Source organism: Apodemus sylvaticus, chromosome 6 (assembly GCF_947179515.1).
Source record: "Apodemus sylvaticus chromosome 6, mApoSyl1.1, whole genome shotgun sequence".
Classification (NCBI taxonomy): domain Eukaryota; kingdom Metazoa; phylum Chordata; class Mammalia; order Rodentia; family Muridae; genus Apodemus; species Apodemus sylvaticus.
This window is the reverse complement of record NC_067477.1, coordinates 41,464,287-41,608,465: the sequence shown is the minus strand read 5'-3', so window position 1 is coordinate 41,608,465 and position 144,179 is coordinate 41,464,287. Positions and strand designations below refer to the sequence as shown.

At 43.1% G+C, this 144,179-nt stretch overlaps 2 protein-coding genes across 4 annotated transcripts in view; one reads left to right on the top strand and one right to left on the bottom strand.

The window, feature by feature from the left end:
* Ccdc177 (coiled-coil domain containing 177) overlaps positions 1–21,370 on the bottom strand; it is a 23,033-nt gene extending 1,663 nt beyond the window's left edge. The window contains exons 1-3 of one of the 2 annotated variants that reach the window (XM_052185550.1): positions 20,636–21,370; positions 1,947–2,312; positions 1–1,072 (exon numbers count right to left, since the gene is read on the bottom strand). The exon at positions 1–1,072 is cut by the window's left edge and continues 1,663 nt beyond it. In XM_052185550.1, coding sequence (XP_052041510.1) covers positions 1–1,044 — 1,044 coding nt within the window. In that variant the 5' untranslated portion in view covers positions 1,045–1,072; positions 1,947–2,312; positions 20,636–21,370. Of the gene's footprint in view, positions 1,073–1,946; positions 2,313–16,115; positions 17,094–20,635 lie in introns of those variants that run through there. The other variant, XR_007978347.1, reaches the window with a different exon arrangement.
* A 12,306-nt stretch (positions 21,371–33,676) lies between these two features.
* Susd6 (sushi domain containing 6) lies at positions 33,677–127,684 on the top strand. 2 transcript variants are annotated; one of them, XM_052185548.1, is made up of 6 exons: positions 33,677–33,763; positions 72,610–72,840; positions 114,570–114,767; positions 116,511–116,649; positions 120,819–121,246; positions 123,832–127,684. In XM_052185548.1, exons 2-6 carry the CDS (start codon positions 72,720–72,722, stop codon positions 123,855–123,857), a joined length of 912 nt encoding a protein of 303 aa, XP_052041508.1. In that variant the 5' UTR covers positions 33,677–33,763; positions 72,610–72,719; the 3' UTR covers positions 123,858–127,684. The 2 variants fall into 2 exon arrangements, with proteins under 2 accessions (XP_052041508.1, XP_052041509.1); XM_052185549.1 differs by lacking the exon at positions 33,677–33,763 and adding an exon at positions 33,997–34,081.
* The last annotated feature ends 16,495 nt before the right edge of the window (positions 127,685–144,179 follow it).

Here is a 144,179-nt window from a genome sequence, read left to right as displayed (position 1 = left end):
GGCCAGCATGAGGGCGGCGATCTTACGGTCGCGCTCGGGGACCCCGCGCAGGCCTCGCTCGGCGCGCACTTGGCGGACGATGCGTTCCACATGCTGAGCGGTCTGTGGCGAGTGGCTCAGGTCTCCGAGGCTGAAGCTGCGGGCCGTGAGTGGAACCAGAGCAAGGGCCGAAGGGCGGCCTAGTGGGTTGGGTGCAGACGCCGCCGAGCCCGCGGGGCAGCTGTTCCTGGCGGAAGTTCGAGGTGGCCAGCGAAGCTCCCGAAGGCTCTCCCCGCTGTAGGACGACGACGAGGCCCCGGACTCGGAGCTCAGGGCACCGTCCCGCCGGCGGGAGAGCGAGTCCAGCGAGTGGCTCTTCCTACCTGTCCGAGAACCCGCGGGCGGAGGCCGGCTCCTGGCCGGAGGACTGGGAGAAGTCCTTCGAGCAACTCGCGAGGCGGGCGAGGCCGGGAGGCTGCTGCTGCTGCTGCAGCTGCTGCTGCTGCCCGCGCTCAGGGCCGAAGCCGAGGCCGAGGCTGAGGCTGAGGCCGGGGCCGCCGCGGGACCCTTGGGTGTGAAGAGGCGCCGCTTCTCCTCGCGTATGATGCGCTCGCGCTCGGCGCGGCACTGCTGCAGTTTGGCCAGGCGCTCCGCCTCGTAGGCCTCGTACAGGCCGGTGGCCACGCGCATGGAGCGGCCCGGGGCCTCGCGCACCAGGTCGGCCAGGGCCCGAGGCAGCAGCTCCACTGGCTTGACGGCACAGCGGGCGCAGGCCTCCAGAGAGCGGGGGCTGGTCAGGACGTAGCGGCTGCCCTCTGCCTCCGGGCAGGCGAAATTGTAGAGATCGAGGTGCAGCAGCGGAGACTGCTCCCGGCGTCCACCTTCTGCCCCGCAGGGGACTTCAGCCTTTCTGGGCGCCGCCGCGGAGGCGGAGGCGGAGGCCGAGGAGGCAGCAGGTTGCTGGGCTCCCTGGGCATCCGGGGGCACGGACGCTGTGGCTTCATCCCCTTCTGTGCCACCGGGCTCTGCTTCCTCTTTCTCCTCTTCTGGCACCGGGTCCACCATAGCCGAACCTCGTCCTTTGTTGGAGTCCCTGAGATGATAAGGGGGCGGGGGGACATAGAGGATCTGTGAGCTGTTTCTCCCTCCTCGGCCATATGTACCCCTCCCAACTTAATCCGATTTCAGATTAGGCTCAGGGGCCTGATGGAACGTAAATCCTACAACTGATGCCCTGAAAACTCAGGCTGGGCAGTTGGGCAGGGAGGGGTGGGTACGCTGGGCCTCAGACAGCAGCCTCAGTCTCCCTCAGTCCTAGAATGCAGGGCCTTTCGGGAGACCACATTGGCGTGAGGCCCGCTAGCTGCATCCTCCTCCTGCAAAGATTGAAGCGCAAGGAAGGCTGCAGCCAGCGAGGGAGGCGCTGGAGGATTCCCGGGAGGATTAGCTATTTGTTTGTAGCTTAGGCGGGCTGCTGGGATGCAGCTTTGCAAGAACACAAAAGAGGAAGAGGCCTGTGCATGCCAAAGTGCATGGCTGCGAGGGCCCCAGTTGCCTAGGAAGAAGTTTATGGTTGATTTCTCTCTATCAAAAGGACCCGGGGTGCAGGGCCCCCGGGAGATGGAAGGGCTGAGAAGAGTCTCCAGAGGCTCCTCTGAGTGGAGTGATGGATTCTTTCTCCAGCCTCTCCAGCGGGGCTTGCTGGGAGCTCTGCCGCCTCTTCCTCCAGCCCCCACCCGGTGTTTGCCCAGGATGCACAAGGCACCTGAATCCTCCCAGATGCACCCAATCTCCAAGGCTGAATGTGCAGTTAAAGGTACCATCATCCCCAGTATGGTGGACTCAGACTCCAGCCCCTGATGCTCACCAGTTCCCGCACCGCATCTCAGGGGAGTGGGCTCTTAGAGCGCCTTAAACCCTGCCGCTCCACGCTGGGAGCCGCTAGGTCTCTGAGCGGGTTCACTTACCCCAGGTCCGGGCTCCGGCCCCCTTGCCGAGGGCTTTTGTTCACCTCTCGCTGTTCTCCCCGGCGCCTCCTCAGTCTCCGCGCTGCCGGCGGGGTCGGGTTACTGCCGGCTGCAGCAGCCAGCGTCTCTCCATGGGAGACTACGAACAGGGTGCACACATCCCAGACGCTACCTAGCCGGGGGAGGGGGAGTGCGACAAAGTCTTCCTAAAATAACGTGGCTCTGCTCCCTTGCTCACACTGATTCTTAAAAAAGGATTCTTCCCTTGCCTCTGCATCCATCTCCACCTCTACCGCCAAGGTACCGCAGGTCTCTCGCTGCTCCTGGCGCCTCCTGGTGGCCACTTAAGGGTATTCATTTGTTTGCCTCGAGGACGACAAAGCAATTAAAAATACAGTAACTACACATGAATGCATATAAATATACACATGTACACGTACATAATACACCTATGCAGAGAGATGTGGACATAGCAATTATCACCGGAAACCTAGTCTTTGGGCACCGTAGGTGGGTAAAATGAAATAATCAGTATATTTCTCAAATATAAAGGGATCTTAAGCAGACAATCAGCAAGTAATTGGGTAGAAATAGGGCACTTGGTCCAAATAGTGATTTTTAGTATTTAAGGAAAGCTAAGGGAGAACGAATGAAAACGAAGAATGATGACACATTATGGAAATGCCGTTACCTTGTTTGCTAACCTAAATAAAAACAGTCGACAAACGACACACGAGTTTGAGACAGCCCAACACGAGTGGCCACCGGAGCTACGTCTGAGTCGCTCATTTCATACACTGAAACTGATCGGTGCCATGTAATGAGTGCTTTCCGATGACACCTCATCCCACCCTTCCCACGAGTGGTAGTGGCCAAAGACATCCCAGATTAGAACCCTCCAAGGAATGGGGGAGCATTAGAGAGTGTGGGGAACTGCGATGCTAAAGAGTCTGAAGGACTGGTCGGTGGTGACACATTCCTTTGATCCCAGCACTCAGGAGGCAGAAGCAGAGGCAGGTGGATCTCTGTGAATTGGTGACCAGCCTGAGCTACCGAGTTCCAGGACAGCCTGGGCTACACAGAGAAACTAAACAAAATCCCCAAACCAAAGGAAACCGTAAGGGGAAAGAAAAGTTTTTTCTGTTTTTGGAAGTGAAGGTTTTGAATAAGGAAATGCCACGGACAGACTTTTTAGGAACATAACTCTAGCAACAACAGGACAAGGCCCAAGAGACTAAGGAAGCAGTTGGGGAAGGCACAGCAGTTACCCAGCGCGGGAGTGTTGGAACCAGAATGGGAGCCGGAGTAGGAAAGGAGGAGTGGGGTTTTTGCGAATGCAGTGGGAGGCAAAGCTTGGCTCTCGTGTGTGAAGTGAGGGATCGAGGATGGCTGCCTGGAACAGTGAGATGCCTCTGTGTGTGTGTGTGTGTGTGTGTGTGTGTGTGTGTGTAAGACAGACAGACAGACACAACGAGAGGATCCAGGAGGGAGATTAGCCGGTACGGGATGCCGTTTTGGGGCAGTTATCCCTCATATCCCTCTCCATCAGTAGAGCAGGGCCTTTCAACAACAGGTGTCTGGCTAAGTTGTATTAGAGGTCTGGACTGGAACTAGATTGAGGATGTCACCATTTATGGAAGGTTCCTGTGCTGGCTAGTTTTCTGTTCACTTGACACAAGCTAGAGTCATTTAAGAAGAGGTAACCTCAACTGAGAGAATGTACCCCCCAGACTGCTCCGTGAGCAAGATTGTTGCATTTTTTCTCTCCCTCCCCACCCCCCAGACATGGTCTCTCTGTAGCCCTGGCTGTCCTGGAACTCACTCTGTAGACTAGGCTGGCCTCAGAACTCAGAAATCCGCCTGCCTCTGCCTCTCAAGTGCTGGGATTACAGGCGTGTGCCACCATCGCCTGTCTTTTTTTTTGGGGGGGGGAGCATTTTCTTAATTAGCAATTGATGTGGGGGTGCCTGCCCATTGTGGGTGGTTTCACCTCTGGCCAGGTGATCCTGGGGTGCATAAGAAAGCAGTCTGAGTAAACGTTCTGGAGCAAGCCAGTAAGCAGCAGCTGTCCATGGCCTCTGCATCTTCCTGCCTTGAGTTTCTGCCCTGACTTCTTCCGATGATAAAACTGTGATGTAGAACTGTAAGCAGAAATAAAGTCTTTCCTCCCCAAACTGCTTTTGGTCATGGTATTCCATCACAGCAATAGAAACCCCAACTAAGACGGTTCTTAAAATGAATAATATGTGTGAGATCATGCAGAGAAGAGAGATGGGTTGATAACAGGATATCACTGATAGGATTTCAAAGAAAGAGCAGAGCCATGGATGAGACCAATAAGGAACGGAAGGGGAGTGTGCTTGCTATATGAGGAGAGCGCTCAGAAGAACATGCATCAAGTACTAACGGCTACAGAGGTCCAAACAGGTTTCTTCTGGAATCAAATATCCAAAGAAACTAACACTCACCAGCTTGGGTGACACTGGCAAAAATCTCAGCATGTTGTACAGAGAGAGCAGATGCCAATGCGTGATGGTGGTCACGGAAGTGGGAGGTATTGCTGCGACTCTTAGGCAATGATGTTAGGAATTGTAAGGTTTGAACTTTAACCTGCTCCCAAGCTAGCAAGTTAGCCCCTGTGGTGCATAGATGCTGATAGAGAACCTGATGCTCCTGGGCCCGAAACGAGGACTTTGTTACTCATGTACAGAAAGAGCATGGGGTTCACTTTCTCGATCAGAGTGGGACCCGGTGGATATTACACATAAAATGGGCTTGTGTTACAGGCAAGCACTCTAATCTTTTAAAGGGGAGCTGTGATACTTAATTTGCATTATCAACTTGGTTGGATTTAGAATCACCTAGAGATTTACCTCTAGATGTGTCTATGAGGTCATTTCTAGGTTTAGCTGGGGTGGGAAGACCCAATCTGAATATGGGAGCATCATCCCATGGTCTGGGGTCCTGGACTGAATGGAAGAAGTCAGGGAGAGACAGGGGGTGTGGCTCCATTGTTAAAATGCTTACCTGGCCCGTACAAAGCCGTGGGCTTGATTTTTATCACCATATAAAGTCCTACATGGCAGTGCACACCTGTAATCCCAGCACTCAAGAGGTAAAGGCAAAAAGATCAGAAAACTCAAGATTGTCCTTAGCTACATATTGACTTGGAGGCAAGCCTGTGCTGAATCACAAAGACCCCGTTGTCTCAAAAAGAAACAGGAAGAGGGAATATGGGCTAAGCACCAACCTTTCCATTTGTGTTCTCTGCTTCCTTACGAGGGACACGATGTAACCATCCCCATGCCTTCCGTCATGATGAACCATGCCCCTTTTAAGCCAGGAATCAAAATAAATATTTCCCCTTAAGTTCCTTGTGTCAGATACTTAGCCATAGCAATGTGAAGAGAGACTAACAGGAGAGCTAACAATGAGTGAACATGGTCTTGTTGTGTCCCAAGGGAGGCATTGTTTAATTATCCCTGGCTGGCAAAGGAGTCCTCCCTGTGACCTGGCGGGAGCCACTGTCTCTATTGTTCAAGGATGTTTGCTCAACAAACATCCGTGCAATAAAGTGCACAAAGGGCTTTATAGGATGTGCAGCATGAAATAGAAAAGAAGCAGATGGTCACATGGCTAGTAAGAGGGGAGGCTGGGATTTGGACCAGGCTCTGACTAATCCTGAAGGCCATGATTTGTACTTCCTTCCATTTTAAACTCTGTATCTGGAGAGATATAAATTCAGGTAGTGAAGAGTAGAGTGGGCTGTCCAACAAATCCATCCCTGGGTTTTTCTCTTTGCAGAGAATCCCCTTAAATTATCTCGCAGAACTAGGAAAACTGTGCATATGTTATATGCAAAGTATAATAGCAATATTATAAAAATATAAAAGGAAGAATGCACACACACACACACACACACACACACACACATCCCAATTAGCCTTGAATTTGCTGAGAATTACCCTGGAACTCCTGATCCTCCTGATTCTATTCTCTAAGTGCTGGGATTACACCGAGATGAAAGGCTGATGTCCATCACAGGGAGATTCCCCCCTCCCCAAAGATCAGAATGTTACACCCAATTTCATTGTGACATGTGGTAGAGAAAGCAACATCCACCTGTCCACAGTGGTAAGGCTCTATTATTTCAGGCAATTTTTGAAAAACTCCTTTTTATTTATAGTGTGTGTGTGTGTGTGTGTGTGTGTGTACTTACAGAAGTCAGAAAAGAACATCAGACCCTCTGAAACTGAAGTTACAGACAGTTGTGCTCCCCCCCCTTCCCCCACGTGTGGGGAGTTCTCTGGAAAAGCAGTAAGGGTTCCTGAACCCTGAGCAATCTCTCTAGGTCTCTGACAAGTTGTTTTTGTTTTTGTTTTTGTTTTTGTTTTTAACCTCTCTGAATATTATCTTCTGAAATACAGATTTATTTTGCCATATATCAGTTCTTAAAGATAATTGATTGGGTTCTTAGGTCTTTTAATGCAGTAGCTCATTAATTTAAAATAAAGCAAAAAACAAAACAAAACCCACCATACAGGGGGCACATTATTTAAATTTCTTTTGCCGCCAGGTGTGTTTATAATCCCAGAACTCAGGAGGCTCATGGACCCGAGGCTGTAGGATCTAAAAAGCAAGCAACCAACAAAACCCCTCCGTTCCTCTTGTCGGGCTTCCCTCTTCCTCGTCTCTGTACATCCTACTTGTCCCCCCTCCAAATCCGCCCCTCTTTCCAGAGAAGAGGTTTTTGTCTTGTACTTTTCTGCACTCGGAGGTTCCATATCTCTTGACAACTCGTTTTTGTAAACCAGCTTTCGCTGGAGCACAGCCACGCTCATTTGCTTACACATTGTCTGCTCTGCTTTTGTCCAACAGTGGCCAGCATCAATAGATTTGACAGAGACCACATGACTCAAAGCTTTAACTGCTTATTATCAGGCTTCTGGTAGAACTGTTTCCCAGCCCCTGTTCTAGTGGCTGATAACACCTTGTGTCAGTCATCAACTGACCTCCAAATCCACCTTGCAGTACCTGTCCTGGCAAAACAGACAAAGTCCTTCCCACTAGACAATAAGCCTCACATGGAGGCTCACCAGGAGAGGGAGGCGCTGGGGTAGGGTGGGGCAAGGGGACCTCTCCTGGTTCTTCCTGGACGCTAGCCCGTTCCTACTTGGTTTGTGTTACAGACGCCTGGGGACTTCCTATGGCACTGCCCTTCAGCTGAAGTCCCAGAACAGCCCTTTAGCGATGCCTGGGTTTGAGGACCGCCTTCCTTTGCCAGCCTTAGGTAGCCACTGCCTGCCCTAGGCCTTGTGCCAACTCCTCCTCTCCAGCCTCATTTGCCTGCGGTTTTGGAGATGCTTTCCTCCTTGTTCAACAACTGTGGAACTTGAATCGGGCAGACATCTTTGCTGTCTCAAAGACTGCAACCTCACCTCCTCCGAGAAGGCCTGAACAGTGATCTCAAGGCAGGGTCGTCCCTCCAGTGTCCTCCCCGAGCACCCAAGGCTGAGGAAGGTTTTAGATCTGTATGTGCATGTGCGTTCTCAGCTTAATGGCTCTGTAAATTAAGCTTCTGCTAAAATCACCGTGGCTTTGTCTCCCGAGTGGATCTAGACAAACATGATTAAAGTATCACCATTCCTGATTTTTTGAGATTAAATCATTAAGAAGAAATTTCAGATGTAAACCAGCAGGTAAAGGAAGTATTTGGCAAAAGAACATGTTTTATTTTATACTTAGTAAGGAATATGCTAATCAAAACAGCATCAATTTCTATTCTGCAGTTCTATTTAGCTGGCAGCATTCGGACAGCAGCGAACCGCAAGGAACTCTGCCTCAAGCAATATGAAGGGCGAAGGCCAATCCCCGAGGTTGTCTTCTGAACTCCACATGTGTGCCGTGGCATGCATGCACCTGCACCTACATACAAGTACACACATATCAAACACGCCTTGTGCAGTTTCAAAATGTCTACGTTGTGGAACTGTCAGCAAGGAGACCTAGAGGCAACTTTTGCTAACCAACACAGAAATTAGGAAGGGGAACGCTCACCAGTAGAAAAAGAATCACTCAAAGGCCAGCACTGTCCCAGCATGCGGCGGCAGTGACAAGGACTTCCAAGCTGCCCTGCAAGGTAGACAGGGTCCCCTCTGTTTTGGGTCAAGACTGTAATGTGTCCTTTCTGCTCTGTGTACCATTGAGAAGTCTGAGTAGTGCTTCTCTGCCTGTTATATGTGTTGTTATCTGTGGCTGCATCAGAATATTTCGAGCTGTTAATCTGCTTTGGCCGACCTGAGTCATTAAAAGGTATGAAGCAGGCAGTGCTCATGTCCTGTGGGAGAGCAGACGCCAGCAGCCTGGGCTGGGACGTGGCTAGGCAGGTAAAAGGCTGGCCAGGCAAGCATGAGGATCTGAGTTCGTATCTTCAGAACCCGCATAAGGCTGGGCACAGCAGCGAGCGTCTGTGATCCCAGCACTCCTAGGGTGAGGTGGGAGGCAGAGAGACAAGGCAATCCCTGGAAGCGTTTAAGTCAGCTAGCATGGTTCAAACAGCAGCGGGCAGCAAGAAACTGCATCCCAAACATGCCCTCAAAACACAGAGGGCAAAGGCCAACACCTGAGGTTGTCTCCTAATTCCACATGTGTGCGTGGCAGGCATGCACCTGCACTCACATACATGTACACACATATTAAACACGCCACATGGAGTTTTTTTTTTTTTTTTGAAAAAAAATGCCTTCATCATAGAGCTGTCAGCAAGGAGACCTAGAGGGAGCATTACAATGAGCCCAGCGTTGTTGATTGTTGGCTGAGGTTACCTTGCTGGCCTGGAACCTGTCAAGAAGAGGTCTGGCTGGACTGCAAGCCCCAGGTTTCCTTGTTTCCACTCCCTTAGCTCTGAACTCATCGCCTTGCGAAGCTTGTAAAATATGGGTTCTGAGGACCAAACTCAGGTCCTTAATGCTGACTTACCATGGCAAGCACTTCACAGGTTCACCCGTCCTCTCCCCAGCCCACACTCGTCAGAAGAGCAGTCTTGTGGGAATAGAGCCACACATGATTCCATTGTAACCTGCAGATTTTTGAAAAGTTCTGATGTCAGCCACACATGAAGGCACAGGGTTCTAGGGATTTATTAAATATGAATTTTACATAATACTAAATATGAACTCAGTAGAAAATTGGTAAAGTGGAAAGAATGACTTCTGGCTACCTTCAGCTGCTCAGGTTTGAGTGTCCCCAGGGTGCCAACCACTGGGACAGCAGTAGCAGAGCCTTTTACCGTGAAGACTGCAATGGGGGACTCTGTTATAAATCAGCCACAGATGCTGGGCGGGCAGCTAATGAGGTAAGCTCTGGGCAGGCCTGAACTGAGGCTGTGGCCATGAGGACAGAGAGCAGAGGGGGACATCTAAAGTGTATGTGAGAGGGTGGGGATGTAGCTCAGTGGTAGAGTGCTTGTCTACTGTGTATGAGGCCATGGGTCCAGTCTTCAATAATGAAGAAAAACATATATGAGAGACAACACACACAGTTGGTAAGTGACTTGGGGACGGTTCAAACTCCTTAGGTTTCTGGACTGAACAACAGAGACTGAGTTGAGTGGAGAGGAGGCAAGGCCATTTATTCAGATTGGGAATGAAGGGTGAAAGGCGAGGATGGTGAGTTCCACTTTCAATGTGCTGGGTGGCCATATCTATCAGGTTGCTTAAGGATAAACATATCAGAGTCTACACCCAAGTTCAAATCCCAGTTTGTCTGTGTCTTGGCTCTTTAACCTTCAGGAAATTCCTGAGCCTCTCTGACTAGCCATTTGATCACCACGGAATGGCTGTAATCGGGAACCTGTCTCTTTGTTTTGTCAATAAACTTTGCTTACCTTTAATAGTTTTGTTTTGAGGTGTGTATGGATGTTTATGCCTGAGGGTATGTCTGTGTACCGCATGCATACCTGGTGCTTGAGTAGGCAAGACGATATGTATGGGACTGGAGTTACACACAATTGAGAGATGCTCTGTTGATGCTGGGCTTTGAACCCCTGGTCCTTTGGAAGAGCAGCCACTGAGCCATCTCCCCAGCACTTGATTTCCCATCTTTTAAAAAGGCAGAGAAGGCTATAATGCAGCTCACATGGTTGTTACTGATAATTAAATGAGATGAAATATGTTCCTCACATAACACAAAATACCATATATCTGGCAAAAATAATGAAAGGCAATTATTACTGTTAACTTAATTTGAACTAAATGATGAACAAATTCAAACTTTCCAACTTTCTTCTGGTGAGTTTCTTTGTACTCATAAATCACGTCTCTAACTGGACTTTCAGTTCCTCTGCTCCGGTTGGAAACGTTGCTTCCTATTTTCCCAGTTGCTGCTGGAAATGAGAGGATTTCTCTGGACAGAGTGGAACAGTTAACCCAGCGGAACAGCTGAGTTAACTGGACCCAGGACTCAAAGGAGACTGGGACCTTGATGTGCACTCTGAACTCTTACCGCCAGATGGCGCCAGTGCTCCGCTCATCAGCGCATAGTGAGACCCTTCAAAGCGACATTCCAGGTCTAACACCAGACCAGATGCTTCAATCCAGGGATGTAGGTTTTACCCAAAGGTCAATTTCATAAGGGGGTTCGATGACAATACGCATTCCTTCTAACTGTGGAATTGATGTACTCACAACTCAACTCAGATGGTATTGTAGTGAGGTACTCATTGAATGGGTCAGTTTGGGGTGGGCAGTTCTACACTACCCAAAATGGTTGAGTGAGCCGTGATATATAAAAATTTAATGTCATTTTATTTAAATTTTTTGAGACAGAGTCTTAGTACATAACCCAAGTTGGACTGAAACTTTCAATGTAACTCCAGTTAGCCTGGTCTCATAACCCTGCAGCTGTTGTCACCCAAACTACGGAGCTTACAGGCTTAACAATATTTTTTTATTAGAAAAAAATCCAAGCAAGAACATGCACACATACACACACACACACACACACACACACACACACACGAATGAGAATCCATCTACACTTCCATAATGTTGTTTAGCTGTAGCTTTTTTTTTTTAATCCAATTTGAGAACTGGAAAATGGCCTTTGACGGGGAGGTCCTATGTTTTATGTCCTTTTGTTCCCAGGTCTTATGTTTGACATATTCAGTAAAGGTTTGTAAAGCAAATATTTGCTAATAACTTGGTTCCATTTCTCGCCTCCTTCCTTTTCTTAGAGAGGTGAGCAGGGAAGTGACCCCTGCTATCCCAGCAGCACTGAGGACCAGGAGAGGTTTTCAAGACAGCCTCCTCCACCAAAGCTGAGGAGTTAGACACAGCATGGCTTTAGGACAACAGATACTGCTGTATGTGTGTGCATGTGTGTTGTGTGTATAGTGTGAGTGTATTATGTATGTTTTGTGTATTGTGTGTGTTTTGTTATACTATGTTGTTTGTGTTCTTTTGTGTGTAGTGTATGTTGTATGTGTATTATGTGTGTGATGTATATAATGTGTGTGTATTATGTGTGATGTGTATGTGTAGTGTATGTTATATGTGTATTGTGTGTTGTACATGGATAATTTGTGTTGTGTGTTGTATGTGTGTAATGTGTGTATATGTTTTGAGAGTCTCGTCATGTAGCCCAGTATGACCTGGAATTTATGATTTCTGCCTTAACCTCTAAGTACTGAGATGATTGGTGCATACCACGCTATCCTTCCTCTTTTCCTATCCTTCCTTCCTCCCTTCCTTCCTTCCTTCCTTCTTCCCTCCCTCCCTCCCTCCCTCCCTCCCTCCCTCCCTCCCTCCCTCCCTTCCTTCCTTCCTTCCTTCCTTCCTTCCTTCCTTCCTTCCTTCCTTCCTTCCTTTTTCTCTCTCATGAATGTGGCAAGCCACTTACTTTCTTGCCATCTTAAAGCTGTGTTGTCTTAAAAACAGGGGTTATATCTGTTTTGCCAAGTGGCTATGAAAATCATACCAAACAGCCCGTCTCTTGGTGTACGGTAGATATGCAGTAAGTACTGATTTCCTTCACATAGGTTTTATTTGATTTAGGAGAAAATGATTTCGTCTTTGGGGGGAAATGTATTTAAGTTCCTGTGTACGGGCCTAGGACCGGTCCTGGGACTCGGTGATGGGACTTAGCCACAGAACTGGTGGTGATTTGTGGCTGGGGGTGAAGGGAGAGGCAGGTGTGCATTGCAACAGACCAAACTGCATTTCTGTAAAGGAAGAGAGTGGGTTGTGAGAGGGAGGACAGGAGGACCCAGCCCAGTCTGGGCGCTGGAGGCTTTATGAGCCTGAGATGGCTGTGGGGTTAGCTAGTTAGTGTGGGAAGAAGAGAACAGCTCTGTTTTGGTCCGAGTCCTAGTGCTGTGAAGAGGCACCATGACCAGGGCAATCTTATAAAGGAAAGGATTTAATGGCCTACAGCTTCAGCCCTTCAGTCCATTATCATTGTGGCAGACAGCATGGCAGCCTGCAGATAGACACAGTGCCAGAGAAGGAGCTGAGAGTTCTACATCTGGAACCACACAGGCTTGGAATGGGCGTTGTGAAACCTTGAGGCCAACCCCAGTGACATGCTTTTTCTAACAAAGCCACACCCTTTGTAGAAAGTATTTAATCCTGGTGCTAGGTTTCTTCCCTGCCTTAGCTATTTAAGTTCCTGCATGAAAGACACACACACAACCTTTATATTTACAATAAGCCTTAAATAACTCAAGAGCTGGGCAGATACTACTCTTTTGTTCCTTTTGATAGCTCAAGCTATTACTGTATTCCATCCGGGCTGCTCTTAACTCTACCTGGGCAGCCCTCTCGTGACTCCCAGCCCATGGTGGCTTCTCATTCCTCCTCCTGCACTATTCTTCTCCTCGTGGTTCTCCTCTGACCCCCAGCCCTCAAAACCTAACTCACACCTATGTCTAGCTATTGGCTGTTGGTATTTTTATTCACCAATCACAAATAACTTGGGGGTAGGGTTACTTGAGTTTTACATGCAGAATCTCTTGTCTCTGGGGCAACCAGTCTTGGGGGCCCAATATCAGCATTAAAATACAAGTAGCATAACCGGGCGGTGGTGGCGCATGCACCTAGCACTCTGGGAGGCAGAGGCAGGCAGATTTCTGAGTTCGAGGTCAGCCAGGTCTACAGAGTGAGTTCCAGGACAGCCAGGGCTACACAGAGAAACCTTGTCTCCAAAAAACCAAATCCAAACACTGCCTACCCCCCAAATACAAGTAACATTAGGCCAACCTACTACACACACCTACTCCAACAAGGCTACACCTTTCAAAAAAAAGATTTATTTATTTTATGTGTGAGTACACTTAGCAGTCTTCAGACACATCAGAAGAGGGCATCAAATCCCATTCCAGATGGTTGTGAACCACCATGTGGTTGCTGGGAATTGAACTGAGGACCTCTGGAAGAGCAGTCAATGCTCTTAATCCCTGAGTCAACTCTCCAGCCCTGGCTATACCCTCTAATCCTTTCAAATAGTGCCACTCACTGATAGCCAAGTATTCAAAGAATTATGATTTCTAGGGTGGGGCAAGAGGTGTTCTCATTCAAATCACCATACCTAGCATCTTTCCATTTCCTATTTTCCCATCAATCTGTGGGGAGCTAAAGCTTATGCCAAAAACAGCCATGACCTTCTCCCCAAGCCTCACTTCCTCCTAAATCTCCTAGCCCACACCTTCTGGCCAGCTTCTCAAATGGATGCAAGCAAGAGTCTCCTTAAAGATGACATCAGAGAAATGTGTCCACTTCAGGAGTGCTTGTTATTTAGAGTCATGAGCAGACAAATTGTCTCTAAGGAGCAGAGTGGGGACACCAAGAATCTCAGACACTTTTTGGACAGTGTTTTGTGTTGTTCAGGCTTCCTTAAACTTGTTTTTTGTTTTGTTTTGTTTGTTTTGTTTTTTGTTTTTTGGGGGGATTTTTTTTTTCCAAGACAGGGTTTCTCTGTGTAGCTCTGGCTGTCCTGGAACTCACTCTGTAGACCAGGCTGGCCTCGAACTCAGAAATCTGCCTGCCTCTGCCTCCCAAGTGCTGGGATTAAAGGCATGCGCCACCACTGCCTGGCCCCTTCATTTGTTTCTTGAAGTGCTAGGAATTGAACTCAGGGCCATATACATGCTAGAGAGATGCTTTACCACCAAGCTACATGCCTAGCCCTGATGTCAGGTGATGTCTTTCCTCTGCACATTGTGACACTCCTCAGTCCAAGCTCTGACCTTCCTGCTCAGGTTCTAGGTGAAGACCAAAGGTCAGGTCTCCTATAGGGTGAGGGCACATTCTGTTGTTCGGCCATTAGCCAAGCACTAAGAATAAACCTGAGATCAACTCTGGGTGTGACCAAGGCCAATAAATAGTCTGTGAACCTCAAAAGAGCAGGAAGAAGTCACCTGGAACGGAGCTAGACTGTTTTCAATTTCTTGTCTTCATTAGATCAGAGAATGGCTAACGATTACAGACATGATCTGGGATGGCTGGCTGTTCTTTGTGGATGGGATAGGGAAACACGTGTACACATGTGCACACACACACACACACACACACACACTCTAGCCAGACTATATCTATGTATGCATATGACCTCCTATATGGAGGTCAGAGGACAACTTGTAAAAATCAGTTCCGGTCTTCTGCCATGCGGGTTTGGGGGTTTAAACTCAGGTCACCAGTCTTGGTGGCCAGTTTCTTTACCCACCTTGCTGGCCCTCAAATTACTTTTGTGGTTTTGTTTGGGTGTTTAGGATTAAACCCAGAGTCTTGCATATATTAGGCAAGTGTTCTACCACAGAGCCACATTGCTAGCCAAATCACTTGGTTTTGAGTATAGTATCCATGACATAGCTTGTCACAAAAACCTTGGGCTCATAGGTATATTATACAGTCATACCGTAGAATAACCCACAAAGAAACCCAGGCAGGAATTCTGTCTTTGTTAATCTGATCCCCAAATATTTAAATGCACCATAAACTCCATGGAGAGATAAATTGCTAGACACTCCCTAATCCTCAAAGACATCAAGTGCATTCTAGAGACTCCCTCTTGAACTCCAAATTCCACAGTATATTGCTTGGAACTTATGAGGAATTCTGCCTGAGGGTCAGTCTCAAAGTTGAGTGTTAGATGTGTAAAGCACACCTGTTGGCTCCTTGGGCTGCACAGAGCCGTCAGGTGCGGGGTAGAAAGGCTGGGTCCAGAGCGTGTACGTGCAGGCCTTCCTTTGAACTCTGAGTCTCTCTTTCTTTGTTCTTATTCCTCCCCAGCTCCACAGAGATGAAAGCTGTTCGGTAGACCGTGCACAGCCACTGCAGGTTAAGCCTTTGTGGCCTTTGCTGTTGGTCCTGGGAGGAATGCCAGGCTGGGGAGTCTGGAAGGGGAGCTTTTGAAAGGCTAGATTAAGCTGCTGCAGCAGATGTTGCTGGGCGGGCGGCCAGCATGGACTGTGGGCCTTAAATGGCTCCAGAGACCACGGGACAAAGACTGGAAGACACTATACAGAGGTAGAAAGGAAAGGTCGAATGTCAGGGGTTTCTAGGGAAGTCCATGCAGTTCCCTGAGGATGGGAGTCCCAGGGGGGTCCTCTTAAACTGTACAGAAAGAATACAAAAACAAATGACCATATGAACAGAATTAGTGGGTCACTGCATATGTAATCACAAGAAACAGCAATTCCTAATGGCAGACTTTTTGGTGTTGGCAGGGCTTTCTGTCCTTGTCAGGATGTGTAGGATCCAGTCTCCATGGGTCTGCATAGGGGATACCTGTATTGTTCTGGAAACCCACGCTGACTGGCCCTTACAGTCTCCCCACCGTGCTTTCTCAATGCCTCCTGTTACCTCTTACAGACTCTTGTGTTGTGTAAGAGAACCCTGTGTCATGTGCTGCTGTCATTACTGGGAGTGGCTAGTACCTGGCTGTGCATCTTACATAAGTAGGGTATTCGTGCTTGGAAGAGCTCTGTCTAGCTTTAATTCTCTCCACCTTGAAATTCTTGTCATTTTCCTTTATTTATTTATTTTTTTTTATTCGATATATTTTTTATTTACATTTCAAATGATTTCCCCTTTTCTAGCCCCCCACTCCCCGAAAGTCCCGTAAGCCTCCCTTCTCTCCCCCTGTCCTCCCACCCACCCCTTGCCACTTCCCCGTTCTGGTTTTGCCTTATACTGCTTCACTGAGTCTTTCCAGAACAAGGAGGCCACTCCTCCTTTCTTCTTGTACCTCATTTGATGTGTGGATTATGTTTTGGGTATTCCAGTTTTCTAGGTTAATATCCACTTATTAGTGAGTGCATACCATGATTCACCTTTTGAGTCTGGGTTACCTCACTTAGTATGATGTTCTCTAGCTCCATCTATTTGCCTAAGAATTTCATGAATTCATTGTTTCTAATGGCTGAATAATACTCCATTGTGTACATATACCACATTTTTTGCATCCACTCTTCTGTTGAGGGATACCTGGGTTCTTTCCAGCATCTGGCAATTATAAATAGGGCTGCTATGAACATAGTAGAGCATGTATCCTTATTACATGGTGGGGAATCCTCTGGGTATATGCCCAGGAGTGGTATAGCAGGGTCTTCTGGAAGTGAGGTGTCCAGTTTTTGGAGGAACCGCCAGACTGATTTCCAGAGTAGTTGTACTGATTTGCAACTCCACCAGCAGTGGAGGAGTGTTCCTCTTTCTCCACACCTTCTCCAACACCTGCTGTCTCCTGAATTTTTAATCTTAGCCATTCTGACTGGTGTAAGGTGAAATCTCAGGGTTGTTTTGATTTACATTTCCCTAATGACTAATGAAGTTGAGCATTTTTTAAGATGCTTCTCCGCCATCCGAAGTTCTTCAGGTGAGAATTCTTTGTTTAACTCTGTACCCCATTTTTTAATAGGGTTGTTTGGTTTTCTGGAGTCTAACTTCTTGAGTTCTTTATATATATTGAATATTAGCCCTCTATCTGATGTAGGATTGGTGAAGATCTTTTCCCAATTTGTTGGTTGGCCTCACTGCATAACCCACGCTGGTCTCCAGCTTCCGTTTCTTCCACCCCTGTCTTCTGAGTGGTGGGATTACACTCTGCTATGTGTGATTCCATTATTTAGTTTTTAAAAGATGTGTGTGAAAGTCCCTTTAAGAAATACAGGAGATCATGGGTCAACAGGCAGAAGCCCTTAAAGAAGAAACACAAAAAATCCCTTAAAGAATTACAGGAAAACACACAATCAAGTGAAGGAATCACAGTGAGATATCTCTGGAGATAGAAAACCTTGGAAAGAATTCCGGAGTCTTTTTTTTTTTTTTTTTTTTTTTTTTTGGAGACAGGTTTCTCTGTGTAGCCCTGGCTGTCCTGGAACTCACTCTATAGACCAGGCTGGCCTCGAACTCAGAAATCCACCTGCCTCTGCCTCCCAGAGTGCTGGGATTACAGGCGTGCACCACCACCTCCAGGCTAGAATTCAGGAATCAGAGATGCAAACATCAACACCAGAATACAGGAGATAGAAGAAAGAACCTCAGGTGCTCAAGATACCATAGAAAACATTGACTCAACAGTCAAAGAAAATGCAAAATGCATAAAGCTGGTAACTCAAAACATCCAGGACACAATGAGAAGACCAAACCTAAAGAGTATAGGTATAGACGAGAGCAAGGACTTACATCTTAAAGGCCCAGTAAATATCTTCAACAAAATTGTAGAAGAAAACTTCCCTAACCCAGAGAAAGAAATGCCTATGAACATACAAGAAGCCTTCAGAACTCCAAACAGACTGGACCAGAACAGAAAATCCTCCCAGCACATAATAATCAAAACACCAAATTCACTAAACAAAGAAAGAATATTAAAAGCAGTAAGAGAAAAAGGGCAAGTAACTTATAAAGGCAGACCTATCAGAATTACATCAGACTTCTTACCAGAGACGATGAAAGAAAGCTAGAAGATCCTGGGCAGACCTCATACAGACCCTAAGAGAACACAAATGCCAGCCCAGGCTACTATACCCAGCAAAACTCTCAATTATTATAGATGGAGAAACCAAGATATTCCATGATAAAACCAAATTTGCACAATATCTGTCCACAAATCCAGCCCTACAAAGGATAATTGATGGAAAATGCCAACACAAGGAGGAAAACTACACCCTAGAAAAAGCAAGAAAGTAATCTTCTTCCAACAAACCCAAAAGAAGATACCCACACAAACATAAAAATAACATCAAAAATACCAGGAAGCAATAATCACCATTCCCTAATATCTCTTAACAATGGACTCAGCTCCCCAATAAAAAGACATAAACTAACGAAATAGTTCTCATGTAAATATTCAATTTTATCAGAGAATGTTTGCAATTCTCCTTTTAATTAATTTAGTAATTTCTTTTATGACTACTATTTTATCTGCACTATTTTTCATGATAATCTTCAATTTTAATATGTCTTTCTATATACTTTCTCTATTTTATCAGAAATGTTTTCAATGTAAATCTTTTATTTCATCACAAGTTTCTAATTCCACCTTCAATTAATTTAGAAAGAGTTTTTACATCAACCAATTTTTATGTAAAATTTTCCATGAAATAGTAAAAAAAAAAAAAGATTGTGTGTGTGTGTGTGTACTATATATGTGTAATTACCCTTGGAGGCCAAAAGAAGACATTGGATCTCCTAGAACTAGGGTTATAAGTGTTTATGAGCTGCCTATGTGGGTGCTCTCTGGGTTCTTTGGAAAAGCAGAAAGTGGCCTTAGGCCCTGAACCATCTTTCTTTAGACAGCAATGACTCTTTTTATTTATCTATTTTGAGATTCTTGTGTAGCCCTGGCTGACCTGAAACTCACTATACACACACACACACACACACACACACACACACACACACAGGCTGGCACATACCTGTAACCCTAGCACTGAGGAAACCAGGCAAAGAGGATTACTGCAAACCCAAGGTCATTCAGCCCTGCACAGGGAGTTCCAGGACAGCCAGGTGTACATAGTGAGACTTTGTTTCAAACAAACATGTAGACCAGGCTGGCCTTGAAGTCACAGACATCTGCCTGCCTCTCCCTCTAGAATTCTGGGAGTAAAGGCATGTGCTACCACACTCAACAGGCTTCAACTCTTAACAATTATTATCTTTGAACTTGTGTTAGGTCTGAGAAATCCAGTAAGTCTCAGCAGCCTGACTGTGAGCAGCTAAGACACCTGGTCACTGCATATGTAAGGCAGAGACTCAGCCTAGAGGTCCTAAAGACACTACTATTTTTGAGACAGTCTTTGCTTGCTTGTTTGAAACAAAGTCTCACTATGCACCCCTGACTGTCCTGGGTAAAAGGGGCTGAATGGCCTTGGGTTTGCAGTAATCCTCTTTGCCTGGTTTCCTCAGTGCTAGGGTTACAGGTATGTGCCACCATGCCCTCTATGTCCAAGACAGTCTATGGAACTACTGGCCCTAGATTGGTGGCACATGTAAAGTCCACAGGAGAGAGAAGAAGCTACTCAGGAGGAAGGTGCTGGGATCCCCACCAGGAAGTCTGCTTCTCTGTCCCCTGGCTGTATAAATAATACATCAGGCTCAAGGAGGAGAAATTAAATTTAAATGTCATTGCATCCAATGGATGGGATTTCATGGAAGCTCTCATTAAACCAGTTACTAACAAGACAATTTTAAAATTAATTTTTCTTGTAATTGAAGCCACAATGAGAGTGCATAAATGGATGTTTTAAATTACACATCAAAGCTGAAGCTACTTTTAGTTTCTTGTGTGACTTTTATAGGCTACAGAAACTGTGAGAAGAAACTTTCAAATGTCATTGTGTAAGCCTACATCTCTGGCTGAATTCAGCCAGCACAGTGATCCACACCTGCAGAACTATACTATTTCATAAGGAGCAAATACTTTTAAAAACCAAATTTTATGATCCAGTACAGGCAGTAGCATCTATTTCTTGTTCTTTGAACAAGTACACCCTGTTTTTATTTTGCATTATGCCTTGCCAATTATGTAGTCAGCTTTGCCTTTAAGAATTTCACACTCTAGCCGGACGGTGGTGGCACACGCCTCTAATCCCAGCACTCTGGGAGGCAGAGGCAGGCGGATTTCTGAGTTTGAGGCCAGCCTGGTCTACAGAGTGAGTTTCAGGACAGCCAGGGCTATACAGAGAAACCCTGTCTCGAAAAAACCAAAATCCCCCCCAAAAAACCCAAACAAACAAACAAAAAATTTTCACACTCGATAGGTAGTGGTAGCACGAGCCTTTAAAATCCTAGCAGTTGGGAGGCAGAGACCAGCAGATCTCTCAGTTTGAGACCAACCTAGTCTACAGAGTGAGTTCCGGGACAGCCAGGGCTACACAGGGCCCCTGTCTTGAAACAAAACAAAACAGCAAACAAGTCCACACAGGGCATGGTGGAGCAGTCCGGCAATCAGTGATCCCAAGCACCCAGAAGGATCCAGGTCAGCCTGAGCTACAGAGTAGATTCCAAGCCAAGGATGCGCGTAAGAGTAATCAACCCACAGTTGGGCCGCCATGAAGCCCACTTGTGTGAAGAATTTAATTTACTCCCACTGGGGTGGCTCACCACATCCAAAATGCCAACAGTGCTGTAGTTGAGAACCCTACTCTAGAGACCCTCCCAGTGCAGCCCGCATGGTGAGGTGTTTGAGATACGGACCTGAGGGCACCATGCCGAGTTCTCTCAGAATCTGCATTTTAACAGGATCCCCGGGTGATCTGTGTGCACCCCAAAGCTTGAGGAGCCAGCCGGTTGTCCATCTCTAGACAACTGTGGGGCTCTCTTTTCAGTCCTTTAAGTGACGACGCTGTGGCAGGCCATTCCCGCGGTGGATGTTACTTCTCCCATTGCTGAGTCAAAATACCTGGCAGAAGCAGTTTACAGCAGGAAAGCTTTCATCTGACTTGCACTTGGAGGGTACTGCGCATCAGGGCAGGGACGTTTCAAAGGTGTGAAGCAGCTGGTCACACCATATCTGCAGTCAGGCATGCTCAGCTCTCTTTCTCTTAATATTTAGTACAAGACCCCAGGCAACAGACAGTGCCTCCTAAATTTAGGGTGCATTTGCCCACCTCAATGAACCAAATCCAGAAACTCCCTCACAGGCGTGCCCAAGGTTTGTCTTCTCGGCGATTCTAGATCCTGCCAAGTGGTTGACGGTCACTATTAACCATCAGACCTTGTTGCTTGGTCACTTCCTAAGGTCCTCCCAGGCACGGGGTAGGCGAGCCCAGATGCAAGAACACGGTGAGCCATGGCTCAGAGACTCTCAGGCTCACATTTATTTGGATTTTAAATGTGTTTTGTTGTCAAGAAAGCATGCAGAGAAGCAGAGAGGGCTGGAGCCATCTGCAAACGTCCAGGCTCTGTCCTGTCTCATAGTTGCTTGGTGGCAGGCTGCCCACGCTGCCGCAGGCTGGCGATGAGGGATTAGACCCTGGGCATGCGCCTGACTTCATGGCGCGGGGCTTTGAACACGTGACCCACTCTATCTGCCTCCCGTGCAGCACTCGAGGCTCCCTTATCAGCTCCATCCAGAAGCTTTCGGTTTTTCTCAAGGTCCCATAGCTGTCATCAGATAAACTTGTATCACTGGCTCCAAGCTTCAGGGTCCAGATGAAAGTCAGATAGGGGTGCTGACAAGGACAGGCTCCTCCTGATCATAGAATTCAAACTTTACCTTTTTTTTTTTTTTTTTTTTAATGAGAGGCAGAAAAACTAGATTCTAAAAATGTGAACTTTTCAATTTTCTCTTAATGCAACTAAGAATCCAAGCAAACAGCAAATCACAAACAAAGGGTTGTATGGTATCCAACCCTTCTGTGGGAAGCTGGGGCCTGAGACACATCCGTTACGCTGGTCTGTGTTGGCACCTGTCCTGTTGTTGAGCTGTTGCCTTGCTCAGCACCTAGTACCAGCTCTCCCCAGCATTCTTATGAACGAATGCTTGCAAGATATGCATGCAAGATGCTGCTCCCTGCTGTTCTAGCTGCCTGATATATTTAAAGCCTGCATGGTGAGGTGTTTGAGATAAGGACCTCAGGGTGCCATCCCAAGGCCTCACAGAATCTACACTTTAACATGAGCAGTGGAAGGTTGTTTGGACATCCAGGGGGAGGGTTTTAGGCTATTGATGATGAAGACCTTTGGTGTTTTGCAGGTGGGGTCCAGGGCAAGACAAACAATATCAAGCACTTACTTATATCTTGCACGCTGTTTGCCCTCCGGGCTCTGGTTTTAGATTTAATGGAATGAAATCATTTAATCTCTACTCAGTCATACCCAGCATACTCTGCCACTAGCTCCATTTCAGATGAGAGAGCCTGGGTCAGTCTGCAGGAGACAGGCTATCCCTGCCCTGCACTGGAGCAGCCAGTGTTGCATAGATCGCTGCAGGCACGACCTCATTTCATTCTTAGTTTATTTTATTGAGACAGGGGATTATTAAAATAACTTTTACTCTCCTCTTGCGATTGTTGTCTCAGAGGCAATGAACCTCCATCTGCTAACCTAGGCCTAGTCCTAGAACTTTCTAGGCTCCGTGCAATCTGGGCCTAGAGAGTTTTCAGCCTCTGGGATTTGCTGCTGAATTCTTTCTGAGCTCTGGTTGGCTGATTCAACTCAGCTGTTCTGACTCACACTCCTCCCCAAGCTGTTTCAATCTGGCTTCTCTCTCCCTGCCTCTCCTGAATTGCTCTGCTTGGCCTCATACTAACTTTGTCAATCTGTTCTAATCATCTGGCTCCTTCTCATTCTCTGGCTCATTCTGTCTTCACCTGTGTCTAACTTGTTCTGTCTTCGACCTGTTTCTGTGAAACTCTCCTGGTAAAACTGCCTCCTCTTTCTTCTTTCTGTGCTCTTCACTCTTAAATAACCTCTCTTCCCTGTTTTTGTGAGAGCTGGGCATATCCTAGTTGGTCAAATCTTTCTCTGATTCATCATTTTGTCTGCTACTCAATTACACATCACTTTCAAACATGGGTGCTTCCTTCTAAAAACTAACTTAACCTTCATTGTTTGGGATTAAAGGTGTGTACTAAGGGCTAAGCCACAGCACAGCTAGAAATAGTTTTTTTTTCCCCAGTAAATAATACAATCTCAGGGTTTACAGTATGGTCAAATATCCTGCAACAGGGTATTGTTCTGTAGCCCAAGTTGACCCATTTCATGATCCACCTGCCTCTACCCAAATGCTGGAGTTACAGATATGCAGCCAGCCTTTTTCATGTTATAAGAAAAAAAATCCTGTTGTAATTAGAAATATCTATCTACCCATATATAAAACAACAAAATCACGAAGTTTCACTTGTAGATTTTTTTTTCTTTTTTCTTTTTTCTTTTTTGGTTTTTTCAAGACAGGGTTTCTCTGTGCAGCCCTGGCTGTCCTGGAACTCACTTTGTAGACCAGGCTGGCCTTGAACTCAGAAATCTGCCTGCCTCTGCCTCCCAGATTGCTGGGATTACAGGCATGCACCACCACCACCTGGCCTCACTTGTAGATCTTAATGGACTGTGTTTTCAGTTTTACAACCCAGGCACACTTCATTCCATAAAACAGAGTAAATGCTCTGTGGGGTTCAGCAGAGTACGTTGGTTTTAGAGATAGGGACCATCTAAAGAAAGCAGGAACAGCCAAAAAGCAGATCCACCATTTTAAAATCCTTTTATGTCAAAGACAGGGAGATGGAGGAGTTAAAAAAAAAACTGTTTAACATTGGGTCATTGGGTTCGTTGAAGATACCTGTTGTATGTGCACAGACTGAGGCAGAGGGAACACTGTTATCACGCTGACTGAAACTGGCCTGTTTGCAAAATTTGGCTAACTCTTTAATCTTGTTTTCTTAGGACGTTAAACAAATAGTTTAGTCTCGGAATAATGACTTGGGACTTTGGCCCAAGTGGCTCCATTTTGATTTTTATCAGTGAAGATACTTGGTCTAAACGGAGACCTAATACCATTTTGTTCCACATATATGAAATGCCCGAAAACCACGCTGCACTTTTAAGCACTGTGCTAAAGAGCTCACCATTTCAAAAGTCACGGAAGCCAGGAGTGACAATACCCAAGTGTGACTGTCACAAAAACACGTGGCCACACTGTGTTAGTGATTGCTATAGTAATCACTAATTCAATCAGCTTTTTCTTTTTCTTCTCATTTATTAGTTGGAACGGTGACCTTTGAGGGGGGGGTGCTGGAAGGATTGAGGAAGGGGCTCATATGTAGCTTGGGCTGGCCTCAAACTCTTGCCAAAATCCTGATGCCTCAGCCTCCTGAGTTGCTGACATTACAAGTGTTCACCAACACACCTGGCTCAAAAGGTATAAGGGATTGCTGTTTGTTTGTGTCTTCAGACAGGGTTTCTCTGTGTAGCCCTGGCTGTCTTGGAACTAACTCACTGTGTAGCTCAGACTGACCTCAAACTCAGAGATTCACCAGCCTCTGCCTCCTGAGTGCCAAGATCGAAGGCATAAACTACCATCACCTCACTAAGTAAATCGATCTTAAAGGTGCATATTTATGGACTACCCCAAAATGAACAAGCCCATGTAATTAGCACCCAGATGAAGAGACAAAGCAGGGGTGAGATGTGTAGCTCAATGGTAGGCCACACACTTAACATGTGGATGGCCTTTAATTTGATTCTCAGTGCCAAAAATATCTGAAAAGGCTGGAACGGTGGTGCAACATACAATGCCAGCATTTGGGAAGCTGAGGATGGAGGGCCACAAGTTCTAAGCCAGCCTGAGGTACATAGTAAGATCATGTATCAATATTTTCATCGTCCTGGTTGTCCAATCTAATCAAAATATCCCCTGAAGACAACTGCCATATTGACTTCTACAAATGAATTTTTGCCTGTCTCCACACTTGGTATAAATAGCATTTAATCACAATGACTCCAGGACAGTAAGAAGACACTCCAGCCTAAATCAAAGAGATTTTGATGGCAGAAATAAACTGTCATAAAGACTCATGCTGGGAACTGAATCAATCAGAAGAATTTTTCTGGAATCTGACAGTATTTTGTAGACACTAGAGTAGCCGGTTTGCCTCTTGACCTGGGCATTCCAAAGGACTTACCCACCTAGGTTCCCAACACTGAACTTAGTTCTTATCATCCTTGAAGAATGTGTTTTATGTTGTGCAAACCTGCTTATCTTACCTGAAACCTCACCGAGCTTCTGAACTGAACCCACGTTACAGATTCGCAAATCTATTCTGCACCCAAAGAAACCTGTCAGCCGGGTGGTGGTGGCGCACGCCTTTAATCTCAGCTCTTGGGAGGCAGAGGCAGTTGGATTTCTGAGTTCAAGGCTAGCCTGGTCTACAAAGTGAGTTCCAGGACAGCCACGGCTACACAGAGAAACCAAACCAAACCAAACAAAAATACAAAGAAAACTGTCTTTCCTTTTATCTTAGTCTCATTTATGATTTTTTGATTTACAACAAAAAACCACAGTGAATCTATTTTCATGTCTGGCTCCTTTCAGTTTTGATTCTAGTTATGAGATTCATTCATAACTTGTTTGTTTCTATCCACTGGACATGATACAACCAATTGATTCCATCCACCATTGGTAGACATTGGGGATGTCCTTTTCTGTTTTATTTTGTTTTTCTATTATGAACAATGGTGCTATAATCATTCTTGAACATGTCTCTTAGAGAATGTGTGCATGCATTCCTTTATTTCTTGCAATAATGTGCTGTAAGCAGATTCTGCTACAATCTTCATCCCATGGTAGTAAGGGCATCATTAGATTCTTGCTATCCTAAGAGGTTTAGCTTCTGAAGTAATGCTTGAGGCCCTCTGGTTTGAAGAAGTGCTTGTATTCATGGTCTGTTTGTGTCATAAGAATTGTTCCTGCTGTCCCGTTTTGGGTGCTGGAGTCTATGGGTGTGCTCTGTTTAAGGAGAGGGTTTAAGAATTCTGTCAGGAGGCTGGAAGGCTGTGGCCAGTATTTTCATTACTATTAGAGGTCACCTCTCAGACCTCATCTTCCAATGTAATTTAGGATCTAACTTTATTGGGAGAAACATCTACAGCCTGACCTGTGGACCTGCCTTTCCAATTATGTATAAAGGGTCAAAGGTCTGGCTGACGACTCCTTGGGTAATCTACCTGCTCCCCACCTCATTCACTCTATTGGTGTTGCTGGTGAGTTTGGCTAATCCTGGGCCACCTGTGCTGGGTCTGCCTCTGATATTCATCCCTGTGCATTCACATCTGTGGATACAAGTATTGGAAACTGCTGAATAACTTGTCTTGTTGGGTGTATATATTTGATATTTCAGATGGAAATGTTTCACAAAGCATGCCAAAGTTGGAGCTGAATGATAGGTTTTGCCAGCTTCTCCTGTAAATACTTCCACCCTAATTCGAAGCTGTCAATGTGACACTGTTGTATATGGGCTGGCAAGAGATGCCATAATAGTACTGTATTAGCATTCCCAACATACAGCTAGAACAAATGGAGATAAACCTTTTTTAAAAAAGATTTTATTTATTGTTATATCTAAGTACACTGTAGCTGTCTTCAGACACCCCAGAAGAGGGTGGTCAGATCTCATTACGGATGATTGCGAGCCACCATGTGGTTGCTGGGATTTGAACTCAGGATCTTCGGAGGAGCAGTCAGTGCTCTTACTCGCTGAGCCATCTCTCCAGCCCAAACAAAGATAAACTTGAAAACAGAGAGAAAAAGTAAGAAGTGATATTTTGAGTATATAGTTAATTGTACTTAACAAAAACCTTGAGGGCTGGAGAGATGGCTAAGCGGGTAAGAGCACCGACTGCTCTTCCAAAGGTCATGTGTTCAAATCCCAGCACCCACATGGTGGCTCACAACCATCCATAAAGAGATCTGATGCCCTCTTCTGGTGTCTGAAGACAGCTACAGTGTACTTACATATAATAAATAAATAAATCTTTTTTAAAAAAAAAAAACCTTGAAATTGGATTTTTTTATCTTTTTATTATTTTGCTTTGGGAGAGTGAACATCGGACACTGTACATGTGATCCCTCTGCATGACAGCTGTCAGGCCTCACAACCCTGACAGTCTGAAGCAGGAGACTGCTCCTTCATCCACTGGCACCACAGAACCTGCTGAACCAATCCTACAGCCCTCTCTTCTTTCCATTAAGTCACAGGAAAAGCACCGGGAAACCTGGAGGAGGAAGAGTCACCCAGGACAGTTGTGTCATAAGACCGAGAGCAGTGTGGGTGAGGTCTGTGGGATGGTTTTAGCTCAGGCCAGCAGCTGCCCCCTGTCCCCTCCTCCTTCCAGGCTGGCTATCTCCCAGAGTCCCTGCCCAGCTCTTGGGCTGGGCGAGCTGGTTGGCCAGCCCGGGTGTGTGCCTGTGACAGGAACTAGCATTTTTCTCCCACTGGGTAACCATCTGGGCCACCTGGGGACACAGCAGATGGCTTTTTATATTTGAATCCTTCTCTTCCTTTCCCACCTGGCTCTCCCCTCTTTCTTACATGGTCTCATTGTGCAGCCCAGGCTGGTGGATGCTTTCTTTTCTTTTCCTTCCTTCCTTCCTTCCTTCCTTTCTTTCTTTCTTTCTTTCTTTCTTTCTTTCTTTCTTTCTTTCTTTCTTTCTTTCTTTCTTCCTTTCTTTCTTTCTTCCTTTCTTCCTTCCTTTCTTTCTTTTTTTCTTAAATTCATTTAAAGATTCATTTATTTATTTTATACATATGAGTACACCACCATTGCTCTCTTCAGACACACCAGAAGAGGGCACCAGACCCCATTACAGATGGTTGTGAGCCACCATGTGGTTGCTGGGAATTGAACTCAGGACCTCTGGAAGAGCAGTCGGTGCTCTTAACTGCTAAGCCATCTCTCCAGCCCCATGGTGGATGCTTTCTATCTTGATTTTCTCTTGCCTGAAAATGGGTTCAACACCTTTACCCAGATTACAGGATCTGTGTTGGACATAAAAATGTGGTTAGGAGTTTTAGTGCCTTAGAAAATTAGGGGTGGGCATAGTCAACACCAGCTGGCCAGGCAAACTGGAGCACATTTTCTCTCTTTTTAAAAGTTTAATGTTACTGATTGATTGAGACAGAGTTTCTCTTTGTAGTCCCATCTGTGCTGGGACTTGCTGTATAGACCAGGCTGGCTTCAAACTAAAATATCCACCTGCCTTTTACTCCTGGGTGCCAGGGTTAAAGGTGTGGGCCACCATGCCCATCCAGTGCACATATTCTAAGGCTAGGGGCAGGGTTGGGATGCACGGGGCATTGCTTTCGGAGTTGTGACTTGAACCATGAACTCTGCAAAGCCCTATCTGACTGGTTGGGATCTACAGAGATCTGATACCACGTCTGGCTCGCAGGTTCCCATCCAGTAGCAGCTCCCAGACCCAGAGCTTCCTCCTTTGGATGGGACCTGCCCCTTGGCTCTGGCTGGTGGAGCCCCACAGCCACCCATATGCACTTCTGCTTTCTTTAGCAAATGAATCCGTCCACTTCCCTTGGCCTCAAGTAGGTTTCTTTTCTTGGTGAAGGCTACCCTAGGCATTTTGAATTGAAACTTGAAACCGGACCTAAGGCCTGTGTGGAAGAAATGAGCCTGTTATCTTCCCCTTTCCTCACCTCCTGTGCTCCTGGCTCCTCATTTTATGGGAATGCTGTGTGGATACAATGAGCTGCTGTGTAAAGTAGCCCTTTGAGGGAGATGAGCAGATAGATACACAAGGACCATCTTTTGCTAGGGGTAGGAGGCTGCTTTTTTTTTTTTCCCCCTGGAGAATGACCTTTGGAACAGAGAAACAAGAACACATTCTGGTTTTGCAACATACCTGCCATGTGGTTTTTGATAGGTTGAAACCTCTCTGTGAGCCTTCCCAGTAAAATGATGTTAATGATACTCGACTTGGAAGATTGTTACCAGAATTAGAAGTTACAGAGATAAACTTCCTATCAAGTAAGTACCTGGCACATAGGAGGTGCCTAGAAATAGTGGCTATCATTACAGCTGTTACATGTCATAACCATAGCAACAATGATGTCACACACTTATTCTGAGCCCATTTCCCCCCTCTCCCAAAAGAGTTAAGCTTCACTGTGGCTGCCTGCAAGGTGTTAAGGACCACACACCCATGGCTGGATTCTCAGGAAAGAAAGGAATACCTTGCCTCTGGGCTCTTTCCTGAGGAACTAAACGACTTAACTGCTTTGCTCAAGAGTGTCCTAAGTCTAGGGCTGGGAGTGCCACACGTCAGAAATCCCCTTAGTCACTGACAAACAGCAATGGTTGGTTTTTCCACTTCTCTCTGGGGTAAGAGAAGATAGATATTGGTTGCCTAGATGGTGGAGGATTACAATTTGCTTTGGGGACCACGGGTGCAGCTTCAGTGGTAGTCAGCATGCCCTAGCATGCTTATGAGCCCTGGTTTCCATCCTTACCAAAGTGTCTTGGGGATCCAGAAAAATGTTCTAATTGACTGTGGTAATGGTATACAATACTGTAAATATATTTTAAGAAGATCTAATTGTTTATGTTAAGTGGACATTTAAGTTGTGAATTGCTGATGAGTTGCCTAACAAAATAAAGCTGCTACATTAAAATATATTGTAAGATTTTAAAAATGTATACTTATATATTTGTTTATTTAGTGTGTGTGTGTGTGTGTGTGTGTATGTGTGTGTGTGTATCTACCATCACACACAGGTGGAAATCAGAGAAAAATTTGCGGAAGTGTTTTCTTCTTCCTACATATGTATCCAGAAGACCAAACTCAGGTCATCAGGCTTGGCAGTCAGTACCTTTCCTGGATGATCTGTAAAACTAGCAGGATAGGGTAGCATATTAGTCGTATCTCTCAGGAGGTAGTTATGAAGATTTTCAGTTCAAGGTTAGCCTGGACTACCTGGACTCTGCTTCAAAGCAAAACCAAAGCCAATGCCAGCAGACCAAGGAAATGGCTCAGTGGTGAACTGCTTGCTAGCATGCTTAGAGACCTGGGTGTGGAGTCAGGCAGTAGTAGAGCAGAACTCTGGGGTGTGAGTAGAGATGGACAGAGGCAAGCAGATGTGTGTGGCTTCAAGGCTTCCCTGGTCTATAGAATGAGTTCCAGGACAGCCAGGGCTACGCAGAGAAACCCTATCTCAGGGGGAGAAAAGAAGTGAAGAAACTGAAATGCCTAGGTTTGATTTCCTAGCAGTATATATATATATATATATATATATATATATATATATATATATATATATATATATATATGGGCCCCTTTTAAAATCAATGTTCCTCATGCATTTAAGACTCTTGTAAATCCAATTTTTATTCTTTCACAATATTTGTGAATATATGATATACTTTAATCATATTTCCCAGCCCCATCATCCTCTCATCCCCAGCCACCAAACCCTTTCTTCTTGTCAGCAAGTCTCTCTTCTACTTTGATGACTATTCTGGTGGTGGAGGTCCTATTACATCTAACTAGGGCTGCTTGCCTGAGACTGGACTGGGGCACAGATCATTCTTAACCTCCATCTTGGGATATCTCATCATCCACAAAAACCCCAAACTAAACCAAACCACCACAAACACTTATTCTAAGCTAGGGAGTACCATTTGGCAGGAGAGCAGAGCAAAGCAGGATATAAGATCTTTGGCCCAGGGCTGAAGAGATGGCTCAGCAGTTAAGAGCACTGAATGCTCTTCCAGAGGTCATGAGTTCAAATCCCAGCAACCACATGGTGGCTCACAAATGTCTGTAATGGGATCTGATGTCCTCTTCTGGTGTGTCTGAAGATAGTTAAGGTATGTTCCTATACATAAAATAAATAAATAATTCTTAAAAAAAAAAAAAGATCTTTGGCCCAGATCTATGGGGAGTATAGGGGTAGGAGGGAGGGCAGAGAGGGGGGCTAGACCTGATCCCCATCCTGGCAATATAAAAGCAAAGGGAAGTAATTGTGGAAGTGAAACAGAGCACCCCAGAGGGACAGGAGAAGCGCAGCCAAGTGAGGAAGGGTGACGGCAAGGCCATTCCAGGTAGGGGAGCAGATGGCGCGGTCTCAGAGGTGTGGCAGGTGGTAGCTTGGTCAGGGATCTGCCAGCAGGGCGGGGAGGCGCAGGTGTCAGCTGTTCAGAGGTGATGTGATTGGATTCCTGCCGGACAGCAGAGAGCCCTGCAGTCTGTGCTGGAGGACTTTGCTCTCGGTTGGTGGACTCTGGTAGGTAGCGAGTGATGATACAGGGTCACATTGTGAGATGTGGCAAGTGTTCCATGGAGTTCCCTGTCACATGTGGCGAGAGACTCGGAAGACATAACCTGTCCGTACATGTGGCGAGAGACTCGGAAGACATAACCTGTTCGTACATCCGAATGCCCACTTTCTTCCTTTGTCTCTTTCTTTTTATATCCATCCTTCTGTTTGGTGTGGCCCAGGCAATTCTTTACTCTTTCCCTGTTTCTTTTCTTTTGTCTCTTGGGTCTTCCTGCTAGGACCACAAGTTTTAGTAAGATATGCTACCCTATGGCCCTGCGGTATTTGTATTTTTCATCTTTTCTTTTCTTTCTTCCTTCCTTCCTTCCTTCCTTCCTTCCTTCCTTCCTTCCTTCCTTCCTTCCTTTCTTTCTTTCTTTCTTTCTTTCTTTCTTTCTTTCTTTCTTTCTTTCTTTCTTTCTTTCTTTCTTTCTTTCTTTCTTTCTTTCTTTCTTTCTTTCTGAGACAGGGTTTCTCTGTCCTGGAACTCACTCCATAGACCAGGCTGGCTTTGAACTCAGAAATCTGCCTGCCTCTGCCTCCCGAGTGCTGGGATTAAAGGCGTGCACCACCACTGCCTGGCTCATCATTTCTTTCCTTTTTCTGAGACAGGATCTTGCTTTATAGCTGAGGCTAGCCTTGTATCTGGAATCCTCCTGCCTCAGTCTCTTTCCATATTGCTAGAATTATTGATGTTTTTCAACTCCCTTAATGGTCTGGGCAGGTGCAGCTCCCTCAGACTGGGTAAGTGGGCAGGATGACAGTTCTCTATTTTTCCCAGAGAAAGAAAGGAAAAAAGGTGGAAATACATCAGGGGTTTCTCCTAGGCCCAAGGGGAGAGTTTTCCAGAGTGGTCCTCTACCTGTGAGTTGGGACCCTGAAAGGGGTTGAACATGACCCTTTCACAAGGGGGGCGCCTAAGACCATCGAAAAATACAGATCTTTACATTATGGTTCATAATAGTACCAAAATTACAGTTATGGAGTAGCAATGAAAATATAGTTTTGTGGTTGGGAGTTGCCATAGCATGAGGAACTGTATTAAGGGGGTGACAGCATTAAGGTTGCGAATCACTGCTCTAGAGGATGGGTGTGTTGTTGTGGCAGTAATTCACTGAACCTTTATTGGAAGCTTTCTAGGTGAAAGGCCCTGAGGTGTAACTTTGTTCAAAGGGCATCTGGCAAAAGAAGGAGGAGGAGGAGGAGGAGAAGAAGAAGAAAAAGAAGAAGGAGGAGGAGGAGGAGGAGGAGGAGGAGGAGGAGGAGGAAGAAGAAGAAGAAGAAGAAGAAGAAGAAGAAGAAGAAGAAAGAAGAAGAAGAAGAAGAAGAAGAAGAAGAAGAAGAAGACAGCTCCATCCCGAACCCCAGTGGATCCTAGGTAGGGCACTTGCCTAGAAAAAGGAAAAAGGGCTAACAGGCCTGCTTAATTTATGAGCCACTGATTTTCAAAAAGGAGTGCTTCAACATTTATTGAGCACCTCTATGACAGTCCAAGTACAAAGACCCTAGTCACAAAGACACATAATTTCCACTGTCATATAGCCACCCCTGTATAGTGAGATGTCACTGTTAAATGAATGCAGCCGGCCAGTCCTCAATTTGCTCACCTAAGATGTGCTTGAAAGCCATTCAAGGAGGTTCAGAAGCAGAGCAAAGCTGGGGGCCATGCCTGCAGCTCCGGGTTCCCCAGCCCTCGCTGGAATGTCAGTTTCCTCAATTTAAGATCTGCCAGGTGCTTTTGAGAGCGCAGAAAGAGCACTCAGGGACCTCCATTAAAAAGATTCCCGAAGCCCACCCCAGCTTTATAGAATCAAAATGGCCTGATCTACATTTCCACACCCACCTAACCCCCTCGGGGCACTTTTGAGGTAGTTAAGTTACACACCTTAACCTAGAGTACTGTTTAATAGGGAGATAATAACCTGCTTCAGAGATAGGTCAGGCAAGCGATTCAAGACCTAAATGGGCAACGTGTGTGGAAGAGGCTCTTAAACAACAGTATTCTTCTTTGCAAATGACAGTAATTAAAACATCCAAAGAATAACCAAACAATAACAGTAAAAGAACCGGAGGGCGCGCTAGGAAGTTGGCTAACAGGAGTAGGTATTACAGCCAGAGCTGTCCGAGCGACTGTCGCTTTAAGGTTCCCCCCACGCCCCAGGGGCGTGTCAGACAAGGTCAGAGGCGCGTGCGCGTGACTCCTCGGGGCGGTCGCCGCGGCGCGGCGCGACGCCTGCGCTTGTTGCGTGCGTGCCTGCCCCGCCCAGGCCTCGTCCCCTGCCCTTCCCCCTCCGCGGGGGCCTCCCCCGCCCGCGCCGTGCAGCTGGGCCAGTGACGCTGGCGCAGCCGCCGCCGCGTTCCATCCCTCAGGAGCCGGCCACAGCTCGCGTCCTCCTCCTCCTCCTCCCTCTGCGCCCGGCAGCGCGAGCCAGACCAGGGCACGCGAGGCGTCGCGGGGACCCGACAGGGAGTGCAGGCGGGCGCGCGCAGCGGCGGAGCAGGTTCGGTGACGCGGGAGCTGCTAGCGCCCCCTTCCCGGAGGTCTCGGCGCCGCTCCCGGGTGAGTTGTCACCGCCGCCCGGGTTGGAGGGCCGGCTTTGTGTCAGCGGCGCGCGGGGCCGGTTGTCAGGGCACTGGCGGGCACGCACTTCCTCAGGGTCGCGGGCCTCTGCGCGGCCGCCTGCTACGGCTCTGGCCGGTGTCAGCACTGCGAGCCGCGCCGAGGTAGCCGGGTCAGGCCACTCGGAAGGCGGCGGCGTGGCTGTGCTGGTGCCCGAGACCGGAGGATCAGATCGGGCTCGGCGGAGCGCGCTGCAAGGCGGAGGCCCTCCCGCCCAGCGAAGCCGCGGGGCCGCACGGCGGGACGGGCTTGGCCGAGGTGGGTTTCCTGGGGAAATGTTGCAGCCGCGCTCGCCGGTGTGCGTGAGCGTTCTGGAGCCCCAGCGCCTGGTCGCCTCTTCAGTGGCAAAAACTTTTCTTATTATGTGGGCTGAAACTCGCCGAAGCCATTTCCTGTTTTGTTTTGGTTTTCGTGTAACTACTTATAGACTTTCTTACTTGTGGGACTGATGATCCCTCACGGGACAGCCACCGTGGTGGAAAAACTTACCTGTAACGGACTTGGGAAGGCAGCAAGGCCCAGGATCCTAAAGAGGCATCAGATTCACTGGGAACTTCACATTAGTTCAGCAGGGGCCTAACGTTGTTGCCACACACTTCTATGGTGACAAGGCAGTATGCTACCCTTTGTTGCTCTTGCTGATTGGGGTTTGAAGGGCTCTGTACAGAGAGGTGCGGGGGACATTGTCCTTTTCAGTTAAGCCATGGGTATTTACTCCTTTCTACATCTGCAGTGTCTTTCCACTTTTCACAGTGATCAATTCAGTTTTTGGTGTTAGAATCCCTTTGGTTAAAAAAATCTCTCTCTCTCTCTCTCTCTCCTCTCTCTCTCTCACACACACACACACACACACACACACTTTTTTTGTGCTCTGGGAATTCTACACCCAGGCTGTCACCATCTAGTGGAGACTAGTAGAGACATGCCCTTGGCATTGACTACTTAGTTTTCTGAGCTTTGCAATTTTCATTAGATGCACATTCAAGTAGAAATGAGAACTGTCTTGAGTTGGAGGGTGATTCCTGTACTTCAGTCCGGGAATAATCTCATAAGGCAGTGATACTGTGGAAAACTTCTTGAGGGTTTATTGTGTTCTGAGATAAATTTATTTAGCGTGTGTGAGTTTGAGTGTGTGAGCTTGTGCATATATATATATATATACATATATATATATATGTATATATATAATATATATATATATACACACATACACACACACACACACATCATGGTGCTGGTGTGGAGGCCAAAGAACAAATTGCAGGAACCAATTTTCTACCTCCCAGCGGCTGAACTCTGGTGATCATCAGGTCTGGTGACAAGTGCTTCTACACTCTGAGCTCTCTCACTGGCCCAAGTTTCACTTTTGATCTCATTTAATAATTTTGAGGTAGGGTTGATATTACCTTATTTTTCATTTGAGACAAATGCTTCACAAGTTAAATAATGTAAGGCCACAAATGTAAGTTCTGGAGTGTCTAGATCCTTCTCAAAGCACCACTATTTGAGGCTGTTTCTCTAATTATAAGCACCCCTAATTCTCTCTGGGAAGCCCAGTAATGGTAGGGTTGCACAACACTAGTTCACTCCCCCCCACCCCCCCCCCCCCCCCCCCCCCCCCACCCCCCCCCCGAGACAGGGTTTCTCTGTATAGCCCTGGCTATCCTGGAACTCACTTTGTAGACCAGGCTGGCCTCAAACTCAGAAATCCGCCTGCCTCTGCCTCCCAGAGTGCTGGGATTACAGCACTTTTTTTTTTTTTTAATTACATGTCATATACAGTTTATGCCAGTTGTTGCCCAGTTTTATAGATACTGGGATGATTAAAACTGAAACCAGACAGGTCTTCATGGTACTCAATGTTTAAGTTAGTTTATTTTGGTTTATGGTAGTAGTTTTCATTACTGTTTGCTGCTTAAGGAACTTGTACCCATTAAGTTTAAAAGAAAGAACAGTTATCAGTTTGAGACTGAGCCTGTAGATGGGATTCCTGTCTGCAGAGGGACTCTAGATATTGTAGTAGGAATGGTAGATGAAAAAAAAATCCTCATCTACTGCTATAGAAAAGGCTCAGGGTATGCAGTCCTGAGCACAAACCCACAGGATGTCCGTTTGACTCGTTGAGTCCAGCTTCTCCAGAGCCAGCATTCAAGCTCATTGCAAAGAAATAGCCAGGTAGAAAGGTGCTGCAGCCTGGCGGGTGGCAAGACCTCAGCACTCTGTGGTTTCCTGGCTGCTCTCCATGGTGTGGTGAGTGAACTGGAACGCTTATGTAATGATGCATCTTCTGACAGGGGATTTCCTCCTCTGCTGTCTCTGGGGCCTCAGTTCCTGCTTCACTGCTTCCTCCACACACACATACAACATGTGCCCTCCAAGCTACTAATTCATTTGGCTTTTAAAAGTAAGACTTTTTACAAGTTTATTATTACTAGTAAGCATTATTTTGCAGACATTATGTTTGTCCATTCCTCACATTAAAACTTCCTTTTGGTTGTGCATGTCTGTAATCAGCATTGGGGAGGCCTGAGGTAGGAGGGTCACGACTTCCAGCTAGCCTGGATACACACACAGTGAAACCCTGTGTCAAAATCAGATGACAAAAAAACAAAAGACACTGTTGACCATCAAAACATCCTTTATTCTCATTTCATACTTTTCCTTGTGCTTTTTTTCTGTATTTTTAGCTCTCTTGACAACTGCTATCCTCAGTAGGTATCCTCAGTAGGCTTAAAGAATAAATATCTTAAAAATTCGGTTAGGGAGCTGTAGAGATGGCTTAGTGAGTGCTTGCTGCTCTTGCCGAGGACTGTATTTGATTTCTAGCACCCAACCAGCTCACAGCCACTCTTGACTTCACAGCTTTAGGGTACTTAATGCCCTTTCCTGGACTGAATGCACACAGACACCTATGCATAATCAATAAAATCTTAAAATTTTTGTTGAGACTGGGCATGGTGGCTAATGCCGTTAATTCTGGTGCTGGGAGGTATCCTAGAGTTCTAGGATAGCCAGTACTAAAAAGTGAGACCTTGTTGAAAAGCAAAGAGAAAGGTTAAAAATTCAGTGAGGAGCATGATTTTCCTCATTTCAGTACCAAACAGGTGATTTGGGAGAATAAGTAGAATCACTTGCTGCCAGTGAAGGAAAGCCAGAGAAGATTGTGTTTTCCCTTGCTTTCCTCTTTACCAAGTGACGGTTCATGAGAGGAAGAGGCAGATTCTTATAGCCCACTTGGTTACCTGTCTGCCCACTTGGTCACCTGCTAAGGTATCTATCCACCTTCTAGTCCTACCTCCAAATAGAATTAATACATGAATTTGAGGATTTTCTGGACTTTTAGGACAAGTTCAAACCATGGAGTGAAGAGAAGAAGGATCTTAAATTCAAGGTTAGCTTGTACTGCTTAGTGAGACCTTGTTTCCAAACAACAAAAAGCCAGAACATCTGCATATGTAATATCAATGAGTCTTCACCAGTTAAATGGTTTTTAGAAAATTCATGCTTATAGGTTTATAAGCACATTGTAGGGTGCTTAAAAAGTTAAAGCAGTGAGAAATTGTGTGGGAGGTGTTAGCTTGCTGATGGGAAGGAAGAATACAGCTTAGGAGGGGGGCTAGAAGCTGTGTGATGAGTATTTGAAGCTGAAGCAGTCAGGCAAACTTTGAGGTGACAGACCTTGGGTATGAAAATCTATTTTCTACATGGTGGCTGAGATTCAAGTAAGTAGAAATTGTTTCTGTGGTTGATGTATGTTCATGAGTGTTACCCTGTAAAAATCTTTTATGTAAGAAAGGAGAGGTCCAGCAGGCACCTGCCAGTTATCTCCTCATTTCTGTGTTTGCCTGTCCCCTTTAATCTTGGGGGTGGGAGCTGGGAACCAGCAAGGCTCCTTCCTTTGCTCTTTTGTCCTCTGGTTCTCAGCTGGGTGCAGAGGTCTCCAGAATCTGATAGATCTCAAGTGGTGTTGAGCTGAGTTGCTGTTGTTCTGAAAGGCTAACTGCTACTCCCAAGGTCAAGGGTCAGTTGAGTCTGTGAAGATACTGGGTTTAAGAGTAGCAGGATACAGCAGTTGTAGTGAAAACTGAGTTGGGTTTCAGACTCTTCTGTTATCTGTGATGTGTCTCCCTCCTGGAAATATCTGAAAGCTGTATGCCAAAAATTCAGGAAGTACTTCCAAAACAGGATATTTGTGAAGCATTCTCAAGCAGAAACAGATATACGTGCCTCTTAATGTGGCCAGTGTTGAGAGGGCTCTAAAATTGCCTGGTAGCTGTGTGCCCTGATACACCCCCTCCAGAGTAGCAGTTGGTCCAAGTGTTTTGTTTTCATTTTTTGTGACTTGGGAAAATAGCCTGGGGTTCTTCATGACAGCAGCAGATTCAGTACTTATGCAGAAAGACAGTTCTTTATTACTTGACTCTTTTTTTTTGGTTTTGTTTTGTTTTTTTCTTTTTTCTTTTTTCTTTTTTCTTTTTTCTTTTTTTTTTTTTGAGACAGTTTCTCTGTGTAGCCCTGGCTGTCCTGGAACTCACTCTGTAGACCAGGCTGGCCTCGAACTCAGAAATCCTCCTGCCTCTGCCTCCCGAGTGCTGGGAGTAAAGGCATGCGCCACCACTGCCCGGCATTACTTGACTCTTTTATGTTGAAAAGAAAATAATTCAGGATTCTTTTTTCCTCTAGCTGGAGATTGGAAGCAAAACCTCAAGAGAAGAGATTTGACTGGGGACTCTTCCAAACTCCCTTTTCTTACCAGCTTTTCTCCAGGAGGAACTTGGAGAATCTAATCTGCCCAAATCCAAATTACCACCAGCAGTGACGTGCCTGTGTACCCACAGAAGTTTAAGTTTAGAGTGGAGTTACCTTTATGTAGACTGTCTTTGCTGAAGTTCTCTTTGGCTGTGAATGAAAGTAGCTTCTGAGCATCACGTTAGTCCTGTTCTTCTCCTTTGGGTTGCTCTTCGTAGATCTCTGAGAACTAAGTGGGTGGAATTCTGAAAAAAGGGAACCAAGAAAGTGGGTTGCTTATTTTCATCTTAAATTGGAGTTGTCTCTGCAGACTGCTTGAGGAAAGATTGAGGGGGATTTGTTTCCCTTTAATTGCCATTAAAGTAGATTATAGACAGGTTAGAATGTACAGGTCAAAATAAATTAATTATTGTGTAACCTAACATGTCTTTTCTGTGTATTCTGTTTCTTCCATTTTTCCTGGCAGACCCTAAACCTCTTGTTTTGATTTTTGGTTTTTCTCAGCATTATTCCATAACCATTTTCCCATGACTCATCGTTAGTAGTTCAAATGACTTCACATATATCGATCATTTCTAAGTTAACTCAAGGAGATTTTTTGGCATTTAACATTTTACTTTGTCATGTGCCTTTTTAAAGAAGTAGCTTTGTTGGCTTATAGCTTATATATCATAAAAATTCACCCATGTGGCTTCTTTTTACTTAGCATGCTTCTGAGGTTTGTGTTATAGCATGTATCTGTACTTTGTTCTGTTCAATATTGAGTAATATTTCTTTGTACAGATTTTTTGAGACAAGGTCCTAATATGTAGCTCAATCTGTCCTGGAAATCAATATATAGATGAGGTTGGCCTTGGATTCACAGAGTTCTGCCTCTGTTTTTTTGAGTGCTGGGATTAAAGGTGTATACCATCATACCCAGTCTATACCATTGTCTTTATGCATTACTTGATTGAAATTTGCATAAACAGTGCAGCTGTTTTTAGTATATTTGTGGGGTTGTATAAAATCATACCAATCTAATTTTAGACTACTCTCACCTACTGTCTTTGTATGTCTGCCTACTTATTTTGTGTGGGTTTTTTTTGTTTGTTTGTTTGTTTTTGTTTTTTGTTTTTTGGATTTGGTTTTTTCAAGACAGGGTTTCTCTGTGTAGCCCTAGCTATCCTGTAACTCACTCTGTAGACCAGGCTGGCCTCAAACTCAGAAATCCACCTGTCTCTGCCTCCCAGAGTGCTGGGATTACAGGCGTGCACCACCACCGCCCGGCTTATTTTGTGTTATTGTAATTGTGGTATGTATATGTAGTCTTTAGTAACTGGCTTCTTTAACTTTCAGTTACTTTTTTTTCTTTTTAATGTGTGTGGTGGGTGTTTTGCCTGCATGCCATGTTCATGCAGTACCCTCGGATTCCAGAAGATGGCGTTAGATCTCCTGGGCTGGAGTTACTATCAATTGTGGGCCACCTTGTGGGTGATGGGAATAGAACCTGAGTCCTCTGGAAGAACAACTGATGTTCTTAACTGCTGAGCCAGCCCCACTTACTATTGTTAAGATTTATTGGTGTTGGAGCATTTGTCTGTGCTTCAGTCCCAGTTTATTGCCAAGTATACCTTACTTGTCAGCTGATGGACATTTGCATTGCTTCCATTTTGGGTTTTGAATAATGTTGCCAAGAACATTGTTTATATATATATATATATATATAAAAGAGAGAGAGAGAGAGAGAGAGAGAGAGAGAGAGAGAGAGAGAGAGAGAGAGAGAGAGAGAGAGATAGTCATGTATTCTAGGCTGGCTTTGAGGTCCTCCTGCTTCAGCCTCCCAAGTAGGCACACCATAGTCAGCTAAAAACATTCTTGTGTAAGTTTTTGTGTGGACTCGTGTTTTCATTTCTTGGGGCTTTTTATATTAAATGTGATCTGTAGTTCTCAGAAGTTTTTCCTTTCCTTGTAAAAATTGTCTTTCAGTTCTGTGTACTTGCTGGGGAGTAAAACCTCAAGATAGGGGGAAGATCTACAGTGGCTGTGAGCGAATGTGCAGATCTGAGGAACGGTGCTCCTTAGAGCGGCTTTCACCATCCTTGGACAGGTGGACTGGCTACATACAGCTGAGTTTGAAAAAACAAGATCAGGCTAGACACCAGAAGGAGCAGATGGTGCTGCTGAGAGTGTCATTTCCTGAATGGGATTTAATCTGAGCATTTACATCAAACCAGCCATCTTACTGGAATAATGTAATGTTCTCTCTCCTTTCACCCTTGTCCTAATTGGAACTGGCTTTTATGATCAACAGCAGGCTTTGACCTCTTGTTTCTAGATCATTATTAAAAGCTCTTGAAACTGCACACTTACAGGTCACCTTGTTGTTTTATCAGTGTCAAGACAGTTTCTTTCTAAAGAAACAGAGGGAAGGGCACATGGCCTCCAAGGCAGACAAAAATGGGGTACTTTAGTTAGCCTTCTCTGGGTTCCTGTATCTGGAACCAAGGCAAAGATGAGTCCTGGAAAGTTCTTTAGATGTGTGTGTATAAATATTTATGAGTGCAGCTATAACTTATCTGGTAGAGTTCATTGTCTAAAATTTGGGGATTTGAAGTAGGCCCTATTGTTAATACAAATTCTATTCCCAAATTCTAGAGTTTCAAGAGGCCCAATGAGGCCGGGCAGTGATGGTGCACACCTGTAATCCCAGCACTCTGGAAGGTAGAGAGGTAGGTGGATTTCTGAGTTCGAGGCCAGCCTGGTCTATAGAGTGAGTTCCAGGACAGCCAGGGCTATACAGAGAAACCCTGTCTTGAAAAAACCAAATCAAAAAAAGAAAAGAAGAGAAAAGAAAAAAAAAGAGGCCCAATGAGGAGTCAAATTATTTTTAATTTTATTCTTTTGAGATAAATTCTATTTATTTCTGGCTGTTTGGAACTCACTGTGTAAATTAGGCTGGCCTAGAATTCTCAGAGATTCACTTGTCCTTTTTTTTTTTTTTTTTTTAAAAGATTTATTTATTTTGTGTATATGTGTGCTCAGTTTTCATGCTCATCGGCAGTGGGAATCAGATTATAGATGGTTGTGAGCCACCATATCGTTGCTGGGAATTGAGGTCAGGACCTCTGGAAGAGTAGCCAAAGCACTTAAACTGCTAAGCAATCTCTTTAGCCCCCACCTATCTTTCTTTTTCCCCTCCTTCCCTCCTTCCCTCCCTCCCTCCCTCCCTCCCTCCCTCCCTCCCTCCCTCCCTTCCTCCCTCCCTCCCTCCCTTCTTGTTTGGTTTGTTGTTGTTGTACAGGGTTTCTCTATGTAACAGCTTTGACTGTCCTGGATCTGGCTTTGTAGACCAGGCTAGCCTTGAACTCACAAGAATGTCCTTGCCTGTGCCTCCCGAGTACTGGGAGTAAAGATGGGTACCACCATGCCTGGACTCCCACCTGCCTTTTTAATCCACCTGCACTGTTGGGATTAAAGGTGTGTGTCACCACATGGCATACAATTTATGTTTGTAGCTAGGCTTCTGTATTCCATTTGATTTCTTGTACAACAAACAAGTATATGAAGAGAAACTGTAGGTTCATTAAAGTTGGAAGACTTGGACTTTGAATTCTGAGATCCTCTTTACCTCTTACAGAAAAGAAAAATGAGAACTGGAAGCGTAAGGATCGATCAGTAGTGAAGCCAAGTTCTTACCTCAGTAAGATCACCTTGTCTCTTTGTTCATGTCCTCCCCTGGTCCTGTGTTTAGAAAGTATAATGGGTCCTCAGCCAGGTTTGATTCATATTATTTTGTTTTATCTTGAATAAACTCATGTTCTTCCATGGTATGTTGTTGTTTTTGAGACAGAATATGCTTATGGTATTAAACATAAAACCCAGGGCTTCATGAATGCTGACAAACATTCTATCATCTGAACTACCCTAGCATCTGTAGTAGTGTTTTTGAGTCTGTTAGTGAGCAACAAAGGGGAATGTGTCTTTACAATGTTTGAAGGAATACTTTTAAAAAGAGACTATTCTTATTTGTGTGAGGGATACTTTTTAAAAGACAGTTTTTATGTGTGTGTGTGTGTGTGTGTGTGTGTTTGAGAGAGAGAGAGAGAGAGAGAGAGAGAGAGAGAGAGAGAGAGAGAGAGAGAGAACATGTGCGTACTTACTTGAGTGCAGGCACCCATAGAGGAAAGGAAGTTGGAATCTCTGGCCCTGGTGGTTGTGGTTGGTGGGGATCATTCTCTGGTGCTCTGCAAGAGCAGTACACACTATTTGAGCCATCTCTCAAGCCCTAGGGAATACTTTTCTTAAAATGGGTACAGTTGCAAGACAGTTAAGCTTCTTAACTTTTTTTTTTCTCTGTGCTATGCTTTTTTTTTGTGATTCAAAAATGCTACTTGACTCCAGGCCACTGGATTGTGTTCTCTGTTGTATTTATTTTCCTTAGGTCATCCAGGTGAGGCATCCTAGATATGGTAGAATTACTTGAGGATTGGGAGAGAGTAGTCATCTGAATGAATCCTACTCCTTCACCTCTTTATTACTTATTCTGCCTCCCCACCCTAATACCTTTCTCCTGTTATCTGACAACCCCTTCATAACTGTGGGTTTGACTTCTTTGGATATATATATATATATATATATATATATATATATATATATATATACACACACATATATATATATATATATACATATAGTCAGTCAGTCATCCACTTAAAGGCAATGTGAACACACATCTGAAACAACTGTATATCTTGAGTCAGTTAGGAAAGAAACTGCTCATAATATTTTCATTTTTCCCTATCCCTGAAAGCTAGTGAACAGTGTTTTGTATTTGGTTGGTACTGTTGTTTTGGTTGGTGTTCTGACTACATTTTTAGACCATTAGTGAATGGTATGCTGACTGTTTATTTCTCATCCACAGGTAGGCCATCTGCTGTAGGAAGGCATCTTCCTCCTTGTTTACTCCTATGGGGATTTTGCTTGTTACACAGCAGTATATCAAGAAAAACAGGCTCTGGGTTTCATAAGAATTCATTGACTCATCTTTTTTCCTGTTTTATGTGTACCCTCAAGTTATAATAATTTGTGAGCTGATAATCAGTTTAGGTTTTGGACTGGTAAGAGGCAGGTAGTTACTGTAGAAACCAACAAGTAAATCTAGATATTTGGCATGTAGTGAATACATGGCTGGATGCATTATATACATTTTATTTGTTTGTTTGCTTTGAGACAGAGTCTCACAGTGAGCTACAATGTAGCCCTGGCTATTCTGTAATTCACAATGTAGAACAAGCTTGCCTTAAACTCACAGAGACCCTCCTGCCTCAGCCTCCAAAGCTTTGGGGTTAAAGTTATGCTCCTCTATGCCTGACTTGTTTCTGGGTTTATTGTTGTTGTTGTTTTTGTTTTTTGTTTTGTTTTTGTTTTATCTTGTCTTGTTTTGTTTTGTTTTTGTTTTGAGATAGGGTTTCTCTGTGTAACCTTGCCTGTCCCAGAACTTCCTCTGTAGACCAGGGCTGGAATCAAAGGCAAATGCCACCATTGCCCAGCTTTTATTGCTTTTTTTCTTTGTTGTTGTTTTTGTTGTTGTTGTTTTGTTGTTTTGTTTTGATTTTGTTTGTGAGACAGGGTGGATCTATGTAGTCTTGGAGCTTGCTATGTAGACCAGGCTGGTCTCAAACTCACAGAGAGCCTTCTGCCTTTGCCCGCAGATTAAAGGCTCATGCCACCATGCCCAATCCAATATATATAGTTGTAGGAAAGCAAAATGGTCACAGTACTTGCTTGCATGGAATTGTCAGTCTAGGAAAATACCTAGGAGTTAACTTGGCCGACTCTGTTGTATATGGTAGACACAAAGCCTTAATGTTCTATAGGCCTGTTGGGTTTTGTAAAAGCCTTGGTAGGTATCAATTGTGCTCTAAAACTAATTTATACATTTGTTTTTGTAGCTTGGAGGAATAAATATATTCAGCATTGAGTGTGAATGAGTTGTAGATAAGGAAATAGTTAACACGGGATGACTTGTTTCCTTGTTCATTAGCAATGAATGATTTTGTTGGTGCTTCTCATTGTCCTATGGGTGCTTGTCTAAAAGTACATGTTTATTTTTAGGAATATAGGTGGAGAGTGGTAGCATGAATAGAAGTCAGAGCCATTGGTGGCAGCTTTAGGGAAGATAGATGGTGGTGCTAAGGTGACAAGGGATTTTTTTAAGTAATGTGTTTAAACTCATGTGTTAATTATGCAAGAATTTATTGAGTACCCTCTCCCAGATTCTTTGCAGCACACTTTAACACTTAACATGCATTATTTGAGTTGTTCTCTGGTGTTACAGTTAGTCTTTTCTTACACATTTCAAACCCCTTAAAAGTGTGTTTTAAATTTCCCCCTTTTACAATATGGGCTAGACACCTATATTAACAAATATAGCAGCAAAACAGGCAAAAATGTCTGCATTTTACAGGTTCTCACATAAGACATTTCATATAAAATATATGTGCCCTCCCTAATCTTGGGGGTTCTGTGGAGTCAGCTAACCTTACACTGACAATTTGGAGGGAGAAAAATGTATCTGCATTGGCCAGTGTAGACTTTTTTCTTGTTACTCTCTAAACAATACAGCCTGGCAATTAATTTGCACAGTGTTAAGTCTTATAAGTAATCTAGAGATGATTTAATGTATATAGGAAGGTATTTGTAAGTAACTACTATGCTGTTTTTAAATAAGGTACTTGAATATCCTAAGATTTTGATATCCATGGGTGTCTTGAAATCAGTAATCTTTGTGACTACCAAGGAACAGCTGTACTTAAATTTTAGTCATGATATACAAATGGGAAAAGCAAAACCTTTGATAATGAGTTGAATTTTTTTGGTTTGTTTGTTTATTTTTCGAGACAGGGTTTCTCTGTGTAACCCTGGATGTCCTGGAACTCACTCTGTAGACCAGGCTGACCTCGAACTCAGAAATCTTCCTGCCTCTGCCTCCCAAGTGCTAGGATTAAAGGCATACGCCACCACTGCCCAATGAGAGTTAAATTTTTAAATAATAGTTTATTTTATGTGTATGAGTATTTTGCCTACATGTATGTATATGTCACCTCTATGTGTTGGGCCCTCAGAGACATGAAGAGGGCATTGGATTCCACTGGAACTGGAGGGAAGTTAAAGATGGTTGTAAGCTTCCATGTGGTTCCTGGGAATTGAACCTAGGTTGTTCTCTGTAAGAGCAGCATGTGCTCATAACCCTTGACCATCTCTCTACTCCCACCTTCAGCAGCTACTGTACTTATAATTGAGATGCTGACTCAGCCTTAAATCCAACATTGGTAGCTCTTGCTGGCAAATGGAAACTTCCAGGGATTTTAGATCCATAACATTTACTTGCTGAGCAACAGCAGTGTAATAGCAGTTGCTATTATGCTGTTCCCCTGGCTCAGCACAGAAGTCCTAAACTCAGTATGTTTTTGTATACTGATGGGACAAAAATTCAAATGTGGGGACTGGGAGGTGGCCCAGCATGTTGAGCAGCTCAAAAGTGCTTGTAATCCCAGCTCTAGGCTGATCTAGTACTGGTACTCAGGCTTGTATACCTCCCCCCCAACACACACACACAGACACACACACACACACACACACACACACACACACACCACACAGATATACACTAAAAATGATGAAAATAAATTTGAAAATTGTGAATGTGTGTATAATTTGAAAAAGCAGCCCTAATATCCTCAGGAAGAATGTTTCCATATATACAAAGGTTTTATTCTTTGGAGGAGGAGGAAAGTCCCCAGAGACAGAAATATCTCAAAATTTATGTGGTTGACAGGTCAGAAAGGAGTAAAACAAAGCAGAAATTCTGAGCTCATTATGTTCTAAACACTGCTCTGAGATTTTGAGCAAGATTTTGAGCAAGCTCACCCCAAATAGGTATGTTGATAGCTTAGTTCTAACTGTCCCTTTGCAGTCATTGACTCTTCAGCCTGATGGTGTTTCCAAGCTTGAGGGCATTTGAAGACACTTCCTTCCTTTTGATGTTACAGGAGGAAACCAGCATGGTCTCTGATGCTAAACTATTATCCTATATTGTTTCCAAAGGCTGGAGATGAGACTGTGAGCTCCAAGAACATTATAGAAAGTCTTGCTTGAGCTGTGGCAGCCTAGAATAGAAAGAATGTGGAGTGCCAGCGTTCTTGAACCAGAGATGTACTTGGGCAGCCTGCCTGCTTTTTCCATTTAGTTAGGAAAGTGGAGGAGTAAAACTGGCCATAGGCCAGGTGCAGTTTCCCTATTTCTCTGTCCTTTGAGAATGGCAGTTGTTTTTAGAAGAGAGTACTTAGGAGGAGACTGCAGAGAAGGTAGTGAGCTTAGAGCAACCTTGCTTCAGTCTCAGCTCTTCTACTTCCCAACTGTATGACCTGGAACAAACTGAACTTTGATTTTCAGAGTTTTTAGCATTCGTTTAGATGAGGTCTCACATGTAGTCCAGACTAGTCTTAAACTCTTGGCAGTCTTCCTGCCTTAGGCATTCATCCCTATGCCCAGATGATCCTTCAGTTTTGTAGTTTGTGAAATGGAACCGATGTTAATGTGATCTCTAGAAAGGTACCTTATTAACAGATTAATGATTTCCTGGGGAGAGAACTCTAGGTCATAAAGATAAGAGAAACAATAATTTCGTCTTTTTCTTTTTTTGAGACAAGTCTCTCTATGTGTAACTTTGACACTCCTAGAATTTGCTGGCCTCAAACTCAACAAAGCTTGCCTTTACCTCCAGAGGGATGGGATTAAAAGCATGTACCACCATTCTTGGCTAAACTATAACTTCTTTTTTTTTTTTTAAGATTTATTTATTATATATAAGTACAATGTAGCTATCTTCAGACACACCAGAAGAGGATATCAGATCTCATTACAGATGATTGTGAGTCACCATGTGGTTGCTGGGATTTGAACTCAGGACCTCTGGAAGAGCAGTCAATGAGTGCTCTTAACCTCTGAGCCACCTCTCCAGCCCAAACTATAACTTCTTAAACTATTTTTCTGTGTTATTTGAATTTTATACTAGTGATATGTATAACTTGAATAACTTATTAGAGCCACATTTAATAAAATTGATATGAGAATCAAATGGACATATTTTAAGTAGAAGGCACAGCCCTGATAATGAAAAGATATTCAAATAGCAGTTTGGAAAAGATGTGATAAAAGTATCGGACCCTTGCTTTCTTAGTGTTAAGAGTTTTCTGAGTACATGACTGTAAGTCTTTGCTAAGCCTCAGCTTCTTCAACTGAAAATGGGTGTTAATAATTGCATGTACCATAGGCTGTGAGTTTTGAGGATTATATGAAGTGAAAAGTGTAAAGTGCCTAGAAATGTAAAGTTCCCATCTAGCACATGGGAAGTGTTCAGCTAATAATGTTGGTGTTGTCAGCTCTTATTCTCATGCCTATGGGTTAAAGGAGGTGGGAATTACACTTTAAGGTTGCTGAAGGTAAGGCACAGAATGAATAGGTGACTTTGCCTCCCTTCTTCACATTCTTTCTATTTTCTCCTCTTTTCTCTTTTTTTTTCTCCCCTTTTTCTTTTATGCTAGAACCTTGTTATGTAGCCACCACACCTAGCATCATGCTAAGGGGCTTGGGTTACCGCAGAAATAGCACTGATACCTATGTGGTGTCTGAAAACACCTGCTCTGTCAGTGTAGTCTGTAGCAAACTGGAGGTCTCGGAGGTGTCTGCTCATATACTGGCCAGGACTGTGGAAGTGCCATAGTTGAGCACCAATGGTCTGTCCATGTCTGAGGGGTTAACATGATTCAGGTTTGGCTAATTTTGGATCCTATCTTTTTCCCCACTTTCTGTGGCAGATGGGCCACAGAATTACAGAGGTTAGGGCTTGTTTCCCTCTCCCCATTTCCACATTTATTTTATTTGGTACATGGCAGGTTCTCTTTCATTGTCCTTATTTGTAGTCCAAGTTTCTGACCTGTCAAGTTCAGAACATTCCAGTCTATCCTTTGCTGAAGTTGTTCTTTTTTTTTGCTTACGTTCTTTTTTTCCTTTGTTCCAACAGGCCTGCACAGGACAGGTTGAGCTTCTCTAGTGGAAAACCTTTCTTTGGATCACATGATTATCTGCATATTGTTGGGGACTGTAAAATTTTAAGGGGCTACCTTTGAGGTACCCAATTTTTCATATTTGAGGCTATCCAGGTTCCTGTACCTCTTTAGACAAGTATCCTTTTTGTTTTGGATTTAGGAAGATCTTAAAAACCTCATGAAGGAGAACCTCTTAACTGGTAGCTAATTTCAAAATAAGAATTGTCTGTGGAGGTGCACCCTCTTACCTCTTTGTTGAAAGTCCCTTTAAAGCGTACGCTGCTTAGAATTTGTATTAATTTTTCTCTAGTATTTATCTGGGTTTTGAAGATAGTTTATTTTTAAGGGTGATGACTAAAAATTTTGGACAAAGTTCTTATAAAAGAACTAGGTTGTGGGTTTATTTCAAGGCTAACCATGAGTTTGCAGAAGCAGCATCAGGACACTAGGAAGAGAGAGCTGACACACTGGTTTTGGAGCTGCTGTCAAGGATGCCACCTTTTGGGAATCAAATTATAGGCAGTCCTTGATCTCTGAAAACTCATGCCTGGGTCTTACCAGAAATTAACTAGGTGGAAACCAGTAAGATGGTTTAGTGAGCAAAGGGGCTTGCCACCCTGGTGGAAGGAGGGAACTGATTCACATTGATTGTCCTCTGACATCCACATTCATGTCCCTTCTTACAAATAAATAAATAAGCCTTAAAACTTTTTTTTAAAGAAATGAACCAGATTGTTTTTCTAATAAAAATGACTGATAAAATTAATCCGTAAATATGGGAATGTGGGACTCTCTTGCTCTTGGAGCTTTGGTCACATGCGACAGATCTGTTCTTATCGTATAGAGACTTAATGACTCTTCATTTCTATCCCTTCTAATTACTCTCTTTTCTCAAGTAGGTCATTTATAGAAGGCAGGTGCAAAGTGACCTGAAGGTTGCTTTAGGACTGCAGAGATACCATTACAGAGGGAAGACACTCTTTTAGTGTGACTTTTGGATTTTCTTTTTCTTTTTCCTTTTCCTTTTTCTTTTTCTTTTCTTTTCTTTTCTTTTCTTTTCTTTTCTTTTCTTTTCCTTTCTTTCTTTCTTTCTTTCTTTCTTTCTTTCTTTCTTTCTTTCTTTCTTTCTTTCTTTCTTTCTTTTTTTGGGTTTTTGTTGTTGTTGTTGTTGCTTTTGGTTTTTTGAGACAGGGTTTCTCTGTGTAGCCCTGGCTGTCCTGGAGCTCACTCTGTAGACCAGGCTGGCCTCAAACTCAGAAATCCACCTGCCTCTGCCTCCCAAGTGTTGGGATTAAAGGCATGCGCCACCACTGCCTAGCTGACTTTTGGATTTTCAAAGGTATGATACCTTGAGTGATTATATCTAAGTAGTAAAGGAAGAAGGAAAGTCCTCTAGGGAGTAGGACAAGGCAGGGTATATTGGGTGACACTGTGCTGGTTGTTTTATCTAGGCAAGCTTGTTTTGCTTTATAGATCAGGATAGTAGCCTTATCTATATGGAATGCTGTAATTTACTGTGCTGAGCTAGAACCAGAGTTGCAGTGATTTCAGAGCTCGTGTTTATTTAATGGTAGACAGAGTCTATGGGATAGGAATATTGAAGTGTGAGATGAGCTGGAGAGGGAGACAAAACAATTATCTGGAAATAAAAGAAGTAGGACCATGTAAGGGTATTTGGAATTGGATTGTTTAGATGAAAAGAATAGGAAGGAAAGACCAACAAAAAACAGGCTAAAATAGTAGAAGAAAAGCTGGGGTATATTTCTTGGGGTGAATGTGTACTATTGGAGGACAGTTCTTTTTTGAGGGATGTTCTGTAGGGTTTGCTTGAGGCATAGAGGACCAGATTGGGAAGGTGCATTTGAGCCCCTACAGAAAAGCCCTTTGGTTCCTGGTATTTATAGACTGGCCTAAGCTCTGTAAAAGGCAACTCCCATTTCAATTAGCAAGGCAGCATTATATGCATCTGAAACATGTATGGATCCTCATTTGGCCTGGTGGAAGGGCCTGTACAATGTCCCATTACATTAGCCTGACTCCCTACTGCTTCAGAGGTCATTTGTGCTGCGGGCAATACTGACATTTCCCTTTGAGTGACCTCTGGCTGCTCTCTTTCCTTTCAGGAATGAGTTGGAGTCTGGCCTGGGAATAGTCACCCTCTTGTCTGTTCTCAAGTTAGGAATGCCCAAGAATGATGATTCCTGTTTGTTCTCCATCCTCTGGCTACAGGGCTGGGGTTGTTCTGTTCATAGCATGACAGCTGTGTAGTCAGTCTAATTTAACATGGATTTATTGAGTTTCTGCTAGTGGGAGTGGGAATGGAGGTAGGAGGATATTCACAGATGGTGGAGACTGGTCCCTGACCTAAGGAGGGAGATTGCTGTGTATTCAGTATCTACCCTTTGGCTAGTAGTTTTTCCTTATAGCAGGATCTGATTTAACATGGTTATTGTGAGGTTTGAATTAATAGCTGTAGTGGACTAAGACACCTTCAAAATGTTTAAAGTCCCAAATTTATCCAGAATTAAATTAATACTATAAGGTAGGGTGATATACAACGCTTAACATGTATAGAACAATGTTTTTGTTTTGAGTCCACATTTTGAAATGTAGCCCAAAGTGGTTTCAGACTTGCAGTATAATCAAGACTGGTTTTGAGGTCTGAATTCTGAGATTACAGGTATGTGCCATCATACTATAGAAAGCTTTCTTTGTGTCAAACATTGTTTTTATTGTTTTGTACAATAAAAGATATTAACTTATCTTCCTAGCAACTTTGAAACTGTTTGTAACCATTTGCTATCTATCTTACAGTGTAAAGAATTTTTTTGTTAGTATTGGTTATTGACCCCAGAGCCTTCTGTATGCTAGGCAAATGCTCTACCACTATGTTATATCACAGCTCTGTTTGTTTTTTTGTTTGTTTGTTTGTTTGTTTTGAGACAGAGAGTCATGTATATGAGGGTGACTGTAAACTTACTATATAATCAAGGATAACTTCAAACTTCTGATCCTCCTGCTTCTTCCCTGCCAAGTGCTAGGATTGTTTACACGATCATGCCCTGCTTATATAGTAGGAGTATTAAAATTAGAGCTTCGTATGTGCTGAAATGCTCTACCAACTGAGCTATATCCCTAATCCCCAGTCCTTTTTTGACATTTTATTTTGAGAATGAGTCTCACTAAGTAGCCTAGCTAGGTTGACCTTGATTCATTCTTACAACCCAGGCAGGGCTTTGAACTTCCTCAAGCTCCCAGGTAGGCCTGTGTCCCAAGCCTGGCTTAAAGGAGGCTTTAAAAATCTTGCCTGTATTGGCATAGCTTGTATCAGAATTGGGCTGTGTGAGCTCTTGGCCACATGCTGTAGCCTCTGTAATAATCTAGTGAGAACACATGTGGGAGAGATTTACTATTTGCTGGCACAGACAGGCACAGCCTTGAAGTGAGTGCATTTTTACTCAGATTACAAACAAGTGAAGACACCCCAGAAACATGCTTTATGTTTATAGACTTTTAAAGAAAACACTACTCCAAAACAAAACCACAAAACTTCTCCTCTCTTAGCCATTTCTATACAAGTTTTTATTAAGAGTGTCTGGCCGGGTGGTGGTGGAGCATGCCTTTAATCCCAGCACTTGGGAGGCAGAGGCAGGCGGATTTCTGAGTTTGAGGCCAGCCTGGGCTACAGAATGAGTTCCAGGACAGCCAGGGCTACACAGAGAAACCCTGTCTCAAAAAAACCAAAAAACCCCCAAAACCAAAAAACCAAAAAAAACCAAACCAAAACAAACAAACAAAAAAAACCCAAAGAACAACAACAACAAACAAACAAAAAAAAAAAAAACCCATCATTATTTGCCTGTAATCCCAGCACTCTGGAAGGCAGAGGCAGGCGGATTTCTGAGTTTGAGGCCAGCCTGATCTACACAGTGAGTTCCAGGACAGTCAGGGCTATACAGAGAAACCCTGTCTCAAAAAAAAAAAAAAAAAAAAACCAAATTTAAAAAAAAAAAAAGAATGTCTGAATTGGATCATAATTATGCAGTATATCCATCTTTGGTAGTTAATTTCTAGAGAAATTAGGCTCATTAGAAAAGGCAAATGCTGGTAGATGCATATCTGTTAAGAGCTATTAGTGTCTATGATTGTTCATGTGTCAGTACCTTTAATAAATGTACTACCTATGACTTAAAGTTACTGTCCATCTCATTTGCAGTTAATGGAATTACTCATCTAGTGACTTATATTTCCAAGTCTTAAAAAGGGTTCAGAGGGAAAAAAAAAAGACTTCAGAGCCTCCTTGTCACCTGAAGTGTGCTTTAAAATCACCTGCCCATATGATAACATGAAAATCGAAAGGACACTGTCTGAGGGGTGGTGGTGGTGGTGGTGGTGGTGGTCTGTGCAAACAAGGAACGTTAGTATAAATAAGAGGTTCAAGAACAAAGAAGGCCTTGAGAACCTCCATAATTTAACACTGTTCAAAAGCACAGACCATAGCAAGGAATGGTGGCATGGGATTTGGTCTGAACTGCGTGAGCCACAACCCTTCCTTGTCCTCTCAACCCAAGGCACTGAGGGTTTGAGCTGTTGGGGGTTGAGTCTCTTCCAGGGGTGACCAGTTACATGCTAGGACAGGGATGTTGTTAACACTGATTTAGAGGAATGGATAAGTGGGTGGGGGACAAGGCTGAGGCCATATAGGCCACTAGAAAGGGGACACTATTTGGGTTATTTTGGGAGAGGAAGTGTGCCAAGTCAGAGGTGGAAATGGGGGAAGGGGAGGGTGGTGATGCAAGATACAATAGTATATGAGAATGTCATAATGAAACCCATTTATTAACTACTGAAACAGAACAAACAGACTGCAGGAAGATATAACCACAGACTCTAGCCCTTCAACAGTTAGTGCCCTCATGATGACTGGGTCCTTGGCATCCATACGTTCAAGATTTCCTTTGCTCATTCTGAAGTGTCTGGCACCTCAGGAGGTTGCACAGCTGTATACAGCAATTTGAACCATTGCTATAATTCCTGTTTGTCTTTTTTTTTTTTTATGAAGATTCCTCCTAATCTACAGTTTATCTGTAATGTTTTTATTTTAGATTTACTCTTTAAATGTGTATCTGTGTGTATATGCACATGTATGTGGGTGCCTAAGGATGCCAGAAGAGGGCGTTGGGCTCCCTTGGAACTGGAGTTATAGTATCTTGTGGGTTGTTTTATATGAGTGCTGTGAACTGAGCTCAGGTTCTCTAGAAGAACAGTAAGTGCTTTTAACCCCGAATCATCTATTCAGCCCAGAAATGTTAACATTTAAAATGAATTACATGAAACAAATTTATACCTCTACCAAGATTGCATGCTTTGGGGTCAGACTGCTTAGTTTGAAGTCTCACCCTATCTCTTTCACCCCTACTGCTAGGTTTCCTGGTCTATAACCAGAGATAATAATAGTACCTAGATCAGATAGTAAGTGTAAAGTGCTTAGATTCATACCCAACAAGTAAACAGTCAGATGCTAGTTAATATAATAATGATGGTGTTATTAGCTGGAGGGTTCCTAATACTGGGATGAAATTATGATCTCAATTATAGAGAAGGACAAAATGTCCCTCTCCCCACTGGAACCATGATTTTATAAAGGACAGTTTGCCATCTCTAGGAGGCCTGATCCTGGAAAAGTCATGCAGTAACAGGTATTCTCAGGTCACCTCCTAGATTAAGTTTTCTGAGGCCCCTGAGTGGAAGAATACAGTGTGATTGTTCTGGAGTACTTGAATCTGTCACTTGTGGGAGGGAAGTTCTTGTTTAGAAAATGTCACCAAGTTATAACCAACACTTTGTTCTTCATTCAATCTGCTCCCTTTCCCCCTTATGTTTATTTAATAGTTAGAAAAGCACTGAAATGTACTTTTCCTGTGTGAACATGCACATCTGAAACTTGTTTTTCCCGATCTTGAAAATCTTTTAGAAATCACTGAATGAGTGCTAGCTTTGTTGGTAAAGCACTTGCTTATCATGCATGAAAACATGGGGTTTGATCCCCAGCACCACATAAAGCCTGGCCTGGCCATGAAGGCCTTTAATACTAGCACTTGGGAAGCAGAGGCAGGTGGGTCTCTTTGAGTTTGAGGCCAGCCTGGTTTATATAAGCTAATTCCAGCACAGCCAGCATTACATAGAGAGACCCTGTCTTCCCGCCCCCCCCCTCGCCCCCACATACACAAAAGGAAAAAGGAAAAGGAAAAATTCAAGGTTATTTTCAGTTAAAATACAGGAAACCTGAAATGTATACCTCAACGAGTATAAGAAAAAGAAAAAGAAGAAAGCTATAGGTAAGGCTTGTTTCAGACAAGGTCTTGCTGTGGCCTACTCGGGCCATGAACATTCAGTCTTCCTGTCTTATGCCCTGTCTCCCTCAGAGTCACCACTGAAAGGCTGTCATTCAGTTTTCAAGGGCATTGTGTACTTGGAAGCATTTTGGCCTTATATATTATTGACTCTTGGTTCCTTGGTTTGTGCTCATTTTTCACACAGCAAGGCTGTAAGGGATCTTGGGTTCCTCATCTTTGCAGGAGTCATTCAGGACTCAGGGTTGGAAAATGTTGCATTTTCTCCCTTGTTCCCACTAAATGCATTCTGGGAAGGCTCTGCCAAAAGGGGAAATTGATTGTGTAAGAAGGGCACTTCCCTTATAGCTTTCAAAGTCAGATGCTTCTCCTTTCTCTTCTAACCATAATTGGAGTTACCAGTAAAACCGTTGTGCAGGACTCTTGAGATGTGTTTGTCACAGTGTGATGGACAGAGGAGTTGCTTGTGCTTGTCCTTATCTTCTTATCGATCCTTATATACAGGAATTACAGGAAATCACAGCTAGCATATAAAACCGCAAACAGATGGGAAGGATGGAATGTGTAACCCCCATTCCCAGAAACAAGCAGAGCGCCGAGCTGACTGACCTTAGCATTTGGCATCTGTCAGCAGAGCCAAAGCATTGAGGTCTGAAGATAATGGCACCACCTGGGAATGGAAACCTAATCTTCCAGCTCTTCTCAGTACTCCTCCTTCACAACCCTTCTTGTGCCACCTTCTACAGGTTCCTGTCATCCTTATCCTTTCTGGGCCTTTTTATAGTTATTCTGACTGGCTTTGCATCTTGCTGTAGTTGTTCTTACCGGGTCAGTTAGCTTATCATCTCTGGGGATTAGGTAAAAGAATAAAAGCTGTGTGTCAGGATGTGACACCCCTATTCTTTCCTTCTTGTGTTCCTGGAGGGCCTCTACTTGAGGCTGCGGAATTAGATTAGGTCAGGTTTCCTGCTCAAGAACAGTCCCACTGCCTGCTGACCCAAGGATGAGTTTCCAAGCTGGCTTTACCTGAAGAGTCAATTGAATGCTAAATACTTTGTAAAATAACCAGAACTTGCCAGGTAGCAAGTAACTGTGGAAAACAGAAAGAATTGTGCCTTAACTCAAGGATTTTAGAATGGGCTTTATTTTCTCTTCTTCCTTGATCCTTGGCCCTTCCCATTCTAGGATACTTAAAGAATGTTCCTTCTTATGTGTCCCCGTCTTTGTTTCTTAATACTTTTTTATTACTGTTTTTAAGATATGGCATCATTATGTAGCTCAGACTGGCCTCAAATATGTGATCCTCTTTTCTCAGTCTCCTGAGAGCTGGATGACATCTGTATACCATTGTGCCAGACTGCATTATACTTTCTCAGCCATCAAAGCTTTTATGTTCAGCCTCCTGACTTTCCTTTAGAAGGCCCTCTTTGATTATCTTGGTTCAGATGAATTTCTTTGTTCTCTCTTTGTTTTTCATTATTTTGTTCATAACTCCTAAGTAGTTGCTTATTTCTCATTTTCATACTTTACAGTTCAACATTATTGCACCCACATAGAGTATTAAAATAGATGTTTGCCATGGTTGTTTGTTGTCTGAATCTGCAGTCGCCTTAACTCTGTTGAAAGTTCTGGTGGGTTTGAGGTCTGTAGCTTCTATACATTTTACAAGCTATTTAGAGAAGACTGTTAGGAAATGATAAAACAGGGATCATGGGTCTTAACAGAATTTCAGGTGGTCTCAGAGAGTAGAGAAGGATCTGGAGATTGGGTGCCGTTGGGAGTTTTTAGGATATTGGGGACCAACACCTAAGAGAAACTGGCAAGAACAGGCACAAGATTATAAGTTTGTCACACCTTGAGATTTTCCTAGAAGCTGAAAGGTTTGGGTGGAAAATATGTTTATTCTAGAAGATAGCTAGGAGCAGTAGTAAGAGCAGGGGCCTCTGTTTGGTCTAGTTTCTTTTTGTGGTGAATCACCCCACATCATAGAAGATGTGAAAGATGCTTAGTCACAGGGAAGTTTATAGTTTAAGGAACTATAGAAGTACCAGTAAGCAGATCTGTCAGACTAAGTAAGGATTTACTTATTTGTATTATTGACATTTGAATTGGCATTTATCTGGGTAGCTTGGAGATTTGAACTTGTTATGCAAAGGTCTATGCTAGGTTTTTTGGTTTTGGGTTTTTTTTTTTTTTTTTTTTTTTTTTTTGGTTTTTTTTTTTTTGTTGTTGTTGTTTTTTTTTTCCCTGAGACAGGGTTTCTTTGTGAAGCCCTGGCTGTCCTGGAACTCACTCTGTAGCCCAGGCTGGCCTCCAACTCAGAAATTCACCTGCCTCTGCCTCCCAAATGCTGGGATTAAAGGCACCACTACCACCACCGGGCTCTATGCTAGGTTTTTAACAACTAATAGAATCTTGGATAAAATTAAAAGTAGTGCCTTCTACTTCTGACTTGGAAGTAGAGTTTTAAGTATCATGTTGACCCATCCCCACACTTATACCCCATTTCTCTTCTCTGAACTGGCTAGGACTGTGGAACATTTGGTAACAACTGTGAGCAAGGACCAGCTTCAGCCAGATAAATTGGGAACATTCAAGTTTGTTGAATTTAGGTAGAGAGTGTAGTTGCATAGACAGAACTCGGGGAGTTGTCATTTACATGGAAATGAAACTATTGTCATTTTTTTCTCACAAGAAGACTTTCTTCAAACCTTTCTTTACTTTTGTAGATTTTATTTTTGCAAGTGCACTCTTGGGTAGCAGCTCTACTACTGTACAGTAGATAAGTTAGTGAATGATTCTCAGAATCCTTTGTCTTTGAAAAATGCTGCTGCCTCTTCCTGTTCTATTCTGCCTAAAAAGATAATGACTTGCATTTACCTAAATGTTGTAGCATTTTGTGATGAAGTTTAGTTCTTTAGTAGTAGTGATGGTTACATATAGTACCAGATACAGTGATTAAGTTGTGAATTAGTACTACTACTTTATAAAAATTATTTTTCTTATTAATTTAAACATTTTTGTAAGCCTTATTATAAAAGTCTTGCAAATAAATTAGAAACATCACATGTCAAAAAAACATTAGGTCCAAAGTCTGTATAACTCAGTGAATTTCTATACAGTTAGAGTATGCATTTAGAATGGAAACTGTGGAACTTCACATTTTACATTTTGCACTTATGTACTACCCAAAACAAAAAAAATCCATGACAGAATTAGAACTAGAAAAACAACTTCAGCAGGGCAGTGGTGTCGCATGCCTTTAATCCCAGCACTGGGAGGCAGAGGCAGGCGGGTTTCTGAGTTCAAGGCCAGCCTGGTTTACAGAGTGAGTTCCAGGACAGCCAGGACTATACAGAGAAACCCTGTCTTGAAAAACAAAAAAACAACAAAAAACAAACAAAAACCCAGAAAAACCCCACAACTTTATTTCTATTTTATGCTATACTGTACTACCCACATATACATTTGTTTGCCGTGTATATATAATATACACATTGTTGTCTAGATTCTACTTGTAAGAGAGGACATACAGTTTTTTTTCTTTCTGAGATGTGTGACTTCACATAATATTATACATTCTAATGCTTTTTCTGCATTTTTAACTTTATTTTCTTAAGAGCTGAGCGATAATAGCAGTATAGTTATAGTATGTGTGTGTATGTGTGTGCAACAGCTTATCTAATTTTTATTGTCCATTAATTTCTTGATGGGCAACTAAGTTGTTTCCAATTCTTTGTTATAGTGAATAAAGCAGTAATAAAGAAGTGGGTGTGTGCCCTCTATGGTAGGGTATAAAGTTTTATGGGTATATACCTAGGAGTGAAATAGCTGGTTCATACTCAGTTCTTTTATTTATTTATTTATTTATTTATTTATTTATTTATTTATTTATTTATTTATTTAAGAAATCAGTTTGGGGATCTGTTTTTCTTCCTGTTTTTTGTTTGTGTGTTTGAGACAAAGTCTCATTATGTAGCTTTGGTTGTCCCAGAACTTGCCTCTGATTCACAGAGATCTGCTTGCCTTTGCCTCCTGAGTACCTAGCCTCCTCCCTTCCCAACCCCCCCTAGGTTATCACTGTGTAGTCCAGAATGGCATTATACATTCTAATGCTTTTTCTGCATTTTTAACTTTATTTTCTTAAGAGCTGAGCGATAATAGCAGTATAGTTATAGTATGTGTGTGTATGTGTGTGCATGTAGGCTGATCTCAGTCTGCAGTCTTCCTGTCTCTTCTTCACTATTTGGAATTCGTGTGTGTGTGTGTGTGTGTGTATGTGTGTGTGTGTGTGTGTGTGTATACACATGCTGCGCACGGCCATGAACAACAGTAAACTAGTTATTTCTAAACCTCCTAATAGGAAAATTTGTAGCTCACATTACATGTGAGTTTTTTAAAAAAGATTTACTTATGTATTTTTATGTATATAAGTACATCATTGCTCTCTTCAGACACACCAGAAGAGGGCAGCATAACCCATTTCAGATGGCTATGAGCTACCATGTGGTTGCTGGGAATTTAACTCAGAGCCTCTAGAAGAGGTGCTCTTAACCACTGAGGTGCTCTTAACTGCTGAGCCATCTCTCCAGCCCCTGTGAGAGTTTTAATGTCATGTAAAAGAAGTAGCCATGAAAAGCAGAAACATTGTCTGCTAAAATGGTACACTTTAGAGAGGTAATCTGAACGAAGAATGTTTTCTGTTTTGAATAGGTGTTTTGCCTCTTTAGAGGAAGAAGTTTTTACTGCTGAGCCATCTCTCCAGCCCCTGTGAGAGTTTTAATGTCATGTAAAAGAAGTAGCCATGAAAAGCAGAAACATTGTCTGCTAAAATGGTACACTTTAGAGAGGTAATCTGAATGAAGAATGTTTTCTGTTTTGAATAGGTGTTTTGCCTCTTTAGAGGAAGAAGTTTTTACAGAAGTTTAATGGCTCTGGAACTTAAAATAGTCATCCTTTTCTACGTACTCTTAGCTGATCTTCCCTATAGGAACATTCATTTGTTTTAAGAAGCAGGGGGAAAAGGTAGGGTAATTAATTCCCAATTCTCTTTTGCCTCTTAAGTTGTTTCGTTTTAGAATGTTCCCTATGTTTTTCTCTACCTCTTTCATGTCTGTTTAGGTAACATCTGTAAAGCCAGGGTTAATTTGGACCACTGCATTCTGGGTGTCTCTGGCTTTTCCCACTGTTTTTTGCCCTGGTCTCAGCACTTACCCACTGTACTGCCATCTGTTTACTCGTTTTCCCTTACATTTCAGAAAACTTCCTGAGAGCAGATAAGTCTTTTGTCACCACCTCTGTTGTCATTGTTTCCCTAGTTGCTGATACACTGCTTGGATTGTGATATATACACAGTGAATGAATGAATGGATGACCACTCTTGGGGTCAGCTTGAGAGTGGTATTGGGTCTTTCCCTAACTAAACTCTTTACCCAGTCTCTTTATGAGCTCTGTGGGTACTGGAGAACCTTGGATGATGCTGTGATTTTTAGCTGTGCCAACCCCCAGGCACTCTTGTAATTAGGGATGGTCCTTAGTTTTGTCCTGTTCATATTCAGCCATCTGCCTAGGACTAGGGCCATCTGCTGCTTGTTGAGTGACCTAAGCAAGGGAAGCAGTGTGTGAAGCAGTGTGGGTAAGCTAATTGTATGGATGGGTCTAGGGCTCCCTCCCTAACTCTGACTTGTGTGTAATGCATGTTATGCCTCATTTTATCCAGGTCTTAGTTTTGTTCCAGATACTGCCCTCTAACCACTCTTCTAGAGAGCCTTTGCTGTTTTTTGTTTACTCTGTGAGAGCTTTGTCCTTTGTCCTTGGTCCTTAAGAATCTTCATGTAATATAAATTTAGCACTGCAGAAAGAAAAACAAGGGAAATAAAAACCTTTTAGAAAGGAAACTTTGGATCTCTTTCAGATGTAAATGATGATCCTCTATCTATCATCTTGTAACTTTAGGTTCATCAGCCTGTTTTCCATTTTTCCTCCTGAGATCTCTTCAAACATTCATGGACTGAATTACTTACTTGGAAGGTTGTGGGTTCAGCTTTGTACAGAGAAGAAAAAAAATGCAAGAGGAAAGTAATGTGCCCTCATCACTCTTAGTAACTCTTGAGTTTGGAGGCTCTCAGGTGGCATGAAATTGTGACTGAAAACTACTAGGTGGTAGGGGTAAGCAAGGGAATCTTTATTTTTTTTATTTTTATTTTTTTAGGGGTAGGGCCCCATGTATATTAGGTTGGCCTGAGACTTTATATATAGGTAAGGATGACCCCACTTCCTCCTCCTAAGTGCTGAGATTACTAGTATGCACCATCAAGCCAGATTTTATGCAGTGTTGGGGAGCCCTATACTAAATGAGTGAGCTACATCCCCCACTCCAAGAAGAGGAGTGTGTATCTCTGTCTCACTCTGTGTGTGTATGTATCACAACAAAACTTCGGTGGTAGGATTAGCCAGTAGAAATGAGTGGGATTGGCTACTGTGCTGTATATCTTTTAGGGCTTCCTTAAAGAGCTGCTGGGAACCTTTAGGTAATGAAAGGTAGTGTCTGAAGTCCGGTTCTGCTGCCAGGGGAATGTTGCCCTTGGCATTCATGGAGTGCATTGTGGGTGGATATGTCACAATGCTATGAATATAATAAAAGAAAATATACAAGTCTTCCCATTTTGGAGAGTTATATATCCCATTATTTAATTTTAACTTACTTGTGGATTTCCTTCTGGGTTGATCATTTTCTACTGTTTCTAACATAAATGCTGAGATGTTTGTTTACCTAAGACTTTCCTAACTTATCTCCCTTTTCTTGTCTAGTACTCTTAAAAGAAAAATGGAAGAAAAAGAAGAGAAAGTAACTAAGAATTATAGGTTTTGGAACAGAGTTGTTCTTCTAATAGAGCTCACCTGTTCTGACCCTCTGTTTCAGATGATAACAGTAATAAGGATAGGCATAATGATAATAGTAACTATTGTTTTTGATGACTCATGCCAGCATTATGCTGAGTGTTTTGTGTTCCTTTCCTTATATAGTGCAGAAAAGGTATATAGTTGAAATAAGTAAGCAGATGAGGAACCTGAGGTTCAGGCAGGTTGGATAATTATGCTGGGATTATGACTGTGGAAACCTGCCTACATTTAGAGATGAAGGTCTTTGTTTGCTCAAGGTCAGTTTTTCCAGTTAGATGTGATTCATAAGTAAAGCCCACTTCTCTTGACTTTGACATTCATTAAGCACAGTTTTTGTTTTGTTTTGAACTCAAGATTCCTTCTTTGATTATTTTCTCTCCTTTCTTGCTTTCTTACCCCATTTAATTTCAGTGAAATTGAATGAAATAAAGGAAAGGATGGTTTAAGTTTGGAGTTTTTGGTGAGCTTTAAAGGTTTATTTTTAAATAGGCAGCCTTCCCAGACAGACTGGGTATGTAGCAGAAGGCCTGAGAACCAGGAAGTGACACAGACCTGTTTATATCATCCCACTTGAGGACCTTTGGAAAGCCATCCACGTAGATGGTAAAAAGTAAACACAAGTGCAGCAACCTTTTCCTTTGGGTTTGCTATTTTTGACATGGAGGAGGTGTTTCCTGCACAGCTATAACTACTCTGAACACTAAAATCTGGCTCCTAAGTATCCTCTCCAGTGACATAAATAGATGCATATTTATTTCTTGTCACCAGACAGAAGCATTCTGTGCTTCTTCATCATATAAAGTGATAAAGAACAAAGTTAACAAAGACTTATAATTATGTTCGGGTGGGGTATGTATAAGCTGAACCCAGAACTCAAGTGCACACTGGTGATCACACGTCTAAGAGAATCTTTTGCAGGCAGAAACTACTTATTTGCAGTGATCGAACAAAAACAAGAACAAAACAAAAACTCAGATCACCAAGTCACTTTATAGGATGAACAGGGGAGCAATTCAATGTGTCTGCCTAGAATCACAGAATGCTTCTGTCTGGCAACAAGAAATAAATACGCATCTATATATGTCACTGGAGAGGATCCTTAGGAGCCAGATTTTAGTGTTCAGAGTAGTTATAGCTGTGCAGGAAACACCTCCTCCATGTCAAAAATAGCAAACCCAAAGGAAAAGGCTGCTGCACTTGTGTTAACTTCTTTGTTTTCTCTTAGCACTATAAAATATTTTTTTCTTTTAGGTCCTCATAGCAATTTGAATGCTGTAGATAAGCATGTACTTCTTCTCCAGCATATTGTGAATTTCTTGGATACCACATTTGATCTCAGTGATTACCCAATCCTTGTATAGAAGACAGCTAGTACATATTTGCTGAACTCCAGTATAGTCGGTTCCTGGAAATGTAGTCGTGAGGGTTCAGATTGAACAAATCACTTTCTTGGATTTCTATTTGCAAAATGAGTATTGGAGCCTGTTCCTTTCAGCTCTGCTGTGAATCATGTAGAGGGCATAATGATATATAAGATCTATCTCTGGGGCCTAGAAACTAATCTCTGCTGTTTCTGCCAAGCTTTTGCTATCTGCCTCAAACTTGAAGTCGATATACCCCATTCCCTCCTGCCTCGTGTCTGTTGTTGTTGTTGCTTTGCCATCTTTTCTGTTCTGCAAAAACTGTCGGAGCTTTTTATCTCTTTCTTCTCCTGAGTTCAACAAGTATTTATTGAGCACACTGGGTTGTGGAGAGAAGTAAAATTGGTGAAACAGTCATTACCTGTGGTAGATGCAGCATGTGGAAGAAACCTGTCTCTATACAGGCTTCAAGGATGGGGGTATACTTGGTTGTCTCAAGCTAGAATTGCCTCAGAAGGCAGGGACAGGTTAATCTCTGAGTTCAAGGATAGCTTGGACTACAAAGAAATCTAGTCCAGCTAGGATTTCATAGAGTGACTTTTTTTTTTTTTTTAAATAAAAACAAAAACAAAAAACCGAAAGAGGGCACTCTTCAAACAGGCAAATGGGTATTTTTTCCATATATGCTTAGGTAAGTGCCTTTAAAATATTTTGGAATTTGGAAATTTGAGAAAGGAAGGTTCATTTGTTCAACTCATTGGTTTTTGGGGGGTTTTGCTTTTTTAAAAAAATCTGAACTGACCTTGTGCTTTGAGCCTGATTTCAGGATGTTTCTAAACCACATTTAAAGACTGCCCTTAGGGAATGGAAGAAAGAACCCTCACCATCATGGACTGGAGTCAGTTTCAGATACATTCTATAGCTCATGCTTGTTTCCACCTTACAGGGTCCTGGAAGATTGGTGATATTCAGTTTACAGATAGGAACGGAAAATTATTTTCCCTAGACCATCCAATTAATATGATGATGATGATGATGATGATGATAATAATAATAATAAATACTGCCCAAGTGGACCAGAGATCTGTCCTGGTCCTCAATGCTGTTCCTGAGAGATACTTAGCTGAACTGTTTTCCTTCCACTGGTAAGGAAACAGAAGCACAGGAAGTGAGGTTTTTGTTGTAGGTTGGCCTAGTCCATAGTAAAGCTCTACCTTAAAAAAATGGCTTCCTCTACTCAGCTATTAAAAACAATGAATTCATAAAATTTTTAGACAAATGGTTGGATCTGGAAAATATCATCCTAAGTGAGGTAACTCAATTACAAAAGAACACATGGAATGCAGTTACTGATAAGTGGATATTAGCTCAGAAGCTCTGAGTACCCAAGACACAATTCACATATCAAATGACTCCCAAGAAGAAGGAAGGAGAGGTCCCTGGTCCTGGAAAGGCTTGATCCAGCATTGTAGGGGATTACCAGGACAGAGAAGTAGAAGGGGGTAGATCAGAGAACGGGCGGAGGGAAGAGGGCTTATGGTACTTTTGTGGAGGAGGGAACCGGGAAAGGGAAAATCATTTGGAATGTAAACAAAGAATATAGAAAATTAAAAAATTAAAAATTAAAAAAAAAAGTGGCTTCCTGGGCTGGAGAGATGGCTCAGCCGTTAAAAGGCTAGCTCACAACCAAAAATATAAAAAAGTGGCTTCCTGGCTACAGATTAGACATTTATGACTGAGTTCCTTGCTTTCTCTTGTTTTCCTGTCAGAGTCAGTTTTGCTTTGTTCTCCTCTTCCCCTCATTTCTCCTGCGCTTTTCTCTCTCTTCCCTAGGCTCCTGCAATGCTACAGTGTTCCTTGTATGTTGAGGCTTGGGGGTGGTTGGCTTTTGGCTTTTTGTTTCTCTCTCTCTCTCTCTTTGTTAGATGTTTGTTATTTTTGGAAATTGCTTTAGGAACACTGTGTGCTAGATGATGGGTACAAATGTGCTGATGGATTGATTAAACTCTAAATGGGAAAGTAGACTCTCAAGTTTACTGCAGTGTAGAGGGAGATAGATGCTAGAGTTTGGTCTTGGAAGATGAAGGCAGAAGGGCTGCTAGGAGAGATTTAATATTTCTTCCTTTTAGTTAGAATAGAATATTTTCACAGAAAATACTTTTGGGTCACTTCTAGAAGGCTTTGAATTCTTTAGACCTGAAAGGGCCTTGGGAGCCATTCAGGTCCATCCCTAAGCACTGGGAAGACTGGGTGACTTGCTTGAGGACAGAACCACTGCCTAATGCTGAAGCTGCTTCTAGCTGTCTCCTGTCAAGTCCCTGCTGTAGTCAAAACTGCTTCTAGGTCCTGGAGGACTGAGGTCTGAGCGAGTATATGGTAGTGTGTTGCTGGTATTCCTGCTTGCCTGGATCTTAGGAGAAAGTGTGATAGCCTGAGTGCATCAACAGCAGTTCTTCTGGAGTATCACAGGTTGTAAGGAATATCAAAGCAATTCAAGAAAATCTCTGGCACATTCCAGTAACTTTCAGGTGGCTTAAAAGGAAAGCTGAGGGTAATTTTTATAATTAGGAGCAGGTTAAATTTTCAACAAGTTTTTTTTAACTAGGAGTGGTGGAGCATAGCTATAATCCCATTATTTGAGAAGTTGGTTGCAAATTCAAGGACAGCCTGGATTAGCTAGCCCCCCCCTTTTTCCCCTCCCCCTCCCTCTCCTCCCTTCTGCTTCCCTGCTCCGACCTGCAGTGAAATGGGTGAGGCAGTGTTCTGCCAAATGTTCCTCAAATCCCAATAGAAGAAATTGTGGCTGTTGAAGCACTGAAATGTTAGTGGCTCAGAGGAAATAGAAGTTGGTGACTGGAAAAATCCACAGGAGAAAGAAATAGAAGGCATCTACAAACCTCATTGTTTATAGGGGATGGTAGGACATCCTAAGGGTTTGAAAGTGAATGGGAGTGAAAGGGGGGAAATTCTGCAATCCCTTCAAAGAAGGAAAGAGTTACAGAAGGGCCTGGGTAGTCACATTTTTATATTTTCTGGGAACTCTGGACTGCCCACTTTGAAGACAAAAGCTGTGCTCCCAAGAAAGAACACCAGAGCCATGAATGCAGATTTTCCATGTCTTCTCTTGCCCTGTGTTTTGGAGGGAAAAATACTGCTTGAGGAAACCTGGGTTACACAAAGAGAAATATAAAAGCATGAGGGAAAAATTCTGTGGTTGAGATGAGACCTGAGAGTCATTCTTAGAAATGGAAATAGAAGCCAGAAAGCCTTGCTGCCTGGCACAGGTCCCTCACCCGGATTCATCTAAAACGTCAGTTGTTAATTCCTGTGAGGATGGATGAATGCTAAAATTTGAAAATGAGGCACAGCATGCCTTTCATCCCAGCACTCACTCAAGAAATAGAGGCAGGAGAATCTCTGAGTTTGAGGACAGCTAGGGCTATACAGTGAAACCCTGTCTGGAAAAATAAAAACAAAAGAAAGGAAAGAAAGAAAGAAAACAGAGGCGTATTTAGTCCCAGTTATTTGTTTTCAATCATGTATGGTTTTGGTTTTGATTTTTAAGTAGAGGCTCTAGGGCTAGAGATGATTCTATGGTTTGAGCCCATACTGCTCAAGTTCTCAAGAGGACCCAAGTTCAAGTTATATTCCTAGCAGCCACATCACATAACTCACAACTATCTAAACTCTTAACTACAAGGGATTTGAAGCCTCTGGCCTCCATGGGACTTGCGTGTGCATGCATATACTTCCTACAGACACACAAGTATACATAACTAAACATAATAAAAATAAATCTTTAAAAAAGTAGAGGATGTAGCAGGTGGCAATATGGTGCATGGTGTAATTTCCAATTCCAGTTCTCACTGAGGTGAGACAGGAAGGTGGCTGCAAATTCAAAGACATCGTGAGCAACACAGGAAGCCTTGTCTCAAAAATAGATAAATTAATTACATGGTCAGTAACATACTGATGTGCAGTGGATCTCCCCATTTAACAGTTTAAGCCTTGGTATTTCTCTAGTGATAATGATACTGTGCTGGCTAGTCTTTTTTTTTTTTTTTTTTTTTTTTTTTGTATTTTTTGTATTTTTTGAGACAGGGTTTCTCTGTGTAGCCCTGGCTGTCCTGGAACTCACTTTTGTAGACCAGGCTGGCCTCGAACTCAGAAATCCGCCTGCCTCTGCCTCCCAAGTGCTGGGATTAAAGGCGTGCGCTACCACCAGGCCTGTGCTGGCTAGTCTTATGTCAACACAAGTTAAGAGTTATTTGGGAAGAGGGAACCTTAAGAAAATGCCCCCCATCCAGTAGTCCTGTGGGCAAGCCTGTGGTGCATTTTCTTGATTGCTAATTGATGTGGAATGACTAGCTCACTTGGGCAGTGCCACCCCTGAATCATATAAGAAACAGGCTGAACAAGCCACAAGGCCAATAAGCAGCATTCCTCCATTGCCTGTGCATCAACTCTAGTTTCCAGTTTCCTGCCTTGTGTGAATTCCTGCCCTCAATAATAACTGTGCCTGGAAGTATAGTATAAAACATTTCCCCTTTTCCCCCTCCTTCCCCCCCTCTCTGTGTGTGTGTGTGTGTGTGTATGTGTGTTCATGCACATGCACAGTCCTAACTCACTGAGTACAGAGTTGCCTACATGAACATGGGTGAGAGATTATTTACTGGAGTATGGATGACTTTTTAGTGGCTATACTACTAAAGAAAGTGATACCCCCTTTCCCAGTTTGGTGTTGTTTGAAACTGTAGCCAGGCTGGCCTTGAAGTTAAAGCATATTTGTCTCACTGTTTTGAGTTCTGAAATTATAGGTGTATAGAACCATACCCAACTGAAGACTTTAAAATTCTATGTTTAAAGCAGATAATTCCTTATTTAAATATAGTTTATTGTATGATTCTTTATCCAAATTAGCTGGGTTTTCTTGTAGCTGATAATACTCTGGGGTCCTGTACGTTGACTTTCCTCTATTATTTTGAAGCAGTAACCTTAGACCATCCTTTACATAAATACTTCCCATTTATGTTTTCCATGTTTTGTAAAACCCACATACTACTCTTCATTTTGTACTTGATCAAATACTGGATTTTATTGGTCTCTTAGTTCAAGTAGCTGCCTAAGCAATAAGAGAGAAGCTAGCAGTTGGTGAGACAGAATAAGTCAGGAGTTTGTACTCCTCCACCTTCTCCCCACTTTCTGTCTCCTCCCACAGTTTGGCAAACATTTGCAATCTTCTGTCAAATGCAAGGACCTATGCTATGCTCTTAAAGATTCCAAATGAGTGATTTACTGTCTCTGCCTTCAAGGAACTCTCAGTCTACTAAGGTGAGGCAGATAAACAGATATACTAGCTAGTTCAAGTTGAAGTAGTAAAGGATTCCAAAGAGCCAGTTCTCCTGGGAATAGGCATGGTAGGAAGTGTCAGGAAAGAGACTCTTTTTGGAGATGTCTATAGGGCTGACCCCTTAAAGTGACTATTCCTAGAAGTTTGTTGAGGATATAGACACAAAAGTCATGTTACATTAAATTGATTTGTATTTTATCTCTTTGAAAAGTTAATGTGGATACAAAGCACAGTGCTCAAGAATAATGAGATAATAATGCATATAGTAATTGTTTTTTTATTTTTTGCTTCTTGATTTTTAACCATTCAGTTCCCCTTCCTAACAGCAATGTTTCTTATGCATTATTCCTGAGGAATTTTTGGTGTATGTAAGTGTGTGTGTAATATGCACCCTTTAAAAGTCCAAGCCTGGGCTGGGTATAATGGCATACACCTGTAATCCTAGCACTTGGGAGGCTGAGGCAACAGGATGAAGAGTTTAAAGCAGCCTGGGCAACACCAATCTGAGCTACAGAGACTGTATCTTAAAAGCTAACATTAATAAATTAGAAAATATAAGTGTAGGGAGAGCACCCTCATAGAGGTAGGGGGAGGGGAGAGGGGATGGGGGGTTTCCAGAATGGAGGTCTGGAAGGGGATAACATTTGAAATGTAAATAAAGAAAATATCCAATCAAAGAAAAAACAAAACAAAACAAAAATACAAGTGTACATCCAATTTTTCAGACATTAATTTTTTTATTGTTTGGTTTTTCGAGACAGGGTCTCTCTGTGTAGCCCTGGCTGTCCTAGAACTCACTCTGTATACCAGGCTGGCCTCAAACTCAGAAATTCTCCTGCTTCTGCCTCCCAGAGTGCTGGGATTAAAGGCATGCGCCACTACTGCCCGGCTCAGACGTTAATTTAAGAAGACATTTTATATTAACAAGGTTTAGACTGTCCCATTTTTAAGTAACTGAACAGTATTTTTAAGTGTACTATAACTAATTTAGCTAACTTACTTTTTAACTTTCAGATTGTTCCAGCAGTTTTCTTTTCTAAACAGTGATCTTGGGTGTCCTACATATGCATGTTATTACACACTTGTGATTTCTGATGATAGATCTGGAATTAGAATAAGTCAGAGAATATGTACTTTTTTGGGACCTATGTTATTAAGTTGTCTTCCCAAAACATTATATATAAAATAAAAAATGTTGAGATTATCTTCTGTCTTGACCAGTTCTTTAAAAAGTAAAAGTGATCTTAATAAAATTGTTGTTCTGAGACTAGAGCGAAGGCTTAATGGTTAAGAGTGCACATACTGCTCTTCCAGAAGATGGGAGGAACAACTGTGTTCCTCCAGTTCCAAAGGATTTAACACCCTCCTCCAACGTCTACATTCAATATGCACATACCTATACACAGAAAAAATATATTATACATAATCTAAAGCAATAAAAAAAATTAACAATTTGCTCTTGTTACTTCTGTACTCAGTATCCTTGTCAATTTTACTTATTTTTCAAGTGGACTTTCAACTCCTTGGTTTAGCCTTCTTCTGAACCTTTGCCAGGAGTACTTTTTTTTTTTTTTAAAGATTTATTTATTTAATGTACGTACACTGTAGCTGTCATCAGACACACCAGAACCGGGCATCAGATCTCATTACAGATGGTTGTGAGCCACCATATATGGTTGTTGGGATTTGAACTCAGGACCTCTGGAAGAGCAGTCAGTGAGTGCTCTTAACCACTGAGCCATCTCTCCAGCCTCAAGGGTACTCTTGATTCACCTGTATATGGTAAAACCACCCTGCTTCCTCTACAGCCCCCTTCTCTTCAATATATCTCATACATCATTTTGGACTCAGACTAGCATCAGCAGCTCTGGTAGTATTGTTTAACTCCTGATACTCATATACAGAACACCTAAGGCACTACCTTACATAAATCCACTCACCACTTAAATATGTATTGCACATGTGCTGTGATATTGGCACATGCAGATGGCATTCTTGATGGTTTCCAGTTGTTGCCTTAAAGAGATGACTGAAGAATTCCTCATAGGGTTATCTAGTGTGGATATACTGAAATGGTAGCACCAGAAGGCTCATTGTTAATCTATCATTAGCCATCTAGGGTTCTGGACATATCTTTTAGCATCTTTAACCTCTTTGACTTTAAACACTACCACTTATTTTGCCTTTTGTAGAAAAGCAGCCTGACTGTAGCAGCAATGACAATAAGGTTACTGAGGATTTAAATAGGTTGAGCACTTTACTTGAGTCAGAACCTTTCAGAGAGGAAACTGAGTTAAGAGCTATAAGGAACAAATATTTCAATATAGGCATTCCCACTTTCCCACTTGTAGCCATATAAATGTGAACCACCTTTTCTACAGCTTTAAAAGCTCAACTTAGAGTCTGAGTAAAAGCCAAGAATTAAAGATGCTTTTGTCACAGTGATCATGGGAAAAGAGGTGAAAATCAGTTAGTGGTTAGCTCTGTTCTTGATCCCTGACTGATGTTTACTGAAGAGTCTCATAACTGCTCTATTTTACACTGAGAGAACTCATGTTACTTCTTGTAGTTGTCTTGTAGTTGTCGTCTCTTGGGGGGTGGGGGGTGGGGGAGGGCCTGGGTTTGAGTCAAGGCTTCAGACATCTTTTAAAGTTGAGTCTGTCTTTGGCCAAGACTCAGGGAGTCCTTTATTAGGGTTGTAAATGGGAGGCCCGCTGGTCTATGCCTGTAGAACTTTACATTGAGTGTATGGAAATTTTTTTAAAAAGAAAGTAGGTTATTTTGAATGCCTTCTATAGCCGGTTGGTGGTGGCACACGCCTGTAATCCCAGCACTCTGGGAGGCAGAGGCAGGCGGATTTCTGAGTTCGAGGCCAGCCTGGTCTACAGAGTGAGTTCCAGGACAGCCAGGGCTATACAGAGAAACCCTGTCTCAAAAAAAAAAACAAAAAAAACAAAAAAAAACAAAAACCCAAATCTAAAAAAAACAAAGCAAAACAAAAAAAGAATACTTTCTATAAACTAGAATATTTGAGTAACTGGTAAATAACTGAATAAAATAGGCCCACTTTATGTTTTATCAACCCAGCATCTTCTCTAAAGACATTTAGAAAATAATCCTTAAATTCTTGACTACTACTTGGTTTTGTTTGTTTGAGACAGGGTCTCACTGTATAGTCTTGGTTGATCTGGATAGTCTTGCCTCTTCCTCCAGAAAACTGAGATTAAAGGTGTGTGCCACCACACTGGGCTTGATTTATTTTTTTAAATGATACTTCTTACTATTCTTCATAAGTCAGTCTGAACCAGAATGGGTGGTGGGGCCATTTAGCAACTACAGCCTGTCTTCCACATCCTCATCATCTTAAAGGATAGTTAATATAATGTGACCCATCTGGTCACAGGTGTGTGGGTTGAGCCTTGAATAGTTTGAGATTCAGGGCTGTTCAGAGATCTTCAGAGACTTCTCAGCCTCTGATAAGCTAGGCCTCTGTGCCCTTGGCTCCTGCTGCTGCATTCCTTCTCTAGGCGGTGTAGTTATTCCTTTAAGACATGTGCTCACTCTGTTTTTCCTTTTGGTTAGCTGAAGTTGCTTTGAGGCCAAGTGACATAGGCGGAGCAGCTCTGTGTCAACAGCTGCTTTCTGCTGGAGCCCATAGGCCAGTGGTTCTGACAGAGCAGGCAGTTTCTGAGAGGGACACTGACCTGACTGCCCAGGCAGGTGATGTACACATAAACTGGAACTGTCGTCTGCCTCCTAAATCAGATTTTGACAACAGCTGGTGGGAAGCTTTGGAAGCTCCCTAGGGGGAGCTTCTGTGCTTGTCTCTTCTCTTGGCAGTAAGGATTCAGTTGCTAGAATTCTTCCAACTTTGTGTGTATGATTGTGACGTCCTTACAGAGTGTTTGCATCTAACCAACTTAATAACTGAAAATTTCACTTCACTTAAGTCTTTTTTGTTGTTGTTTATTTGTTGTAGGTGAAGCTACTCCTGGCTGGCTTTAGGATTCTTCTGGATTTTAAAGTCATTCTTTAAAAAAAAAAAAAAAAAAAAAAAAAAAAAAAGTAAAAACCTCGGACGGATAAAAGATGTGCCATGGCAGGATAGCACCAAAGAGCAGCTCAGAGTTTGTTGTGACTTCTGTGGGCCATGGAGTACTTCTTCAACTGGTGATCCTTTGCACTCTGCTGGGAGATGGATTAGCCTCCGGTAAGTTCAGATCTGCCTTTTGTGTATGGGAGGGGAAGACTTTATACCAGGGTTTCTCCTGGAGCCTGGGACTTGCTTTTTGTCAGGCAGTTCAGGAAGAGCTTTTTGTTTGTTTGGTTTTGTTTTGTATTGTTTTATAGTCTGGCATGTACAACAGGAAGCCAGTTCTTTGAAGTCTAATAGAATGGGGGACCTGCTGGTGATTACATTATCTCCCCTCCCCTCAGCTGTTGGCATCTTCAGCAAGAGAAAACCTAGGATCCAGGGCAGGAAGGAAAGGAAATGAGCTGAATTAGACTGCCTGAGTTTAGAACCCATTCCTATTACTGCCTATGACCCTGGGCAAATCACTCTGTTACTGTGAATTTCTGACTTCCTCAGCTGCAGAGTGGGTTAATAACAGTGCCTACCTCACTGAGGGTTGTAAGGGTATTACTTTACATAGGAAAACACTTAATGATGTTCACTTTTTTTGTTGTTTGTTCATTTTTTTTCCCTGTTTTTCTGTGCCTCTTCTCAGACTAGGTACATAGTTGAGATACTGTATCTTAGTGAGATAGGGCCTGGTGACTGACATTGTAATTACATTGTAATTCTAGGCAAAGCCATCTAACTGTTCCATTGCTGGGTTTCTTCATGTGTTAAATGAAGAAGTTGACTGTCATTTCTAGCTCCTCAGTCTATACTTTCATGACTCTGAGAGCTTTTTTTTATTGAGAATGATAAGATGGAATGTTCCTAAGAGAGGCTGAGAATGCAGGAGTGAGCCATTTTGAATGTGTTGATTCTTGATGAGTTGACAGTCCTCTAAAGTCCCTAATTACTTCACTTCGTGCAATCCAGATCTGGCATCCTTTCCAAAAAACGCATACTTGGATGTACCGAGCAGGCCATTGGATGGCATGCCAGAACCAACTGTGTATCTGTGAGTCCTGGTGTGTTTAACAATAATGAAATTCTTGCCAGAGTTCTTTAAAACAACCAGGATGGCAGTTTTCTTGTATCTGTTCCCTGGAGAGGGATTGCAGAGTTATCCTGGAATGGGACTTTAGTGGTAATGAGGCACATTATATATGGCCGTGGACTTTTCATAATTCAGTGCTATCTCTTCTATTACTTATCATTTCTATTACCCTCTTACCCATACATACTGATAGGAGGGCAGGCTTGTCTATTTTTAGTATTATTCTGAACTGTTGGGAGAAACGGTTATTGATTCAGTTATTCCATTGTAACCTTCCCTATTGTGTACATACTTCCTTTTCTGATTCCCCTCCTTTTGCCCTTTCCTTCCTTCCCATGAACCCCAGTACAACCCGTGGTACCGTTGATGATTGGTACACCATAGTATGGGATCATACTTGCATGAAAACGAAAACAAGATTGGTCTATGCAAGGTCTCCAGAAGTGATGGGTACAGAAACACAGTATAAAAGTTGTCATGCTTACTGCTCTTAACCCTAGAACGGAAGCTAGCAAATTGTTCCATGTTAACCTCCTACTATGTAGCGAGAGCTAGTCTGGAAAACTTGATTTCATGCTATAATACAGGTTGGCCTTGATCTTGAAGATCTCCTTCCTCTAACTTCTTGGTGCTGGGATTACACATATGTACCACCATTCCTGGTTTCTGCCTGCTTTGTATGACCAGCATGCTAACTATATTTTTAACATGCTAGAAAAAAAGCAGAAAAGTAATACTTTGTGACATGTAAAAATTGTATGAAATTCAAATTTTAATGCCTATAAGTTGGATTTAAGTGGAACATGGTATGCTCATTTTTGAATATATATTGTCTCTAGCTACTTCTGTGCTGTAATGGCAAAAAGCTAAATAGGTATAGTAAAAACCAGTGGCTAAAGTATTTGACTCTTTGCCTATAATCCCAGCATTTAGGAAATTGAGGCAGGAGTATTATCATGAGTTTAAGGTGAGCCTGGGCTGCAGAGTGAGACCCTGGATCAGACAGACAAACAAAAGATTTGGTTCTTTATAGCAGTTTTGTATTCCCCTGCTCCCATTCCCCACTGTTAGCCTAGAACACATACTGCTTAGTAGGTGTGTGCTTGACTGAGACAGCTGTCAGAGCTAGAATAAGGGTGAACTTCTCATCCAGATTTCAGAGATTGTGCCTTTGCCTGAGGTCTTAACAGTTAATGGTAGGTCCAGAAGCAGAATCTGGACTAGTGCCTAGGAACTACTGCAAACTGCCTCTCCCAGGATTTCTTCTGGGAAGCTGCCCTAGCATGTTGAGTTGCATTGGAAGTATTGGAAGTCTTTAGCCCCTTTAGTATCATTAAGCCCTCTCATCCACTCCACCTTCCTTTTTATTGCTCTATGCTTTCTTCCTTCCATTTTCCACCCACCCAACACCTTCCCTACTTTCTACCCAAAGTTTCAGACTGGCTAGATAAAGGGATTATTATTCTTTAATCTGGAAAAACTATCTGCTTATAATGTGGGCTCAGACTAGAATGGCAAAGTTGAAGCTGTTTTCTTTCCCTTCCCCACTGCAAAGACTCTTTCCTACCACCTTAACATTCAAGTCATTTTTATTCCTCATAAAATATGTACTATCTGGGAACAGGGTACAGACAGGGAGAAGGGGCTTCACCATCACTAAGATTCAGTGTGCCAACATTGCTGCCAATGTTTTCCCTCTGTGAAGTGGCTTCTAGGGGAAGGCAATACCGACCCCTTTAGCCTGAAAACTCAGAGCACACTTGCGTGGCTGTGACTGGCCTTGAGCACTGTGCCAAGTATGCTCACCAGGAAACCAAGACTCTCAGATACAGTAAAGATAAAGAACGGCAGTTCCTTTCAGGAAGAGCCCCTGCTTCCTCTGTGTGTGTGTGTGTGTGTGTGTGTGTGTGTGTGTGTGTGTGCGCGTGCAGTACATTGGGGGGGCATGCATGTGTGTGAATGTGAGTTCCTGTACCTGAACATATGCATATGGGAGGCCAGAATAAGACATCTGATGTCTTCTTCTATCATCTTAACTGCCTTGAGACAGGGCCTCTTACTGAACTAGAAGCTTTGTTTTGGCTACCTGGCCAGTCAGTGAGCTCTCAGGAGCTCCTTATCTCCACCCCACAATATAGACGAATGTTTTATAGGCTTTTAATGTGGATGCTAGGGATTCTAACTTCAGTCCTCAGAACCTCAAGCTTGAATAGCAAGTCATCTTAACCTACTAAGCCATCTCTTCAAGACTTTATCTCTTAATTTCTTATATGTTTATGTAGCTGCTCCTGAATACCCATTTCAGAGATATCTTAAAATGAGTACTTGTAAAATATATAGCCTTGCCACCAGTGGACCCTAGTAGACAATAAGCATGCTCACATGTCATGCACATCCATGACTATGAGAATCCCACTGGACCACAGATAATATGTTCCCTAGAGGCATGTGAGCCTAGCCTCTGATTATAAAATCACATGGAGTCTTGGCTATAATCTCAGGTTAAACAAAAAAGAATCGTGTGTAAAGGGTGGGTGACTTGAGAGTTCAAGGGTAAAATTACATTATGTTTGTGGTTTGAGTTCCATAACCATCTTGCCTGCCTGCCTGCCTGCCCTTTCTTCCATCTTCTCTTCCTCATCCTTCAGGGTTGTTTGTTTGTTTTGGTTATTTTTTGAGGGAGTCTTAACTAATGTAGCCAGGCTGACCTTGAACTAGTGATCTTTCTGTCTCAACTTCTCAAGTGTTAGGGTTACAGATGTGTGTTATCATACCTAGATGTTGTCTCTCTCATCTATAGCTCAGGATTTGGAATTATACTAGCAAAAGTATTAGAGAAGCATTAACCAAAGGCCAGATTTTTTTTTGGTCTTTTTTTTAAACAGAGAAGATCACTGGAGACTCCTTTTTAGGTATGGTAGAGGAAGCATATCTTGTTATGCAGAAGCATCATTAAGAAACACAATTCATGGTCTTCAAGGGAAGATCAAGATTAAAAACAAACTGTGTGCATATGCTACTCATACTACCTTTCTTGAGCTAGAGAGGAACTAGGAGCCCACTGTGGAACAGTCTCTCCAAGCTCTGTCTCTCCTCAATCTGAAGAAACTTGAGTTATGACCTTGGGCTATTCACTTGACCTCGTCATGCTGCCATTAAGGAGGAACAATAATCTTTAAGAATGCCTGGTTGGTGTGTTATATAGACTAATAAAAATGTTTGGAGGGCACATGACATATATAAGGCATGATGTAACTTCTAAATAACAACAGAGTTGTTATGTGACCTACTGTTGAGTCACACTGCACAGGAAACTTTGGGAAGACAACATCTTTGCTCTCATGAAAACATGGAACTGAATGGCCCGAGTCACTGTTTGTCCAGGCTAAGAGATTTGGAGCAGGTGTTAAATCTGACTGGTGAGGTAGGATTGGTTACTTGAAGAATTCCTGTTGTTTTCTAGAAAGCTCATGTTTGTATATTTTGATGATCTCAATTGAGGTGGCCTGATGACTCAGATCAAATGCTTTTGCATTCTCAGTCCAGGAGATATTTACTGACAAACTAAGTGTTATTTGTTTCTGATCACCCTCTTCCCATGTTGCCATGATGAATATTACCATGTTAAATATCACAGTTCATAGAATGTAATTTTGAGATAGTAGGAAAAGCAGCCACCTTTATCTCTACACAGTAGAATGAGAAAGAAAAGTACTTAGTTTTTGTTGAAGATGAAAATTGTTGAGAACCAGATTCTCTATGATAGGATGTGGCTTTGGCCCTAAGCACTACTGAATCAGAGAGGTATTGTCAGACCTCTTTGGCTCACCTCACCATCTCAGGAGGACCTAAGTTAGATTAATGTATACCAAGCTGGGGTGGTAGGACAGCAAATAGGAAATGTACATAAGGAACACCATTTCTGTGCCTCATAGAGAGTGGAACTGAGGTGGGTGTTGGCTAGCTTACCTGGACACATAATTGCAAGTGGTAGAACTGGCTGATATTTATGTTCAGTCTGGCTCTGTTCATAACTTTGCTAGCATTGGCCTGCCTGTACTGAATAGTAGATGTCCTTGTTTCTTAGGTTTCCTAATTGAAGAGACTTGGTCTGATAATGAATAAAGACCCTATCTGTGTACTCTCCTGTATCAAAAGGATGCAGGAGTCATCTCTATGTTACCATGTTTTCCTCTGAAGTTGTGTTCTTACCCTCAATGGCTGTTGGTTGTTTGGTTCCAGTTTAGGCACAGGGTTTGTCAAGGCAGTTCTATTCTTAGAAAGGAACAATGAGGGCCATAGCAGTGTGTTTCTAAATGAGGAAGTAGTTCCCAAAACATCTGCAAAGTATCTTCCTGTCAGCTGCAAACCCTACTGACAGAAGTGATGTAATCTCTCCAATGGGGTAATTACCTGTGACTATAAAAAGTCTGAGGATTATGGTAGGAGGTTGGATAGGTCAATTGCTGGGTTTGTTGAACCCTAGTGCCTTGAAAAGATATTCTCCGCAGACTAATTGCACCATGTTTAGAACATTCAGGTACATGGTAACTTTGTACTATTTTTTTAACAAATAAGACCTGAGCCCACCAAATTGATTACCTCCGTGATTCTTAGTTGGTTTAAAATCCTCATTAAACAGAAACTCATATCTGTTCATCCCTGTGTTGCAAGGTATTTCCTATCCAGTCACATTGAGGCAGTGAGAGGCCAGTGATTGGAGGGGGAGAGAGGAGAGGAGGAGGAGCTATGAGAAGTGAGGGGTGGAGAGAAGCTGGGTGGACCGGACAAGCGGAGCAGGGGAGGAGGCATGGCTATCCAGATGGCTTCAGACATATTTCCGGTGTTTTGGAGAGGTTAGAAATATTGGGATAATACTTTATCATTGCAAATTGGCATTATGTAATTGGGAGTTTTATATACATAAAGATATTTGGCTAACTATTTAAGAGTCTTGCTTTACCAGGTGTTCGGGTGTAGGGTGGGAGCACGGGACTCCCGTCTATGGCAGAGAGAAAACAGTTGGGATGCCATTAGAGCTAGCTGAGAAAGATTGGCTCGGTGGCGACAGTGAGAGCTGGCTGGAGGGATACCCGCTGGGACTCGGTGAAGAGGCCTGGGGGGGCTGTACTCTATTAATTATTACCTACTACAGCAGTGGGTATCCCTTTACTGTGGTATAACTTGTTAACTTGAAGGTTTTTTTTTTTTAATTTGTCCATCTTTTTATCAAAAGAAGATGACAACATGCTAAAAACAAAGAGAAAAAAATTGAGTTGGTAATCAGAGTCTCTAGTGATTGTGGGTAGGTTTCTAGATGAACTCTTTGTATTACCTCCTACCCATTGGAAGATTCCATTCTTCTTTGTCACTTGGAGTATAAACTTCTGAAGGGTGTGAGCAGCTTCCCACTCTAGGTGGCTTATGTTGCTGGGGCTGGGTGCCAGGACTGTGGTAAGATAGGCATGACTTTGGCCTGCCTAGTGTTTATCTTTGGAGCCCAGAGAGACAACAGTGTTTAGAAGACAGTCTTTCCATGGTGCTGTATGAATGAGACTTGGTTGATAGCTTAGCTCTTTCCAACTCACTTGAGCAAATCAAATACAAGGAAATTTGAATTTATGAGAGGATAAGGTTAATATTAAATTCTTACATTTTATTTGTAAAGAAGTGTGAACTGGTCAGATAAATTCAGTTCATGTGTACCTTCAGTAGTAGCTGTCATACAGCCTCTGAGGTCAGTAGTATAGCTTTGTATTTATTGTATGTAGCTGCCTTTTGGGTCACCGTCAACCTTGTGTTTGTGTGTGTAGCATGCATATATGTGGGGGCATATGTACATGGAAGCCTGAAGTTGACCTTTGGTGTCTTCCTTGATCACTCTCTATTCATTGGGCCCAGGTTCTTTTCTCACTTAAGCCATAGCTTATCAATCTGACTCGCCTAGCTAGCCAGCCTGTTCTAGGGATCTTCCATTTCCCCCCGTTTTTCTTTTTTTACACTAAATTTATTTCTTCACTTTACATTCTAATATCAGACCCCCTCTCCTTCCAGTACCCCCTCATGCAGATTCTTCCCCCATTCCACCTTCCCCTTTTCCTTTGCAAAGGGGGAGCCCCTTTGAGTGCTACCCCGCCCCATTATCCCAGCCTCACAAGTCAAGTTGCTTTGAGACTAAGTGCATCCTTCCCCACTGAGGCCAGCCAAAGCCTCATTTAGGGGAACGGGATCCACAAGCAGACAGGCAACAGACTCAAGTACAGCCCCTGCTCCAGTTGTTCATAAGTTATATATGTGCAGGAGCTCTAGGTCCAGCCTGTCCTTGCTCTTTGGCTGGAGATTCAGGCTCTGAGAACCCCCAAGGGTCCAGGTTAGTTGGTCTTCCTGTGGAGTCCCTTTTCTCTTCTGATCTTTCAGGGCATTTCTTAGCTCTTCCATAAGACTTCTTGAGCTCTAGCTAATGTTTGCCTGTGGGTCTCTGCCTCTCTTTCCACTGGCTACTGGGTGGGAACAGTTATGCTAGGTTCCTGTCTGCAAGCATAACTGTCTCATTAATAGTGTCAGGGATTGGTTCTTGGCCACGGGATAGGTCTCAGTATGGGGCAGTCATTGGTTGGCCATTCCCTCCATCTCTGCTCTATCTTTGTCCCTGAACTTAGGCAAGACACATTTTGGGTGGAAGGTTTTATGGGTAGGTTACTGACCTTATCCCTCCACTGGGTGTCCTATCTGGCTAGAGGAAGTGGCCACTTCCCGATCCACATCCCCATTGCTAGGAGTCTCAGCTAGAGTCACCCCATATATCTCCTGGGGCCTCGACCCATCCTAGGTCTCTGGCTCATCCTAGAGATCCCCCCCCCCCCCCCCCCCCGCTCCGACCAGTTTCCCTTCTCTCTCCCCTGCTTTCCCTACTTCTGATTTCCCCATCCCCGTCTCTATACCCCTCTCCCCAGTACCCTTCTTTTATCGACATCCAATATCTATTTTGTTTCCCTTTCTGAGAAAGATTCAACCATCCTCCCTTGGGTTCTCCTCGTTATTCATCTTCTTTGAGTCTGTCGATTATAGTGTGGTTATCCTGTACTTAATGGCTAATATCCACTATAAGTGAGTATGTACCATGCATGTCCTTTTTTTTTTTTTTGGTTCTGGGTTACCTCACTCAGGATAATATTTTCTAGTTCTATTTGCCTGTGAAATTCATGATTCCTTGTTTTTAATAACTGAATAGTATTCCATTGTGTAAATACATTTTCTTTATCCATTCTTCAGTTGAGGGACATCTGAGTTGTTTCCAGTTTCTGGATATTACAAGTAAGACTGCTATGAACAAGTTGAGTATAGTTGAGCAAGTGTCCTTGTGGGATAGTAGAACATCTTTTGGGTATATGGCCAGGAATGGTATATAGGTGTGTCTTAAGATAGAAATATTACCAATTTTTTGAGAAACTGCCAAATTGATTTCCAGAGTAGTTGCATAAGTTTGCACACCCATCAGTAGTGGAAGAGTATTCTTGCTCTAAAACCTTACCAGCATGTGCTGTTCCTTGAGTTTTTGATCTTAGGCATTCTCAGAGTCATTTTGATTTACACTTCCCTGATGATGAAGGATGTTGAGCATTTCTTTGGGTGCTTCTTGGCCATTCAGGATTGCTGTGTTAAGAATTCTCTGTGTAGCTCTCTATCCTATTTAATTGGGTTATTTGGTTTGTTGGTGTGTGACTTCTTGAATTCTTTATATGTTTTGAATATTAGCCCTGTCAGATATAAGGCTGGCAAAGATCTTTTCCCAATCTGAAGGCTGTCGTTTTGTTCTGTTAACAGTGTCCTTTAACTTAGAGAAGCTTTTCAGTTTCATGAGGTCCCATTTATTAATTGTAGACCTAAGCCATTGGTGTTCTGTTCAAGAAGTTGTCTTCTATACTGACAAGTTCAAGGCTATTTCCCACTTTCTGTTCTATTATATTTAGTGTGTCTGATTTTAATTTGAGGTCTTTGATCCATTTGAACTTGAGTTTTTGCGGGGTGATAAATATAGATCTATTTGTATTCTTCTTCATGCTGACATCCAGTTAGACCAGCGCCATTTGTTGAAGATGCTCTCCCTTTTCCATTATATGGTTTTGGTTTTGACTTCTTTGTCAAAAATCAAGTGTTCATAGGTATGGGGGTTTAGTTCCATGTCTTCAACTTGATTCCATTGATCAGTCTGTTTCTATATCAATACAACGTAGTTTTTATTACTATTGCTCTGGAGTACAGCTTGAAGTCAAGGATGGTGATACCTCCAGAAGTTCTTTTATTGTTCAGGATTGTTTTAGCTATCCTAGGTTTTTGTTTTTCCATATGAAGTTGAAAATTGTTCTTTTAAGCTCTGTAAAGAATTGTGTTACAATTTTGACTAGTTTAGTTAGCCAGCTTGTTCTGGGATCCTCCATTTTTTACCTTCCCAATTCTGGCATTAACAAGGATTCTAACGGATGTAAAGGATTCTAAGGATCCAAATTCCAGTCCTCACATGTAAACAACAAGCACTTTAACCACTAAGCCATTTTTCAATGCAGAATTCCTAATTTTAAGAGCCTTAAAAAAACCTAGATTCTTTGTCATCTCCAGAGATGGAGATTTCTCTTGACTTGTCAGCTTTGCTAATAGCTACATACTAACATAATTGTTAAATTTTCAAGCAGCAATACAAAGAAGATAGATTCAAGTTTTCTTTTCTGCAAAGCTTTTTTTAGGATAAGAAGTAATTTTGACATTGCAACTCTTATGGGGGGTGGGGGATAAGTGGGTTTCAGGAAGTTAAGACTGAGTACAGCAGGGTTACAAAATTTGCTATAGCTTTTATTATTCTGACTAACAAGGAACACTTTATGAAATGTGGAGGGTGAGGTCAGCTCTTTGTATGTAGTAGACATATCTCTTCTCCAGAGTGGGTGGGACATATGTTGTCACTGGCTTGAGTTCTGACAGGTCAGCCTTGTTGACTCGGGAATGGCTGAGAGCACAAGACTGTAGCTGAGATTATTGCCTACAGACAGTGACTTTGAGTGGTCATGATGGCAGCTTGTCCGTGTTTCCTAAGCATGGGGATAGGTGCAGAGAGGTTAGGGTCATAGGGAAAAGCCTCACTCCCCTTTAAAGTTGTTCACACTACTGCTAGTTTGCATTAGTAGTGTTTTGAGCAGATGTTTGGAGCCAGTATAGCACACTTAGACTTATTGATAGCTATGCACAGTTTCTCTAACTTGCCAATTCCTGGACTGAGAAGTTAGCTAGAGGCTTTCTTAGGCTGTGTAGATCTCTGCTTTATATCCTTAAAAGGAGACTTTACTGTTTTCTGGTTTTTTTTTTTTTTTTTTTTTTTTGAGGTTGTTTATACTTAAGTTTCTCAGTCTTTAGTTCTTTTTTCTTTTATATGTATTTGCCCTTAATCTCATTGAAGGCAGGGACAAAGTTATATGTTGTTCCTTTGCTTTACCTAGGCCAATAATAATTCTAAGGGTGTCCTGGGGAAAGTCCACTTTGGGTGGTACTTCATTGTGGGTTGTCCTCTGTAGGAGGACCGACAGAACTAATTCTAAGGCCTATGAGTATTAGCAGCATGGGGACCTCCCTGTTGGTTTATAGTTTCTGGTGAGAAGATGTTTGTCCCCAACTTTCTGGCAAGGAAGTTGAGAGCATATGAAAGTATTTTCATAGACTGCAAGAATGTGGGTGGAGAGGAAAAGAGAGGACATAGTCAAATTCCAGAATCCATTGTAGAATGGTCTGATTTCTAGCCTGGGTAGGGATCTTGTAGCCCAAAGTGGAACCCTTTAGATCTGGAGTAGAGAAGAGGGAGGGAAGGAGAGAAAAGAAAAAGGAAAATGAACAGGGAGAGGAAGGCCAGAGTGGAGGGAAGAGATAAGTAGAAGAATGTAAATGAAAACCATGGCATCTCTGAACTCTTCCTTAGGCTGGAGCAGTGTTGTTTGAATGGGTTTGACTTTATACTTTATCCATAGCCTCCTATTCTTCTGGTCACCTAGCCTTTGTCCCTAAAGGTCAAGGCTAAAGGCCATCTTCATTCCTTTTTGCTTGAAGATTAGCATCTTCAAGCCTAATCTCATCCTATTCTTCCCATGGCTAGAATCCCACCTTTCTTGCCCTCCCACACTTCTCTTTATCCTGCAAGATCCAGTTCAGAGTCATCTCTTTATAGGACACCACCTGTCCCTTACCACTTATGGGTTTGAATGAGAAATGTTATCCATAGGCTTGGGTATTTGGACACTTAATTCCTAGTTGGTTAGGGGAGTTGTAAGTGGTGCAGCCTTGCTGGAGGAAGTACATCACTGCAGTGGGACATGCTTTCCTCATCATTCTTCCAGTTTGCCTTTTCTCTGCTGTGTGCTTGTGATAAGCCATGTAATCTCTCAACTTCCTACTCCTGCTGCCATGCCTGCTGGTTTTTGTACCATCCCTCTGGAACCATAAGCCAAAGTACACTCTTCCATGCATTGTTTGTGTTCATGGTATTTATCACAATAGAAAAGTGAACTAATACTAGTTAAGGAAGGAAAATAGACTTTGTTATATGTATGCTAAGTGGGATTAACAAGCTTCTTTAGTCCTGGTCCTTTCAGTTAGAGGAATGTCAGCATTTTCCTCAGGAATAGAATTCTAATGCCTGGCTCTCTTAGATTTGAAAGAATCAACCAGATTGATAAAACTTAGGAGACTGTGGCCTTGAAAAACTGGAACTCTTTGTTTTGAAGATTATAACACATTGTATTAAAATCCTAAAAACGTGCTCCAAACTCTAATGACCATGTGATGATTAGTTACCTGGTAGGATTTAGAATCACCGTGTAATTATCTGAATATGTTTGTGAGGGTTTTTTTAAGTTAGGTTAGTTGAGTTGGGAAGACTTGACCTAAACGAGAGTGGCATCATTCTGTAAGGCTGTGGTTCCCCAAACTGAATAAAAAGGAGAAAGGAAATTGAGCAGCATTGCTCACAGCTCTGCTTCTGACTGGCTGCCTGACATGACTGCTTCTGCAACTGCCCGCTTGCAGTATAAGCAGCTGTATCACATTCTTGCCAACAGCCACAGTGAACTCTTTCTTCAATGTGTGAACCAATAGAAATCCTTTATGTTGTTTTTGTCAGATATTCTGTCAGTGCTACAGACAAATGACTAATAGAGGCCCAGACTTTTCAGGGTTGTTGTGAAATAGTTGGGTTTAGTATTTTCATAATCAGCATCAAGTCTATTATTTAGCAAGTTTGTGTTGACAGAAGAAGGTAAGCAGGAAGGGATGCAGCAAGAGTAATGGCATGGAGGGCTTTCTGGGAGCCAGATACTGAACTGGTTTGTGATGGAGACTACAAGAATGTGATGAGTACATGGCTAGGCTATGGCACTGCTCTGAACTATGGTAGTTCCATGTAGCATCTGCTCTGGTGAGGGAATTAAGCCCTTTACTGGAATACACATAGTAAGGTCTTCTGACGAAGATTGGGTTAGTCACTGTGAGACTTTTCAGGGGGAGAGACCGGAAGGCAAACAGGAGTTAGTAGGCAGAAAAGGCAAGAGGTATAGGGAGGTTTAAAATGTCTTTTCAGTTAGGCTGGCTTGCATAAATAAATAGTAGTTTAGCTATGAACACGGTATGTTATTTTGAGCTAAATTCTCAAACTCTGTCCCCAGTGGTTGAATCTATAATGTTGGAATGGTACTGTACCACTGGTAGGGTGGTGACAGAGATTAAATGTTTCAGATATCATCACTGTTGCAGTATGGACTTTAAGGTGGCAGGCCGCAGCCAACCTCCCTTGGGAGGGAAGAAAGTAGTGTAACATGTGCTGTGTCCTTCTCTCAGAACTTATCAGGTTGCTTTGGGATGTGGTGGGGTATAGGATGGTGCATGTGTTTGTGCTCATATATGCTTGTGGAGGCCAGATGATTGGTTAACTTTGGGTGTCTTCCTTTATTGCTGTTGATTTGTATTTTTTGAGATAGGGTCTTTCATTGAAGCTGGAATTTCATAAATCAACTAGTCTGACTGGCCAGCGAAGTCCAGGGATCTACCTGTTTCTGTTTCCTCAGCAATGGGTTTACAGACACACTGCCACATCTGGGTTTTTGATTTGGTACTGGAATCTGAACTCAGACTGTTTTTGTACCAATCACTTTACTAATTGAGACACCTCCTCAGCACCCCATTTCACTTCTGTTAAAACTAGAATTCAAAAAAACAAAGCAAAACCCCAACTGAAATCAAGAATACTGATCCCTAAACTGACATACACATTACTGTGGACAGTGGATGTGTGATCACCTTCACTTTGGTAGAATATGTTCAGAAACTGAAGTTTCCAAAAAGAAAACTGGTGCCTGTCCATAGCCTAAAATATTAATGAGTTTAGACCACACAGCACCAAAAGAAAAGTTTAGCATCTTGCAGAAAGGCAGGATGCTGCTGGTAGAGATAGACTCCCTTCCAAGTAAGTGTCAGAAGTAAAGAAGAGGAGAAACAAACTCTCCTGTAGGGTCTGAAGGATTAAAGCATGCAAGAAAAACAAATACGAAGGTATTGATTCTAAGCAGGGAAGTAGGGAGGGTTAGAGGAAAATAAGTTTAAGTACAAGTTGTGGGAGAAGACTGAGGATGATAAAGTGGTAGTTGATCTTGTATTTCCCTTGAGACAGGAAGCGACAGGCTTATCTGTGCAGCCTGCCTATGGGGAAGAGTTCAAATAGGTACCCTCCTCCATCCTGTCCTACCACAGCTCAGCTAGCCTATGGAGACATGTCTGACAGGAGTTTCTTATTTCTCTGATGCACTGTGAGCGGTCTGCTGTGGATCTTGGCTAGTGTCCTGGATTTCTTGGGGAGGCCAAAGGATGTGAAAGGTTCTTACTTGATTACGGAAGGACATCTGGCCCATGTGGACTCATCATTTGAGATCTGCTCTGCTGGAGTATTTGGGGAAATAGGGTGAGAACTGCTCTATTTGATATATTCTAGGTTGCAGAGAACCATCTTAACAGAGATGTATCTCAGGTTCCTTTAGAATGGCTTTCAGTAAAAGAATCCATTGGTTCATATATTATTCTTAGCATCTTGTTAGGAAGTTCAGAGGCTTTATGGTTCAATTAACCCTTCTCCTTATACTCAGAAGATTGGTTATTAGACAGTTTTTAAAAAAAGGTGTTGACCTTTTATGTCCTAGGTCATTTCTAGGCTTTCACTAGTAACCATTTTTAAAGTTGTGTGTTTTATTTAGAGGATATTAAAATCAGTTTAATGTTTAATGTTAAAAAAGCAAGTTGGTTCCAGGTAAATGTTCGAATAGTTAAGATTGTGTATAAGGAGATGTTGTGTGTGTGTGTGTGTGTGTGCACGCGCGCGCACGTAAGTGGTGGCTAAACTATCTCCAATGGAATTATTGTGGAATCATAATTATGGAATTATGCTTTTTTTCTTCAGTCAAAATCTCTTTTCTGAATTAATCTTAAATTAGTTTTACAGACTAAATCTATTGAGTTTATCTAGAACTTTCAAATGTAATGACTTCTCATTTCTGAGAATAGAGAAGCTAAGAGAAGAAAGGGAAAGGTTGTTGAAAAGGATTTTAAAACACATAAAAGTTATTTTTAAGTGTGTGTGTGTGGGGGGGGTGAGGGGTTGGGGGATGGGGAGGGTGGGGGGTGTACAAATGCCTGCGGAGGCCAGAGAATAAGATCCTCCCAGAATTGGAGTGACAGATTATTATGAGCTGTTAGGTTTGGGTGCTGTGAACTAATCTCTGTTACTCTGGAAGAGTAATATATGCCCTTAACTGCTTATCCATCTCATCTCTTCAACTCCCCAAATAATTTTTTTTACAGACAATGGCCATATCAGACAAAGGTATTATAGTTGGGGCTGTGAATCTGACAGCTGTTTTTCTATTGAAAATGAGTCCTGTCATAGACTAGAGAAACAAGAGTCTAAGAAGAGTATGTATGGAGCAAAGGACAGAGAGCAGAGGTGCTAGCAGAGTTTAGACTCTGGTTGACAGTGTCGGAGATGTTGAATTGTATATTACAATACTGACTTCCTGGCACATACCAGTGGAAACCCACTCCCTCCACTAGTGTTTGTCAAAATGTGTCAGAGGGCCCACAACACTTCCCCATGATGAAACCCCTTATAGGTAAGAAAAGTACTCCTATTCAGTGTATGTCCTACCCCACTTTTGCTGAAAAACAAATACTTAGCCACTACAGATAGGATTTGAGCAGAATGGCTTCCCGCTAAATCTCTAGTCATTCTGGAGAAGCCTGTGACCCATCTGGAAGCTGGTCTCCAGCTGGTGCAGCCCTTCAGGTGGGGTCGGGGGCAGGTATCATGTTTTTCCTAAGTTCATGCTGTCTACCCTCTGATTGGGTCTTAAATGACTATTCCATCAACATCTCACATATTTGGAGCCCTCAGTGGCCTGGAATTCAGTATGTTCAACAAGCTGGCTTTAAACTTGATCTGCCTCTGGAGTGCTGGGGTTAGAAGATGTGTACCACCCACTGCCCAGTACTTTGCATGAAGTCTTGAGCTTACAGAGTGGAAGGATGTGCTGAACCGAGAAGCCAGTCTTGCTTCACTGGCAGTTATGTGGGCTCCAAAGTAAAAATTCTAGACATCACTTATGTTAAGAGGTTTACATATCAGGGAACTGATGGGCTGACTTTAAAGGTCATTTACCCCAGTGGCTCTCAGATTTGAGTGTTCATGCCCTCCACAGACTGTTAGCCTGCACAGAGCTTCTCATTTAGTAGATCTGGGATAAAGTTTGAAATTTTTACATTTCTCCTGAATTCTGCTGGTCTGAGAATCACATGTTAACCACCAATTTACATATGGAATGAATGAACCCATTTTACTCCTTTCAGAGCAAGTTTTGGTCAAGTGAGCAGAAAAGGGTGTAAAGATGCTAAATTCGCTCACCAACTTAATTTTATCTTTTATTTATTTGATAGATAGGTTGGCTGTTGTTGTTGTTTTATTTTTTGAGACAAGGTTTCTCTGTGTAGCCCTGGGTGTCCTGGAACTCCATCTGTAGCCCAGGCTAACTCAACAAGAGATCCAGTTGGGCGGTGGTGGCACACGCCTGTAATCCCAGCACTCTGGGAGGCAGAGACAGGCGGATTTCTAAGTTTGAAGCCAGCCTAGTCTACAGAGTGAGTTCCCGAACAGCCAGGGCTATACAGAGAAACCCTGTCTCGAAAAAAACAAATCCAAAAAACAAACAAAAAAATCCACCAACCAAACAAAAAAACTCCACAAAAACAAGAGATCCACCTGCCTCTACCTTCCAAGTGCTGGGACTAAAGGTATGAACCACCACTGCCCAGCACCAACTTAATTTTACACTTGATCGTAGCCAAAAGGCCAAAAAGCGATACAACTTAATTTTAAATATTAAATCTAAATATTAAAGGAGGATCTGGCAGACCTTTGCCTTGTCTCCTCTAGATTTGTTGCTTCTTGCAATAATCCCATTTCCCAAGGGGAATGATGCCTCTAATGCTACATAGATCTTTTTCTCTGTCAGAAATGTAAGCATGATTGTTAACTTGCTTTGATTTTGTTCTGTGAGGAGGGACTTTTGGTAAGCAGCACTGAATCAGAATGGCATCCAAAGACTTATTTGCCAAAAGTAAAAAAAAAAAAAAGTGTGTGTTGCTTTCCTAAAACCTGCTTCCAGAGAGGCGTGACTTAACATGCTAGTCATATCCCCAGCCCTGTACTCAAGATCACAACACTGCATTGCAAGACTTCATGGATTGATGATCTGTTCTTATTTTCAGGGTGCACAGGATTGTTAGTCAACATTCTGGCACAATGTGGCCCTGTGTTGTGATGGATTGTAGCAACAGGAAATTATATCTATGTCTCCCTTCTTTACTGTAGTTTCTCCCTTAATAAGACTTGGTTGTCTTCCTCTGTCCTGCTCACTTCCATCCTTCCCTCCTTACCCAATGAACTCCATAATTCCTTCCATTCTGTCAGAGCTGCATATATATGCTGAGGGTATTAGCATACACATGTTGATCACCAGAAACCATGTCCCTTCAGGGCTCTCAGTCCCCTTCTCTTTTTATCCATGTTATCCAGAGTAGCTGTGAGTTCCAGAATGTTTTGTCCTAAGGGAGTTTGCTGTTCTGCAAGTTGAATTTGACCCTGTTTTCTGCCTTTCTTTCCTGCTGGAGCCTGGTGATGTTTATATTGGCAAGCTAAAGGACTTCTGACTTAAAAGGAATTAACATACTGCCTCAGAACCATTGTCTGGCCCTGTCTTTCTACCCTGTGGCTAGGGAGCCAAAGAAGATTTCCCAGCCCTTGTTAATTGTTAACTCTCTGATCCAGCCTGGGCAGTTTTCAGGGAACTCAAGCACTGACTAGCCCAAGAACTCTGTTGAAACAGGGGAAGACTGATGTTGGTTTGATTCATTTTAAGTAAAATCATCAGTCTTTTGATGATTCCATTAATTTCCTCCCTTCTAAACATGCTCTTGTTAGCAGTAATTGGAGATCATGGCTGTTTCTCATTTCCTTGACCACACTACTTTAATCTAGGCAGCTGGATACTACACACTGACTTTTCATCTGCTGGAAGTATAGTTTGAAGATGATTTTAATGACTGGCTTTGGCTGGATTTCCAAAAGCTGAGACTGTTGCTGTGATTAAGTTCACATTTACCTGGAGCCTGGGTGGGGACACATGGGGAAGGGTCCAACCACCAAAGGCTCTCTGGTCTTAGAAAGTTTATAAGTATGTTTCCAGAACCTCTTGACCCATCTAGGAATGCAGAAGCTTCAGCATCAGATTCCTGCAGGTCTATAGTAACACCTACAAACATTTTCATAGATGTAGTTCTATTTCTTGTGCTTTTCTGTTCTTGACTCTAAAGAAAAATAAGTGATACAAACCACTTCAGGAGGTCAGAGAAATAACAGATATTTGTAGCTACAGCTGTGATGTAAAGCAGATTTGTTTATATTATTATATTGTTATCCTCATAATAAGTATGGCACAGTTCATACAGGATGAAGTTGGAATTCAAGCCCACATTCTCTCATTGTAAATCTAATACTTTTTTTTATTTTCTATATTCTTTGTTTACATTCCAAATGATTTAATCTAATTCTTTCTTTAAAAAAATATTTATTATTATTTTATTTGTATAAGTGTTTTGCCTGAATGTATAGATAGATGTGCCCCATATGCATTCCTGGGGCCTATGGAAGCCACAGAGGATGTCAACATGTGAGTAATAGGGACCCAGCCTTAGTCTCTGCAAGAGCTGCAAGTGCTCTTGACCACCAAGTCCTCAAATATTTTTATGCTATATCATTTTGTCTGTTTTGTTTTGAACACTGACCTCCCATGCCATTGTCTAGTATTATTTCAGTGACTTAAAATATTTTGCTATTTTGAGACACAGGTTGGTCTCAAACCTGTCCCTGCCTTTTAATTGCTAGGACTGAAGGGATGCACTCCTACCTCCAGCCACTTGAGTATTAAGGACCATTTCTGTATGTACTGGGTCCTCTCATAGGAAAAAGGGTCCTACAGTCTAATTGAGGAAAGGATGAGATAGAGGAACTTTTATTTTCTCTTGTAGTTCACACAATGAATGGCTTCTGTCTAGCAAAAGAAGAGTTGAAACTTTAACTGGGCCTGGTAGATGGGATCCAAATCAGAGGATCTTGGAGAAGGGAGGAGTTGGTTATTAGTTGATTACTTGGCACTCTAGGGATAGAAAAGATGCTGAGGTTGTATCTTTAAGACTAACAAAAACAGTGGCATTTGATGTGATGCTTTTACTAGTCTGCAGGTCCTTTTGCTCTACCTGAATAGAAATTGTGGGCAAAGAAGTTTTTCAAGTGTTGCTCTCTGGCAGCAAGCTGTGGTAGCAAGTGGCACTTTGTATTGTCGTAGTCCTGTAGGCCTGTGATGTTTGGACTGTCAACTCTACAAGTGTTACTTTGTGTGGTCCTAGGAAGTTGGGAAACTGGAATTTGAATCTATATTATCTCACCTATGCAAGTGTTTTGTCTGCATGTATGTATGTTCACCATGTGGATGTACATACTGTATGACCACACAGTTCTTAGCTATGGCTGGCATTGCAGCTTCCAGGAAGGCTATGGTATCAGGATTCCTTAGCACTTAGCAGCCAATACTACAGCACTTCTCTAGTCTGGGAGTTGGGATTCCTTAACACTGGCCTAGGTTAACAATTCTAAAGTGTAAGACCTAACCTTTTGACAGCTCTCTGAACTTTTCTGACAACTAGAGCCTGCAGTTTCTCTTCTTTGGCTCCTTACAGCTTTTATCCTTCAGCCTCATCTGTCTGCCCCCACTTGTCATCTCTCTCCTTCTGTCTCCTTTCTTCTTGCCCTGATTTCTCTTGAATTGTTCGGCTGCTTCATCCTCAGCTGTTAGCCGGCCACCTTGCTGTGTTCGAAGCTAGTCCTGTTAACTGTTTGGCTTTCCGTCCATACAACTGTTTCTCAGCCTGCACTACTAAAAAGACCACTTGTAAATTTATCCACCCTGGTGCAGCAAAATTAAGAGGAGGCAGCATAGTAAAGGTATTCCAGCTGGCTCACCAAGTGAACCTGAGCACCCTGCTTATATAGCCAAGCAAGAGATATAATCACAGCCATTGAGGCTTATATGTTGGACTAATCAGCCATGCCTCCTTAGCATCAGCAGTCTCTGCTAGGCCACCAGAAGTACTTCCTTTCTGGCCTAGGATTGCAAGGTCATCTGGAGTTCACTAGGGCTGTGGCAGCCATCTAGTGAAACTGTTTTCAACAGCCCTTGCTGAGGCTCTCCCTTTAGGAGCCGGGCAATTAGTTGCAGTTTTCTCAAGGCTGGAGCATTGTAGATGGTGGGAGCTGGTATGAGGTAGTTGGGCTGGCTATTTGACTGACAGTTTTTTTTGTTTTGTTTTGTTTTGTTTTTTAAAGGAAATAAGGGCAGAAAGAGTTTAACAGCTGCTAATTAGGTTGTCAAATTGCCTCATCCCCCCCCCCCCACCACCACCACAATCTTTGCTTATTTATAGGAATGTTTTTAATAAGAACTCAAAGAACTTACTGTTAATACTAACAGTGCCTTTAACAGTGCTTAACCCCTGCCAGGTGCCCTAGGGAGTGTCTCTCTACATTTGCTATGCTTTCAAAATCAGATTCCCAGCCGGGTGGTGGTGGCGCAGGCCTGTAATCCCAGCACTCTGGGAGGCAGAGGCAGGCGGATTTCTGAGTTTGAGGCCAGCCTGGTCTACAGAGCTATACAGAGAAACCCTGTCTCAAATAAATAAATAAATAAATACATACATACATACATACATACATACATACATACATACATACAGAGAAACCCTGTCTCAAATAAATAAATAAATAAATAAATAAAAATAATCCAAAATCAGATTCCCTTCCCTATGTAGAACTGAAGAACAGACCAGAAATCCACATCCTTTTAAAAAATAATGAAAAATGTGAAACAATTTCTTAGATCCTCAGTCCTCCTTACAGAAGAGGTAGAAGAAACTTTAACTCCCGTCCCCATCATTCTGTGGCAGTTGGTAAGGGTGGATGGACCACACAAAGACACTAATCAAAGAACATTCTGGTGCCTTCTGTGGTTTAAGAAAGCATCAGAGATCAAGGATCTGGGTTTTGACATCATAAAGCTTGCCATCATCTAGGTCTAATTGAAATCCGGGAGAATGAATGTGGGGGGAGTGGGTGAGAAAGGATATACACTAAGTTGACTACAGTAGCTGAGTCAGTTGCTAGCCTCACTTGAAAGGCAGGCAGTAGGCCATTGAGTTCTGGCCTGCTTCTAGTACTCATGTTACTCTGACTGTTAAGAGTGGTTTTACAGATCTGATCCCATTTGGGGTCTTAGCTTTCATATGAGTGTTTTGGAGAGGGGCAAGGTTAGTTTCAGCATTGATGGAAAACAAGTCTACCATGGGACTTGGCAGTTTAAGTGAGTTCTTAGGATATCTGTTTGTACTTGGAGACCAAATGGAACCTAGGGTACTGAAGATTAGAAAACAGTTTTCAGGACTGGAGAGATGGCTCAGTGAGTAAGTGCAACTGCTCTTCCGAAGGTCCTGAGTTCCAGCAACCACATGGTGGCTCACAGCCACCCGTAATGAGATCGGATGCCTTCTTCTGAGGTGTCTGAAGACAGCTACAGTATACTTACATATAATAAATTAAATCTTAAAAACAAAAAAGAAGAAAACAGAAAAAGAAAATTTCCAGATACCTTGGTGAAAAATGATATGTGTTAGCTTGGGGGCATTGCAAAATACTATCTATAAAGAATGTTCAGGTCACCTTTGGTAGCCTGAGGCAACAGCTGAAGCAGTTGTTAACTCCTTGGAGGGGCCCAACCCTGGTCTCACCTTACCTGGACTTGGTTCTTGGAGGAACTTTACAAAATGGAGTTCTGGCAACTTTGCTTGAAAATATAAGAAATTATTGGTTAAAAATATTGTAGTAGAAGGATGAACACTTATTTATATGTAGTATCTTTGAGATACTAGCCACTTTAAATCTCTTGTCATTTCTCCAAAAATTTGTAAACATTGAAAAAAAAAAAACAGTATATATGCTTAGAGTCTCAACACGGGAAAATGAGCTGAAAGAATTGCTTAATTCCAGAAGTAAGAGATATGATCTCAAAAATAAAACAATAACAAACCAATTTGATAATACTTGGATTCTAGGTGATTGTATACTTAAACATATATTCTTAAGAAATATTGAGTGTATGTGTGTTTAAATTTTTGTCAGATTTATTCATGTATTTTATGTATCAGTGTTTTGCCTGTATGTATATATGTGTACCACATTCATGCTTGGTGTGTGGAGAGGCCACAAGAGAGTGTCAGATCTCCTGGAACTGGAGTTATGGATTTTGGGAACCAAACCTAGGTCTACTGCAAGAGCAACAAGTGCTCTTGATTGATGAGTCATCTTTTCAGTCCCCTGTATGAGTTTTAAAGTGTAATAAGTGTTTATAACTTTTTTCACTTTTTTTTAGATTTAGCAGTATTAATATGTATATTTTACATATATTCTGCTGCATTAATACAACAGTTATAGCATTGTACTTATTTGTAATTATCATTAACAACTAAATTATAATAGTAATGTGTAATTGTGTTAATAAAATGAAAATATTGTCATTGGTTGATCTGTTGGTGTTTTTCCTACTGAGAAAAACATATCCTACAAAGAACACACCTGTACATGTGTCATTAGATATATTTATATACAGGTCTGGGCTTGGTAGTAAAGACCTTTAATCCCAGTACTTGGGAGACAAGCAAGTGGATTTGTGTGTTTGAGGCCAGCATGGTCTATATAACAAGATGTAGGCCAGCCAAAATTACATAGTGAGATCTTCTTTAAAAAAAAAAAAAAAGGTATGTAGTATGTATACAGCACTTCCTGGCATATACCTCTAGCAGCAGGGCTGTGGGAGGGTAGGAAGTGCATGACTCCTACATTGTGCATCTTGTCAAGTAGTTCTACTAAATAGTTGTGCCAGTTTATGCTTCTGCTGAAATATAAGAAAATTCTTTTTTTCTCAACAATTTCTCAGCATGCTTGTTACAATTGATATTATTAAATACTGAGTGTTATCCATCTAATGAACAAGAAATGAAATCTTCATGAGACTTTTAATTTTTTATTTCCTTTATTATTTCCTAGTTTATAAATTATTTAAACATTTTCTATGGCTTAAATTCTTGGAGGGGATTAACAAGGTTGAAACTGTTTTCTATTTAACAAAGATGCTATTTGCCCTTTTTGTACTCATCATGTATGAAGTCTAATTTACAGAGGCGACATGATGTCTCATTATGAGCTCAGTAGTGTTAATGTTTATTTCCTGTTATTTTTAAAAGAATTTATAAATAAATAAATTAGCTTTTTTCAAATATGGTAACAGGAACAGATTCTGCTCAGGGTCCTTCATAATTTTTTTTTTTTTTTTTAATTTAAGAGACATTCATTCACTACGTTGTTCAGACTGGCCCAAATTCCTGGGATCAAGTGACTTACCTAGCTACTTTAGCTTCTGGGTAGCAAGGACTACAAGCATACACCACAGCATCTGGCCTACACATGCATGCATAGTATTTTTCCCCCTACTGCTAATGCCTTTAATAATGGTAAAGGAACCTGAAAATAAAGAATTTGAGAACCAATGCGGTTTTAACTTATTTTACTAGTATTTTTGCCCCCTCTGGGATATGTTTTCTTTGTACTGTTTTAAATAGTCTCTCAGGATATATGAAATAGCTCACAGTAAGTACAAGTGCTTGCCATGTAAACCTGGTACGAGGAGAGAACCAACGCTGACCTCCACATGTACACTGTAGCATATGTGCCCACACATATAACATGTATACACACACACACACACGTAATCATTTTTCAACTTAGAAAGCATATTCTCTTATTCTAGTTTTATAAAGGTAGCTCTTATATTTTCTTCTAGAAGTTTTAAAATATATTTTATGATGGGCACCTTCCATTTTTCAGGACTTGAACTACTAAAAATAATATTTAATTTTATGTCTTCCCCAAAATACCCAGTTTGAATAGAACATTTTCTATAATTTCTTTATGGGTAGGGAAGGGGAGGAGGGTAGGCAGAGATTCTGCCACTTTCTCTAGCCTGTCTTTGTTGTTTAAGAGAGACATCTAACATTTTGCAGATTGCAAAGTGACTCCCAGAGGTTGTACATTATCACTTTGGATACCTGGGTTTGTAGCTTGCTGTACAGAGAGCAGAATCTGCTAATGACAGAGATTCTAGAAGCATCCCCTCTCCAGAGGCATTGGTGTTCTTATTCCTGTGGTATGTGCTGGGGTGGATAGGTGGGCATACAGCCAGACAGTTAACTGTAGTCAAGGGTACAAATGACAGCCCACTCCAAGCAAAAAATAGCTGATATTCAAGGGCTTTCTTTTAAATTTATTTACTTATTCACTTTACAACTCAATAACAGCCCTTCCTTTCCTCCCAGTACTCTCTCACGAAAGTCTCCCTACACCCCCCACCCCCAATTTCACCTTCCCCTTCTGAAAAGAGAAGGGGAAGTCCCTCTCTGGGAATCACTTCCCCTCACCCTCCCTACCCCCATGCACATCAAGTCACTGGGAGACTAAGATGTATCCTCTCCCACTGAGGTGCCAAACAAGGCAGGCTATTTAGGGGCAAGGGATCCATAGGCAGGCACAGGCTCAGGGACAGCCCCTGCTCCAGTTGTTTGGGAACCCACATGAAGACCAAGCTGCTCCTCTGCTGCTTATGTGCAGGGAACTTAGGTCCAACTGGTGATAGCTCTTTGGTTGGTGATTCAGTCTCTGGGAGCCCCCAAGGGTCCAGGTTAGTTGATTCCTTGGTCTTCCTGTGGAGTCTCTGTCCTCTGAAGGTCTCTCCATCTAATGCTTGGGTGTGAGCCTCTGCATCTCTTTCCATTGGCTGCTGGGTGGAACCTCTCAGAGTGCAGTTGTACTAAGTTCCTTTCTGCAAGCATAACAGTACCATTAATAGTGTCAGGAATTGGTTCTTGCCTGTGGGATGTGTTTCAGTTTGAGGCAGTCATTTTGGCCATTCCCTCAGTCTCTGCTCTATCTTTGTCCCTGCACATCTTGTAGGCAGGACTCAATTTGAGTCAAAGGTCTTGTAAATGGGTTGTTGTCCTTATCCTTCTACTGAGAATCCTGCCTAGCTAGAGGAAGTGGGCACTTAAAGATCCATATCACTCACTGCTAGGAGTCTCGCTAGAGTCACCCCCATAGACCCTCTGGGGCCTCTCCCCATCCCAGGTCTCTGGCACATCTTAGAGATTGCCCCTTCCTGCTCACCCACCAATCTCCCTTCTCTCTCTCTTGCTCTCCTTACATTATGAATTTTGCAGGCAAATGGATGGAACTAGAAAATATCATCCTGAGTGAGGTAACCCAGACTGAAAAAGACTTGCATAGTATGTACTCAATAATACGTGGATATTAGCCATAAAGTATAGGGTAACCATGGTTATAATCGACAGACCCAAAGAAGCTAAATAACAAGGTGAACCCAAGGAGGATGGTTGAATCTTTCTCAGAAGGAGAAACAGAATAGATATTAGATGTCGATGGAAGGAGAGAACTGGGTGGTAGAGGGGATAGGAAGGGGAAGGGTGTGTAAAGATCATATGTAAGGATAGTCAAGATCTTATATCTTGTAATGATCTTCCTGTCTCTAGTATCTTTTCTGTTCCTCTCTCCACAAATCTCCCTTCTATTATGCTGCCAAAATAACTCTTAAAATCTCACACTTGGAGCTGGGCGGCGGCGGCGGCACACACCTTTAATCTTGGATGGCAGAGGCAGGCAGATCTCTAGGTTCAAGGCCAGCCTGGTCTACAGAGTTAGTTCTAGGAAAGCCAAGGCTACACAGAGAAACCCTGCATTGAAAAACAAAAATAAAAAGCAAAACAGAATCTCAGACTTGGAGTGATTACACACAAAGCAGTTTCAGTAAGTCTATGGTAAGATCCACATTCCCATCTTTCCTTCCAGCTTTTGTTCCAGAACTTACAACTTCCTGGGCACTATGTTGTTCCCCATCATATATCATGGCATATGCTTCCAGTACTGTGCTTATGCTGTTTTCTCTAACTCAAAGTCACTCTCCATTTGTCTCTCAGACCTCAGAAAACTGAACTCTCATCCTGAGAAGATGATTCCCTTAGCCTCTCTGTTAACTCAGTCATTCCAATTAAAATGAAGGTTTTTAAGTTAGCCCCCATTATAGAGGGTGAGAGAGTGTTTGTGCTTGCAAAGTAAACATTCTACCACTGAACTAAATCCCTGACTCCTCCAAATTAACTTCTATCTTTGCTGTAGTTGTGGCTTTGTTAGAGGAAGAAAGATGATATGTCTCTATCCCTTCTCTAAGTTCCTTCCCCATAAATTCTATATATAGGGTTGGCCCCTGCCATTTTTCAGCCTGTTTTGTTTGTTGTTGTTGTTTTTAGTAGCTTTAAAAAAAAAAAGAGGATTTCTTAACTTGTAGTTTAAGCAGCTGAAGGAGGCACTCTATATTGTCTTTCAACAAACTTGCCTGCAGGGAGGGGACACACTGAACAGACTCAGAAACACTTAAGCCCTTTCCCCACTATTAATCCACATGCTGCTCATTTTAAAAAGTAATAAATAGCTATTTGGTATAAAAGTAATATATGGCCGCCCGGTGGTGGCTCACGCCTTTAATCCCAGCACTTGGGAGGCAGAGGCAGGTGGATTTCTGAGTTCGAGGCCAGCCTGGTCTACAGAGTGAGTTCCAGGACAGCCAGGGCTACACAGAGAAACCCTGTCTCGAAAAACAAAAAAAAAACCAAAAAAACAAAAAAAAAGTAAGCAGTAAAAGTAATGAGCTGTGTTTGTTAAATTACTGGCTGTCTGAAGGAAGGCTCAAATCAGATAAAAGATTCTGGATGGTATAGCAGTGTTCAAAGTAAAATTTAATAAACTCAGGCAGTAAAATTAAGGCAGATTAACTTTTGTTTTCTGAAATTGCTTTGTAGCAGGAATCCATATAGTTACCAAGAAAGGAAACAACTGCTTTAAGGTCTAGGGCCCAAATGACTGGAGAAGAGGAGGGCCCTACAGAGAGAGAGGATACTTATGGGATTTTTTTTTTTTTTAGATCCAGTAGAGTTGGGTTTCTTTAGCAACTTGCTTATAGCCTTTCCATCATTGTTGAGAGTAGCTACTGTAAAGATGAGGTGAGTAGGACAGTGAAGGTGGGGAAGGTGACATGTTCCAGCCATCAGGGAACCACTTGGGGTTGCTGGGTTGCAAGCTACCTTTTAGCCCAGGCAAACAAGCTAAATAGGGATGAATTCTCAGGTTTAGTAGAAGAATTATGCCAAAGAATCTGTGTGGGTTGGAACCCTCTAAATGTTATTCAGACATCAGGTTTTGTTTGCAGAGAGGAACCTGAATTGGCTGGTTTTGTGTGTCAACTTGACACAAGCTGGAGTTAGCACAGAGAAAGGAGCTTCAGTTGAGGAAATGCTTCCATGAGATCCAGCTGTAAGGTATTTTCTCAGTTGGTGATCAAGGGAGGGGGAGGGCCCATTGTGGGTGGTGCCATTTCTGGGCTGGTAGTCCTGGGTTCTATAAGAAAGCAAGCTGAGTAAGCCAGGGGAAGCAAGCCACATCTCTCCATGGCCTCTGAATCAGCTCCTGCTTCCTGACCCTCTTGAGTTCCAGTCCTGACTTTCTCTGATGATGGACAGTAATGTGGAAGTGTAAGCTGAATAAACCCTTTTCTCCCCAACTTGCTTCTTGGTCATGAGGTTTGTGCAGGGATACCCTGACTAAGACAGAACCTGAGGAGCCTTCCTTTGTGGATGATGTTTGCCTTGCATACCAAGCAAATTGACAGGAATTTTCTGTCTTTCCTAGTTTATACATGTCCCTGTCCTGAAACCAGCTGCTCTGATATAAGTGAGAAACCGGGGCTAAATCAGTTAGGAGCACTGGCTGCTCTTTTTCAGAGATCTGGGTTCATTCAATTCCTAGCACCCTTGTGGCAGCTCACACAGAATACATGCAGGCAAAACACCTATGCATGTATAATAAATAGAGAAGAAATTTAAAAGAGAAAACTACCTTATAGTCTAACCAAGTATGTGAAATGGAAAATGTACCCTGCCTTTTATCTCTTAAAAAGAAAAACAAAACAGTGTGACCATAACAAGGATTTTCCCCCTCCAGAACAGTCATTGTACAGTTGTTTTAAAGTAACAAATGTTGTGATGTGTCTAGCATATGACTACATTTGCATCCAAGGTTTTGGACCATGCCCATTGTTCAGATATGTAAAGAAGAGGAAAAGAAGAGATCATGCAGGATCAGATGAATTGTCTGACAATGCTAGGGTTTTGGAAATTACACCGAGTTCCTGTTTTTCCCCTACATGCCCCATGTCTTCTGTTCTTGTATAGCAGTTTTGCCAAGGATAAAGGGCCTGGATGTCAAATCCTTTCTCTCTGCCTTGGCAGGGGAACTGTTGTGGTTTCCAAGAAGCCATTTTTGTACTGGGGACTTTTTTTCCTTTCTCTTATGGGAAGTTGTTTCATCATTTCCCAAAAATGTACAGCACCTCTTGTTTAAACAGGGTGCCTTTCAAGAGCTTTAGAGCCTGCAGCAGGGGTGGGGTGATGTGAAATCTTTTGTTTGATGCTTGATGCAAGTTGGAACGTGGACTGAGTGCAGAAGTCTCAGCGTGGGCCAGGACTGGGTCAGGAATGGCCTGTAGAAAGGAGAGACTCCCTGGGAAGCAAGAACCTTGGGTGTTTTTGAACCTCTGGCTTATCTGTGAAGAGGTATCTTCACAGAAAAAGAGGTATCTTCACAGCTTGTGCCTTCTAGACACAAGCTCTATCTGGTGGTTGCCCAGTGACTTAAACGTGGTGACAGCAGGCTTTCTGTCATGGCTGCTGGGCTATTTTAAAATAGTGAGCATAATATTGTAGGATTATATTCAATTGCTGGTATTGGAGATAAGTTCAGAGAAGGAAATTTCTGAACATACAGCTAGTATTTGGTTTGGGTTTGAGTTGAACTGCAGAGAGGCACATATTTAGTAGAGATCCTGAGACTTGTAGAATGAAATTGGCAGCATTTGGAAGATTATGGAAACATCATGAGGAAAAATGTGTTTAGAGAAGGGTTGCCTTGAGAGTAAAGTGGAGTATGCCTCAGGTAAGAGCAGGAAAGATCCCAACTGCCCACAGTTGAGAAGAAAATCATGAAGTAGGCATTGAGAAGGAGGGGTGACAGATAGAGGCTGCTGCTTTTGTCTTGTCTTGAGTGATCATCTAGTTGTGGTACCTAGCAGCTGAGACCTCTATTGTCATGGCCGAGAATGCCGTTGGGTGCCACCTGAGTAACTCTTTTAACCAGGTGGAGGTGAAGTTCCCAGGTGATCCCAGTAGAGTTCAGCATAACTTATTATTTAGGATGAGACTGGCTAAGGATTACTGCACAGGCCATGGGGACATATGTTGCCTCATATTTAGTTGGCAGTGAAAGAGTATTGCTTCTGAAAACCCTAGCCAATGCTGAGTGAAATAGCCTTCCTCCATATCTGTCCCCTTACAAATTTTCAATAAGAAACTTGGGAAGCTTTGGATTTTACTGAAATAAAAGAGATAAGTCAAAAGGTGTTTTAAATAGAGAATCTAGCTGTTGCTCTTGGTAAAAGGGGGAAATAGAAAAAATTAATAATTACTGAGAGATTCTGTGGGAATGAACAAGCATGAACACACTCATCTCAAAATCTGTTAATTCCTAATAGACTTAGGGAAGGAAGGTAAAATAAAAGTTGAGTATATTTCCCTTCCAACTGCTAGTCCAGGTGGAGCTGTTCCCCATAGACCTGGCTCAGGTGTTTGGCAGAGACTCATGGAGTGACCTTTAGCTCTAGAAAATGAACCAGGCCCATCTATTGCCAGGCCTGGCTGAGGAGAACACCAAGGAGTTTGGGGGAACCTTGCTTGAGTTTTGAAGATGCACCCCATTTACTGCCCCTAAAGATCAAAATCTTCCCCTTGTCTTGAAAGCTGTTTGGGGTTGTGTTGTCAAATATCTCATAGTTGAGTAACAGTTCCCCTAAAACAGCCATCATCTGCCAGAATTCCAGGAGAACTTATTTGTTCAGCAGTGAGAAGATTGGGGGAACTCAGGCAGGACTGGAGGAGAAAGCATCAGGCCTAGAGTTCAGTTTCAGTCCCACAGAATCTGTGCTAAATGGTTTTGTTTGGTTTTTCAGGCAAAGGACTGACCTTAAGAGTACATTGTCAACTTGGAGAAGTGAGCATATTGATTCTGTTTACCATAGGCTGAGCTGCTCTCAGCTGGAGAAGAAACTATTGTGCTGCTAATATTATTCCACTGGGAGGCCTGGATGGAAGCATCTGTGAAGTCTTCAGGGCCCTATCAGCACAGTTGACAGATTTTCCACGAAGTGTAGGGACTGGAGAAGCCCAGGATGAGCTCTCATTTGAGTAATAGGTTTGTGTAGTTGCTAATATATTTGACTTTGCTTGTGTCCTAGTCATAGCCACAATCCTTGTTTGCAGGTGAGGGTACCTAAGAATATGTTTTCCACAGTTTTATCACAATGACTCTGAGCCCTTGGGAGTGAGGGCCTCCAGAGCAAAATTGAACAGTTTACTGCTGGACATTTAAGAACAATCTGCTTTTTGGTCTGTGGTAAATCACCACCCAAATGCTTCTGGGTAATAAATAAGGCAGGCTTATACTTTCCCTCTGTGCTGTAGCAGGAACTTTTAGAATTGAACCTTTATGTTGTAAGGTTAAACTTGAAAATAGAAAATGAAATTGCTAGGTTTATAGTTATAAGAAGGATAGGTCTTATAAAGTTAACATACTTGAAAAAAATTGGAATTTAGTCAGTGAATGTGCCAGAGGTGGGGTGGAGGAGATGTCAGTGTGTGCAGTTTATTTACTTGAGTATGTGTCAGCAGTCCTACTCACCTATGAAGAAAACACTTGTACAACTACAGACTATTATTTGAAATACCCAGATTGCATTGTCCATGGTTATAATCATGAGGCAGGATATAATTCGGCATTTTAGTGTCTTATTTTTCTGGCTGAGAATATGACTTCCTTATAATATATAAGCCCATTTTTTACTTTGTTGGACCATTCATTTTAAGTCTGTTAAATAAAAGTTACCCTGTTCAAATATTGTTGTTAGCTTTCTCTCTAACTTGTGTTCTTTTCCCTAGCCCTTCCCCCAGCTTTATGAGTATAGAGTTGTTAATAATATACTTTAAATAATAAGGTTTTTAGGAAAAACTAATTAACATCCCACACCAGGATTATCATTTTAGGAATAAAATATCTCTAATTACAATAGTATTTCCAGCCTCTTCAATGCTTGGCTGGTCACTGAATAGAGGTGATAAGCATGCAATGTCTTTTATATATTTGCTGTTACAACATTTTAATTAAGATAATTCAGCTGTGGCACCAGCTGGGGATGTGTCTGGTGTTGTGGAAGATTGTAATGAGATGCTGTATATTATATCTTCTTTTTCCCCTTTCAACTCTGGTAAATGCCTTTGAGAAGGGGCTTTTAGTTTCAGCAGTATAAATACTTTAATATGCCTAATTATGTAATCACACAGTTATACTCCTTTACATACACATTGTTTTATGGATTCTAATACTGAACTGTCTAGCCTGCTTTTTGGAGGACCAGAGGCATTTAGTGATTTTCCTCTGGTTGTGTTCTATTCTTTTGTCGCCCTACTTTATGGTTATGTCCTTTTATGTCTGAAATAATTAACATCTCATTTTTCCAGCAAATTCCAGGCAGGTTATGTAACATTAGATTTTATAATACTTTATCTTCTATTAATTTACAAATACACAAATACAGTCTTTTAAAATAAGTTGTTTCTTTTCTCTCAGTCCTCTGTTTCAAGTAGATGTAGGGTATAAGCCTGGGGTAGGAGAAGCTGACATGCAGGCACAATAGGAGCCATTGATTTCTGGCATTGAGCTTATACAGAGGGCTTGTCACCCCAGCTGTTTGAGCTAGACCCTGGGGGCAGCTGCTTTCTGGGATCTGGTCCTCTAGGGATATACTCCATCTGCTGCCATGGGACAGGTCCTGGGAAAGGACTTGACTCTAACTCATCTTTGTATTCCTTTACTCTCCACCCTCCAGTTCTTACCCTGCTCCTCTGCAAACCTGAGAAACAAGATGACTGTACTGGAAAACTTCCGTGGTTTTTCCCGTTCTCTCCCTCTCCCTCATTTCACCACACTGCCCATCCAATTCCATTGGGAAACACTTGTTTCAAGGGTATATAGGCAGATTTATATGCCTGGCTTCTTCAGGAGAATTAGTACCATAAAGCAGACTTCCATTTCTCACTTTCTTATTTTAAGGCTAGGAGTTCACATTCTTAGTCTTGCCTAAGACTAAGGCAAGATTTAGGGCCTTCCCTAATTTTCTGAGTCAGACACCAGCCTGACATCTCTCCTACTGCTTTCCCTCAAAATAGGCCTGTCTGAGCCGGGCAGTGATGGCCCACACCTTTAATCCCAGCACTTTGGGAGGCAGAGACAGTTGGATATCTGAGTTTGAGGCCAGCCTGGTCTACAGAGTGAGTTCCAGGACAGCCAGGGCTACACCTGTCTCGAAAAAACTAAACAAACAAACAAACAAACAAACATAGGCCTATCTGGCTTGAATTTGGAGCCAGGTTGAGGCTTCTAAGTGCTGAGATTAGAGGCATAAGCTGCTGCATCCAGTTTACCAACCTGATTTTCTAAATCTCTATCTTCTGCTGGTATTGAACACATTCGTTACTTTCCATACACAAACCACCTCTTTTTTTGCCTCTCTGCCTTTGCCCTATGTCCATTCACAGTACATTCCTCCTACTCTGCTTATTCTTGTCACAATCCCTTTTCCTATGGGCACAGGTTCTACTAACCCTCAAATTGGAACTCTTAATTCCTCCTATCTCTTCTCCATTGGATTAATCCTTGTTCAAAACCTCTTGTATCCCATATTGATTTTTGCTGTGGTCACTTACTAGATAAAAGCCCCCAAGAGAGTCAAGCCACTGTGGTTTTCATCATTCTCCCTGCCTGCCTTCCTCCATTCCCTAGCACAGGCCTTGGTACTTAGTAAAACCTTTTCTAGGGAATAGATGGATAAATGCATTCCTTACATAAACTCTGAAGCTTAAACACAAAGTAGATGTTACCATTATTTTAACCTACTTGGGACTCTTTATTTGTAACCCTAGAGAGACTGAATTCTCTTCAAGGACAGATGATGTCTTATTTACTCTTAAAATTCTGGCACCACCTTGGGGCATAGTAAATACTCAACAGATGATTTCTAAGTCAACAAAAGAATTTCTAGTAACAATAAGATGAAGACTTCATTTTTTTCATTGTTTTCTAGGTAAAGGTTATTAAATCTAAAGGATTTTTGTTTATTAAATGTATTTGTTTACTACTATTTGTATACACACAGAGTAGGGGGCTCCATCAGATAATATCTGTAAACCAAGACTGTTAAACTGACCAGCCAAAAACAAAAACCAAAAAAAAAAGTCTCTCTAGAAGCTGGGTACAGTGTACTGTATCATAGTGTGTGTGTGTGTGTGTGTGTGTGTGTATGTGTGTGTGTCTGTGTGTATATACACATACATACATATACACATATACACACACTATAATCCCAGCTACTTGGCAGGTTAAGGCAGGGGGAATTTCAAGTTTGACTGTATAGTAAGGTATCATCTCAAAATAACAACAAAAACTTTCCAAGACTTAAGAGTTGCCACAGAAGGGAACAGGGTCATGGTCTTCAACCTGATTTTAAAAATCAAAACAAAACAAAACTAGCTAAGTAAGCCAGGTATAACGGTACATACAGATCTCCTCTGTGAGTTCACTACCAGTCTTGTATATATAACGTGTTCTAGGACAGCTAGGGAGACATAGCGAGACCCTGACTCAAAAACTGTAAATAAAATATTGAATTGAGACTATATAATTTGTCTAGGTTCAAGGTTTCATAGATCCGTTGCAGATAGTCATAGTTATCAGCCTCAAGTACTGAAATTACAGATATATGCTACGAGGCTAGGCTCACAAATTGGTGGTGTGAGGTTGCTGTATGTAATGGTCAAGGGACTGAGTCAAGCCAGAGCTAGACTGATTAAGTATAGGCAAATCCTAGATCTTTAGTAAAGTTCAGGCACTTGCTTTGGACTTTTTATGAACTTGAATGGCTATTCAAGGCCAGCTGGGTCTTCATAGTGAGTTTCAGGCAGCCAGGGCTACATGATAAGACTCTGTCCTTTTTTTCTTTTCTTTCTTTCTTTCTTTTTTTTTTTTTAAGATTTATTTATTTAATGTTTATGAGTACACTGCAGCTGTCTTCAGACACACCAGAAGAGTGGGTCCTATTACAGATAGTTGTGAGCTTGCTGGGAATTGAATTCAGGACCTCTGGAAGATCAGCCATGCTCTGAGTCATCTCTTCAGCCCAAGAGATGTCTTAAGAAAGAAAGAAAGAAAGAAAGAAAGAAAGAAAGAAAGAAAGAAAGAAAGAAAGAAAGAAAGAAAGAAAGAAAGAAAGAAAGAAAGAAAGAAAGAAAGAAAGAAAGAAAGAAAGAAAGAAAGAAAGAAAGAAAGAAAGAAAGAAAGGAAAGAAGGGAGGGAGGGAGGGAGGAAGGAAAGAAAGAAGGAAGGAAGGAAGGAAGGAAAGAAGGAAGGAAAGAAGGAAGGAAGGAAAGAAGGAAGGAAGGAAGGAAGGAAAGAAGGAAAGAAAAAGAAAGAAGGAAAGAAAGAGAAGAAAGAAAGAAGAGAAAGAAGAAAGAAAGAAAGGGAAAGGAAGGAAGAAGGAAGAAAGGAAGGAAGAAAGGAAAGGAAGGAAGGAAGGAAGGAAGAAAGAAACTTAAGTGGGTTGAAGACATGGGTCAGTAGTTAAGAGCACCTACTGTTTTTGCAGATGACCTAAGTTTGGTTCTAAGTATTCCACTTTGATGTTGAAATATTGCCTACTGATATATGAACCTTGGAGGCTTCTATGTACAAGCAAACACCCAAATCTTTAAGAATTTTTCTTGTGCTATCTGTAATCAGGGAGATTCCATGTTGCACTTAAAGCAATTCAGAGTTTGAATCCAAATTCTACAGTCTAGTAGCCGTGGGATATCAAGCCATTACTATTTATCAGAACCGTAGTTTCTTAGTCTGACTATCATTATAGCTTCTTTGTAATGTGGGAAATTTGAATAAGATCGATGTAGTACCTATTAATAAATGTTAATATTTTTTCTCATTTTTATCTTGTAGAACAATAGAGATTAAGTTCATTTTACATTTAAATGTGTGTTTCTTAAATGGGTATGCCTAGACTTTACATTTAGATGGTAGAGAAAATAAATGAATCTACAACTTTGACCTTTATACCCAGGCCTCTAACTATTTTAAAACCTGGAAGCCCTTAGTTTATTATCATAGTCACCCTCTGAGGCAGGTTGGACAAGTGTCTGAGCAGCTGTCTAGGATTTCCTCCTACAGGTGGAATTCTGAAGGCTGCAGCATACCATTAGACAGCTTACTAAGGAGTTAAGGGTGAAAGAGATGAGATTGGGTAGCCATTGCTAATGAGGAAAAAGTAAGTGCTTTTTAAGACTTCTCCTCACCTTTCTCTACCACCCCAAAGTGGCATAGTAATATATCAGTACACCCAGAATATCCTGACTCCTTAGATTTGTGGTTACCCTTCCATCCTGGGCATAGAGAAGAGCTGTGAGCTGTGCTCTGCAGCTCACTGAACTGGAGACTGGCTGCTAGCACTGAATGAGCCAGGCCTGGACCTAGAGTAGCAAGATGAAGGAGAATGCCCTCCTGTCTGCCCCTTCTTTTAGCAGGCATAACAATAGGAGGACAGGAGGACACAGTCCAACTGCCATCCTGTTCTCCCCTCTTTCTTAGCTGTGAAAACAAAGAGAGGTGAAAGGGTAGCAGACCATATGGAGGCCATTTGTCAGCCAAGTGTAGCCTGAGCTCTACAGCTAAAAAAGGAAATGGAAAAGGGTGCAGAGCGAGCAAAGAAGGAACTCCCATAGTGCTCATTTCTGCCTGTCCTCGCTAGCCATCAAGGAAGTTCTGATACAGTCCTTTCTTTTTTCCTTCCCCATTCAGAAGTCAAAAATAGTCAAAAATGGGGTTTAATTTGCTCTGTGAAAATATGTGGGAAAATGTCTTCATGCCTATTGTATGTAGTATGATACAGGTGTTTTCATGAATGTTTTTACCAGTTAACTCATCACACTGGTAGAGCTAGATACTGCTGTTGAGTAAGGCTCAGAGGAGGCAGGGCAGTTGACAGGACATAGAGTGGACCCTTAGGTCAAAGAGAATTAGAGATTTTATTTTATTTTATTTTATATTTTATTTTATTTTATTTTATTTTATTTATTTTATTGACACAGGGTTTCTCTGTATAGCCCTCTGACTGTCATGGAACTCACTCTGTAAGACCAGGCTACCTTCAAACTCAGAAATCTGCCTGCCTCTGCCTTCCAAGTACTGGGATTAAAGGCATGTACCACCACTGCCCGAGAGAGATTTTTTTACTAAGTATTTACTATTGCTTCAGATTCATGAAGCACTGGGGAACAAACATGAGCAGAATTGAGCAGAACAAATCCCCATCCTATAGTATGGATACTGAGTGGAGAAATGGAGGAAGGGCAACCCTGTGGAAAAATAAATGCAAAAACAGTAAGGTGGTAGTTTCTCGAGAGGAATGAAGTTGTTATGGGAATACAGAAGAAAAATAATAAAGCTACTGCTTACTAAACGGTATATAACAGACCTTGTACTAGGTACTTGTCCTATATATTGGTATTAATCTTCACAGTAACTATTTGAGGTAGATACCTTTGTATCCCCTTGTTTTAGGAAACTTAGAAATAAATCTGCATAAGACTGTGTAATGAGTAACTTTTAAAGGCAACTTAAAAGCTAGGCATCTAATTCTGAGCCCACACTGGCAAACTCTCTGATCTTTGGCATTGGCTAGAGAGATGTTCAGAAGCTACAGCCTTAGAACTCTAAAGTACAGAAGTGGGAGTTTCAGCTGGGTGTGTGTGCTTTAAGGTCAGGATCCTTGGTCAAGGATAAGAACATATTATTCTGAATAACTAAGGGGGGGGTTGAAGTTCTCTCCAGGTAACAAGGGTTGCCATGTTCGGGGTAGTAAAAGAAAATGCTTTCCTCCTTCATCTGAGACTACTGGTTATGAGAGGAAGGGACGGGGAGGAGTCCAGTTCTAAAACAAGGACAGTCTCCCAGCTATCTGCCAGTTGCTGAAGTCCCAGAACTGGGCTTGAGTTAGGCATTTCTGGGGAAGATGATGGGGGCTTCAGGGAAACAGCCTAGGCCTGTGTGATTCCTCTCTCTGCTCTCCCATCCCAGCACTACCACACCCTGAGAAAGACTTGAGCTATGGCAGATTGGCCCTACCCCCAGTGCGTGGGAAGTTCTCCTAAGAAAAGAGATTCTGGCTGTACAATGGCCTTCCTGTCTGACTGCTGGGAAGGCTTGTTTCATATGAGGAGAAGGTTGCAAATGGCATGAGAAAATATCTTGATTCCTTCTCACTGCAGCCTGTTTTAGACTTTTGACTACTTAAGTGGTGATTGGTAATGCAGAAGGCCAGGAGACCCATTCAGAAGCAACCCTGGTGTCCTCTAAGTAATAAGATTGCTGTTTTCTGGCTCCCATGGCAAGCCTGTGGCAAGAATCTGCTCCATTGAAGGAGCTCTTTCGGGCATGGACACATGATTGCTGCCAGCCTTTCATATTCTGAAGTCAGTTTAAAACCCAAAGAGCTGTAGGATTTTCAAAAATGAACCTCTTAAAAAGCTGTTGGGGCTAGCCACATACACATTCAACTTCAGACAGATTTTCAGAGTGGCCTCAGATGTATTTTAGTTTAGTGCTTTCATGTACTAAAACAGGCCTAGTGATGGCATCAGTATTTGCTTACTGTATCCAGGCTGTCCGTGTTGCTGGACTCTTCACTGAGACATCTATGACCGGATGAGGTTTGCAAGACCCTGATACGCTGCACCAGCCTTGCCTGCTGGGTAGCATTGAACAAGTATCTTAACCTCTCCTCTTTAGTTTGCTCATTTGTATCTGTTACTGTGTTGTGAGAGTATATTTTTAGAGGGGGGCGGGGTATGTATTGTGAAACATAAGGGAGTTCCATATATAAACTGTAAACTGCTTAGAATAGTGCCTGGTATATATCAGTAAGCATGAACTGTTAAGTCTCTATTTCTGAAGGAGAGTCTTCAGAGCAGCCTTTTGACCACCACCAGATGGTTGCCCCCCTCTGTCTCTGTCGCTGTCTCTCTGTGTCTCTGCCTGCCTCCCTCCCTCCCTCCCTCCCTCCCTCCCTCCCTCCCTCCCTCCCTCCCTCCCTCTGTTTGTATTTGTTTGTAATGCTCTAATTCCAACTTGTTTGGGATACTTTTCACCTTCCCATTGAACAAGGTATGGTCAGCCTTGGGGAAAAATCACTCAACTCAAATGAATGAATCTCCTTGTCCTCGTGTGAAATGGTTCATGTAGAAAGAACTCCGGAGAGTGGTGCATCTAGGAGCTGTGTACACTACCTACATACAAAAACCAACATGTGAACAAGTTTACTTTCTGTAATCCCCTTATCTTTTCTCTGGCTCTGTTGCTAACAAACTGGAACTAGAAATTGAACCTTTTTCAAGACAGAGTTTTACAAGTGAGTAAACATCCCTCTTCTAACTCACCGGAAAGGGTCCTATGCTAAATGTTGGCTTTTACATGCTTGCTTGCTTCCCTTCCTTTTTTGGGCAGTGCCTCACTGTGTAGCCTAGACTGTCCTTGAACTCAGAGTCCTCCTGATGCTGGAATTACAGGAGTGTGGTACCACATCCGGTTATGTCTCATGCTCCATCATGTAGATCTTTCTTTTGAATCCACAAACCTGTCCTCCAATACTTCTAAGAACTCCATTCACTAAGACTGCTGACCATTAACAATGGCCTTTACTAGCCCTGTTAGTTTTCTGTTATTGTGAAAAACAAAATAAAACAAAAAAACCAAGAAAAGCAACTTAAAAAGAGGAAAGGAGTTTATTTTGGCTACCTTTTCAGTCCAGTCACTTGAGCCCATAGCAAGGCAGAAAATCATAGTGGAGCACATGATGACACAGCTGGTTTTACCTGGAGTTAGCTAGGCAAAGGACAGATGGGAATAGAATAAGGGAAGGGAAGGGAAGGGAAGGGAAGGGAAGAGGACACACTGCCAACAGGCCTAGGAATTTGGACTGTAGGCTCTATTCATAGTGGATTCATCTGCCTTGGTGTGATCTTTATAGCCCTCCTAAAGACACACATGAAAAGGACCCGCTGTAATTGTTTGCTAGAATTATAGCCAGGTAGGACATTTACAGTACTACTTCAGCCCTGCTCCAGTGACCACCTTTCTAGAATTGATGCTTGAGCCTGGGACCCTCTTTCTCTCCCCTTCCCTACTCTCAGTACTCAGGACAGCTTCTCTCTGGCCATCTTGTCAACACCTTCATTAAACATATTTTTTTAAACATTGATATTTAGGTTGTGCATTTATATTATGTGTATATCTGTCTGTTAACCCTGCAGCTCCTGTCTTTGACAGTGTAGTCTTTTCTTTGTAGCTGTTAGCTAGAAACCTCTTTTGTTGAGTCTTTTGAAAGTATACTGGATATTTAAATATATATCTGCCTACTCACCTCCAATTCCTTAGAGACTGGAGCCTGCATACCCCTATTTTCTATAACTTCTTACTTGTTTTGAAAGGGTTTAGTTTCTTTGGAGGAAGCTGAATGGCCAGAGCAGAATAAGACATCTGTCTTTTCATTCATTGTACATGTTATTTTTAGCTTTATACCACATATATACTAATATACTATGTATTTATGGGATATACAGGGGAAGACAATGTGTAGCAGAGTAGGCCTGGCTCTAGAATCCTAGCCCTTTCTCTGAGAGCCTCTTCCATGTGTACTGGCCTGCTTCTGTTTGGGTCCTGCCTGCTCTCAGGAGCTGGCCAGAGTGTTCAGTATTAATTATGCCCAGGAAATGAACCAGTTAGACACAGTCTGCAGAGAGCCAAGAGTCAGTCAGAAGGTCTGAGGGCTTTACTACTCTGATGGATAGAAGATGGAAAATGAAATAGTAAAGCAACTGTTTGCTTGCCAGCTGTCTGAATGATCTGGCCACCACTTAGGGAACTTCAGAAATATTTTCATTCACTTCTCTCCTGTTCAGGGCTTTGAGCCAGGTGGGTAGTAGGGATATCAGAGGTGTGTCCTTTAAGGTTATAGGGACTCATTTGGATTCATCTTCTGGTTTCCTAGTTTCTGCCAGACTTTTAGATCCTTTGGCAACTTTTTAAAAATTATTGAGCTGGAATGGTAGCTCAGTGGTAGAATGTATACTACTATGTGTGAGGCCCTGGGGTAGATCTGTAGTGCTACCAAAGGGTAAAATAATGGAAAAGTGAATAGGATTGTCTCAGTGATGGAGTGCTTGTCTAGCCAGCATGACAAGTCCCGGGTTCAGTCCCAAGCACTTGTCCAAGAAAAATTATAAACACACTTAAATGAAACAAAAGAAAATGGCATATTTTCTATCTACCTCTAGGGATGTGCCGCTTGAGGGCAGGATTGTTTTGCATCTGATACTTCCCCCCAACCTGACTTAATGTCAACCTGCATAATAGCTTCTGGGTCAGGGGGTGGGAGGCTGCAAGGGTACAGCTGCAGAATAATGTAATCTGTGGGTGTTCACATGGGAGGGAGCCAGGGCCTTATCCTGATAGTCAGACACTGTGTAATTCTCAGTCACTCTGAGCCTGGCAGAGGAAGTGAGAAGAGGAAATGACCATTCTGATTTGCACACGGATGTCTCTGTGATACTAGGGATAGATAGGCTGGCAAGGAGTCAGCAAAATGAATTTCCTTTGGAAAAATCTTTGTTATATCTTATGTTTATAAAAGATTTGGAAAGTTGGGGGTAATGAGTGCCTGATGATACCGCCTCCTTCTCCAGGCTAGACTTTCAGTGACTCCTTAGTGCCCCAGGCAAGGGTGGCTAGACACACCACCTTGTATTGCCTGGCTTGGGATTCAGTTCTGTAATCTGTCTGAGATAGAAATAAGAGTTTTCTGTCTCCTAAGAGCTGCTTGGACCGTCCAGCTCCTGTCCAGCCTTTCTGAACCACCATCTTAGCACCCCTGTTAGTTAACCAGTTTGAAGGGGTGAAAGGTAATGATCTTGGGATACATAAATCTAGAAACCAGTCAGCTCATGGGATAGGAATTAGGACTCATGGGAAGAAGAGCTGGGGTTAGAATCAGAGGACCTGACTTTGGTCCCAAGTTGACTGTCCCCTGCCCTAATCTTAGCTAAAAGTTGCTTCACTTTTGTGGGACTTAATATCTTTAGCATTAGAGGAAAGAGATGATAACTATCTCACAGAATCCTAAGAGATGACAATGACTTTAAAATTAGATTGTCACACCTAGAGGAAAAATGTGGGATTTACTATGGGACAAAGGCAAGTGAAGCCTGGCAGACAAGAGAATATGCACAGGGCTTTGGACGCCTCCCAGAAAAGCTCTCTGAAATCTTCTCAGAAGCCAAACTCATCCAGGGAGTCTTTCCTGGAATTGATGTTGTAAACAGCCTAAACCTTAACCCTAGTGAGTTTCCCGTACTTTATCCCCACAGACTGACTCATTGTTAGTGGATGCTGTTAGAATCAGGTGCAAATTACAGTGGGTACAGAACTTTTCTGGAGTCTACTGGCCATTGATCGGGAGAGAAATACTGTGGGCAGTCAGACTGACCAATTGCTGGTTCATTTCCCTCACTGTCAATGGCAACTTGAATTCCATACTAGTTCACTAGGTTTCCCAAGGATGGTTCTATGTCCCCTCGTGATTTGGGGCCATGCTACTAAAAGAAGATACCCATTTGAAAGCCTCATTGTAAACCATCTCCCTCTGTTTTGCAGTGTGCCCTCTGCCCCCAGAGCCAGAGAATGGTGGCTACATTTGCCACCCCCGTCCTTGCAAAGACCCCTTGACAGCAGGCAGTGTCATCGAGTACCTGTGTGCAGAAGGCTACATGTTGAAGGGTGACTACAAATACCTGACCTGCAAAAATGGCGAGTGGAAGCCAGCCATGGAGGTTAGCTGTCATCTCAATGAAGGTCAGTCTGCAAGTCAAAACAATGCTGCCTGGGTCCTGCTTTTTCCCTAGCTCCTGGGGAGTGGCACATGCTTTCTCAAGAGCCCTCTTAGGCTGTGTTAAAAGCCATTTGGCCTCTCAGCCTCTGTGGTAATTCCATGTCTTTGTGGAAGTCCTTGGGCTTGCTGGTGCATGCCATGTTGCATTCCTCTGAACCATTGAGGAGCTCTGTGTCTGTATTAAGGCATCTGCTTGACTATGTAAAATCCCTTTGATGTCAGGAGTTCTGTTTGCCTGATCCTTAGGCTGTGTTCTGCTAGCACAATGAGCAATGAGCACAACACACATTTCCCAGTGTCTCTTCCGGTTCCTTTTTCCCCCTGAATAGAAAGTGATGGTTTGGTTATGAAGCTATAGCCCTGCTCTACAGAATCCTTCTTTTTCCTTCCTGCCTCCTCTTGTTTTGCATGACAGAAATATGCAGGTTTCTAAAGGGAAATGTATGTCATATAGCCACCTCTGTGCTTTATTCACAATTGGACTTCAAGACCAGAACATGCTTAGCCAGTATACCTCAGAAGAGGGTGGGTACTGTAGGCTTAGATTTTTTAAAATCTATTTTTAATAAGGGTTTTTAAGTGTTTTAATGTCCCTTCTAGCCCACCACCCACCAGAGGTAGTGGAAAGGAAAGGTTAATAGAGCAAAGGAGGACGTGGGCCTTTTTAGGAATATTTCTTTGAAACAAATCTAATCTGCGTTGTCAGGATAGCAACAGTTTAGTTCACATGAATTAGTAGCAGCTCAATCCATTTGCGGACACCATTTACAAATCAGCAAAGGCAGGACTCATAAACATCATTTATGAATTTCTTCAATCTAGAAGAAATCACAAGTCTCTATCAATTGGCCCAAGTCTGCTGAAGCGGCATGAAGCTGCTGGAACACCACCAGGAGTTTTTTGATGTGTTTCTCTCTATAAAGTCATGACAAATGATGACCAATAAAGAATGGTACGGAGTACCAATACCACCCAGAGTTATCAGTGAAAACCAGTGTCAGCAAAGCCAGCCATGATGAAGAATGGCAGGCATGCAGTATTGTACAGCACCGTCTACTGTCCGCTGGGCTATATTTATAGCCTTTCCAAGCATCACGTGTTCTTTCAAGCATCTGCTCTAGCAAAATATCATGATGCTCTTTTTCTAGGCTGCCTCCAGAAAAATTCCACATGTCTGCTTCAACAAAAACATCCTTTCTTCATAAGATAGTTTCCAGAAAAATATCACATGATACAATCGAGTCTCTAAAGAATTCAGAAATTTTCACTTCAGGGAACCAATATGGGATTTACAGTGATGACTGAAGGGCTTAGCACAGTTTACTATTGCCTACTTAATTACCCTGCTGCAGGGGGAGGAAATATGGTGGAACTCAAGGTGGTAGAAAGATGTGGCCCTTTTGATGGTTGAAATTCACCAGCTAGCTAGTATGTTTAGGTACCAAATGGACTTCAAAGGCTAGAATGAGCAGGGATCTTTTATTCAGGAAAAGGAAATGTTTCTGGAAACACCATACATGCGTAAGGCCACTTTATAAGATTTTCCTGGCCTTATGCATGTATGATACCTAAACTCACTAGCTGGGCCCAGCTGTCAAATAATTGCTTCTGATTGTACCATGCAGGGGATATTTGACTATATCATTTCTAGAGTTCATGTTTTGTGTTTCTGGGTACCAAATGTTTATGATGGTTTGCTTTCTTAGACAAAGAAACCCATCCATCACTTGGGGTCCCTGCGCTGTCCATAGTGGCTTCCACTGCCAGCTCTGTGGCACTCATTCTCCTCCTTGTGGTGCTGTTTGTACTGCTGCAGCCAAAGCTGAAGTCTTTCCATCATAGCAGGTAAGCCCAGTATTAGTCAAGCATCCCCATGATGTCATCCTGGGACCAGGTATAAGAAGCTACTAGCTTCTGCTTCTGCTAGTCTGTATCTGTGGGAAGTGGAAAGGAGGGTCCTGCTGTGTTAACTCATGCAGGTGCCTGGCACTGTCCTTTGAGGTGCACATGCTTTACTTTGATTCTGTTGGGAACATTACAGACAAAGAAACTGAGACATTCAAATAATATCTTAGAATGATTGTGGAACTGAGATTTGAACCCACACACCTGTCCAACCTCAAAGCCATGCCATTTCCATCTCATCGCTACTTCTCATGTGGTTCCAGCAGCATTGGCATCACTCCTGAGATGCTTTGGAGCTAAGATGCAGTAATAGAAAGTACAGCCCCCTGCATAGTGCTGATTCATGCTTGTGTTTGTAAGCTATCTCTTCTTGCTCCTGGTTTCTAATCCTTAGTACACCTCAAGTTCCCTCATAATCTCATTTATTTGGTTTGGAGTGGGATCCTGGTCCTATCATTTTCTAGAAAGATTCTCAGATAGTTATGATGTGTAATGAGAATCCAGGACCATGGTACCCTTGTGAAATTAGAAGAAGTGGGTCTTCTTGACTGCATATTCTCCTTTTTCTCTCATAGTACACTATTTATCATCCTAGACTCGGGAGATGGGGGTAGCAAGTGGTAGGGCCCTGGTAGGAGTGACCCTTAGTATATCTCTGATAAGAGACTTTTTTCCTGACCTGCCTTGGCTTCTATAATTGGCCAACCATTAGGGTACTTCATGCCTGTGAAGAATACAGATCTTTTATATTTATTCAGAGCCCTACATCAGTCATTGTCTTAGCTCTCAGGAACAGTTGTCCAGACTAAAGCAAATTCTGTAAAATGCTCCAGATTTGAAACATAAATATGGACTACCCTGAAGTGAATTGCCGTACAGAAATGTGATTTTTTTTTTCTCCTACTTCCTCCTTTTTTTTGTTTGGAAGGAAGGAAGAGTAGCAATTATTTTAAGATGTATTTATTAATTTTATGAGTGCTCTATCAGCATTTACACCTACACAACAATATATTGTGAACCACTATATTGTTGATGGGAATTGAACTCAGGACCTCTGGAAGAACAAACGGTGTTCTTAACTATTGAGCCATCTCTCTAGCCCAGTGACACTTATTTTTAAAGAGGTATTTTAAAGGGAACTATTTATTTGAAAATAATGAGCTTTTTCCACATCAAGTCACACTATTCTAATCTGTCTAGACCAGACAGTTTAATTTCCTCTGTAACCAGTGAGTCTGTTAAAAGTAACCAGTTGATTCTTTTTTGCTTAAGTAGAAAATCATTGGGTTTGTCTGAGTATGTATGTACAAGCACTACTTTAAAAAAAAAATATATATATATATATCAGCCATCTGGTGGTGGCACACACTTTTAATCCCAGCACTCAGGAGGCAGAAGCAGGTAAATCTCTGAGTTCAAGCCAACCTGGTCTACAGAGTGAGTTCCAGAACAGGCAGGGCTACACAGAGAAACCCTGTCTTAAAAAAAAAAAAAAAAAAAAAAAAAAAAAAAAAAAAAAAACCACACACACACATAAACAAAATGTGTATTTTAAATTATATGTTCTATTTTTGTGAGCACATGCCATACCATGGTATACATGTTGGCATCAGAGAACAACATAGGATGGCGGGGATGGGTGTATCTTAGTCAGGGTTTCTATTCCTGCACAAACATCATAACCAAGAAGCAAGTTGGGGAGGAAAAGATCTATTCAGCTTACACTATACCATGTTGCTGTTAATCACCAAAGGAAGTTGGGACTGGAACTCAAGCAAGTCAGGAAGCCGGAGATGATGCAGAGGCCATGGAGGGATGTTTCTTACTGGCTTGCTTCCCTTGGCTTGCTCAGCTTGCTTTCTTATAGAACCCAAGACTACCAGCCCAGGGATGGCACCACCCACCAGGGGCCCTCCCCCCTTGATCACTATTTGAGTTCAGCAATATAGATTGTGTCGGCCAGGTACAGGTAGAAATAAAGTTAACCACTGAGCAGTGATAGTATAGGCTGACATCTAACTACTGTGCCTCTCAGTGTGAAAGATAGATGAAAGAACACATCCTCATCTATGTAGAGTTCTTTATGCAATTTAACCTAAATTTAGTTATATATAAGGAAATATAATTACACATATCTAGGTGGTGGGACATTCTACTAGAAAGTTAGCATGGACACTTCAAAACTGTCAGGGTCAAGGCTGGAGAGATGACTCAGTGGTTGAGAGCACTGGCTACTCTTCCAGAGGTGCTGGGATCAATTCCCAGCATCCACATGGTGGCTTCCAGTCATCTCTAACTCCAATTCCAAGAGATCTGGTACCTTATTCTGGCCTCTGGCGGTATTGCACCCATGTGGCATTTAGAACAGCTATGCACATAAAATAATTTTAATTTTTTTAAATGTTAGTGTATAAAATAAAATTGTAATGGATATTCTAGATTAATGGAAATGAAAGGGACAGGACAACTAAACAGAGTGTATGTGTCATAGTTTGGCTTTCTTGCTGTGATAAAGCACTATGACCAAAAGCAAGTTGGAGAAGAAAGGGTTTACACTTCCGCATCTGTCTTAGGATTCCATTGCTATGAAGAAACACCATGACCAAGGCAACTCTTATAAAAGGACAACATTTAATTGGGACTAATTTACAGTTTCAGAAGTTTAGCCCATTATCATCAAGGCAGGAAGCATCCCATGCATGCAGGCAAACATGGTGCTGGAAAAGGAGCTGAGAGCCCTATATCGTGATTCATAAGCAACCATGAGAGACTGGCTTCCAAGCAGCTAGGAGGAGAGTCTCAAAGCCCATCCTCACATTGATACACTTTCTTCAATAAGGCCACACCTCCTAATGCGCCACTCTCTGAGACAAACATATTCAAACCACCACAACATCCACAGTTAATCACTGAAGAATGGTCAGGATAGAATTTCAAACAGGGCAGGAACCTGGAGACATGCAGAAGCCATGGAAAGTTGCTACTTAACGGCTAGCTTAACCTGCTTTCTTATAAGTAAAACCCAGAACTACAGCCTAAGGATGACCCCACCCACAATGGGCTGGACCTTCCCTCATCAATCACTAATTAAGAAAATGCTCTACAGACTTCTAACAACCCGGTCTATGGGGGTATTTTCTCAAGTGGGAATCCCTTTTCTCCTATGCCTTTAGCCTATGTTAAGTTGACATAAAATTAGTGAGCATGGTATGTTTGATTCTGGATAAAAAACAACAGAGCCACAATGGATAAGTTTGTAGACAGTTTGGGAAGTTTGTATTATAACACACCGTTGTTAAGTTTCTGGAATACAGTGTTAGAACTGTATGGGAAAAGAAGTCCTGAGGCTCTAACACAAATTATGGGGTAGATGTGGAGTGTCTAGGCTACAGTTCCTGACCTCAGCAGGAGTATCCACCAGTGTCACCGTTTGACCTTGCAGGGGACTTGATGTAGACTTTGCCACATGTTCTTTTCTGCATTTGTGTTAAAATTCATTTTGTTTTAAAGGACAGATTCTTCTTATGTAGACCAGATTGTCCCAAAACTCCTTTATCTGCCTCCCAAGTGCTGGGACTAAAAGCATATGTCACAAGGCCCAGCAAGATGTATCTCTATTTTACTTATGTACAGGGGTATTTTGCCTGCATGTGTTTTGCACGATATATTTGCCTGTATCTGAGGCTAGAAGAGCATATGGGATTCCGGAGAATTGGCGTTACAGTTGGTTGAGCACTGCTGTGTGGGTGCTGGGAATCAAACCCCAAGTCCTTTAGAAGAGCAGCCAGCACTCTTAACCAAGGTGCAACCCTTTCCAACCCCAAGAACACGGTCTTTAGAAGTATGTAAAGCTGGAATCAATCCCAAGTCCATCCCTTTCCAGCTTTTTGACTGCCAAGCAGTTACTTAACTCCTCTGGGCCAAGCCTGCATTTTTGGTGAGTCCCTGGGTGGAAGGGCTCAGGTGAGGATCCAATGTGCTTAAGTGTTTAGAGTACCTTGTACTTGCCAGCATATAATAAGTTCTGGAAAATGATGGCTTTTATTATACAACATCATTTATTCAACTCTGTGTTACTCAGGTTCTTTTGTCTTTCTTTTCTGATCCAGGCGTGAACAGGGGGTTTCTGGGGATCAAGTCTCCATCATGGTGGATGGCGTCCAGGTTTCACTACCTTCATACGAGGAAGCTGTGTATGGAAGTTCTGGTCACTGCATGCCACCAGCTGATCCCAGAGTACAGATTGTTCTGTCGGAAGGATCTGCACCTAGTGGGAGGAACATGCCAAGGGAGCAGCAGCTGCAAGGCCAGGCGGCCTGCTCTTCTGCAGGTGGAGAGGATGAGGCCCCAGGCCATTCTGGGCTGTGTGGAGCCTGGGGTTCCCAGGGCTCAGAGACTGTGATGGTGCACCAGGCAACCACATCTTCCTGGGTGGCCGGCTCAGGGAGCAGCCGGCCGACACACAAAGATACTGCAGATTCAGAGAATAGTGACATACAAAGCCTTTTGTCCCTCACCTCAGAGGAGTACACAGATGGTAAGTGGTCTTTGCTAAACACGAATCACTAGCTGTTAGAATCCTGGCTGGGAGTGAGGAAGCCCGTGGGCCACTCTGATAACTGGTGTATTTTCAGAGGGTGAGGGCTAATAGGTGTCAGCCTACAAAGTAGGACTTGGTCCTCAGAATGCTGGGTAGAGCTTTGGGCTCTCTTCATTGTTACCTGTGAATTCTGATGGCTCTCAGACTTTCGCAGCCATAGGCTCTGCTAAACCAACTGGATGGGGTTTGAGGTATGGGATTGTTAAAAAGTTTTATATTCATGAAAGGCAGAAAATAAGGAGACCTTGGTGGTATTGCAGAGAAAATAGTAGTCCGCTCATCTTGTAGAGAAGACAGCTCCTTCATTCTACACAGAAGTATATTGCTGGCTTCCTTGTATTGTCCATCACAGCTAAGCTGGACAGTTAAGCTGGCAGTTAAGTGAGTGGTAGATATGTATGACTGTCCCCATTTTACAGATGGAGATATGGGACCTAGTTTCACTTGTCATTTATCCACTGGTAATTGGCAGCTGAGATTTAAAACTAAATGACTATGGCTCTAAACCAGCATTCTTAACCTTACAGTGCCATATTGGCTCCCAGAAAACTAGCTCCTTTTGTGTCACAGCGACCATAGAGTGCAGTGGTTATATACTGACAGTTTGCCTTTGCCAGAGCATGGAGAATTTAACTATAATTTAAATCTGTCATTTTAAAAAATATCTGTAGGTGAAATCCCAGTGTAGTTCAGGATTCAGACAAAACCTAGAAGCTCCATGTTGACAGTAATACTTCCTGCCTTCATAATGCCTTTCTGAAAGAACCCCAGGGATAGTCTGTGTTTAATCCTTTGAAATGTGTCTATCAGTAACTTGCCTTCTTTTCTCTTTGTTGGAGAGAGATGACAAGGATGCTGTAAGTAACTGACCCAATTTGGATGTGGCATTCAGTGACCTCTGGATTCTCGGGCATGTATTTTATGAGATGTGTCTAAGGGCACATGGCTTCCTTTCCCCAAGAGCCAAGGAGGTTCTCTGCTCTTACTTTTTAAAAAAAAAAAATGTATTTATTTAATATACATTCATACACTATAGCTGTCTTCATACACACCAGAAGAGGGCATCAGATCTCATTACAGATGGTTGTGAGCTACCATGTGGTTGCTGGGAATTGAACTCAGGACCTTTGGAAGAGTAGTCAGTGCTCTTAACATCTGAGCCATCTCTCCAGCCCTCCCTGCTCTTTCTTGATGGCTACTTGTTTGTGTAGGTAACAGGTTTTGGGATTGGGAGCTATTGTTGAAGTAGTAGTAGTAGTAGTAGTAGTAGTAGTAGTAATTGTTGTTGTTGTTTTCAGAGTCAGGACCCCTGCGTAGCCCAAGCTAGCTCAGAGGCTACTATCCTCTTGCCCCAGCCACAAGTGGCTGATCGTAGGTGTTACTGTCTAGCCTCTTTATCTGAAACTCACTATGTAAATGAGGACTGGTCTCAAATTCCCAGAGATTGCTCTGCCTCTGCCTCCAATTAAAAGTATCCTGCTGGAATTAAAAGTATGTGCCATTACACCTAGCCTGAATAAACCTTTTTGAAAGCCACATCTTGTGTTTGGTGCTGGATGAGGTTTCAGATCTGTCGCAAACAAGGAAGCTCTCTGCTGCCTGGAGTATCAGTTGGAAAGTCAGTGGGGCTTGCACTAAAGAAATAATGGAACCAATGATTGTAGAGCTAGCCAGATGGTGCCTCAGGCCTGCAGTCATAGCACATCAGAGGTTAAGACAAGGACCACAGTCAAAGGTAGTTTTGACTACATAGACCCCATCTCTCAGATAAAGAAATAAGGCCAGCAAGATGACTCAGCAGAGAAAGGTGTTTGCTGCCAAGCCTGACAATCTGAATTTGATTCCCAGGCCCCACATGGTAGAATGGGAGAGCTGACTCCAAAAGTTGTTCTCTGACCTGCAGGTACAAATGCTTGTCATCACATATTTCCTGTAGTGTGCGGGTGTACACACATTAAAAGAAATGAATAAATATATAATGAAGTTTTTAAAAGTACAATAATGAAAAGAACTTGAAGAACTCATGCCATAATGAGGACACCAGTGTGGTTGAGACAGATGTCCTAGGAACTCAAGAGCTGAAGCATGGGTCTAGCACTTCTGCCCTCTGGTGATTATGAGAAGACCATAACCCACTGGTTTGGTCCAAAGTGATTTGTCCAGGTTCACACAAATGACAGGTGGCTGTTTAAAAAAGTGGAACTTAAGGAGGACTCTTAGAGCAAGGTTAGAGAAGAATCAAAAGTAACTAGACCAGCAGAGAGGGAATCAGGTTATGTTGGTGGGACCCGAAGGTGTTTGGGTGCCAGGCTTAGTTAGCATTGGGATTTTATCATACAGGCAGTGGGAGATGGAGGCAGAAAGGTCAGAAATAGGAAGCAGGACATTTTGACCAGCTTAGACATGTACAGGGAACGGTTTATTTCCTTAAATGAGGGCTGCTTGGGAGCCCCTGAGGTGGAGTTGGAAGTGATACTGAGAGACACCTTTAGTAACTGCTATACTTCCTCCTGTCTCTGCAGATATCCCACTGTTGAAAGAAGCCTGAGGGCTGCCGCTGGCCTCTCTCCGCTCTGCCTGTCCTCTCTCTTCCTGTGGGTCTGAGTACCTTGTCCTCTCCAGCTGCCCCACCTGGATGCCCGAGCTTCCACCTGTGTATCTGTACCCGAGAGCCTGCAGGCCACCTCGCTGGATACTCAAGGAAGATTCTCACCATCTGCCCACTGGACAGCTGGAGGACCTGGCTCTTTGCCTAGCCCAGCCTTCCCATCTGTCAGGGACATGTCTGAATGTGCTGGATTGAACCCTCCCTTCCCTCTGCCTCTGGGTCCCTTCCAGCTCTTGGTGGCAGCCAGCCCCACAGCCATGAGGGCCTGAGCACTGCTGTGTTTACTTGTGCCTTCCCCCACCCTGTCCAGGTTCCCTGTTGTGCAGGTGGGTTGCTGTCCACAGGCCTTAGTGGCTACTGCCACCTGTACCCGGGGGCTAGGCCTGAGGCTGCAGAAACAGATTGAAGAGTAGTAAGGCACTCAAAGCAGGAGTAGCTCGTGCTGGGTCCAGAATGTGAGTCCCTGAGCTTGCCCTGTGTGTTAACACTGATGGCATCTTCCTTAACTGAGGACAGACAGTTTGGAAAGTCATGCCAAAGCCGCCCAGCACTCAACTGACCAGCTCTGGTGCAGGTTCCTAGCTCTTTTGAGTTTCCAAGAAGCACCCAGAAGACCTGTTGGAAGGAAGAAGGGTATCAGATAATGATTGTCTTCCTAATATGCAAGTTCTCACTTCCTGCTTCCAGCACTGGCTGCCTTGGCCTTGGTTTCTGTTCCTGGATAAAGGGGAAGTTGCATGCTATTTCCTGGACTTTGTCCTAGGTAGCTCTGGCTTCCATGCAGCCCACAGAATCCTGAGATTTGCTGAGATACCAACAAAAGCTCATCTGGCTTTTGGCAATCTGGGCAAGTTGCCCATTTTTAGGTTTGTGGTGATGGAGGGGAGGCTGAGAGGTACAGACCAAGTTCCCAGGGGCTGCAGGCAGCTCCAGCCTGGTCCCGAGGATCCTCCTCACCACGGTCATGTGCCTTAGTAACTATGCCCAGGAAGTGGCCGCTGTGTTGCTGCTCCCACTCCACTCTTCTCCCTGCCTTTCCACAGTCATTGTCGACAAGCCACTCTGTCTTCCCTGCCAGCTGATGGAGTTGGCGGGCACCCAGAAACCTGAGATGTAGGTCCTGGGAGAGGGAAAGTGCTGGTCCTGAAGAAATGCTCCAGGTATTTTTCTGGGGCCTCATATGGCCCTGTACTGAATGCTGACAAGTCTGGGTAACTGAGCCCCACCAGGCTTCTTCCATCTTGAGAAGACAGATGTGGCATTAAGGAATGTGTGCTTTTTTTTCCCCTTCTCATTCTCCTCCCTTTCTTCCTCTTCTTCCTCCCCCTCCTCTTCTTCCTCCTCAAGCCTTAGGGCTAGGAAACTTCAGAGCCAATCCTCGATTGAACCTATGATGAGCCTCTCTGAGGTGGTAAAAATAATAAAAGCCCAGTGTATTATTTATAGTTCCTGATACAACAGGCTTAGCTCCAGGCATCTGTGGCCTCAAAAGTAGGGGAATAACTTCTCCTAGCCCACTGCCCACTGCCTCCATTCACAATGCACTTTAGTCCCTGTCATGCCTGGCTTCCTGCCACCCTCATGTCCTCTCAGGGAAAGGTCATCACCTGCTGCCCCTCTGGCCACTCCCACACTAATCCAGGAAGCCCGTCCATGTGCCCAGTGTCCAGGCAAGTATGGTTGGCTGAGAGATGGGTTGGAGGAGGTGCTCAGATGAGACGACTGAACCACACCTAGCATGGCTTCCCTGGGGTGGGGTCCAAGGCCCCAGCCACCTCACCATGGCTCTTCTTCAGCTTCAGTGGGGTCCAGCCTCCTCAAGGGAGAACTGGGCAAGGAGCACAAGTCTTCCGAATGGGCCTTCCATTTTTGCTCACTGCTCTTCTAAAATCTGAGTTCTGTTCCAGGAGTTTTAAAGTGGAAGATACTTCCCTTGTCTGTGTCTTTACCCTGGGCTTTTGCCCCTTACAGATTGCACTTCTCGTTTTGGGCTCTTTTAGCCTTGTAGGTGGCCAGCTTTGGCCTTGGGTGAAAGAATCTCCTGGTGCCTTGTTTTCTCTCAGCATCCGTTAGCCTGCTCTGGAGATCACAGACTCAGGCTTGCCTAACTGAAGGATAAAAGGCCATCCATGTTCCCCATCCTCTTGTCACTGGCTTTTAGAAGATTTGTTTAAGGTTTCCTACCTACTGTTGCTGGCATCTGTGGCTTCTTCCTGAATTGCTTCTTCTAAAGCAATTTCTTAACCATCAGCCATGTGCTGTGGTTTCTGGGGCATCTGGACTTTGTCCATTACAGAAGGACTGGGGATCTAATTGCCTTGAAGTGGAGCCTGGCTAGAAGCAGGGTTAGTGGCAGGCGGCAGGGAGCAGGTGGCAGGCTGTTGGGTAGGAAGAAACTTAGAACAAGTGGGAAAAAACTACGCAGCCTGCTTTACTGGGCTCACCTCCAGGGCATCCTGAGACTTGTCCAAAAGAGGCAGTCAGCACCAAAGGACTTTTACACAGGGTTTTTTTGATTTGGGAGATGTTTTTGCTTTTTCATACTTAAACTGACTCAATGCAGGTTTTATATCCTGGTGACTTGCTGTCACATTCTATCAGTTTTCAAGGGCCAGAATGATAAAATACTTAAGTAGAAAATTCCGTCCTTCCATGCCTTAGTTTAACAGATAGGCTCTACCTGCCCAGTTCTGTGTTTTGTGTGTTTCACTGTGTGAGAAATGGGCCGAGTCCTGACCACTTGTGGATTTGTTTGGTTTTATAAGGCATTTCAATGAACATTCTACAAGCACTCCATTTGCAAAGAGAACTTAAAGAAATACCTTCTTCCCATTCATTTTGCCCTCCTCCCTGCACTCCAGCTTTACAGCTCTGTAAAGAAGCAGGCTACAAGACAGACAAAGGTATACTTTTCCTGCTTTGAGAGTGGCCAAGTGGGGATAGATGGCGGTTGGCCTTTTCCTCCCAAGCCCATCAGAGCTCTTGAGTCACTTGGCTTCCTGCATAACAATATCTCCTCTGTTCTGAGGAACATTCTAGCATAGAAAATGGAACATGCTGCAAACATTTCTAGATCCTTCCTCCCGTCCCCTCCTTAAAGAACAAAGAAGCTAGACGGAACACACAGCATGCCTACTACACAGCTTAACTCCAGGTATGCTTGCACCTGACAGTACAGCTAGATCCTCCTCTGTGGGGCTTGCTGGGTCTTCTGCAGCCTTAGAGAATATTTTACTTGGCATATGTTTAGGCTGAGTGATGTGGTAGATGGTTCCCTGGAAAGCCAAAGGGGGCAGGCCAGTTTTTCTGAGATGTGACTTAATACCCAGTTGAAAACCTAGTAGAGTTTTGAACAAAGCGCCCACCCCACTCCACCCCACCCTGCCTTCTCCCAGTAGCAGAGCTCACCAAGGGGGCCGCAGAGTAGAGCACTTGGATTGCCAAGTAGGGAGAGGAAGTAGTTGAGGGTTGCATGGCTGTATCCACACTGGCCTGGCTTCTTAAGCCTGTGCACCACTATGGGATCCTTTGCAGAATGGTACTCATATAATGGTTTAAAACAACACATGCTTAATTGACTGTGCAGGATGTCAATCAATCTGGGTTTGCTTTATTTTATTTTATATATATATATTTTTTGGTATCCTGTACATTGCAGTGGGTATGAAGATAGTATTTTAATATTTGTACAAAGTTTAATTTAATTTTAATTGTTCTATGTATATAACTGCATTTCTAAATAATAATAAAAAAATCTTACGAAGGCAGATGTGAGATGTAGTCCTTTCCAAAAATAATTTTTTTATAACTCTAGACGATTGAAGAGAGTAGTTGTTGGGGTTAAGGCTATATATGTTAGCTTGGCATGTGCGACGCCCTAGGTTCAGTCTCCAGCGTCACAGAAGGAAGTGGAGGAGGGAGGCGGCTCAGTTGGTTGAGTGTTTGCAAGCATGAGGACCTGAGTTCGTATCCCCAGAACCCACACAAAGAGCTGGGCGTGGTGGTGTGTTCCTGCAGTCCCACGATGAGGACAGACTCTGGAGTTAGCTGGTGAGCCAGCCTCCTTACTTAGTGAGATCCAGGTTCATATTCCTTACCCAGGAAAAGATAAAGTTGCACAACAGTAGAGGAAGACACTCAACGTCATCCTTTGGCTTGACATACATACACTGTACACACACATAAAGAGTAGCTGCTTGTGTACTCACACACACACACACTGTACACATAAAGAGTAGCTGCTTGTGTACTCACACTGTACACACACATAAAGAGTAGCTGCTTGTGTACTCACATACACTGTACACACACATAAAGAGTAGCTGCTTGTGTACTCATATACATACACTGTACACACACATAAAGAGTAGCTGCTTGTGTACTCACACACACTGTACACACACATAAAGAGTAGCTGCTTGTGTACTCATACACTGTACACACACATAAAGAGTAGCTGCTTGTGTACTCACACACACACTGTACACACACATAAAGAGTAGCTGAGCAAGAACTCATGACTAGATGATGCACTCGCTCTAACGAGGCTGCTTGCCAGGTTATGGAGGCAGGACAGATTCAGAAAGTACTCATTAGAACTGAGCCGGGCAGTGGTGGCGCACGCCTTTAATCCCAGCACTTGGGAGGCAGAGGCAGAGGCAGGTGTATTTCTGAGTTCAAGGCCAGCCTGGTTTACAAAGTGAGATCCAGGACAGTCTGGGCAATACAAAGAAACACTGTCTCAAAAAATGGAAAAAAAAAAAACAAAACCACGGAATTGACAGTTTGGTGATTGATTGGATCAGGGGCAGCTTGGGAGTATACACATCACTGATAGCAGTGCAGAGGGTGACCTGGGAGAAGGGAGGATGACCAACTGTCATCAGTACAAGAAAACCATTGTTTCTTGATCAAGTGCTTTTCTCATAAGGCGCCGTACACTTGAGCATCTGAGCCTAATATGGTTAGGGCCAATGTAAAATGTCATTTGGGCCAGGAGGGGAGATAATTTAAGTGTATCATGGTTGATACAATCTGGAGCTTACAAGAAGATGGGATGGGGCACTCTAAACCTTCAGATGAAACACAACTGTATGAAGGACTAGTACCATGAGCCTAGACAGGCTGAGCATGGGTGCAATCTATGGGCACGAAGGATACCATGTGTACATGGTACATGCAATATAAGAAGTTGCAAGCTAGGCAGTGAAAAAAGGAAAAAGAGAGAAAAAAGTTGTTCCTGAACTTGAGGTGACTTGGACCACAAGGAGGTAATAGTGAGAATATGGACTCTCAGCAGCCCTCTGGGATGTTTTGCATACCCTGTGGGCATGGAAATCACCTTGGCAGGTCTTGGTTAAATGACTTAGCAACATCTAAAGTTGAAGGGGTTAGGAGATGGACAATAACTGCATATAAGGAATGGCTATAGGAATATAAGACACGACTGAGCTGGGTGGATGACAATAGCATCTCTAGGAAGATGGCTGTTGGGATAAAGAGAAGTTGGTAAATTTAGTACTTGTTAAGAACACAGAACAGGTGACTGGATGCAGAGGAAAACATCTCAAGGGTGCACAGATCACTGCTGGCAGTACAGAGGAAAGCTAGACAGAACTGTAGGGAACTAGGAGTGTGTTGTAGGCCTTTAATGCCATCCTTCAGAAGCAGAGGCAAGACTGGGGGATTGAGGCCGGTCATGACTACAGTGAGACCCTGCCATTAAAAGGGGGAAGGGGTATGTAGGTCAGTGGAACACTTCCCTGGCATCCTTAAAGCCCCCACAAGTTTGAACCCTAGCACCACAAGGAAAATGTATTTAGGGAAGAAGGCAGTGAAGACTGAATTAAAATAAGGACAACTGGGAGTGGTGGTACACACAGATCTCTGAGTTTGAGGCCATCCTGGCCTACATAGCAAATTCCAGGCCAGTCAGGGATACATCCTGAAATGTTAAAGACAGGTGGATGGAAGGATGGATGGATGATAGGGAAGTAGGTAGATAGACTGATTAAGTGATAATGGAGGACAGATCACTCAATAGGCACAAGACAAAGAAGACAGGAACTTAGGTGTGGTAGAGATGTGTTTGAAAGAGTCAAACTCGGGGCTGGAGAGATGGCTCAGTGGTTAAGAGCACTGACTGCTCTTCCAAAGGTTCTGAGTTCAAATCCCAGCAACCACATGGTGGCTCACAACCACCAGTAATGAGATCTGATGCCCTCTTCTGGGATGTCTGAGGACAGCTACAGTGTACTTACATAATAAATAAATCTTTAAAAAAATAGTCAAACTCAAAATATAGCAACAGAGTTTCAATGGAGTGCTTTCTGGGCTCATTTTGTACTTCCCCAGTCCCTAGCAACTTATTGGGACTGAGGCAGGGGTAGGGGTAGTGTCATGATTGTGAACCTGAGCTTTGTAAATAAAGAAACGGGCTTAAAATTGTAAATACTGGGATAGTGGGATCACAGGTTCAAGGCTAGCTCGGGCTATATAGCAAGAGCCTAGCTCAAACAACAAAACCCCAAATCAGGGTGGTGATTGGTCTAGGAAGCACAGAATCTTGGGTTCTGTCCTCAGTACTGCAATAATAGTTAATAACAATCAAAAAGTGCTTTATTATAAGGTCACACTGTTATGAAGTGATGGAAACTAGAATTCAAACCCGTCTTCCAGTCTTCATTCTTAATAGATGCCTCAGGGAACTCTACCTATAACCCCAAGCTGCCTCAGGATACAAGAACAGAAAACCACTCAAAACTAGCCCTACCAAGAGAGCTTGGAGGTGATTAGCCCAATCCCCTGGAACTTAGTGTGCAGGGAAAGACAAAGCACAGATCGTGCAGTGGTCATGGCTTCCCAGGTATGCAGTTGAGACCAAGCTGTCCGGCTGTGTGTCTGGCCACCTGGCAGCAGAGCAGGAATGGAGCTGAGCACCGGTGGATTTCTGTCCCTCACCCTCGGCAAGTCTACATTTCTGCTTGGCTGTTTGTAAACTTTTTTTTTTTTTTAAGATTTATTTTTTTTTTTTCGAGACAGGGTTTCTCTGTATAACCCTGGCTGTCCTGGAACTCACTCTGTAGACCAGGCTGGCCTGGAACTCGGAAATCTGCCTGCTTCTGCCTCCCAGAGTGCTGGGATTACAGACGTGCACCACCACTGCCCAGCGAAAACTTTTTTTTAATTGAGAAAAAAACTTTGATACAATGTATTTTGATTATGTCCCCCCATCCCACTCCTCTAGATCCTCCTCTCGTTTCTCTATCTACCCTCCCTCTCCCTCCCTCTCCCTCTCCCTCCCTCTCCCTCTCTCTCTCTCTCTCTCTCTCTCTCTCTCTCTCTCTCTCTCTCTCTCTCCCCCCCTTCCCTCCCTTTTTCTCCCTCTCCATTCCCTATGTGTCCCCGGAGAGCCAGTCTCTTCCTCTCTCCTCTCTTTTTGTCTTCTGTCCCCCTTTCTCTGCCTCTGCCTCTACCCCTTCCCCAGATCCTCTTCCCTTCCTGCCAAAACACAAAACAAAACAAACCTTCCTTATTCTAGGCCTGTCATATGACTGATTGGTGCTTCTTCCTGCTGCATTACACCACCACTGTTTATAAAACACAACACTTAGGACCTTTCCGCCTCCTCTTCCACATAGATCCCTGAGTGGAACAGGGCGGTGCTGGGGGAGCAATGATGAAGTCATCCCATTTAGGATTGAGTGCTCCAGGGGTTTTTCACTTTATCAAAGTGGTTTTGGAAGGGCTTGGCTTTGCCCCAGCAGTCAACATGGTTCCTGGTCATAGGAGAGTCAAGCGAGCCAGGAGACACCCTGCAGCTCCTGTCTACCCCTAGCCCAGAGGAATGCTCTAGATTCCAGGTCTTGCTGGTTTACTTCAGGATATAGTGCTGGGACACTATATCGATGCATATAGCAGTTTCATTAAAAGTCACTTTTCTGTTATGTTTCCTTAGCAAAACAATAGTTTTAGGTTCCCCGGCCCCTCCCAGAGACCTCTATAGCCTATTTGAACTCAGGATCTTGGTCACTTTTTTACTATCTCATGGAGTGATGCTTAAAGCCAATCAGAAGTGGTGGTTCTGCCGGGTGGTGGTGGCGGCGGCGGCGGCAGCGGCGGCGGCAGCGGCGGCGGCAGCGGCGGCGGCGGCGGCGTACGCCTTTAATCCCAGCACTTGGGAGGCAGAGGCAGACGGATTTCTTGAGTTAGAGGCCAGCCTGGTCTACAAAGTGAGTTCCAGGACAGCCAGGGCTATACAGAGAAACCCTGTCTTGAAAAACCTAAAAAAAAAAAAAAAAAAAAAAAGTGCTGGTTTACTCCTGCAACAATTGGGCCGCTCTTGCACACATGTAGTTTACAGGCAGGTCATTGTAGGTTGCAGAGATTGTAGCTGGGAGATACTGAGGGTTCCCTTTCAGCTCCGATAGTGTACCTAGTACCTTCCATGCTTGAATGCTAGTCAATAGGGGTGACACCTCTAGTTAGACACCAGCTCAACTCGGATGGCGTGCGCATTGTCTTCAGCAATAGTACCTTACCTTCAGGTTGTAGCGAGTAACCACTATCCTTGATCTGCTGGGCTTCGGAGCAAGGCCTCCGTCCTGCTTTCCAACCTAGCTTTCCTCTGTGTGCAGAGCATCTACTTGGCTTCAAGGAACTCAGAGTCCCTCGGGCAAGTTCAAAAGAAGTTGCTCAGCCAAGACTCAAGATGTCTCTAACACTGGGCCGCTCTTTGCTCCTCCCTGGCTTCCTCTGAGAAGGCCTAGAGAGAAGGCACAGAGAAAGGAGAGCTCAGCATGGATGGAGACCATGGCCAAGAGTTGTCGTCCTAGGCAGTGACTTCATTTAAAACCCTTCTCCTTTCCAGATTAGACCTGTGTGGAATGGAGGCTTTGATCTACCCGGACCAGAGCAAAGAGGTGTGAGACGGAAGGGACCTCCTGCCAGGCACTAGGCAGCCTTTGCCCGCTGCCCTGACAGTGGCAGGTTCTTCTGCTTCCAGAGAGTAGGAGAGGGAGGAGCTGAGACTTGCCACTTCTGCAAGAGGGTACCAGGTAACCCCCATTCAGAATGTCAAGGCCCTGCTGGAAGGAGATATTCTCTTTGTTCCCCAAAGCCTTGGATATAGAATAAGGAGCCAAAAGGAAATCTGGACAGCCCACCTTTTCAACTAGTGCAGGATAAGAGAGCCACCATGTCAGGTCCCACCCACACCGTGAAGAAGCTCAGCCTTGCGTGGACGGTCTCAGGTCTGTCTGCAGGACAAAGATGTTATTGCTAGCACACTGGAGTCCCAGCGGGGACTGTTGTGTTTTATAAAAAAGATAAGGAAAAACAACAGGATGCGGGCCCATGCTGGGGCATCCCTAACCCCTGAGGGACCAGCCACACGATGGTGTAGTATAGAATAGAGTTTATTCGGGGCTTGGGGAGGGGAGTTGAGAGAAAGGTGGGGGTGGGGGTGTAGGGGTAAGTGGGGGGTGGGGGTGTGCTGCTATGTGCACCGTGGAGGGGGAGGGGGAAGGGGCAAGGGAAGAGAGAGGGAGCAGGAACAAGAGAGAGTAAGAGGGGGGCAAGCAGACCCTTTTATAGTGAGTCAGGCATGCCTGGCTGTTGCCAGGTAACCGTGGGGGCGAAGGAAGCCTGGACAAAATGCCAACAGGGACACTGGCCTGTAAGGAAGCAAGCCACAGATCGCTTTTCACAAGTGAAAAAAAAAAAAAAAAACAAAAGGTAACTCAGACAGGTCCACGTGTAGCCCAAGCCCTCGAAAGTAACCAGTCTTCCAGTGAGCTAGGATTTGGATCCAGGATCCAGGATTGAACCCCACGGGGACCACTCTATATCCTACTTCCCCCTCTCCCTGACTTCTTGGTCACTGCTCCCTGGGAACACCTCCTCCAGCACCTGGTCCTAGTCCACGTGGAAATCCTGGCCAAAATTTCCTCCCCAGAATTCCCAAAGCCAGGCGGCTATCCCACATAAGCTGGACCTTCAGTCTCCAGGGTGTGGCTTTGCCCAGCAGTCAGCTCGAGAAGCCACCCTGCAGTTCATGTCTGTCCCTGGCCCAGATCATTTTCTGAATTCCCGGTATTGCTGCTTTACTTCAGGAAATAGTGCTGGGGCAATGGCCAGGGTTTCCCCCTTCGTTGTTAAATGAGACGTTATTTGACTGTGAACTTGTTTTGGGATGGTACACATTCCTGAGTTGGGTTCGGCTCTCCTGCTAGCTGCTTGCCATAGAAGAACATTATAAAACCACAAGAAAGTCCCATCCCACGCCCTGGAGGGGAACAGCTGCCTGGTTTTCTGGACTTCCCCTGACACCCCTGTGTCCTGGGAAAAGGAAATTTCGCTGCTTAGATGTGGCCCCAGCAGTCTGCGGGGGCAGCTTAGACTTTGTAAGTCTGAGATAGCAGTTTGGGTCTAGGCGTCTCAACTTAGCCCTGCAAGGCAGAAGGTTTGGCAAGTATGGACTTCTCCCCAGCGGAACTTCCCTGGGGGAATAACAGTCTGGCCTCCTGTGAAGACAGCCTGTTTGTAGATGAAGCCTGCCGGCTAAGTTCAACATCTGGAGAGACTGGGGGCATGTGAAAGAAGGATTTGGCTCTGCACAAACACACCAGGCATATGCTGTCTCATTTCGGGGGCGGGGGCGGGGGGCACTGGTTTCCTGAAGCCCTAGAATGGATCTCAGAGACTTAGTGGGACTTTGCGCCACCCACCACCACTCTAGCGGATGGCTGCTCCTCCCAGCCCCGCGCCAGTCATTTCCTAGCTCATTCCGTTTCGAATGTGTTCAGTAAACGATTATCTGGCATCACACTGAAGACAGTGGTGAGTGAGACTCAGCCCACCCCTCAAAGAACGTGCTGTGGGGAAGAGAAGAGTGTAACCACAGGGCTTTTCTTCTTTAAGAACGCTGTACGGATGGAAAGCTGTAAGAACCAATCGGCGAAGTGGCTGCGAAGTGAAGAGGCGGGTCAGAGCTTTGGGGGAGGAGCATAGCGTCGCCCTTGAGAGAAGACGCCTCTTGCTTTGTGTCTTAGAGGATAAATCATGTTTTAATACTTTTCACAGAGAAGTGAGCAAGAAGCTATTGAGCAAAATGGAAAGAGGAGGTCTTTCAGGCTATAGACATCCACAGGAATAGAAGTGAACAAACACATAAACAAGTAGCAAAATCTAAAGTAAGGAACCCCAAGAAATTATTGCCCCCTCCTTTCCCCCATTTCTTTCTTTCTTTCTTTCTTTCTTTCTTTCTTTCTTTCTTTCTTTCTTTCTTTCTTTCTTTCTTTCTTTCTTTCTTTCTTTCTTTCTTTCTTTCTTTCTTTCTTTCTTTCTTTCTTTCTTTCTTTCTTCTCTCTCTCTCTCTCTCTCTCTCTCTCTCTCTCTCTCTCTCTCTCTCTCTCTCTCTTTCTTTCTTTCTTTCTTTCTTCCTTTCCAACTCCTCCTCCTCCTCCTCCTCCTCTTTTGGAGATTTAAAAAATAAGGTCTGATACAAGGCAAATCAAACTTATGATCATCTTAAAATCAGCTCTTAAAAGAGTTCCTTTCGCCGGGCAGTGGTGGCGCCTGCCTTTAATCCCAGCACTTGGGAGGCAGAGGTAGGAGGATTTCTGAATTCGAGGCCAGCCTGGTCTACAGAGTCGACTTTCAGGACAGCCAGGGCTGTACAGAGAAACCCTGTCTGGGGGGAGGTGGGGGGGGGGGGGCAGGAAGGAATTCCTTTCTCTCCAGGGATAGACTTCAATATTCCCTCCTGGCCGTTCTGGAACTCTGTAGACCAGACTGGCCTCGCACTCTTAAATCCTCCTACCTCTGCCTCCCAAATGCTGGGATTAAAGGCAGGCGCCACTACTGCCTGGAGAATTCATTGATGTTTGATCAAACTGGGGACCAGCCGACTTCTGCCTCTGCAGATGGAGGCCTTCGATGTGGTCAGGACAGGCCCTGCTTTCTCTTTGGCTGGAACAACACAGGCAGCTAGCTACTCAAAGTTAAAAATTAAACTTGTTACTGTTTTTCTTAGTGATTTCCAGAAAAAGGGGGGGGGGGGGCGGGAATCCAGGATGGCCCGGGTCTGTAATCCTATCTACTCAGAAAGCTGAGGCAAAGAGATTGGAAACCCAAGGCCTGCCTGAGCTACTGACTTAGTTCTAACCCAACTTGGCTAACTTACCAAGACCCTGTCTCAAAATAAAAAGATTTAGAAACATAGCTCAGCAGTAGGGTGATGCCTGGCATGCAGGAGGCCCCAGGTTCAAACCCGAGTGCTGAGCCAAGGGGGACAGTAGTGAACCCCACTGGGGACAGTGCTTCCACCCAGTCACAACACTCTTTCCTTGGCATTTCTGTTTTTCCCTGGAGGCATCCAGAAACAATCTGATAACAGCGGCCACCAAGGCACCAGAAATTGTATCTCTGGCCTGCCAGGCTGATGGAATACACAAAAAACCAAGAGTAAAAATGGAAACATTCCTTGTGGAAAGCAATTTGAAGATAGCAGATAAAATTGCAACATAGATCCTTATCTGCACAATTCACTCCTAAGGATGTGCGACCAGGGATGGAGAGATGGTTCAGGGGTTAACAGTACTGGGTATCCTATTAGGACCCAGGTGCTGATCCCAATAAGCCGGCTCACAAACACCTGTGGTTCCAGATGCAAGGGCTCTTTGCACACACTCCTCCCCCACCTTGTTTCCTCCACAGATACAATTTAAATACAAAAAAATTAGGTTGGAGAGATAGTTAGCTGTTAAAAGCATTTGTTGCTCTTAAAACTGACCTGGATTCAGTTCCCAGCACTCCTGGTGGCTCACAGCCCTCCATAACTCCAGTTCTACAGAATCCAATGCCTTTGTCTGATCTCCACTGGGCACCAGACATGCAGGTGGTACACACACATTCATGTAGGCAAAGCACTCATACACATTAAAAAAAAAAAAAGTCTAAAAAATAAATAAAAAGCCCCTGGATGGTGCTGGCTTTAATGTTTCATGGCTTCGATCAGAGCATTCGGGAGCCAGAGGTAGACCGACCTCTGTGAGTTCCAGGCTATTTAGCGAGACCTGTCTCAAAAATAATAATAAAAAAGAATTCAAGGTCATCCTTTGGTACAGAGCAAATCAAGGCCAGCCTTGGCTACTAAGTCTCAAACAAAAGGAAGCATCATGCACTGAAGAGATTCATGAAGCTGGGTGTTTAGGAAAATCCCACACCAAGCCCTTCTAGGAAAAAACAAACAAACGAAAATCTAAACAAAAACAAAACAACAAGAAGAAAATGGCAGAAGCCTTACAGTGCCGGACTGCAGTGGGGTGGACAGGGCGGACTTGTGGCTTGCTCGCGATCTCTCTCTCTCTCTCTCTCTCTCTCTCTCTCTCTCTCTCTCAAGAAGAGTATCCCTGGCTGCTTGGAACTCTTTATTTAGACCAGGCTGGCCTCTAAATCACATAGATCTGCCTGCCACTCTCTTCTTAGTGCTGGGATTAGAAGTATGTACCATTACACCCAACTAAACTTATAGGTTTTTTTTTAAAAAAGATTTATTTATTTATTATATGTAAGTACAAAGTAGCTGTCTTCAAACACCAGAAGAGGGTGTCAGATCTCATAACAGATGGTTGTGAGCCACCACATGGTTGCTGGGATTTGAACTCAGGACCTTCAGAGGAGCAGTCTATTCTCTTAATCTCTGAACCATCTCTCCAGCCCCCAACTCATAGTTTTAATATACAAAATTTGACATAGCCCCCTCCCCTTGATTGATAAAACAATGCAGAAATAATGTGAATATGTATATACACACTAAATGTACACACAGATATATCTCGGTTATTCTCAGAGGGCTTGGGAGCAGGGGCAACCCAAGGACAGTGAGAAAGATACTGATATTAGAGATCATTGCTTTTATTTCTTTCAATTCATTTATTTTTATGTGCCTCTATGTATGCCTGTGTGATATGTGTGTGCAGTACCATCAGTGGCCAGAAGAGAGCATGGAATCTCCTTGAAATCACAAATGTTGGGAAGCCTCCATGTCAATGAGTATTGAACCCAGGTCCTCTTGGAACAATCGCCCCAGGGCTCCTAACCACTGAGCAATCTCTCCAGGCTCAGTTTGCTATTTTAAAAACTATTTCCAGGACTGCAGAGATGCAAAATGGTTCAGAGCCCCTGCTGCTCTTACAGAGGGCCTGGGCTCAGTTCCCAGCACCATATGGGTATATGGTGGCTCACAACCATCTCTAACTACAATTTCCAGAAGATAAGCGCCCTCTTCTGGATCCCCTGGGTTACTGCATGCATTTGGTGCTAATAAATTTGTATAGACACACACACACATATACATAAATAAAATAAATACTATTTCCACTAAAAGAAACCAGAGCTCCTTGAAGAAGAATGATTCCTGAGGAAGCCTATAAAGGAGCCTGGACTGTTTATGACAAACAGTAAAAACATTTTCAAAGAATTATGAATATATGCCCAAAGGACTCTCACTGACAATAACCTTTTTTTGTTTATGTTTTTTGTTTTTTGTTTTCCTGAGACAGGGTTTCTCTGTATAGCCCTGGCTGTCCTGGAACTCACTCTGTAGACCAGCCTGGCCTCGAAGTCAGAAATCTGCCTGCCTCTGCCTTCCAGAGTGCTGGGATTACAGGCATGCGCCACCACCGCCAAGCTGAAAGTGACCTTTTTAAAGATTTATGTGTCTGCGTGTTTGCTTGCATGCATGTATGTGTACTGCCTGGTGCCTGTAAAGGCCAGAAAAGGGTGTCAGATCTCTTAGAACCAGAGTTGTAGATGGCTGTGAACTGCCATATGGGTGCTGAGAACCAAACCTAGATAGGTCCTCTGAAAGAGCATCGAATGTTCTTAAATACTGAGCCACCTTTGCAGTCCATTCAAGTGGCTTCTAATGGCCAAATTAGAGACAGTTAGATAATCAAAATAATGCTAACAATGATTAAACACAGACACACACACACACACACACACACACACACACACACGGTGTCCATACATCATTTGGCCATTCCCTCTGGCTTGATACATTCCCTTCTGTAGGCAACAGGAAGCACATGAAACTCACAGGAACTTAACAAGACCAGGATGCTCACTGGCCCTTCCCATCAGTTATGAAGCAGTAAGCAGTTGTTGTGGGGAGGGGAACTCTTTGATGGTTGCTCCAGCAACCCATGCTGGGGTGGGGGGACTTCCGGTGATGCAGCGGCTTTCTGAGCCATGCATTCTCGCTAAGTAACGCTAGTTTCCGCAACCTGGACAGGATCTTTGTTCCATTATCAGTGCTGCAACTGTGGGAAATGGGCACTTTTTCTGTGACCCCTGGGAATAATAAGGCAACACCACGTAGAAAGTTTTCGTGGTGAAAAAGAGCCTGGCAGACTTCACTTTGCTCAAGAGGACCTATCAAAATTATCTACCACCTGACAGGGGCACAACGAGAGACGATGGCGCCACTCTCTGGATTTCCTGTGGAAATGCACCCAAATCCACCCGGCACAGGCAGCCTTGCTGGTAAAGTTGTGATGTCTAAGTTATTTGCTTCAACTATTAGATAAAGCAACACTTTGAATAATTATAACACGGGATAAATACACCTGATACCTCACATACAAAATGGATAACGGAGAGAAAATAAAATATCTAAGAATGTCAGGTGGGCTGGAGAGATGGCTCTGCAGTTAAGAGCACTGGTTGTTCTTTCAGAGGTCCTGAGTTCAATTCCCAGCAACCACATGGTGGCTCACAACCATCTATAATGGGATCCGATGTCCTCTTCTGGTGTCTGAAGACAGCGACAGTGTACTCATATACATAAAAATAAATAATATTAAATAAATAAATAAAATGAGGCATGGGCTGGAGAGATGGCTCAGCAGTTAAGAGCACTGGCTGGTCTTTCAGAGGTCCTGAGTTCAAGTCCCAGCATCCACATGTTGGCTCACAACCATCTGTAACTGTGGTCTCCTGGGATCAGATAACCTCTTCTGATATGCAGATAGATGTGCCGCACACGAAATGCACACATAAAATAAATAAATCCTCTTTTTAAAAAATGAGAAAAATCCCTACATGAAGTGATACTTTACAGACTAACTGGGCAGTAGTCTCCAAAATGTCAAGGTCACGAAGACCAAGATGAGACTTGGGGATTGAGGGGCTGCAGACTCAGGAAGCTCAGAGAGAGGACACAGAGACACAGATTCAGCCTGCGACTCAACTGCATCTTCATCTGCTTTGCAGAAAGGGCATTGTTACCTGGTTAAAAGTTGAATGGGGGCGAAGGTTAGGTGGTAATGCTGTGCCACTAGGGTGTGTGTGTGTGTGTGTGTGTGCTTTAGTTTGCTTTTTTTGTCCTAGCCTGTAGGTAGGAAACACATTACATTATTGGACGGAGCTAGGCATGTGTTTCAGGAAGCTTTCTGTGTGTGTGTGTGTGTGTGTGTGTTTGTTTCTAAATAAAAGTATTTACTTAAGTTGAAAATAACTCCCGTGGGGCTGGAGAGGTGGCTCAGTGGTTAGAGCACTTGCTGCTCTTCCAGAGGACCCGGGTTGGTTCACAGGACCCACATGCTGGTTCACAACTGTAACTCCAGCTCCAGGTCATTCTAATGCCTTTTTTTTTTTTTTTTACTCCCATGGCACCAGGCACACACATGCTACACATAAAATTAAAAAAAAATTTTTTTAATCAAAAGAAAACAATTACCACACACCATTTGACCTGGCATTCGGTGCCGTCCATAGCCCATCTGTATTGCTATGACTCAGTCTGTTAAAGTGGTTAATTTATAAACCCTAAAAATGACTTCTCTTTGTCTGGAGCATGGAAGGATCAAGGTGTTGGGATTCTGGTCTTTACATCATCTGGTTCTCTCTCATAGGTTGATGGACTTTATAAAAGAGATAAACACATCCTCGGTAGCAGAAGAGATGGGGGAGCCCACAGGGTCCTAGCTAGTGCACCCCAACTCTTTTTTACAAGGATATTAACACTGGCCCATGACCTGTTCACGTTCACAGGCCCCACTTTTTATCTCCACCTTGAGAGTTAAGTTCCAATATATGAATTTTGGAGGGACATACTCAACCTTCCCCATGGGAAATCTTTTTCTGCAGATGCCCTTGCTTGTTTTTAATCTACATTATTTATTACAACTATTTAATAAAGTAAAAATGTGAACATAACCCCAAGAGTTATCAACCTGGGCTAGTTAAATACATCTAATTTATCCAAATAGACATTGAATACCAGGAAAAAAAAAACCCAAACTAAAATTACTTAAGGGGTGATCCACAGGGCACATTGTGGTCTAAGAAAGACCAGGTACCTAATGGAGTGCATGCAATGCTAGAGAGAGGGAGAGAGAGAGAGAGAGAGAGATCTATTGGGGGGAGGGACTGGAAGGGGGGGAAGGGAGGACCTGTAGGAATAGAATTGAGATATAAAGTGAATAAATAAAAAGAAAAAAGAATGTATCAGTATGCATGTATATAGAGAAACCCCAGAGGTAATGCACCCACATTTGCATGCCAGTAGAACTGAGCTCCTCTGAGGAACAGTGCTGGGATCTGACAGAGAGATGTGAGAGGAGGAGAATCCTCTAATGTAGACCATTTAAAAGATTGGTTTTTAAATTAAGGGTCTGGGTGTGTGCACTTGAGTGCAGGTGCTCAAAGAGGGTGTTGCTGGCAGCTGTGAGCTGCCAGTGTGGGTGCAGGGAACTGGACTTGGATCTCCTGATACAATGTATCTATCGGGCTCGAGATTCCTGGATGACTCTTTGAGGAGACAAAGACACGCAGAGGAAAGGACCAGGAGGATTACATCTCTAAGGCAAGAGGAAACAGCTGGTGGGCTTGGCTTTGGTTTAGAAGAGAACATTCATTCCTTGGCCCGTGCAGAGGGCCAGAGCGTGTGGGACTCAGGCTGTGACCAGGACTCTGAAAAGCCTTGTCACATTTGGTCCTGGGAGGTGACCAAAGTTTGTATTCAGGTGATATAGAGGTGGTTGGCTTTGTACAGGGAGGGTGTAAGGAATTCAGAGGGCCAGGAACAATCTACTTGTGAGGTCAGAACAGGGGCAGAGCCAGCTCCTCTGTCTCTTCCCGTGGAACCCAGTGTTTTACAAGGTCTGATGAAAGCTTACTACATATTTACATTCCTGAGATGGAGAGTCATGATATTCCTGGAAACACACGCACTCGGGTCCTCCTGGGCCAGCTCTGACGCACTGTGATTATCAGATATGTTATTACCAAGTGAGTACAGTGACGTACTCTGCAAACTCTGTGAGGCGCACAGAAGGGAACGAGAGCCACACAGCCGCGTCTGGACAACTGGGTGGTCAGCTCACTCAGGACAAGACTCCTTGAGGGGATGACGGTTGGAACTTAAATCTGTACAGGCATGAACTAGATGAGAACGAGGAGCGGGGTATGCAGGCGGGATGATGGCGTGCTACTGGTGAGCTCTAGAGTTGATGGTTGCATCATAATCACACAGAAGAACATCTTCACTTTTTAAAAAATATATATAATTTATTTAATGTATATGAACACACTGTAGCTGTCTTCAGACACACCAGAAGAGGGCACAGATCACATTACAGATGGTTGTGAGCCACCATGTGGTTGCTGGGATTTGAACTCAGGACCCCTAGGAAGAGCAGTCAGTGCTCTTAACCACTGAGCCATCTCTCCAGCCCACGTCTTCATTTTTAAGAAGCATGTAACAATATTTGGAGGGGGTCAGCCATATTGTTCAGGGAGCTTTCTGTAAGTGTATAATTGTATTTATTTGTTTGTTTGCATGTTTGTTTTCTGAGACGGGGTTTTTCTGTGTGGCCCCGACTGTCCTGGAACTTTCTCTTTAGACCTGACCCCAGAACCCACATAGTAGAAGGAGAGAAATGACTCTTGCAAGTTGTCTGACCTCCACAATTTTTTTTAAATATTTTTTTGGTGGTTAAGAGTACAAGGTGCTCTTCCAGAGAACCCAGGTTCAATTCCCAGCATCCACATGGCGACTAACAACTCCCTGTAACTCCAGTTCCAGGGATTCCAGATGCCCTCTTCTGGCCTCTGTCATCCAGGCAGGCTCGAGGTACATGAAAACAAGACACACACACACACACACAAATAAAAATAAATGTAAAAAAAAATTTTTTTTTGGATTTGTTTTTTTTCCGAGACAGGGTTTCTTTGTGTTGCCCTGGCTGTCCTGGAAGTCACTCTGTAGACCAGGCTGGCCTCGAACTCAGAAATCCTCCTGCCTCTGCCTCCCAGAGTGCTGAGATTACAGGCCTGTGCCACAACCGCCCGACTAAAGAAAATGTTTTAAAAGAGACCCACAACTCTGGAGTAAATTCTCTGAGACCCAGGGGACAGAAGGACTGAGAGTTCCCACCTGGATTTCGCTAATTACAGATGCTTGAGACGCAGCCAAAGGATGCTGTCAAGGTGTCATTTGAAAATACCAAGTTCTGCGTAAACTCCCCTGGCAAAGCATTTCTGCATCCTCTGCATCCTCGAGCCTTGTGGTCCGCCACCTCCTGGCAAGGCAGGCAGCCTTTTGCCAGCCTGGTCCCTGAACATAGGTCACGTAAAAGCTGAGGCTGTAAGGTTGTAAAGCGGGAGGCTGGGTTGTCGCAGCAGTTTTGAGAGGAGAGAATTCACTTTTGGCTCTCTGACAAGACAAACACCATTTTCTTTGAAAAGAGCTTACAGAAATGAGTACCCAGTCACCAGCTTGGATTTAGGATCCCAGCAAGTCACACTGCACTGCACCAGAAACTAAACCTTTAGACAGCCCAAGAGGTGGCGCTGGCACATCCCTCTCGCGCCATCTAGCGTCGGCGAAGGAGATGGCCTGCTCCAGGTCTGAGAGGACATATAGTCTAGGTCGAAATCTATCCTGAACTGGAGCCTGAGAATGGAGATGAGAGTCAGGTTTTTAGATACATAGTTTTCCAGAGCCGCCTTAAAGATTATCACCATGTAGGATAATTTAATGTTAAAGGATTGTATTGTCTCGATTCTGAAAGACAGATGCCCAAAATCAAGGTGTTGACAAAGGTCCTTGAAAGGATAGAAAATACAGCCTAACTCTAATGACCCCAAGAAATCAGGAGTTTAAAATGCTATCTCGCTTTGTTAGAAACTAGGTAAAAGGTCACATTCCAGAGCCCGCCCTTTGTTTAGACCTAGCAGAAAGGCCTTGAATAG

Excerpts from the sequence above, each read along its gene's own strand:
- Susd6 (XM_052185548.1), top strand. The coding sequence starts at position 72,720 with ATGTGCCATGGCAGGATAGCACCAAAGAGCAGCTCAGAGTTTGTTGTG. Across the intron at positions 72,841-114,569 it reads GGGAGATGGATTAGCCTCCG|TGTGCCCTCTGCCCCCAGAG; the intron begins GTAAGTTCAGAT and ends TCTGTTTTGCAG. Across the intron at positions 114,768-116,510 it reads TAGCTGTCATCTCAATGAAG|ACAAAGAAACCCATCCATCA; the intron begins GTCAGTCTGCAA and ends TTGCTTTCTTAG.